At 39.4% G+C, this 121,896-nt stretch overlaps 7 protein-coding genes, 1 non-coding gene and 1 pseudogene across 8 annotated transcripts; 8 read left to right on the top strand and 1 right to left on the bottom strand.

Moving 5' to 3' along the window:
• Positions 1–2,871: 2,871 nt before the first annotated feature.
• On the bottom strand, positions 2,872–12,300 carry OR5A2 (olfactory receptor family 5 subfamily A member 2). The gene is made up of 2 exons (XM_054661742.2): positions 12,058–12,300; positions 2,872–8,935 (listed from the first exon to the last, which is right to left on the bottom strand). Exon 2 carries the CDS (start codon positions 8,854–8,856, stop codon positions 7,882–7,884), a length of 975 nt encoding a protein of 324 aa, XP_054517717.2. The 5' UTR covers positions 8,857–8,935; positions 12,058–12,300; the 3' UTR covers positions 2,872–7,881.
• Positions 12,301–22,365: 10,065 nt separating this feature from the next.
• Positions 22,366–37,251, top strand: OR5A1 (olfactory receptor family 5 subfamily A member 1). The gene is made up of 2 exons (XM_054661743.2): positions 22,366–22,721; positions 29,023–37,251. The coding sequence occupies exon 2, from the start codon at positions 29,056–29,058 to the stop codon at positions 30,001–30,003; it is 948 nt and encodes a 315-aa protein (XP_054517718.1). The 5' UTR covers positions 22,366–22,721; positions 29,023–29,055; the 3' UTR covers positions 30,004–37,251.
• Positions 37,252–42,837: 5,586 nt separating this feature from the next.
• OR4D6 (olfactory receptor family 4 subfamily D member 6) lies at positions 42,838–43,782 on the top strand. Its single transcript, XM_522012.7, has one exon. The coding sequence runs from the start codon at positions 42,838–42,840 to the stop codon at positions 43,780–43,782; it is 945 nt and encodes a 314-aa protein (XP_522012.5).
• A 21,554-nt stretch (positions 43,783–65,336) lies between these two features.
• Positions 65,337–66,272, top strand: OR4D10 (olfactory receptor family 4 subfamily D member 10). The gene has a single exon (XM_001135414.4). It carries the CDS (start codon positions 65,337–65,339, stop codon positions 66,270–66,272), a length of 936 nt encoding a protein of 311 aa, XP_001135414.2.
• A 13,314-nt stretch (positions 66,273–79,586) lies between these two features.
• LOC466614 (olfactory receptor 4D10-like) lies at positions 79,587–80,507 on the top strand. Its single transcript, XM_009460404.2, has one exon. The coding sequence runs from the start codon at positions 79,587–79,589 to the stop codon at positions 80,505–80,507; it is 921 nt and encodes a 306-aa protein (XP_009458679.2).
• Positions 80,508–86,884: 6,377 nt separating this feature from the next.
• Positions 86,885–86,995, top strand: LOC112204858 (U6 spliceosomal RNA). Its single transcript, XR_002938608.2, has one exon. It is a non-coding gene; the product is annotated as a U6 spliceosomal RNA (small nuclear RNA).
• A 4,527-nt stretch (positions 86,996–91,522) lies between these two features.
• OR4D11 (olfactory receptor family 4 subfamily D member 11) lies at positions 91,523–92,470 on the top strand. Its single transcript, XM_522014.2, has one exon. It carries the CDS (start codon positions 91,523–91,525, stop codon positions 92,468–92,470), a length of 948 nt encoding a protein of 315 aa, XP_522014.2.
• Positions 92,471–97,706: 5,236 nt separating this feature from the next.
• Positions 97,707–106,905, top strand: OR4D9 (olfactory receptor family 4 subfamily D member 9). The gene is made up of 3 exons (XM_054661744.2): positions 97,707–97,914; positions 100,873–100,966; positions 101,083–106,905. Exon 3 carries the CDS (start codon positions 101,113–101,115, stop codon positions 102,055–102,057), a length of 945 nt encoding a protein of 314 aa, XP_054517719.1. The 5' UTR covers positions 97,707–97,914; positions 100,873–100,966; positions 101,083–101,112; the 3' UTR covers positions 102,058–106,905.
• A 2,995-nt stretch (positions 106,906–109,900) lies between these two features.
• LOC100610638 (olfactory receptor 4D11-like) lies at positions 109,901–118,887 on the top strand (annotated as a pseudogene).
• Positions 118,888–121,896: the final 3,009 nt, after the last annotated feature.

The following is a 121,896-nucleotide window of genomic DNA, read 5'->3' on the forward strand; positions in this document are numbered from 1 at the left end:
ATTTTATATTTTTCCTAGAAATAAGTGACTATATACTATCACTCACTGTATTTTCCCCCATATTCAGATAATGCAATTTTTAAATTATTTTAATATTTGTTTGGGGCTGATATTTTATTGGGTAGAAGAATTACTTTAATTTTCCTTTGTTACCTTTGGAACAGAACTTTTTGTTCATATGTTTATATTTTTAAGCAGATTCATTTAATTCTAATTTCTATTGCCTCTGCTTATTAAAATGTAATTAGCTTACACTATTATTATACCAATTTCTGTAGCCTAATGATTGCTCATAAAAACATGTTTTAATATTCCTAAGGCCTTATTCCTGAGTAATAAACATATATACATATATGTGTGTAGATTAAAGATATGAGGAAAACACATTTTGCTTTCATTCTAAAAGTATAATTAAATCATAGTTTTAAAAATTAAATTGCGATCTGTCAAATTTGACTGAAAAACTGAGAAATTCTGTATCCTCAACATAGAATCCAAAATAAGTAACTTTATTAACATACATTAATTGATCTAAAAAACAAGGCCAATCAATACACAATTTTGATCTGCTCTATAAAAAGCTAATTCAAAAACAAAAAAGAATATATGTTGTTACAATATAATATAGCATAAAAATTAGATAGTCTTGATAACCATATTTCCCCCAGAAGAAGTCTACTGAGAACTTACCTGCCACATAAATTATTTGTTTTATTTTTTAATCAAGCACTTTTAGGAACTTTGCTGAATGTAAGTGATACGATAATTTTGACTCAGTAGGAGCCCAAATACTAAGATTTGCTCTAAAATACTAATGTTTATTCATTCATTCAACAAATCTTGATCAAATGCATACCTAATGTGCCAGGCACTGTTCAGATGCTGGGACCTCAACAGTCTTATTATCAATGACAGAAGCCAAGGTGACTGAGAGTGTACAGCGTATGGTACATCTTCCCTTCCTCTTTAGAACCCAGCAAAGACAGGTAGTTAATAATGTCAGAGAAAAATTTGCTGAAGTGAATGATATGGTTTGGCTGTGTACCCATCCAAATCTAATCTTAAATTGTAGCTCCCATAGTTATCTCATTCTGTGGCAGGGACCTGGTGGGAGATAATTGAATCATGGGAGCAGTTTCCCCCATACTGTTCTCATGGTAGTGAATAAGTGTCACAAGATCTGGTGGCTTTATAAGGGGTTTCCCCTTTTGCTTGGCTCTCATTCTTCTCTTGTCTGCTGCCATGTAAGACATGATTTTCACCTTCCACCAGGGTTGTGAGACTTCCCCCAGCCAAGAGGAACTGAGTGCATTAAACCTCTTTCTTCTGTAGATTGCCTAGTCTTGGGTATGTCTTTATCAGCAGCGTGAAAACAGACTAATACAGTGGGACTCCTCCCCATCCCACTCCCACTAAGAACTCCTACAAGACAAAAGCTACCTTTCGAGGATAGAGAAAAGGTACCATCAAACTCAGCTTTAGGGACGCATGCCAAATACAAAAAAGAAGGGGGAAAAAAGGATGAAAATGATTGTTTTAATTAGCTTGACTTTATCATTCCACATTGTAAATACATATCAAAACATCACATTGTATCCCATAAATACATATAATTATGATGTCAATTAAAATAATTTTTTAAGTGTAATGGTGAGTTACAGCTCATTGTAATTGTAAAATAAAAGTAAATCAACATCAGCCATAAAAAGGAACAAAATCATGTCTTTTGCAAGGACATGGATGGAGTTGGAAGCCATTATCCTCAGCAAACTAATGCAGGAACAGAAAACCAAATACTGCATGTTCTCACTTACAAATGGGAGCTGAATGATGAGAAGACATGAACACATGGAGGGAAACAACACACACTGGGGCCTGTTGGGGTGGGGAGGGAGAGCATCAGGAAGAATAACTAATGGCTGCTGGGCTTAATACCTAGGGGATGGGATGATCTGTGCAGCAAGCCACCATGGCACATGTTTACCTACATAACAAACCTGCACATGTATCCTGGAACTTAAAATAAAAACTGAAACAAAAAAGTGATGAGGAGGACTCTCCAAGTAGGTAACTAGTTTCAGGTAGGATTGAATGGGAGAGGGTTCTTGGGAGCCTTCAGGTTATTCCTGCTGCTTGGGGGCGGGAGGTGGAGGAGGAGCTGAAGGCGGAGGTATGAAATCAACCACAAAAATAAAATGTATGTAAAGTTTTAAAAAAGAAACGTAAAATCACATGATAAAGTTATTTGTTTTTGAAATGTTATTACAAATAGTTTGTAATGTTAAAACATAGGAGGAGGTTAAAAAAAGGTAAATCAAATGAATAAAGAAGACCAAAGTCCTAATAAAAAGATGCTTAAGTTGCTAAAGCAAGAAAATCTCATCTATCACCTTCTGTTGGAAAACTACCAGGGATGGCATGTATGATGAAAAATAATTCCAGAACCTTTCAAGATCTGAAAGCCACAGACATTGAAGGTGTTAAACAGGGAAGGAATACCTACTTTGCCTTCTGGTAAAAATGAGGGTCTGCAAGAAAAAAAAAAGTGGCATTTATACACGTAGTACAGACAATATAAGTAATTGTCAGTAGTATCTCTCACAGGGCACATGAAATGTGGAGAGGGAAGACTAGATTGGTGCAGGACTTCTGAGAACCCACATCTTGATGATTCTCCCAGGACACCTCCCGCTGCAGCTCAGCCCCAGATGGAGTCTCACTGCCAATCCTGCCAGGCTACATACATAGCTTTCAGTTGTTAGGAAATGAGCTATGAGTTTCAGTGTTGTGTCTGACTTACAGGCTTTTCTCCTTCTAAACCATGCGGAGCAATTTTCCTTCTTAAGAATTTCTTAAGATCAAAGCAACCCAGCCTCTTTTTGCATAAGAAAGATGTTTTATTAGAACAAACAAGAATATACCATACAATATCAAAGTGATACTTTATGCATGCCAATTTTTCTATGCATGCTGACATTTAAGTCTAGTTTGACATCATAGTTCTATCTCAGAAGAACGTGGCTTTGAACACAAGATGAATTCTCTGTTTTTCTATGAGGTCTCCCCGGGTCCCAGCTGCCGGTTTATTTATAGAATGTGGTCCCACCCAAAGTGTGCGGTTAGTCTCTTCAACTAGATACTGCCAGCCATTTGGTCTGGCAATTCTGAAGAGAGATGCTGCTATATCTAGTTTGTAAAAGTTCCAAGCCATGAATGCAAGAGACTGGTGTGGCTATTTATTTGCCTGTACAAAAGAGTGAACTCTTATCCCTGGCCAGGCCCACAAGCAGTATTGCATATAGGAGGTCTTAACCAGCATAAGGGGAGAGAGAAGCACAAGAAGAGAGAGGGTAAAATAAAGGCAGCAAAGGTCAATATAAACACCTGGCTTATCATCCCCAGGGGGTTTGAAAATGTTATAGACATGAGGACAAGTCACCAGGAAATCAGGGAGGTAGTCACGGATCAAGCTGATGGAAGAACGTGCTGGCCTACATGGCATATCACCTTACATGCAAGATAGTCAGGTTGCCCCTGCTTGCTTTTATGTCAGGGAGATCCAGATTCATTATCTAGACACAAGCAAGTGAAATACAAATGATTCCTCATTTCTGTGGATGATCACAGAGTAGGCAAGCTCTAGGTTTGTGAAGGTTTAAGACTAGAAACATAAGACTATTCATCTTTAGAAAAATGTTAAGCATCTCATCAGAGCTCCTTTAATGCATCACTCATTAATTCATGAGTGTGCATAATTATATGTACCTACAAAGAAAAAAAGTAAGTGAATGTTGATGGTGCATAGGACAACAACAAGGTGTCTACAAAACTCTAAAACTTAAACCATAAAATCAGCCCGTGGTTTCACTACACACTCTCTGTGTGTAAATTGTGTCACAGAAGCATTTTAGAGAAAAATATATATATTTCTTAGACCAAAAGTAGGAAAAGCTGTAAGTTCATCAATCTATAAATATTGATTAGAAGGGAGGACAGTCATCTTGGAAGAAAGGAAAAGGAATGCTTGGGGAGAAAAACTGGTAGTGCCCTTGCCCAGGGCCTCAGCCGATCTGGACCCTCTAGCTGGGTGTATCAGGAACTGATCCACTTTATCAGCTTTGCTGTGATCCCTTTCTCTCCAAATAGACTTTTCATTGTAATTTGTCTTTCTATATGGCTTCCTGACAGATGGATAATTGTGCCACTGGCGTAAGTTCAAGCTTGGCAGCTTTGTTCTTCACTGAAAATTAAATCTGTCATTCTGGCTTATGCAGCTAGCTATTCTGAGCTTGGTTAACTTCAGTCCATCTGGAAAAGATTTTTGGAAGTTGCAAACATGAGTGCCACACCCTAGATGATGGTAATTTTACTAAAGTGAATTCTATCTCCAGCTAGCTAGCCCTCCCAGGAAAGAGTTTCACCTCCTCCTCCTTCAAATGGCTATAAAATGCCTGATTCCTTAAGGGCCCAAAATATTCTGTTTAATGTGTGTCTGATTATATGCCCCATAATAAATACACTTGCTTAGGAAATATTTAACATGTGGCTTACTGTATACCCCCAAACGTTCAAGTCTTACAACCAATCTCCATCTTATGTATTACAATTAATGCATATTAATTCTATTAATAAGACTTACATTCTTCTTGGTAGTTGGGCAAACTGCAAAAATACCTTATATCTTCTCAGTGCAATGAGAAATTTACCATTACTCATAGATATATATGTGATTGAACAAGAAAAATTTTTATGAAGACTTTTTATTCAGAATCTCTGTTCATCAAAAAAGTTTAGAGATGGTAAAGATTGATAATAGCTCCATGTAAATCCAAAGCATGAGACATTTTCATTAGTTAATTGTGTCGCTTCAATGACTACCATTTTGAAAATTGATAAACTGAAGGATAGGAGCTTGGTGAGTTAGAGTACAGGTCAAGAATGGTGGAGGAAAAAAATAGCTATAAGGAAAAGGGAGAGAGGCATCCAGGTAGCTGATAGAGTTGGCAAAGTGGCCACAGCTGTGAACCTGAGCCCACTCTAGTTCCCTAAGAACTGCTTCTGATATGCAAGAGAAATCATAGAGATAGCAATATGGGTGCGCCGGTTGGCTGAGACTGATATGTCTCAATTGGAGTGGATACCCTAAACTTATTTCTTTGGTCTCTTTTTAACACATTACCCGGATTTTCCTTGATTTATATAAAACTGAGTAAAAATATTGACTAATAACATAAGCTAACCTGTACTAAGTATTACCATATGCCAGGCACCGGGCTAAGCCCTCTTTATGCATATTCTCACTTAATTGTTGTATCAATTTTATGGGGTATGTTGACAAAAAGAGTCAAACTCTGTAAAATATTTGAAGAGATTTATTCTGAGCCAAATATGAGTAACCATGGCCCGCAATGCAGCCGTCGGAAGGTCCTGAGAATATTCGCCCAAGGTGGTCAGGGTACAGCTTGGTTTTATATATTTTAGGGAAGCATGATACATCAATCAAATACATTTAAGAAATACATTGGTTTTGTTCAGAAAGGCGGGACAAGTCAAAGTGGAGAGTTCCAGGCTATGGGTAAATTTAAACATTTTCTGGCAGACAATTGGTTGAGTTCGTCTGAAGATCTGGGATTAATGGAAAGAAATGTTCAGGTTAAGGTAAAGGACTGTGGAGACCAAGTTTTATTGTGCAGAAGAAGCTCTCAGACAACAGACTTCAGAGAGAGCAGGTTGTAAATTGTTTCTTATCGGACTTAAAAGGGTGCCTGGCTCTTAGTTGATTATCTCCTAGATCAGGGAAGGAAGGAAGGACAACAAAGTGGAGAGGGGATTCTCTATAGAATGTGGATTTTTCCCACAAGAGACTTTGCAAGGCAATTTCAAGGTATGGCAAGGAAATATATTTTGGTGTAAAACATTTTGATTTTCTTCCTTGTTATGCTACAGTCAGATTGTAAAGTAAGTCACTGTATACGGGGTTAAATAAAACCCATCTAATGAGAATTTATGGTTTCCAAGGCATGACTCCCCAGACCCCTTGGAAAGGAATTTGGGCAAGATAAAAAAAATCAGAGCTTAGTCCTCAGGTAGCTACAGATGAGGAAAATAGAGTTTCTAAATAACTTGGATCAGGCTATGTACCTACAAAATGGCAGAGATGAAATTAATAATCTCAGGTCCAATGACTTAAAAGTGAATATTCTTAACTCTCTTTGCAAAAGTCCCTCCATATCCTCTTTCTAATGCAATAAAGCCATTGCAAAAATTACATTTCCTACCAAACTAAGGAAATCTCTTCTATTTCTTCTATTTGGATAATGATTAAGCATTATATAATAATAATAATAGTAATAGCACCTCTGGGACATTTTCTATTCACAATGCAGTATTCTAAGTATTTACATGTACTGACTCATTTAATTCTTCACAATAATCCTAGGATAAAATTACTATTGTAATTTCCATTTTATGGTTAGGATCTGAGGCACCTAGAGTCCAAGCAACTTGCCTAAAGACACACAGGCAGATATTATTTACTCACTTATTTATAGCCTACCCAAGAAAGGCCACAGCTGAATGAATTTATTCTAGTTCTTTACTGCCAGTTCAAGGATACATAACAAGTTCTGAGAAAATGTAGAGGAGAAAAATCATTTTCTTCAATTCTTTGGCTAAGTTCTCTTCTAGAATTAATCACAACCCTGATAAAAATAGAGAACTTTTCATCCCAAATGAGCGTATGCTTCTCTTTAGATTCCTAAGAAACTTTAATTGTCAGTTAGAAAGCTGTCACTTTGGGCTTAAGCAATAATTCCTTGGTTTTATTCAAATTGTTTTAGTGGCCTCTTTTTGTAGCTGATTGAATTGGCCGAGAGGTTTTTTGTTCAGTCATTAAGGCCTACTGTTCTTGCACTGCTATAAAAATATTCCTTAGGCTAGGTAATTCATAAAGAGATTTAATTGGCTCACAGTTCTTCAGGCTTTACAGGAAGCATGGTGCTGGCATCAGCTTAGCTTCTAGCGAGGCCTCAGGAAGCTTACAATCATGGCAGAAGGCAAAGGGGGAGCAGGTACATCACATGACAAAAGCAGGAGCAAGAGAGAGAGGCAGAGTGAGAGGAGAGAGAGAGTGGCAGGGGACTGGGGGGAGTGCTACACACTTTTAAATGACCAGATCTCACAAGAACTCACTATCGTGAATACAGCACCAACCCATGAGAGATCCACCCACATGGATTCAAACACCTCCCACCAGGCCCCACCTCCAGCACTGGAGATTGCAATTAAACATGAGATGTGAGTGGGGACAAATATCCAAATTATATCAAGGCCCAAATCAGAATTCTTGCCTTAATGCCTCTAAAGAGTATGAAAACTCTCCCATCAGTCACAGGGGCTCCTATGGCCATGTTTCTGAAACATGGGAAGGTATCTGCCCTGTGGTTTTCATGAGCTCTAAGGAAACCATGTGAGAATCTCAGAAGAGGGAAAGGCAACTGTGTTTAGAAAAAACATCATCCTCTTCAGGTCATTATACCATATTGTACCTTAAAGATCACCACACTAAATGCTGGACTAACATTTTTTCGATGACTTTCCTCCTCTACATACAAACTCTGTTTTAACATTCCAGGATGTTTTTTGTCATGGTGAAGTTTTCTGCTAAGCAGAGCATTTAAAATCTCAAACTATACAATGCTATTCATTTTACAAAGCAACAATGGCCAAAATGTTTTCTAATAGCCAACAGGCAAACTATTAGTGAAATCTTAAGCAGGAGGGAAAAAAGCCTGATTCCCACAATTCATTCTATAGATCAACTAGTTTAAAATTACATAAATGTCTGCACAATTGACCCAGCTCACAGCTTCATTGTAAACATTAGCCCAAGGTCATAAAAATGAATGGTCCACCGTGAGAAATCCCGGGGCCCCTTTCCATGGCTTTCCTCATGGCATTTTTAATCTCCTTATTCCTAAAACTGTAGATGATGGGATTCACCACGGGGATCACCAAGGCATAGAATATGGACACCACCTTGTCCCTGTTTAGGGAGTAGCTGGAACTGGGTCGCATGTACATGAAGAATCCAGAACCATAGAAGAGGGTCACAGCAGTCAGGTGAGAGGCACAAGTGCTGAAGGCCTTTGTCCTACCTGTAGCTGAGCTGATCTTCACAACAGCGGCAACAATGTAACCATAAGAGATGAAGACCACTAGCACAGACACTATTCCAATGACAACACTGACTATGAAGGTCACCACCTCGCTGGTGAAGGTATCAGAGCAGGACAGAGCCAGGACTGGAGGGAGATCACAGAAAAAGTGGTTGATTATATTGGGCCCACAGAAATCATGCTGATAGACAGAGTATGTTTCAATGAAAGAACTAAGGAATCCACCCACATAGGCGCCAACCACCATCTTTAAACAAAGTGTATGGGATATGAGGACTGTGTAAAGCAAGGGGTTGCAGATTGCAGCATACCGGTCATAGGCCATAGCTGCCAGGAGAAAGCATTCAGTCAGCCCCATCCCACAGAAGACAAAGTACTGAGTGGCACAGCCAACAAAGGAAATGGTTTTCTGCTCTGTGATGATGTCAGACAGCATCTTAGGGGCAGTGGAGGACACATAGCAGATGTCCAGGAAGGACAGGTTACTGAGGAAGAAGTACATGGGCGTGTGCAGGTGAGAGTCCATCTTAATGAGGGCAATGAGGCTTAAGTTCCAGGCCAACATCAGGAGGTAGAGCCCCAGAAATAACATGAAAAGGAAAATCTTCATTTGAGGATGGTCTGAAAGTCCCAGGAGAATGAATTTTGTCACAATTGTGTTGTTCCTTCCTACAGCCATAGGCCTGCTTCCTGCATAAAGTAAAGAAGAATCCTGTGGTCAGTTAGATTTTGTTTGTTATTGTAAGAGTGGGTATTTCCTAGAAGATCATACAAACAGTCAGCAACAAGTTAAACTACACCCAGTTAAAGCCCAGCCACCTGCTAGGCAAAGACTTTTCAGAGGAAGTCAGCCTAGGATAATCCATATGCTCTATGCTTGTTGACCAAAAGAGAATCCATCTAATAATAAAGTAGAAACTGATTGGGAGTCAGACGCCTGAGTTTTGTCTTCAGCTCCATTCATAACTTGCTGGGGACTTTGGAAAAGTCATTTCTCCAGATTCTCATTTTCCCAAATGGGAAAGGAGAGGGTTGAATCAGATGAGTTTGAAGTGTCCCTTTGGACTTGGGTTCCCTATGGCTTTTTTAGACTTTGTGACTTGAAAATAAAGTGTAAATAAATAAAGTATAATAAAGCTAGGCATTTTTATGCATTATAGATCTTTAGTATGAGAACTCAAAAGAAGGGAACTGAATTTAGTGGGCCACAATTTTTGACATATTCCATTTTGGTGGAGGAAATCCAGGCAACGGTCTAACAATCTATTCTTCTAGGTAGTAAAACTAAGTGGGAAAAAAATGTGTGTGTGTGTGTGTGTATACATATTTGTGTGTATATGTATATTTGTGTATATATATATGTTATATGTATGTGTGCAGGGATAATTGTATATATGTGTATGTTTGTGCATATATATGCACACACACACTTAGCATGCTTAAGACCAGAACATTTATTCTAATTATATAATGCTCTTAATAAAAGTCATTGCACAAAATTCATAGAATGACAAAAATTTGGACTAGCACAGTCAGCACAATTATAGGAAAGAAGGGATATGAACAGGTTTCGATAAAGGGGAAAGGGGAGCCGTACCTAAGCTGACTGAGATGGGCTGAGCCACTGTGGTCAAGAACAAACAGCAATCAATATTTCCTGGGCAAGAAAAGCAGCAGGGATAAGAGGGTTCATTCAATATTTAAAGACAGTGATAAGCAAGGGACAACTTTGATGTCATCAGGCCAGAACAGATGATGACTATGAAGACAAGAGGTAAGCCCATACATATCTGGCAGTTAAGAAAGACAGACTGGCACTGATGTAAGATCAAAATGAGGAAACAGGCCAGGAACGGTGGCTCACTCCCAGCACTTTGGGAGGTGGAGGCAGCCCAATTGCTTGAGCTCAAGAATTTGAGAACAGCCTGGAAAATATGGCAAAACCCTGTCTCTACTAAAAATACAAAAATTAGCTGGGCATGGTGGCATGTGCCTGTAGTTCCAGTTACTGGGGAGGCTGAGGCAGGAGAATCGCTTGAACCCACGAGGCGGAGGTTGCAGTGAGCTGAGATCGCATGCCACTGCACTCCAACCTGGTGACCGAGCGAGACTCCGTCTCAAAAAATAATAATAATAATAATACAAAACTTAGCAGGGTGTGGTGGCACACGCCTGTAGTTCCAGCTACTTGGAAGGCTGAGGTGAGGGGGATCACTTGAGCCCAGGAGGTCTAGGCTGCAGTGAGCCATGACCATGACTGTGCCACTGCACTCAAGCCTGGATGACAGAGTGAGACCCTGTCTCAAAAAAAAAGTAAATTTTTTTTAAAAATTAGGAAATACAAATGCGTATAAAGAGGCAGAAATGCCCTGAGAAAGACTCAGTGGTGAAATTAAGGTTGCTGTATTTTATTATTTGTATGGAATTTGTTTGCCCATGCATGTTTGCACCCAATGGTAACTGTGGTTCTGTGTCACTTATCATATTAAAAACTGCTCCTAGCTTTGTGTTTTTTACAAATTTCTAATCTCCCCTCAAATCACTGGTCAAGCAGTCAAAACCAAGACGAGCCTAGATTGATCTTCACTAAAACATCAATCTATTTAATCCTATCAAAAAGGAAGTAAGAGGAATTTGGTATCTCTTATCTTGGTGAAATCTTCCCTACCAGAATGTAAGTTACTCAAAGACAGGCAGGGAGTTTTGCCCATTCTGTTTCCTGATCTATCCTTGTAACCACCCAATGGGTTCACCTTGCCCACTGCCTAGACAGAGCTCATTTATCAAGACAGGGGAATTGCAATGGAGAAAGAGTAATTCAGGCAGAGCTGGTTGTGCAGGAGGACTGGAGTTTTATTATTACTCAAATTAGTCTCCCTGAGCATCAGGGATCAGAGTTTTTAAAGATAATTTGGCGAGTAGGGGCTTGGGAAGTGGGGAATGCTGATTGGTTAGGCTGGAGATGGAATCAAATGGGTCGAAGTGAGTTTTTCTTGCTGTCTTCTGTTCCTGGGTGGGATGGCAGAACTGGTTGAGCCAGTTAACGGGTCTGGGTGGTGTCAGCTGATCCATCTAGTGCAGGGTCTGCAAAATATCTCAAGCACTGATCTTAGGTTTTACAATAGTGATGTTATCCCCAGGACCAATTTGGGAAGGTTTATACTCTTGGAGTCGGAGGCTGCATGACCCCTAAACAGTAATTTCTAATCTTGCAGCTAATTTGTTAGTCCTGCAAAGACAGACTGGTCCCTAGGCAAAAGGGGGGTCTCTTCAGGAAAGAGCTGCTATTAATTTTGTTTCAGAGTCAAACCATGAACTGAATTCCTTCCCAAAGTTACTTCAGCTTATGCCCAAGAATGGACAAAGACAGCTTAAAGGTTAGAAGCAAGATGGAGTCAGGTAGATATGATTTCTTTGACTGTCATAATTTCCTCAGTTATAATTTTGCAAAGGCAGTTTTATCATAAGTACAAAGAACAGGGCCTGGGACATAGGTGCCCAGTAAATATTTTGCTGAATAAATAGATTTTTTTCCACCACTTATCTTCAGAGTTTACCAGAAGGGTTTGGCCTATGACTTACTATATTTGGTGTGTTATTATTATAATAACAAAACACATAATATATAATTAATCACAAACAATAATCATATAACGATCATAATATAATAATATAATCAAACAGTTATTTAGTACTTATTGTGTGCGAGGTACTGTTTGAAAGACTTGATTTTTATAAAACCATTTAATTCTCCTAATAGACTCAAGAAGTGGCAGCGTTTCTCGCCCCATTTTACAAATAAAAGGTAGAATAGGCTGTAAATGCATAGTTGTGATTTGCTGCTAAATGGATGAGGTAGGAGGGAATGAGCTGGACTTACTGGATTGCATTGGGCAGAAGGGTCCTGCAATCTTGTGCTACAAGAGAAGAAATATTGATTGCTTTGTTGCCATAACATCTTTTGCAAACCAGGTCATCTGCATTTCCCACTGCTCCATGGCTGGTTTCTCGTTCCATCAATTTCTTATGCTTTGGCCTCACGTAAATAGTAAACCATGCTTCTGGAATCTCCGCTCCTTTGTTAACAAGTCTTCCAAATAAATGGGCTGTGGGAGTTCATTATTTTAACGGGCAGAGGTAGCCACATTCTTTCCCCAAGAGGCTGCCCTCTGCCACTCACTCCAGGGTCCAACATAAAAAGCCCAGCAATCATTAGAGCTAAACATTTCTGAGCACTAATTGTTCCCTGGAGTGGTGGCGAAAAGAGCCAACCGCTCATCACGGGAGCCTCTTTCCATTCCCCTACCTATTCTTCTCTGAGCTTTCCCTGATTTGAGTCCAGGAAGACTCCCTGCTGGGTTAGTAGACGCCTTTTGCTTAAAAGAAATTTCATCAGAAGTAAACCACACATAAACACACCAAGCCTTGTGCTGAAATATACTGGTTAGAAACACATGTTTCCAACTCTGAGAATTGGGTTTAAATTCTGGCTCTGCCCTTTTATCAATATAAACATGTTCAATGTTGTTTAATGTCTTAAACTTATCAACTCCCTCATTTGTAAAACTGGTGTAACAAGAATACCTACCTCAACAGAGTTGTGATAATTAAATAAGCTGTGAATAAGAAAGGCTTAGCACAGTGCCTAACAAACAGAAATCACTCAATGAATGTAAACTAATGATGTCATTAACTCTGTTTCTTGGGTCATGGCCAAAAATGTGTCTTTCCTTTCTATCTTTTTCTTGTGACTTATTTGCATCACGATGAAAAGATTTCTTTTCTCTTTATTTTTTTTAATGAGGCTGGATGGGATGAAGGGCTTGATGGGGCTCTTCTTTTCTCTTTTTAATATTTTGGGTGCTACTACCAGCAATGCCACTACCTGGATGAGTCACTGTGGGCAAGTCAATTAACCCCTCCAGCCTGAGTGAATTGGGCTCACTCTCCAAGAATTCCTCCAGTCCTGAAAGTCTGATGTTTCAAAACATTGATTTCCTGTTTTTTTAAATGTTTTCTTCAGGAATAAAGTTTATAAAAAATGAATTCATCTATTTCATGGAGACTAAGTCAGCAATCCTCAGTCTCAAAAGAAAAAAAATTAAATGAGAGAAATGTCTTCTATATAAAGGCATATAATTACTGAGACTCTTGACTTACAAGGTAATAGGCTTAATTTAGGGAAGAAATTTAGCAACTAAGATTGTTGACAGAAAAGGAGGTAAATGGCTTCAAGAATCAACTGTGAACATGAAAAGGCAAGGAAGTCCATCGTCAAAAGAAACATTCTTATCTAAGTTTGAAGATAAACTGTCCTAGGAAATTCTGATGCTGAAAGAGTAAACCCCAACTAACTATGAAAGAGTTTGATACTGAGTTAAGATCTGGGAAATTTAAAAGGTAGATCTCACAGTTATGAAGGATACATTTTTCTAGGATTAGAAAAGGCTGATAAGGGCCGGGCGCGGTGGTTCATGCCTGTAATCCCAGCACTTTGGGAGGCCGAGGCGGGCGGATCACGAGGTCAGGAAATTGAGACTATCCTAGTTAACATGGTGAAACCCCGTCTCTACTAAAAATACAAACAAAAAAAAATTAGCCAGGCGTGGTGGCGGGCGCCTGTAGTCCCAGCTACTCAGGAGGCTGAGGCAGGAGAATGGCATGAACCCGGGAGGCAGAGCTTGCAGTGAGCCGAGATCGCGCCACTGCACTCCAGCCTGGACGACAGAGCGAGACTCCGTCTCAAAAAAAAAAAAAGAAAAAGAAAAGGCTGATAAGATAGGGTAGTGATAGATTTCATCTGTCATGGCAACTCTGATTATAGTGATAATGACTATCTACAAAGTAAGATTGAGAATCTTAAGAATAAAGAGCAATAATTTCTTTTGCACCAATTTGGATGGAGCTGGAGGCCATTATTCTACATGAAGTAACTCAGGAATGGAAAACCAAATACTGTATGTTCTCACTTATAAGTAGGAGCAAAGCTATGAGAACACAGAGACATACAGAGTGATATGGACTTTGGGGCCTCAGGGGGAAGGGTGGAAGTGGGATGAGGAATAAAAGACTACATATTGGGTATAGTGTGCACTGTTTGAGTGACAGGTACGCTAAAATCTCAGAATTCATCACTAATAGAATTCATCCATGTAATCAAAAACCACTTGTACCCCTAAAGCTATTGAAATAAAAAAAAGAACAAATTATAAATTAACAATGTCTGCATTGGACAGAAAAATGCAGAATGAGGACTCAGAATGTATTTATTAACCTAGTCTATAAGAAATCTGAGAATGAGGAAGAAAGTCATCCTATTAAATCCATCTGGATAAAACCATAAACTCTTCATGCCCTTACTTTAAAAAATCAAATTTGATCAAAATAGCAGAAGTTTCAGTGAACATCAGAAAGTAGCAAAGGAAATATGTTATGGGACAATATGAATATATTTAATATTACTCGTGTACACTTAAAAAATAATTAAGATGATGTGATGGTTAATTTTAGGTGTCAACCGGACTGGATTAAGAGATATCCAGATAGCTGGTAAAGCACTATTTCTGGGTACGTCTGTAAGACAGAGGATGTTTTGAACCAGTGGACTGAGTAAGGAAGATCCACCCTCACTCAATGTTGATGGGCACCCTCCAATCAGTTGAGGGCCTGGAAAGAACAAAAACGCAGTGGAAAAGTAAATTCCCCCTCTCTCCTCTGAAGTTGAGATATCTTTCTCTCGTCCTTTGACATCGTATCTCCAGGGTCTCCTTTGGAGTCTGGGATTTGCATTAGTAGCCCCTTAATTTCTCAGGTGCTTCGCCTCATGTTGAGAGTTACACCATTGGCTTTCTTGGTTTGGAGGCCTTTGGAGTTGGACTGAACCATGCTCAGGAAGTCAGGATTCTGTGATTGTTGAGCTCGCAGATGTCACATTATGGGACTTCTCAGCCTCCATAATCTCATGAGCCAGTTCTCCTGATAAACCCACTCTCACCTACCCATCTGTTAATATCTGTCCATCTATTCATCTATCTGTCTATCTATTCATACATCCTCCTGGTTCTGTCTCTCTAGAGAACCCCAACTAATAAAGATGGTAAATTTAATGTCATATGCTTTTTACCACAATAAAAAAGTATGAAAGCAAATAGCACATAAAGGCAAATAAACTCCATATCGAATTATAAATATTTAGAATTGGAAGTGCTTTGAGGTTCAACTCAAAATTTATCTCCCTAGGATTCTATGCATCTTAGAGTTTGTTCTCTGACAGCATCTCCTGAAATATGATTTACTTTCATTTTAGCTTAACATTTTAGCATAGCTATTTTAATGAGTTTACTTGAATCGTTTCAAAGAAAATCCAGAGAAAAATCCAAATATCCTTAGTAGTAAAACATCTTAACTCTCAAATTGGAATTTGAAAAGTTATCTCGGGGTGCATTTCTTCCACTAGCGACTAGGAAAAATTTCAACCTGATATGGATCCAAAGTGTTTTCACAAGACATCTCTAACAAACCCAAAGTGAAGGTATATTGAAAAGTTTTAGAGGTCTTTAACAATTTATACAAGAGGGAAAGCGCAAAGACATCATAGGACCTGAATTATAATTCCCATTCTACTATGGCAGATTGCGCTGTTGATCTCTCTTGACCCCTCTCTGGACCTCAACTTTTTTTATTCTGAAACCAAAGAGCTAGAATAGAAAACCTCTAAAAACTCAAACAGCATGATTACTGCTAAGATAACTTAATTACTAAACCATTGTCTGTCAAAACCAAGCACCTGTTGGTTTTTATCCGTATGGAATGTTGCTGCCACCTAGTGGAAATATGCCTAAATTGTAGGGTCAGTTGCAATAGTGATTGATCATCCTCAAACACATTACATCCTCACTGTGATCCAAGCACTGTACCATGTGCTTCTCAAGCACCTGAACTCAATATTATCATGAAGTTCAATTCTGAGAAATAAACTAGATCAGGGAGAGGGGCAACATACTAAGCATAATGTAAATGATAAATAACAATAATAAGCAAATATGTTTGGATAAGGGTGATGTAACTGAAAACAGGTATGTCATAAGTTTACATTCATGGTATAATTTTTTTAAAGCAGATTTTTAAATATTTAAAAAGAGATACAATGACATAACAAGAGAGCAAATGAGAAGAGTAGGCATCAGAAGTAAAAATAATTGGTAGTGGGGACTACACGTCATGGGCTGAAATCCATCCGATTGCCAGTGTGTGGTCTTGGATGCCTCAGTTGATCTTACATAAGCTTTTCCTTTATCTCTGAAAGTGCACCAAATATATCAACATTGTATGTTTGTGTGAAGAGCATATAATATACAATCTATATGAAAACCATTATATAATCTATTCAAACATGAGGGGTTATCATGTTGATTTTTAAATTGCCCATTTGTCTCAGAAGAAACATCTCCAGCTGTAATATTCTGATAATTAGTTTATTAGAAATAGCATGAGAATCTATATTATTGTTGTCCCTGGCTAACTATATGTTTTTATTAAATACCAGTTAGCTATATGTTTTCATTAAAATGTCATCTAATTTGGATATGGTTTTTAAAAACTTTCATTTTTAGTCAATCTTGGCACAGTATTTTTTAATAAACAATTACCTTAGGTTTCAGGGTCATTTTTATTATTTGTGTACTTAGTATTATCATAGCCCTAATTATTTGTAAATAATGTAAATTTTATGCTCCTGAAAAACACTTGAAAATATTAAACTCTCATTTAATTGCTAGGTAAAACTTAAACTAAAAAATGAATCATTAGGAAATTTTAAGTGTTAATTCCAAATCAAATGAAAATATGCTTAATCATTGATATAGTGAAAGTTGCAGTGAAGATTTTAAATAATGTTAATGCAAAAAATAAAGCACAATTTTCTCTACTTATCATGGTATTTGAGGACTCATATGAACTGACAACATCGTGAGTATAAATTTTCCAAGAAGGCTTTGAACATTGCTCTGACTAAACATCCATTGAAATGAATTTCCCTCAGGAACTCTTAAAGGGAGCATCTCAAAAGAAAAGAATCACAAGGTACTCATCCAGTTTCAGAACAATGACCTGAGCTCAGAAGAGAAAGGAGGTTCTGGAAAGAAACAGTTTTCTATCACTTAAATTATCCTTCAGCCCAGCCCAAAGACACATTCCTGAGTCCTGGCCCAAAGGGACTGGGAAAAGAATGCTGGAAAAAAGAAACTGAAAAGAGTATTGACGTGCAAGTAGTACTAATGCCAGCAGTTTGGGTAGCATCAGGGTATGATGCTCTCAATGCAGATACCTGTGTCTTCAATGCCAGCATCTTAGCCATGAGACACTGTTGTGCATCAGAGCTAGTGACATGGTGACTATCTGCAGGAAATACCATCCGGATCCATAACAGGAAAGAAGGAAAACAATAGATAACACAATAGTAGATTATTATACAAAGAGTATGTGAGCCACTCCCTGATGGCTTCCAGAACTAGGAGGAATTTTGAGGACTATGTGGGTATAGAAGGAATTCAAAGGAATCTGGGGTAGTAAGACACCCTGGAAACTTTGTCTGATAACTATTACTGTGATCATGTTTCAGTCTTCCAGCTGATGTGGGCAAGAACAGTGGTTATACATAGCATTATTAATTTAAACTCTGAGATAAGAGGAAATAGCCTAGGTAAAATGTGTAGAAGATGAAAAACAGACCACAGACAAGACTTTGAGGATTATTCCCACATGTAAGGGTATAGAGGGAGAGAGAATCTTTGACGATTACAATGAGCCTACCATCTCTCATGTCCATTCTGTTACCCCAACACACACACACACACACACACACACACACACACACACACATACATAACATATTTCACCTACAATTGTGAGGGCTGAAGGCAAGAAAACAATAAACAAATGCAGCTTGTGACTCCTCCTTGGTACCAGAGTAACTCCTGGCTATGCCTTTATTGAACTGCCTCCCATGGCTACCTTGGCTTTTAGAATTGAAAATTGCATCTGCTTCTGCTTTAGGATTCCACTCCTGAAGATCGACTGCATGGCTCTTGTTCTCTTCTCTCTCTTAGAATTAGGTTCTTTGGGAATTACCTTCTCTCAAATCCAACTACCTGGTTAGGGATATATATTATATACATATTTCCAAGTTGGATTTATCCTCAAAAATATGTAAGTCTGGTTCGACATTTTAAAATCAGTCAATGAATCTCTCATTATCAATAAAGTGAAAATCAAGGAGAAAATATATAAAATCAATCAATTCAGTATATGTCTTTTACAAAATCCAGCATCCATTTATGATAAAGACTCTTGGCAAACTAGGATTAGAAAGAACATCTGCAATCTGATATAGTTCGTAGGTTAATAACAAAAATACCCTACAGCTATTATGACAATTACTAGTAAAAAACTAAATGTTTTTCTCCTAAGATCAGGAAAAAGGCAATGATGTCTGCTCTCACCATTCATTTTATACATTGTACTGGAGTTCTTATCAATAAAGCAGGAAAAATAAGTAAAAGTTACATAGATTGCAAAGAAAAATATAAAACTTCCTTTATACAATGTATTAGTCTGTTTTCACATAGCTATAAAGGACTTCCCAAGACTGGGTAATATATAAAGGAAAAAGGTTAATTGACTCAGTTCTACATGGCTGGGGAGGCCTCAGGAAACTTACAGTCATGGTGGAAGGTGAAGGGGAAGCAAGGACCTCCTTCACATGGCAGCAGGAGAGAGAGAGTGAGACAGCGAAGCGGGAAGAGCCCCTTATAAAACCATCAGATCTCATGAGAGCTCACTCGCTATCATGAGAACAGAATGGGGGAAACTACCGCAATGATTCAGTTACCTACCATCAGGTCTTTCCCTCAACACTTGAGGATTACAATTCAAGATGAGATTTGGGTGGGGACACAAAGCCTAACCATATCATCCACAAATAATATGAGTGTAGAAAATCCCAAAGAATCTATAGCATAGGTTCAAGAACTAATAAGTAAGTTAAGCAGTGCCCCAATAAACAGTCAAATTATAAAAATTAACTGTAGTGAACAATTGGTAATTGAGCTAGTAATTAACAATTAGTAATTGAACACTATTAGTAAATAATTGGTAATTGAAATTTTCAAATGTATCATTTACAATACAATAGCATTTTTAAAAACATGAAATACTTAGGTATAAACCTAATGAAATAAGTACAAGATCTGTGTGCAGCAAACTATAAAACATTGATGAAAGAAACCAATTATCTAAATATGTGGAGATATATACCATGTGTATGGATTAGAAGACTCAATGTAGTGCCATAATAAATATCAATTCCCCCAAAATAGATCCTATATTCAATACATTTTAAATCAAATATCAACAGGATTTTCTGTAGATATTTTCAAATTGATTCTAAAAATTTTTATGTTGATGCTGATCATTTTGAAAAAATAAAAATAATAAAATAAAATATTTATGGAAAGATAAAGGAACTAAAAGAGCCAAAATAGTTTTGAAATAGAAGAACAAAGTTGAGGGACACACGTTACTTGCTTTAAAAAGATACGCATACAGCTACAATAATTAAGAAAGTATGATATTGGAGAAAGAAAAGAATACATAAATCAATGAAACAGAATAGACAGTTCTGTTCTGAAGAACAGAAATAGACCCACATACTTACATTCAAATGACTTTCATCAATATGCAAAAAACAGCTCCAATGAGAAAACATATACTTTTCCACGAATAGTGCTAGGACAATTGGATACCACTGCGCCAAAATATGAAACAGTTTTTACTTCACACCATACACAAGTAATTAAATCATACAACTAAATGTGAAATATAAATTATAAAATTTCTAGAGGAAAACATAGAAAAAAATCATTATGACTTTGCATTATGCAAAGATTTCCTAGGTGTTACACCAAACACACAATTAATAAAAGGAAAAATGATAAATCAGACATTGCAAAAATTGAGGATTCTGCTCTCAAAAAATATTAATGGAATGAAAAGACAAGTTACAGATTGGAAAAAATATTTTCAAATTATATATTTGATAAAGGAATTGTATGTAGCATATATAAAGAACTTTCAAAACTAAGTATTACATTTCAGAAATTTTTTAAATGGGCAAAATATATGTGAACATATAATTCAGCAAAATAGATACATGGATGGACATATGATACTCAACACCACTATTCATTAACAAAATAGAAATTAAAATCAAAACTAAACCCCACTTGTATCTATTAGAATGGCAAAAAATAAAAATAAAAAACAAGTAGCATATAGTAAGTGTAGCCATTCTGGAAAACAGTATAGATATGCCTCAAAAAACTAAACTTAGAACTGCTATATGACCCAGCAATCCCACTACTGGGTATATATCCAAAAATAATGAAATCAATATGTCAAAGAGATAACTGCACTCTCATGTTTATTGCAGCACTATTCACCATAGCCATAATATGAAATCAAGCTAAATGTCCATTAATGGATGAATGGCTAAAGAATATATAGTATATATACACTATTCTGCCTTCAAAGAAAAGAAAATCTTGTCATTTGCTACAACATGAATAAACCCGGAGGGCATTATGGCAAGTGAAATAAACCTGGCACAGAAAGACAAATACTGTATGCCCTCAATTATGTGAAATCTAAAAAAAACTGAACTCATAGAAGCAGAGAGTAGAATGGTGGCTCTCAGGGGCAGGGGAAGGGGGAGCAGGGAGATGTCACTTAAAAGGTACAAAGTTTCAGTTAGACAGGAGAAATAAATTTTGGAGCTTTGTTGTACAGCATGGTGACTATAATTAATGATAATGTGTGTAGTATACTTGAAAATCACCGAAAAAGTAGATTTTAAAATGTTCTCATCAGAAAAATCATAAGTAGGTGAGCTGATGGATATGTTAATTTGCTTGATTTAATAATTCTTCTATGTATACATATATCAAAACATTATGTTATATAACATAAATATATACAATTTGGCATTTGTCAATTTAAATAAATAAATAAACAAAGAGACCTAACTCTCAATAAATAAATACATACATACTTAAGGAATGCACGAACGAATAATTTCTCCCTTATCCATGTTTTTCCTTTGAATTCTACTCTCCAACCATTTTTTTCTCTGCCTGGTTGGATAGCTTTCTCTCCTTTAAGTAGCCGTGGAATTGAGATCAGTCATCCACTGTTTATTGTAGCTACTTTGAAAAGACCGAAGTTCCATGTTCTCAGCTTAAGAAACAAGAGAATCAAATATTTTACTTTTTCCCCTCCACCTGAAAGCACATGTACTAATGGCTTGATTTTGTTAAATGTGTGGCCCCATATTACTTTTTATTTGTATGTAGCTCTCCATAGAATAAAAGTTCTACATCTTTATATTACACCTTTATATTCCATAGCAGAATAAGTTTTTTAAAATGTTTTAAGAAAAAAATGCCCTATTTCTAATGTCTCTTTCCTGGAGGAAGATAGTAGGTTTCTGTGGAAAGAAAATGGATTTATGAATTGAGGGGTATGATTGACCATATCAACACATTTATGTGAGTTTCAAAATAAGTGCATGTGTCATATATTTATATGCAGTGTTTGGTATTACACAGAGTTCAAATACCAGATCAATCCCTTACTAGCATAAAATTTCGATCAATTTATTTAGCTTCTCTGAATTTCAGTTTCCTCCTCTGCACGGGGAATTTGGGAGAACTTAGTGAGTTAACACACATAAGGCACATAGTATAGTGCTTAGCACATAGTAGGAGCTCAGGAAGGTTAAGGTCCCATCCTTTTAACATACTTCTGGCCAAATAGGTTCTACTAAGTAATGGAATAGAGTCAATAAATATGTATTTATAGATAGGCAATTTTGCTTTATTTTGTGGAGTGGTGTTTAATCTATCCTTATGTTCCACTGCTATCCTGAGTTTTTTCGTCAGGTACTACCAGAAAATATCTTGATTGGCCTTGGGGGATTGGAGGCCCTAGCCACTGGGATGGAGTTTAATAAGCATCAGTTTTGGAGCTTTTAGAGTTTGCGTTCTAGACAACCCCAGAGAGCAATTAATCATAAAGCTGTGAAGTTCGGGTGATACATTCCTCCCTTTCAAAAAGACCCTCAGGAGCAAATATAATGAAACATCTCCAAGGACAGAAGAAAAAAAACTTCTCCCCAATTTACCCCCAACCCCAGCTTTGAACATTTTCTCAAAATGACCCTAAATGCAGATATTAGCTGATGCCAGAAGAGCTTCTTAAAGATTACAACCTCCATCCTTTCTTTATATTCTTTTTCTTCCTTTACTCTGCCCCAAAGCACACCTTCTATGCACCAAGAGGATATTTTGATCCTTGATGAAAAAACCAGCCTCAAGCTCTCTCCAAACTCATTAGCACTTTGGTAATTGGAAGCAGCCACTGAACTCCTTCCAAAGCAGAACAACTCAAAACAGGTATCAGCTAAAGGGCAGACAGAGCAGGAGCAACAGGGTAAGTGCAGTTTGCTCTTTGTCTTCATGCCCATATTAATCTCACATGATAGAATTCCCTATATCCACAAGCCCATATAGGTAACCAATAAGTTCTTTGACTTTTAGTTTTTCTCCCTGCACCTCTCAATGCTTTTTGTCTTTCCTCAAATTCAGCCAAATCTTTTTTTGTACTTTTTAAAAAATAGACCTTATATTTTAGAGCAATTGTAGAGTCACGGCAATATTGACCAGAGATTTCCTATTTATCCTTTTACTCCTACACATGCATAGCCTCCTCCATGATCAATCTCCCCCACCACGGTGGTACATTGTTACAATCAATGAACCTACATTGGCACATTATTATCACCCAAAATCCATAGTTAACATTTGGGTTCATTCTTGGTGTTGTGTATTCCGTGGGTTTGGACAAATGTATGATGACATGTATCCACTGTTATAGGATCATCCATAGTAGCTTCACTGTCCTAAAAACCCTCTGTGCTCTCCCTGTTCACCCTTCCCTCTCCCTGACCCCTAGCAACTACTGATCTTTTTACTGTCTCCATAGTTTTGCTTTTTCCAATATGTCTTATAGGTGGAATCATACCCTATGTAGCCTTTCAGGTTGATTTATTTCACTTAGTAATACGCACGTAAGTTTCCTCCATGTCTTTTCATGGCTTGATAGCTCATTTATTCTCGGTACTATACTTTTCAAGAAGTCTGCTGTATACTATTTTGTTTTGAAGCATTCTCTGCTGTCATTTAAGTACTTAAGTAGAATATGGAAACTTTGAATTTACAGATTTTTTTGCCAAAGTTTTTTAAATGTACATTATTCTTTTCATATTTGAGCTTTCTCCAATTCAAAATTGAAATTCCAGATAACATGCAGAAATTTAGGATTTACATACAAGTTTGTTGTCTGTCTCAGATAATTCTATGCTCTTGATTTATCAGTTGAATAATTTTCCCAGTGCAGTGTTTTATTAATTGTTGTATACGATAAGCTGGACCCTGTTTGATATAGTTTGAGTGTTTCTTCCCTCCAAATCTCATGTTGAAATGTAATCCCCATTGTTGGAGGCGGGGCCTGGTAGGAGGTGATTGGCCCATGGGGCGGATGCTTCATGAATGGGGTAGTGCTATCCCCTTGGTGATTAGTGAATTCAGGCAACAGCTGGTTGTTTAAAGAGCCTGGCCCCTTTCTGTTGCTCTCTCTCTCGCGTCTGCTCTCACCATATGAGATGTCTACTCCCCCTTCACCTTCCGCCATGATTATAAGCTTCCTGCAGCCCTCACCAGAAGCAGATGCCAGCGCCACACTTCTTGTACTGTCTGCCGAACGGTGAGCCAATTAAACCTCTTTTCTTTATAAATTATCCAGCCTCGGGTAGTCCTGAAAAACGGCCTAATACACTATTCTATATTGTCTTAAATGGGACATATTACTAAAAGAGAGCTAAAAGAGACACATGGTCTCTTCAACTGGTAATCAGTTGACTATTAAATGTTCAGTAGCATTTTTTTTAAGTCTTCAGAAAATCATGATGAATTATTAGCTTTATAAATGCATTAATTGTTCATTACAAATTTTGTGAACAGTAAACCCAGCATACTATTAGATGCTAAGGTAGAACAAATATGAAACCAATCTTTTCAAAAACCAAGGTTACTCTAAGGAGGGAAATTTGCTCACCGTGATAATCTGAGTGAGGCATTTAAGAGCCTGATTCTGAAATCACAGCCCAATATTGGTTCTTCTCTACTGCTCCCGTGATGAGCTTCCTGAAGTACATTTGAGCCCTTGCAACTACCAAGATGATTAAAAGGGAATGACATTTCTGAAGGAACTTCTATGCCCTTACACACAGCCTCAATTATTAGTAAGCAATCCAAAAAGTAATTTAGAAGGCCTGTAATCCAGACACACTTTACATAGCAGATTTTCCAAACACTGCAGAGGCCTCTAAACTCCAAAACTCTCCTTCTCTTTTCTCACTAATGCTATGAATGATACCATCTGAATCTTAATTCTTGAATTAAAGTCTTGACCCCTTTAGCATTGTCACCTTACATTGAGAGGAACTCCTCATTTCATCAATCATTTGTACATTCAGATAAAAGAAAGACCTGGAAGAGCAGTATCTTGAGGGCACCAGGCACTGGCAGGGATGAGAGGAAAATGGCATTATGAAGTGAAGGACACCAGATCAGGATTGGCGGGGAAATCACAGAACACCTCCAACTCCACAATTTGGCTGAGGTCCTTATCATTCCATGTTTTCCTCCATCACCAACTGTGTCTGTGAAGCTCAAATGAGGCAAATTTTGTTACAAAGTTTAACACTTCTTCCAGATATATTTGATGGAAAATGAACAGAATCATAAATCAACTCTACGAGTCCCCATCAATTATCCAGTATCTTCTATGTGCAAAGGTCTGTGCTAGGTGCTTGGTTTTACTGTATTATTATCTTCCCGTGTCAGTCAAGGATAGTGTAGTTCACAAAGATGCTGGAACTGCATCTATGAGTCTAATGAGGTCACTGAGCCTCTCAGACTCTTCCTCTTCAGCTCTGTAAAATAGACCTGGTGTTGATTATACCTGGTGTTGATTATATCATAGAATTGTAGGGAGTCCAGGCTCCCCAAGTTTGCTGCAAGAGTGAATAAAACTTCCTTTCCCTCTCAAGGGAAGAAGTACCTCTTCATGACAGAGTTCCATGCCATAAAGCACTCCATACAACCCTTAAGATACTTTCTCTCTAATGTTCTAAAATAAGCTGCAGGGCATCCATATGTGGGAATGAAACTCTACATATGCTTTTCCTTTTGTTTCAATTTGTCCAGCTCCACTTTCTGTTTCTGGGGCTGGGAAATCTCATCCTTAAATACAAAATTTCTCCCTCCTGATGACAATATTCAAAACAGACTCAATTAACCCATCAGACTCCAATCATTAAGTTCCTCAACCTCACTCGTAAACACTTCTTACAAATCTGCATGGTCCATTAGTGAACTTCTTATTTCTCTAACATAAGCATACTTCAACCTATTACATAAGGAGGAAGGGTTTCAAAATTAATGGTCGGTTCTATCAATAATATTTTAAGGAATAGTTGCTGCTGATAACAATCACATTCCCAGTTTATTAAGCAAACATTCTATCTCAAGACCCACCGTGATCCCTTTATACATTATCTTAAGCAATTTTCAAGCTCTGTTAAGTAGTTGCTGTTTGTTTTATTGTTGTTTTGAGACAAGGTCTCCCTTTGTCACCTAGGCTGGAGTGTAGTGGCATGATCACAACTAACTGCAGCCTCAACCTTGTGGGCTCAAGCAATCCTCCCACCTCAGCCTCCTGGTAGCTGGGACCACAGCTGTATGCCACCATACCCTACCAATTTTTTCATTTTTATTTTTATTTGTAGAGATGAGGTCTCACCATGTTTCTCAGGCTGGTCTCGAGCTCCTGGCCTCAAGCAATCCTCCAGCCTCTGCTTCCCAAAGTGCTAGGATTGTGGGCATAAACCACCACACCTGGCTAGTAGTCACTGTTATTCCCATTTTACAAATGAGGAAATTGAAATTCAGAAAGGCTAAATGAGTTGCCCAACATCCCACAGCTGGCAAGTGGCAGAGTCAGAATTAGAACCAGTCTTTTTCTAAAGCCTACCCAGGATCAAACCACTACCTTCTCCCACTCCCCTTTCTTCTAACCTGAATGGGTGCCCCCAGATGACCCTGAATCATAACACAGACCTCAGGTTTCTACCTTGCCAAATGGCTGTACCGCTACGGAATGTGTGAGGCCTCCCACAGAGCTCTTTTTGTTTTAGCTCCCAATTTCTCCATGTGACTCTACATCTGCTCTCGATTATGCCAAAGTTTGTTACACATTCCTCTTTTATTTCTTTGAAGGATAAAGAATCCTCTCTTGACTCTAGAAAGTTCACAAACCTTTCACAAACAGGAGCAAAACCTTAGAATATAGGATGAAGCTTAAAGTCATACCGACAATAGCGTGACTAATGTGATGAATATCTAAAACTCTGCACAAATGACAGCATGATGATAGCTAAAAGGAGCTTCACATTCTCCCATTATCCAAATGTGAGGGGTTTAGCACTGAAAAATAAGTAGAAGGAACTATTGAGAGGGGAGAAATGGGCCCCAATTTCAAGGGCATCTGTCTGTGCAAGTTCCAGGAAAAAAATATTAAGAATGTCAATGAGACCTTAACTGGCAATGAGTAGATGTGGATTGATTTGTGAAAATTGAGGATGTCGAAATAAAGTGGCTCTCCTAAATTGAGCAGAGAAATTTGGCACAAATAGAGTATTACTTCCCAAATTGTGAAGTTATTGACTTGCAATGAGTTCTATAATATATACAAGTTACAAAGGTTTGTGTACTATGATACAAACACCTATGCACATAAACATATACTTGTACATAAAAAGTATACACCAAAATATTAAGAGTTATTATTTCAGGAGATAGATAATAATGTTCAGTTTCCTTTTTTTATTAATCAGGAACATGATTTTTTGTTTCAATAGTTCACATTTGTATATTGATCATATTAATCAAAATATCTCACAGTTCTTTAATTTAAAAGCCAGTTAAAATAATTTCATTGATTTCCAAATTATTTGGGTTAAGAACTGAAGAAGGATCAAGATATATTCCAAACCTTTAAGGGTCATTCACCATAAGCCACATGGCCCTCTGACCACATTTTTCCTGGTACTTTCTGTAGGATTAGGGAAACCTACCAGTTTCAGAGACCTGATGACTACAGTTCTCTTCTGATTAATGTGCATTGAGACTCAGTGTGGATGTGTGAGGGGGCAATGGGAGTCCTTACTGGTGTGGATTTAATAAAATCAAGTCCCTGATCTTGAAAGATGCTTCATGCACTAAAAATTCAAATAATTTGATTGAGGATACTTTGTAACTTAGGTTTAAAATAACAACAGCAACAACAACAAATACTTATACAACAGTTACTATGGGCCAGGCATGTTCTAAGAAGATTAGATGATACATGATGATGATGATAGATGGTAGATAGATGATAGACAGACAGATAGATAAAGATGGATAGATAGATAGATAGATAGATGATAGATAGATAGATAGATAGATAGATAGATAGATGATAGATAGATAGATGATAGATGATAATTAGATCCTATAACAAAGTAAATACTATTATTATCTCTAATTTTACAGACAGAGAGAGTTCAAGTGACCTGGTCAACATCGCACATCTACTAAGTGAAGCTGAGAATTAAATCCAGGCAGTCTAGATCCAGAGCCCACACTCAACAACTAAACAACTCAGGCCAGGGGCAGTGGCTCACGCCTGTAATCCCAGCACTTTGGGAGGCTGAGGCGGGCGGATCGCCCGAGGTCGTTCGAGACCAGCCTGACCAACATGGAGAAACTCCGTCTCTACTTAAAATACAAAATTAGCCAGGCATGGTGGCGTATGCCTGTAATCCCAGCTACTCAGGAGGCTGAAGCGGGAGAATCACTTGAACCCAGGAGACGGAGGTTGCGGTGACCTGAGATACTGCCATTGCACTCTAGCCTGGGCAACAAGAGTGAAACTCCATCTCAAAAAAAAATAAAAAATAAGAAATAAATAAATAAAATAATAACTCAGAATGCTCAGACTAAGATAAATTTGAAATTCAACCTACATTAGTATATTTGGACCCAATATTTGACAATTAAGAGCATTTTTACATATATGTGGCCTAATCCTTTGCATTAAAAACATTCTATCTGATTAATCGTCTCACAACTACATAGCTGAACCTAGTTCCATTGATCTTTCCTTCCTAATATTGAAACTTAGGTAAAGTAGATGAATAGTTATTCCAAGGCATGACCTGACTTACCTGAGGCACACAGAACTGTCCTAATAATTACTCACTGGTCACTTGTTATGTGCCAGGCACTTAAAACAAATCTGTGAATTAATTGCTATCATCCAGTTTTAAGGATAAATAAACTGAAGCCAGAGATGTTAGCTATCTCACCCAAAATGGTGGAGGCAGGAGTTGATCCCAGGGATTTTGGGTTCAAAAGTTAGATTCATTATCAACTACACTATACTACCTAAATATTTAAGATGATGACTGCAACTCCCTTCTTTGAGAGAGAGAGACTGAGATTGAGACTGAGAAAGAGAAAGAGAGTCTTTGCATAAAGCTGTAACCTGTAATCCTCTGCCCTCCCTCAAGCATTTTGTAGTTATTTGCTAATACCACCTGTAATGTGGACTGTCATTACTATCCCAGGTCTGCATCTTGTCCTTGTGGTCCACGGGAAGCATGTCCATAACCAAAGCCTGGAACAGCTCATCAGTGACCATGTTCATCCTCCTGGGATTCACAGACCATCCAGAACTCCAGGCCCTCCTCTTTGTGACCTTCCTGGGCATCTATCTTACGACCCTGGCCTGGAACCTGGCCCTCATTTTTCTGATCAGAGGTGACACCCATCTGCACACACCCATGTACTTCTTCCTAAGCAACTTATCTTTCATTGACATCTGCTACTCTTCTGCTGTGGCTCCCAAGATGCTCACTGACTTCTTCTGGGAGCAGAAGACCATATCATTTGTGGGCTGTGCTGCTCAGTTTTTTTTCTTTGTCGGCATGGGTCTGTCCGAGTGCCTCCTCCTGACTGCTATGGCATACGACCGATATGCAGCCATCTCCAGCCCCCTTCTCTACCCCACTATCATGACCCAGGGCCTCTGTACACGCATGGTGGTTGGGGCATATGTTGGTGGCTTCCTGAGCTCCCTGATCCAGGCCAGCTCCATATTTAGGCTTCACTTTTGCGGACCCAACATCATCAACCACTTCTTCTGTGACCTCCCACCAGTCCTGGCTCTGTCTTGCTCTGACACCTTCCTCATTCAAGTGGTGAATTTCCTCGTGGTGGTCACTGTCGGAGGAACATCGTTCCTCCAACTCCTTATCTCCTGTGGTTACATAGTGTCTGCTGTCCTGAAGATCCCTTCAGCAGAGGGCCGATGGAAAGCCTGCAACACATGTGCCTCGCATCTGATGGTGGTGACTCTGCTGTTTGGGACAGCCCTTTTCGTATACTTGCGACCCAGCTCCAGCTACTTACTAGGCAGGAACAAGGTGGTGTCTGTTTTCTATTCATTGGTGATCCCCATGCTGAACCCTCTCATTTACAGTTTGAGGAACAAAGAGATCAAGGATGCCCTGTGGAAGGTGTTGGAAAGGAAGAAAGTGTTTTCTTAGGTCATGCGTAGAAACTTATTTATCCAAACTGCTGGAGAATTAAACGATCCAAGCCTTCACCTCCACCTCTGCCTCAGGCAAGGGAGATATTTGGTGCTCTCATTTGTGGAGACTCTTCCCTCCAGATTCCTCTCACCCTTCCTCATGGTCACTTGTCTACTGACTGTGCCATAGATAGCCAAAAAGGGAAGGAATTTCTTCAGAAAAAAAAAAAAAAAAGAACCTCCCCAGGATAACCTATTTTCACAATAATCACAATAACTAGCCTTTATTGGGCCCTTAGTATGTACCAGGCACAAAAGTTATTTAATTAAATACTCATTGCAGTACTAAAATACACAATGAACTATCTGTATGTTACAAAATAAGGAAACAGTGTGTCAGCAAGGAAAATTAACTTGCTCAGGGTCACCAAGGAAGAGGCAGAACTCTCATTCACACCAAGGTCTTCCTGACTCCAGAGCCCACGTTCTGCCCAAACGCTGCACTCCACATTCAACAAAAAAATAGCCCAAAAGTAGTACAAGTATATAACTCTTGTTACTGGCATATGGCAGAATCTGAAAAGATACACTATGTGTAGTTAAGGTAAATTAGAAAAACAAGATGCCTACCTCATCAAATGCCCTCTCTAGGATCTCCCTGTTGAATTCCAATTATGGCTACTGAGTAATTTGCTAAGCAAATGCTGAAGGACATTCCCCTTGGCTGCCATTTCTCTCTTTCTCAGCTATGTAAGGGCTGGGAAATTTGAGTCCAATGGTGTCATACCAATACTCTTCTTTTCTCAGTCTCAGTCCCCTAAACTGCCTATCAGTCAGTACCTCCTTGATTTTTCTTTAATATTTCACTAAATGTTGTATTTTTTTCTTTTAATTTTATTTTATTTCATTTTATTTTAAGTTCTGGGATACATATGCAGGATGTGCAGGTTTGTTACATAGGTAAACATATGTCACGGTGATTTGCTGCACCTATCCACCCATCACCTAGGTATTAAGCCCCACATCCGTTAGCTATTTATCCCGATGCTCTCCCTCCTCCCTGCCTCCTGACAGGCCCCAATGTGCATTGTTCCCCTCTCTGTGTCCATGTGTTCTCATTGTTTAACTCTTACTTACAAGTGAGAACACTGGATATTTGGTTATCTGTTCTTGGGTTAGTTTGCTGAGGATAATGGCTTCCAGCTCTATCCATGTCCCTGCAAAGAACACTAATTCCTTCCTTTTATGGCTGCATAGTATTCCATGGTATAGATGTACCATATTTTCTTTATCCAGTCTCTCATTGATGGGAATTTGGGTTGATTCCATGTCTTTGCTATTGTGAATAGTGCTGCAATGAACATATACATGCATGTATATTTATAATAGAATTATTTATATTCCTTTGGATATATACCCAGTAATAAGATTGCTGGGTCAAATGATATTTCCATTTCTAGGTCTTTGAGGACTCACTACACTGTCTTCCACAATGGTTGAACTAATTTACTTTCCCACCAACAGTATAAAAGCGTTCCTATTTCTCCACAGCCTCGCCAGCATCTGTTGTTTCTTGACTTTTTAATAATTGCCATTCTGACTAGCATAAGATGGTATCTCATTGTGATTTTTTATTTGCATTTCTCTAATAATTAGTGATGTTGAGCTTTTTTTCATATGTTTGTTGGCCATACAAATGTCTTCTTTTGAGAAGTGTCTGTTCATGTCATTTGCCCACTTTTAGATAGGGTTGTTTGTTTTTTTCTTGTAAATTTGTTTAAGTTACCTTTGTCAGATAGATAGATTGCAAAAATTTTCTCCCATTCTGTAGGTTGTCTGTTCATTCTAATGATAGCTTCTTTTGCAGAATCTCTTTAGTTTAATTAGATCCCATTTGCCAATGTTTGCTTTTGTTGCAATTGCTTTTGACGTTTTCATCATGAAATCTTTGCCGGTGCCTATGTCCTAAATGGCATTGCCTAGATTTTCTTCTAGGATTTTTATAGTTTGGGGCTTTACATTTAAATCTTTAATCCATCTTGAGTTAATTTTTGTATAAAGTTTAAGGAACTGGTCCATTTTCAATTTTCTGTATATGGCTAGCCAGTTTTCCCAGCACCATTTATTAAATAGGGAATCCTTTCCCCATTGCTTGTCTTTATCAGGTTTGTCAAAGATTCAATGGTTGTAGATGTGCAGTCTTATTTCTGAGATCTCTATTGTGTTCTATTGGTCTACGTGTCTGTTTTTGTACAAGTACCATGTTGTTTTGGTTACCATAGACTTGTAGTATAGTTTGAAGTCAGGGAGTGTAATGCCTCCGGCTTTGTTCTTTTTGCTTAGGATTGTCTTGACTATACTAGCTCCTTGATTTTAACCATGCCATTCCTTTACCAGTTCAGGACCTGCCTCCATTTCACAGTTTGGTGTCCTTTTTGATCACCACACCCTGAATTCCCCTTGCTATCTTCTATCTGAACCCATTGCTCCTATAAAATTCCCGTTTCTCCTCTTGAATAAATTAAACCTTGCAGCCCACATTGGGTGTAATTTATTTGCCATCATCTCAGGGAAGTATATCCCAGGTTCCCACCTCCAGATAATTACCCTTTCATTTCAGGCACTCACAGTGGAATTGTCCCACACAACTATTTCTGCTGGTAAATCTCTCTCTCTGGCTACTTGTAACGCATTCACTTTTCCATTGATGTAGGTCAATTGGATAAGTAGATATTTGATTTGATTGTTCATATAACAGAATTAATTATTTCCTCCATATCTGGAAGAACATAAACAATGCATAGGAAAGCAGAGATCCCTTCTCAGGTTTCCTGGGTTCTTCATCCTCTAAATTCATTCCCATCCACGGCCAATAAAACGTAGAATGACTCCTACAAATCATATATACAGGTACTCAGAGAGAGAGAGTTGAAATTTGCTGAGTGCTTACTAAATTTCAAGTTCTATTCTGAACATTTCATACATGTTAAGCCATTGAATCCCTATTGACACAGCCATTGAGTGGAAGCTGACTCAGCATGGCTCCTGAGACTAAACTCATAAACACTTTGTGACATTTCCCCCAAGTGGGCCCCTGATTCGGTTGAAGTGGGGAGGTTTTATAGTGGCAGCCAAATATACCACCCAGGGAAAATACTAGAGAAACTCAACATATGCCTCTCATTTCTGTCTACTGGAAGTATCCCATGCCTCCATTTTTCTATTGCACATCTTCCAAAATGTAGGCCCAGAAGCAGAGGCCACAGCTATGCCTAGAACTACAGAACAACTGCCACTGGGGTCAGGCTGGTGTATGAAACTGCAACAATTAGGCCAGTAAAATTTTAGGAATGAAAAGTTGACAGTATATCTGTATATTAAGGGATACTTGCTTTACAGAAATATCAGCAAATGAATCAAAAATTTACAGGCATTTTACCATTACAAGGGAAATTCAAGAAAGAATATGAGGAGAGATTGTCTGATCCTCACCCCTATTTGGTTGCAGTTACATCATTAGCTTCTTCAGGCATTATTGGGTAGTAGAGAACAGCAGGAGGCAGGGAGACAAAAATCAAAATATCAGTTTAATAATGTTAAATCGACAGATAATGTTCTGTTGGAGGACATGGCTTTGATCTGGTCCTATGGCTGCCCCACAGTGTACACCAGAATTAGACAGGCTAACCCAGGAGAAGCAGGCTTGCCCTGTTGCACTAATTGCGTAGATGAGAGAAAATCAGACTACATGCTCCCTGCAGGGAGACAGATCCCAAAGAAAGAGAAGGAAGATCAGAAGGCCAAGTTCTCCTGCCTAATTTTTTTCCCAGATTCACCACTCCTTTAAATCAGGGGTGTCCAATCTTTTGGCTTCCCTGGGCAACATTGGAAGAATTTGTCTTGGGCCACACAAAAAAACACACTAATGATAGCTGATGAGCTTTAAAAAAAATCACAAAAAAACTCTTAATGTTTTAAGGAAGTTTACAAATTTGTATTGGTCCACATTCAAAGCCGTCCTGGGCCGCATGAAGCCCACGGGCTGTGGGTTGTGCAAGCTTGCTTTACATCACTCCTACCTTCCTAGAAAGGACTGAGTGAAGGAGGAGGCACAAAACCTGCATGCCATTTCAGCGTAAGTCCCTCTCCAGGAAAACAGGAGGAAAAGGGAAGGAACTCCCCATACACATACTAAGATCTTTAAGGTTACTTCACCCTGATCCTCTAAGAAGTCCTAAACTGAAGTTCCATCCATGACTATGAGGGGCCACTAGACCAGGAGCCTCATCTAGTGGAATCCAATTTGTCAGTATCTCCAGGTCTCAGTCAAGGCCTCTTTATGATGACGTTGGTCTCATCCAATGCTTGGATCTTACAGGATTATTATGAGCCCAAAAAAAGAAAATTGATTTTTAGAAATCTCTTAGAAAAAATTTAAAACATTATATAAATACCAGGGATTCCTGTTATTATCAAATGCCACTTCCCCCAAGGAAGCATTCCCAGACTCCCTGGACCTCACTAAATCCCTGGGCCAATCTCGCCCCATTCTTGCCCTTTGGTGTGAATCATCACAGTTGTAAGTTCATGCTTGAGGGTGGGGTCACATCTGTCTCTTCACAAATATATTCTCAGCATCTAGAACTGCCTGATATACAAAACGCAATAAATATGCATTTTTGGTCAATTATTATAATCTGTTGGAAAAAAATCAATTATGTGACCCAAATTGTAACCATTGTCACATGAAATTGACTCTTGAACTATAATATTGTTGATGAAATTGCTGTAATCGTTATCATACAAGGACTTTGCATCAAATTTGATGTTGATATAATTTAGAGAAGGGGCCTTTGGAGATTCCTCAGACTTCCCTGTACACAGTTTCATCACCTCCTTATTAGATGTGCTATCATAATGGGTGTGTGTGTGTGTGTGAAAAGGAGAGAAAAAACATGCACACGTGTTGCTTAGTAACTTTTTAACAACTCCCATTGCATCTGCAACTGCCAACTTCTCCACTGAAAATATATTTCCTACAAATATCCAATATTACTCCCTATGCTAATCATAATAGTATACTTCTTATTCAGCATCAGTTAGGAACAGTGTAAACTGTTCATGTGTTTGGGTGAAGAAGGGCAGAGCAGTGATGATGGGGAAGTTGTCAGGCTCACTTTACCAATGCAAAGGTAGGTGAGGGCGTCCTGAAAATTTTGCACACCTACAAACTTATGATTTCAATAGTGTCTCTGAAAGGCAAAATGTCCATTTGCAATTCTGGAAGTATATGTCATCTTGAACTAAAAGCCTCAGGCTGATTAAGATCTCCTACCTCTAACCTAAAATACTGGGCTTCCTAAGACACATTCAAATAAGGTAATTTTTCAAAAATTAAAACTCATTCCATAAACATTACTAAGCCCCTACCATGTGTAAAAAAAAAAAAAACTAGCATGATCTCTTTCTTAAAAGGTGATTAAAAGTTAGATGGCAGCAAAAAGACAACTATATAATGATATTAGGATTATGATAATATTAATACCTTACATTTGTATAATGCTTTGAAGTTTACAGTATTCTCTCATATGCATTAAGCCATTTAATTGACTTATACAGCAACATAAGTGAATAGGGGATGTAAGATGAGGCTGAAAATGGCGTAAAGGAAAACAAATACTTGTTGGGGAACTACTGCACATCAGGAGTTGCAAATGGACACCCCTTTGTTCATTCATCTTCAAAAAGAATTATTGAATAACTGCTATGTTCCAGGTAGGAGCTGGGGATACAATAGTGACAAAAGAAATCCTTGCCTTCAGGGAGTTTACATTTGGAGGAAAAGGCAGACACACATAGACCCATAAAGGCAAGGAGTAAAAAGTGCTAGATTATCACAAGCAAACCTCACTATGCAAAGGTGTATGTTCCCCATTTCATGGAATAAGGTCCTGGGGTTCATAAAGGTTAACTTGCTCCAGGTCACAAGAGCCACAGTTTAAAATACTGGAACCTGACTTCGAAGGCTGTGCTCTTTTAAACAAGCTAATTCTATGTTCAATCATGCAACCCTGAGGTTACAAAATAGAAAGGCTATCGTTTGATCCTGACCTCACATTGAGCCTGATAGTCCAGAACCTTCTAAGGTGATTGACCAGAAGAGTAGGTGGAATAATGTTAATCTGAAAGAGAAGTCAACAGTAAGTAGATTTGACCTCAGATCCCAGAGACCTGAGTTGGCTGAATCCAGATTCTCCTCTGGGTGCCTCCAGCCAATGCCTCATGGAGCCATAACACACCAAAAGAAAAATTAGAGCTGTCTTTCCCACACACCCTTTTCCATAATAAGTCAGCTTCTTAGAACAATTTTAAAAACAAAAAAAAGAAAAATACAAGGTACATAATATCAGAGCTCAAATTAATGGAGAACTTTTTACTTCAAATTGTAAATAGGTATAATACTTTTTCTGATTTTCATAATCAGAAGCCATTTAAAATCATTTTTTTAACTAGACACAACAGAACGTCTTTTTAAAATAAAAATGCCAAAATCCAATTACCAACAGATAATGGCTACTACTGTTGTGATATATTAATACATCTTTTCAGACTTCTAGCCATGTAGATATTTTTCCCAAAAATAACATCACGTGACATATTCAGTGTTTTAATCTGTCACTAAAAAGAAATCTTTCCATGTTTAAAAGTACAATTCTACGTTATCACTTTGAATGTCTGCAAATACTTAATTGTACTATTGTGCCATATTTATTGAACAAATTTTCTATATCAGACGCTAACTTAAATTCTAATTTCTACTATTTGAAACAGCAATGTGATGAGCTTTGTTTATATTTAGGACATTAAACATTTGGTTTATTAACTCTTTAGCATAAATTCCTAAAGTAGAAATTTTGAGTCACGGGGTTTGTACATTTTACATTTTGACACATATTTCCAGAATGACCCCAGAAATGCTGCCCATGTGTGCACTCCTATTAATCATATGAAAGTGTCACTTTCCCCACATCTATGCCAACAGTGGACTTTTCAACATGGGTTAATCTTCTAGATGAGAAATGATACCTCATTGTAATTTAATTTGTATTTCCTTTTTTCTTTCTTTCTTTCCCTTTTTTAATAGAGACAGGATCTTCCTATGTTGCCCAGGCTGGTCTCAAACTCATGAGCTCAAGAGATCCTTCCGCCTTGGCCTCCTAATATATTTATCTGATCAATAGTTGATTGACTGTCTTTTCACATGTGTGCTAACCAACTGTATTTTTCTGTGAATCATGACTCATTTTTGTTTTAAAGTATCAAAATGTCTGTGTCTTACAGATTTATAAGAGTTCTTTATATATCAAAGATGTTAAGCTTGTTTTACATTTTTTTATATATTTTCCCAAGTTTTTTATTTATAGTTTTAGGCTTATTTATAATGCTTTTAAAATGTAAAAGTTTTATATTTTTACTTAGTCAAATATAATAATTATTGGTGTAATGTTCCTCTACTCCAAAAATTATGAAAACACTTATCTAAGTTTTATTCTAATATTTTAATTGTTTTATATTTTGGTATTTATATTATTAAGGTGATAAAATCTTCTTGTCTTCCATTTCTGTAAGAAGTTAAAGAGTGTTGCAATTTATTTCAACTCATGGTATCTATATATAAAAAGAAATTAAACATTCAAACACAATTAGAATTGGGCTGTGTCCTTTTTTTTTTTTTTTTGGAGACAGGTTCTTGCTCCATGACCCAGACTGGAGTACAGTGGTGCAATCACAGTTCACTGAAGAGTTTCGATGTCCCAGGCAGAATTGATCTGCCCAGTTCGGCCTCCTGCATATCTGAGACTACAGCATACACCACCACCAGGCCCAGCTAATATTTTTTGTAGAGACAGGGTTTCAGGCTGGTCTCAAACTCCTGGCCTCAAGTGATCTGCCCACCTCCATCTCCCAAATTGCTGGGATTAAAGGTGTGAGCCACCACACCCAGTCTGTTTCTTTTTTTGTTTTTTTTTTTTTTCACTTTTATTTTAAGTTCAGGGGTGTAAGTGCAGGTTTGTCACATAGGTAAACTTGTTGTACAGATTATTTCATCACCAAGGTATTAAGCCTAGTGTCCATTAATTATTTTTCCTGATCGTCTCTCTCCTCCCACCCTCCACTCTCCAAAAGGCCCCAGTATGTGTTGTTCCCCTCTGTGTGTTCCTGTGTTCTCATCATTTAGCTCCCACTCATAAGTGAAAACATGCAGTATTTGGTTCTTCTCTTCCTGTGTTAGTTTGCTAAGGATAATGGGCTCCAGTTCCACCCATGTCTCTGCAAAGGACATGATCTCATTCTTTTTTATAGCTGCATAGTAATCCATGGTGTATATGTACCACATTTTCTTAACTCAATCTATCATTGATGGGCATTTAGGTTGATTCCATGTCTTTGCTATTGTGAATAGTGTTGCAGTGAACATACACGTGCATGTGTTTACAATATGATGATTTATATTTCTTTGGGTGTATACCTAGTAATAGAATTGCTGGATGGAATGGTATTTCTGTCTTTAGATCTTTGAGAAATCGCCACGCTGTCTTCCACAATGGCTGAACTAATTTACATTCCCACCAACAGTTTATAAGCATGCTTTTTCTCCACAACCTTGCCAACATCTGTTATTTTTTGACGTTTTAATAGTAGCCATTCTGACTGGTATTAGGTAGTGTTTCATTGTGGTTTTGATTTGCATTTCTGTAATGATCAGTAATGTTTAGCTCTTTTTCACATGATTGTTGGCTGCATGTGCGTCCTCTTTTGAAAAGTGTCTGTTCACGTATTTGCCTGTTTTTTTATGGAGTTGTTTGGTTTTTTCTTGTAAATTTATTTAAGTTCCTTATAGAAGCTGGATATTAGACCTTTGTTGGATGCATAGTTTGCAAAAAATTTTCTTCCATTCTTCAGGTTGTCTGTTTACTCTGTTGGTCGTTTCTTTTGCTGTGCGGCAGCTATTTACAATACCTTTATCATCAGTTAAAATTAGAAAACTAACGTGCCATTTGAACTAGTAAGTTCATTTCTGGGAATGTATCTTAAAAAGAAATCATAGATGCACATGAAAATGCATTTACAAAATGTTAAGTGCAGGATTATTCAAAAATACTAATCAGGGACCGACTAGGCAACTGAAGAGATCAAGGTATGGCTTTTGTAGCCCCTCACTTCCTGTACATTCTACAAGCCTGACTCGAAGTGCCACCCACTCACCCTGGTTTCCATACTTTCTATCTTAAGTCCTGAATCCCAAACTGCTGTGCTCTCCTGGCTGGTGTCTCGTTCCATTTTAGCCATCATGACTGACGCTTATTCTTCACCTGCCTGATTCCCACATACCTATGAAAACCTGTCTCTACCTTAGTAACCAATGTATTTCCCATCACATTCCACAAGGGATCAGGGAGATCTTGCAGCAATAACAAAGAACTACATACAGTAAAACAATAGAATGTAAGTAAGGAACTGTTAAGAGGCTACATGTGAAAAATTATGGAGTAGAAAATTAAGTCACTCATATGTTTTTGAATGTATGAAAGCCAAAGCAAAGATACATAGTCAGGGCCTGGCGCGGTGGCTCACGCCTGTAATCCCAGCACTTTGGGAGGCTGAAGTGGGTAGATCCCCTGAGGTCAGGAATTCCAGACCAGCCTGGCCAACATTGCAAAACCCTGTCTCTATTAAAAACACAGAAATTAGCCGGGCATGGTGGCGCGTGCCTGCAATCCCAGCTACTCGGGAGGATGAAGCAGGAGAATTGCTTGAACTGGGAGGCGGAGGTTGCAGTCAGCCAAGATCGCACCACTGCACTCCAGCCTGGGCAACAGAGCAAGACTCTGTCTTAAAAACACACACACACACACACAAAGATATGCAGTCAGTTACACAATTCTTATTGCCTCAAAAAAGAACGCACATTGATGTCCCACGGGAGCTCTGCCTTGCACTTGGGTCTAGGATAAATGTCTTCTTTGGAGTCTCCTGGGAAGAACTAAATAGATCTTGGCCTGAGTACAATCCAAAGATGGATGCTCTTCCTTGTAGACACTCTAATAAAAGGCAATAACATAATTCCAAATACATTGTACCAGTTAGTGTGTTACTGGATGCTGGCATATTAAAGTAAGATTTCTTTTGGGCTGTATATCTTAAATATGCGCAATTTTTAAAAGACTGTAAAAAGTTTTTTAATTAAAAATAAATAAATAAAAATAAAAGAGGCAACTCACTTCCACAGGAATGAAATTATTCTAATGGTGGAAGCATCAGGGATCTAAGAAGATCACAAGATTTTTGTTTAAGAGGAATTCTGTATGTTCTAACCCCTCAAACTAAACTATAAAATACACTCAACTGTAAGAGAACTGAAATGAGAAAAATTAAGAACTATGTTTCTTATGGAATACTTTCTTTTGCTTTTATTTCAGGGAAAATGCTGTATCCTTTTTTCATCTGGTATACTGTCTTCTTTCTTTTCCTATCTTTTTCAGACATAACTACGTTTTTTTCCAATGCCAATTGCCTACTTTTTATTGTTGAATTAGATTTTGGTCATCTCAATTATTTAAATTTTTTTTCTTTTTTTTTTGAGGCAGAGTATCACTCCGTCGCCCAGGCTGGAGTGCAGTGGCGCAATCTTGGCTCACTGCACACTTTGCCTCCCAGGTTCACACCATTCTCCTGCCTCAGCCTCCCGAGTAGCTGGGACTACAGGCGCCCACCACCACACCTGGCTAATTTTTTGTATTTTTAGTAGAGACGGGGTTTCACCATGTTAGTCAGGATGGTCTCGATCTCCTGACCTCGTGATCCGCCTGCCTCGTCCTCCCAAAGTGCTGGGATTACAGGCGTGAGCCACCGCACCCGGCCCCTTAAATTTTTTAAAATCATCTAGAATATGAGTCCTTGGGACATACAGATATTCTTTTGTTTCACATGCCTGCTGTATCAAATGGTTTAGGGGCAGGGTTGTTGTTTTGTAGAGACAGGGACTTGCTCTGTCACCCAGGCTGCAGTACAATGGCACAATCATAGCTCACTGCAGCCTCGAATTCCTGGGCTCAAGCGATCCCCCCACTTCAGCCTCCTGAGTAGCTGGGACTGCAGGTGCACACCACCATGCCTGGCTAATTTTTTTTTAATTTGTTGTTGTTGTTAAGACAGGGTCTCACTATTGTCCTGGCTGGTCTCAAACTCCTGAACTCAAGCAATCTGCCTGCCTTGACCTCCCAAAGTGCTGGGATTACAGGCATTAGCCACTGCACCTGGTTCATACAGATATTCTTACTGAAAGAAGTTTGTCCTCACATGACTGAATTTCTGATTTGGGAAAAAGAAGTATTAATATAGTAAATTGCTATTATATAGCAATAGTAGAATATCCCTGGAATTTGAGTCAACAAACCTGTTTACAGTTCTCTATATTTCACCAATTCAAACTCTGATTCTGAAGAAAATAAATGTCCTTCTCTAGTCACTCCTAAAGTAAGAAACATTAGACTAATTTATCTCTGAAGTCCTGTGACGCTCTAATGATCAGTTTTTCTGTGATACTAAAACATGCCCTGAACAATGATTGTGGCTCTATACAAAGAGCCCTGTGTGTCAATAGCAAGGTCCAGGCTTCCCAGAGTGCCAAAGAGGAGTACTTATGAGGGCCTGACCCTTCTCTTTTTATAAGGGATGAGATGAGGATTAGGTAGTCAAACTACTTAATAAACTGTTTAAGCCTTATATACACACTAGAATTCTGGTAAGCCAAAGTAAGCCCCAGACTCTCTGATTTCTCAGAGTTGTACAGTGGAAAAACCTCTGGAGACTGTTATGTTAAAGAAAAATTATTCACCAGACAATTAATAAAGACAGGAAGATAGATTTCATTTAAAACTCTTGCAATAGAAGAAAAAGATTGAGCTCAACTCGAAATATAGCGAAAACAAGTGAAGATTTATAAGCAATGAGCAGAGTGAGGGAGGTCAGTGGATTGAAAATTACTAAGAAGTGATATCAAAGGTAGGGTGGTTCTTGCTAAACTGGCATAAAAGAATTCTTGCTAAAGACTGGCCAAGGACTTACATATTGAGGGTGAGGGATGAGGTTAAAAATAATAAATATATAAAAGGGTAAGGGGTGAGGAATTTGATTAGATTTCAAGGGTGTGGAATTCTCATTAAACTGACTTGGCAAGATTCCTGTTAAAATTGGGCTCAGCAAAGACAGACACAGAAGGTCAAGGTTGAGTCATAGTCAAGAAAAGGGCTCAGAGGAGCCTAACCAACATTTGGTCAAGGAGGGAATCTTTCTCAAGTCAGGAGATTGATTTGTATTTGAATCCTCAATTTACAATTCACTAATTTTGTGACTATGCAGATGTAAGTCATTAACTGCTGTAAAGCTTCAGTTTCCCCATATATAAAATGGAGATAACCATACTAAAGACTCTTTAGAAACTTCATGAGAATTGAAATCAGTATGAGCTATTGCAGGTGAAAGCCTTTGGTAAAGCATAGGCAAACGGCCACAGTCCATCCATCTCTCTCCGGTCAGAGTGAGGATACAGACATGTGATGGTTTTTTCCTGTTAACCCAAGGTATTTACAATAAGAAAGAAGAACCATATGAAAGAAGAATTTCCAGACCACAAAGGGAAGACTGGCCCAGTTTTTCTGTGTAGTCATGATGACCTGGATGCTTGAGAGCAGTATGTGATCAATGATTTTGCCACCTCATGTCGCCATAATCCAAGTTCTAACATATCTTCACCAAAGGTAGGACCTGGAAGAGAGTCATCCCCATCATGGACCAGATCAACCACACTAATGTGAAGGAGTTTTTCTTCCTGGAACTTACACGTTCCCGAGAGCTGGAGTTTTTCTTGTTTGTGGTCTTCTTTGCTGTGTATGTAGCAACAGTCCTGGGAAATGCACTCATTGTGGTCACTATTACCTGTGAGTCCTGCCTACACACTCCTATGTACCTTCTCCTGCGGAACAAATCAGTCCTGGACATCGTTTTTTCATCTATCACCGTCCCCAAGTTCCTGGTGGATCTTTTATCAGACAGGAAAACCATCTCCTACAATGGCTGCATGGCACAGATCTTTTTCTTCCACTTTGCTGGTGGGGCAGATATTTTTTTCCTCTCTGTGATGGCCTATGACAGATACCTTGCAATCGCCAAGCCCCTGCACTATGTGACCATGATGAGGAAAGAGGTGTGGGTGGCCTTGGTGGTGGCTTCTTGGGTGAGTGGTGGTTTGCATTCAATCGTCCAGGTAATTCTGATGCTTCCACTCCCCTTCTGTGGCCCCAACACACTGGATGCCTTCTACTGTGATGTGCTCCAGGTGGTAAAACTGGCCTGCAGTGACACCTTTGCTTTGGAGCTTTTCATGATCTCTAACAACGGACTGGTGACCCTGCTCTGGTTCCTCCTGCTCCTGGGCTCCTACACTGTCATTCTGGTGATGCTGAGATCCCACTCTGGGGAGGGGCGGAACAAGGCCCTCTCCACGTGCACGTCCCACATGCTGGTGGTGACTCTTCACTTCGTGCCATGTGTTTACATCTACTGCCGGCCCTTCATGACGCTGCCCATGGACACAATCATATCCATTAATAACACGGTCATTACCCCCATGCTGAACCCCATCATCTATTCCCTGAGAAATCAAGAGATGAAGTCAACCATGCAGAGGCTGCAGAGGAGACTTGGGCCTTCTGAGATCAGAAAATGGGGGTGAGCAGTCAGATGGAGAGTGGAAGTCTGTCTGACTTAGTTTTCTCAAAATGCTAGCCTAAGAGTAACAGGTAGCTAGCTCTTCTTCCACTACTTCATTGTATATCTTCATAGCCGCTCGATTCTATTAGCGGAAGTATACAAACAAAAAGAAGAAATGAGATTAAACAATGTGAGCTATCGAGCTTGTGGACTCAGGAGAAGAAGAGGGTATAAGGTTGAAATCAATACCCTAAATGCTTTTTGGTGTTATCTGTGACTCATACCAACACTTATCTCACTTTTAGCACCTGTAATATGGAAATATCATTACTTGCTCACAAGTTTGTCAAAAGAATGAAATGTGATCAATGCTGTGAGGATGATAGTTGTGAAGGTTAGTACTGCTCCTGGCATTAATCAGGTATTCAATCAACATTCCCTATTACCTACCCCTCTCTTCTTAAATGTGCATATACACAGAATATAGACACATTTATTTCATATATGCTTTCTCTGGTGACTCTGCTATATCCAGTCAATTATTGAAATCACTTGATTTTATTTTATTTTATTTTATTTTATTTTATTTTATTTTATTTTTTTGAGACGGAGTCTTGCTCTGTTGCCCAGGCTGGAGTGCAGTGGCGCGATCTTGGCTCACTGCAAACTCCGCCTCCTGGGTTCACGCCAATCTCCTGCCTCAGCCTCCTGAGTAGCTGGGACTACAGGCGCCCGCCATGACGCCCGGCTAATTTTTTGTATTTTTAGTAGGGATGGAGTTTCACCATTTTAGCCAGGATGGTCCCAATCTCCTGACCTCGTGATCCACCCGCCTCGGCCTCCCAAAGTGCTGGGATTACAGGCGTGAGCCACCACGCCTGGCCTTGATTTTATATTTTAAGTACAGAATCTTAAGTATATTTCACCAATTAGTGAAAATGGAAGGAATATTTTAAACTGTAAGTCAAATATGTACATGGACAAATTTATACATGGACCAAGTATTTCCTGTTCTCAGGTCTAGTCTACTGATTTACCAACTGAAATTAAAAAGATGCTTGTATAGTTTTGGTACATACATGCGCAGAGACAATTTTTTTTATGTTAACCTGAACTTCCTTTTCTTCTTTATACCCTCCTTACATTTCACCCTCAGGGCTTTTATGACTGGAATAAAACCGTAGTTTTTGTTTATGTATGGGTAGACAATTCAAGACAAATCATAGTGGTTCAAGAAAACAAAACCTGTCTAATAAATACACTTTATGCCTTCATGGCCCACTTTTTGTTCCAGGAGAGAAAAGAAACACATTGTATTCGGGGTCATTTGGGAATAGCCACTGGGTCTGTGTTAGAATCCACCTCTCTCTCAAGGGAAGGATTCCAAGAGAGTAGATATCTAAAGACAATGAATCCTCCTTCTTCCTCTATACTCACCTCTAATCCACCCTTCAGCCTTCAACAGTCATTCAAAAATTATCCAAGAGAAGTAAGGAAGCTCAAGAAATTGCAGCACATTGAAAAAAGTTTTGCAAGGTACCAAACTGTTATAACGCATTAATATTTGGCCAAGAAGATCCTAATAGTTGACATACATCCATGATCCTCCCTGAGTCCTACGAGACAGAGATATTGAGCCAAGACTCCGCATCAGCTCCCCCTGCAGCCCCAAGGGCCTAGAGTCACAGCTACTCATGGCAGGAGGATCATTTGAAGCCAGGAGTTGGAGAACAGCATGGACAATACTGCAAGACCTTGTTTCCACACACACACAAAAAAATTATTAGCCCCCTCAGGGAGCTTTATTTGCTATTTTTCCTAATTGCTCCCTTATGAGGAAATTCAATACCAAAAATATACTGTATATATTTATGTGTACTGAGGCCTTTTGAAGGGGCATACATCATTGTAATATATAAGTTTTGTTGCTCCCCTGAGAACTAATTGTCTCTTTGGGCATGTCAGGCTCTCATTGAGTATGAATGATTATATGACATTAGATGTTTCCAGAGACCAATATTTCCCCAAAACTCAGAGAACCACAGAATAGGTAGATTCATGTCCATGTGTTCTGGGGCCTTGCAAGAATTTGGAAAGCAGAGAAACGGCATCCTTGTGCGTGTCTGTGTGTATGTATGTGTGTGTGTGTGTGTGTGCATATGTGTGGACTTGCTTGCAGTAATAACTTGGAAACTGTTTAATAATTCCCTCTGGAACTCTGACACTACCAGAATAATGCCCACTCTATTTCCACACTCACATCCAATAAAATTTCCTTTGCTAATTCTCATATTAGGCCTGAGCCTGAGACATTAGTGCACGTAGCAAGGACATTTTGAGCCAAGGAGAAGAGCCAACAATGATGTAACTCTCTTAGTCAGCCCTTTCCAACATGAAGGCTGAAGAGAAGACATTGAAATCTGGTATAATTTATTTTCAGAAGGACTTTGCCTTCAAGCACCATATTTCCCCACCATTATATATACTGAGGCCCAGCTACCCAGTCTCAGATGGTGTAAATTCATGTTGGACACTGAAGGATTTAGGTAAGAATATTGAACTGTCAGAGTGTGAGATATTATGGATTATACATGAATATGATGAGCATGAAAAATGTGTCAAGTGTCTAAGATATGGCAAAAATAGTTGAAAACTTTAGCAACAGAAAACCAAAAAAAAATGGATGTTAAACACTGGGAAATAAGTAATATCTTCATGAAAAGGAACCACAGCAATGGGGTCAGCATAATAAAAGAGAAGGCAGTTTGTATTTGATAGAAAAAGAGACCAGGCAGTGGCTCACATCTGTGATCCTTTGAGAAGCTGAGATGAGCAGATTGCCTGAACTCAGTTGAGAGTTCAAGACCAGCCTGGCCAACACAGTGAAACCCCATATCTACTAAAAACACAAAAAATTAGCCAAGCATGGTGGCGCACCCCTGCAGTCCCAGCTACTCAGGAGGCTGAGGCAGGAGAATTGCTTGAACCCGGGAGGCAGAGGTTGCAATGAGCAAAGATCACGCCACTGCACCCCAGCCTGGGCAGCAGAATGAGACTCTGTCTCCAAAAAATAAATTAAAGTAAAATAAAATACAATAAGAAAAAGAAAGGAGCAGATTTTGTTTCAGTTTAGGGTTTGCCCATGAGGATCATGAAGCTCTTTCTACCAAATAGGTGCTTCCTTTAAAAAAACATGACTTTAACCTCAAATTCCCTTAACAACTGTGAAGGTTTCAAAGTCAGCTCCATATGCATACTTTGCCCATGGCTCACTGGGTGTCATTTCTCTTTGATTTGGTGACAGCCTTAGTCCCAAACCCATTCACCCAGTGCTGAAGCCTCGGTTCCACTCGGTCAATTCACACATGTTCACTGAAACAAAAATAAGCAAGCTGATTCAAAGAGAAGCTGTCCTTTCACAGAATAGCATTTTACATTTTGCAAATGTCTTCATAAATAACCTTTCATGATAGGCAGGAAAGATTTGGTTTTAGGAGAAACGGAAAGGAACCAAGTTAACTGGATGCCTACTACTGAATGACAGGTACTTTACAAATACTACCTCATCTACTCCTTATGCTACCTAACAAAGTGTTATGCTTCCCAGTTTCCAGAGGAGTAAACTAAAGAAAAATAAAAGACTTGCCGAGGTAACAAAGTAGGAAGAGACAGAATTCCAACCCCGGTGTGCCCTACTCCAAAGCTCTTAACATTATCCCACACTGCATTATCATAGACTGCCATGGCATTTCACCACTGAGGATCTGAGGCACAAAGAGGCAAAGTGGCTTTCTCAAAGTCACAGAACATTTTCATGGCCTGGATCAGAGCATGAATCTTTACCTAGCATCTGAAACCAAGTCAAAGATATGAGCAACATAGACTGGGCACGGTGGATCACGCCTGTAATCCCAGCACTTTGGGAGGCTGAGGTGGGAGGATCACCTGAAGTCAGGAGTTCAAGACCAGCCTGGCCAACATGGTGAAACCCCATCTCTACTAAAAATACAAAAATTATCTGGGTGTAGTGGTATGCACCTGTAACCTCAGGCACTCGGGAAGATGAGGCAGGAGAATTGCTTGAACCCAGGAGGCAGAGGTTGCAGTGAGCCGAGATCGCACCATTGCACTCCAGCCTGAGTGACAAGAGTGAAACTCCATCTCAAAAAAAAATATATAGAGAGAGAGAGAGAGTATATATACATATATGAGCAATATAGTTTCTTAGCCTGTGTTCGTCAAGATCCTTCTCACTCACTCAGACTCAAAGGCCAATACATATAAGTCACGATGTGCATTTATCAACTAGATTTATTCATTAATGTAAAAAACATTAATAAGCACCTAACATGTGCCCCAGACTAGGTGAGGCTTTAACAACATTAGGATGAATAAAACATTGAGCAGACAGGATGAACTTGAGGCTTAATAGGAAAATTATACCGAATTAAGGAGAGACAGACATATAAGAAATTAGATGCTATAAACCATGATAGATGTCAGGGCAGAGAATGGCAGAGACACAAAGGAGGGACCTAGGTGAGGGGTGTTAGGAACATGTGGTCAAAGGAGTATACCCTGAACCTGAGTGTTGAAAGCCCGGGATTTGTCAAGGCAGGTAGTTGGGATATTCTGAAAATGGGAAGGACATGGCAGGCAGAGGCAGCAACAGGAACATAGACCCAAAAGCATAGGCAAACAATAATTTGCATAATATTTGAGCCACTGAAACCAGAGTCAAAGGAAACAAGGCACCAGATAATATTCAAGATGAAGAAAAGTCTTGGATGAAAAAAAAAAAGGAGTTTGGGGGCTTTTTTGGTTGTTTTTTGAGACAGAGTCTCGCTCTGTCACCCAGGCTGGAGTGCAGTGGTGCGATCTCGGCTCACTGCAATATCCACCTCCCGGGTTCAAGCGATTCTCCTGCCTCAGCCTCCTGAGTAGCTGGGATTATAGGTGCACACCACCATGCCTAGCTAATTTTTGTATTTTTAGTAGAGACGTGGTTTCACCATGTTGGCCAGGCTGGTCTCGAACTCCTGACCTCAGGTGACCTGCCTGCCTAGGCCACTGCGCCTGACCCAAAAAAAAGGAGTTTAAACTTTATTTTTCAGGCAGTAGGCTACCATTAAAAAAAATAAACAAAGAAATAACATGGTCCCATTTAGAATATAAAGACATTTCTGGAAATAACAAAGAGAATGAGGTAAGAGGAATGCAGACCAAAGAAAAGGAGACCAGTTAAGGAATTCCTGCAATAATCTAAGAATAGATGACAGGCTTTAACTGAGGATGGAGAAGAGAGAACAAGAGAAGTAAAGAAAGTGGAATCTTGTGAGAGTTAATTTTGCACAATGTCCTGGTGCCTTGCCAAGCGGGTAGCTCAGTATATGTCATTGGGATAAAATGCTGCCCCCATCAGTACATGCTGTGGAGTTCACTGTGCCCATGTGGAATAAACAGACTCAGGAAACAAAGGGTCACATTCTCTGGAGCAGATGAGAGGCAACGTGTGTTTTGGGTGTGTTTATCCACATGATTTTTTAAGGTTATCACCCTTCCAAAGCTTGTTTTTCCGCAGCCCAAGCACGATGCCTCCCAGCTGTGCACTGAACTGGGGAACTTCTATCTGTAATATGGTGCCAGATGACTCAGGCAGATGCTTAGGCTGAGTATGACTATTTTCCTCTGAGTTAACTTTTGTCATGCTGCCACCATCATAAATTTTATCAGCTATTGAAATTATGGTGTCAGGCTCCAGAAAAAATATATATATATTGAAGTGTTGTGAATGGAAAATTTATTGGGCTGAAAGTCAAAAACTGACTTCACCACTACCTTGCTGTGTGGCCTCCTACATGTCACTTCAGCCTAACAGGAAATTTACTTTTCTTTAATTGATCCAAAAGCAACAAAAGGTTACTGGTTCTTTGAAAAGATAAATAAAATTGATAGACCATTAGCAAGATTAACCAAGAAAAGAAGAGAAAAAATCCAAATAACCTCACTAAGAAACGAAACAGGAGATATTACAACTGACACCACTGAAATACAAAAGATCATTCAAGGCTACTATGAACACCTTTACAAACATAAACTAGAAAACCTAGAATAGAAGGGTAAATTCCTGGAAAAATACAACCCCCTAGCTTAAATCAGGAAGAATTAGATACCCTGAACAGACCAATACCAATAACAAGCAACAAGATTGAAATGGTTATTAAAAAAATACCAACAAAAAAAGTCCAGGACCAGATGGATTCACAACTTAATTCTACCAGCCACTCAAAGAAGAATTGGTACCAATCCTTTTGACAGTATTCCACAAGATAGAGAAAGAAGGAACCCTCCCTAACTCAATCTATGAAGCCAGCATCACCCTAATACCAAAACCAGGAAAGGACACAACCAAAAAAGAAAACTACAGACTGATATCCTTGATGCATATAGATACTAAAATCCTTAACAAAATACTAGCTAACTAAATCCAACAACATATCAAAAAGATAATCCACCATATCAAGTGGATTTCATACCAGGGATGCAGGGATGGTTTAACATACACAGCTCAATAAATGTGATATAACACATAAACAGAATTAAAAACAAAAACCACATGATCATCTCAACAGATACAGAAAAAAAATTCTGCAAAATCCAGCATCCCTTTATGATTAAAACTCTGAGCAAAGTCAGCATATGAGGGACATGCCTTAATGTAATAATAGCCATCTATGACCAACCCACAGCCAACATAATACAGAATGGGGAAAAGTTGAAAGCATTCCCTCTGAAAACTGGAACAAAACAAGGATGCCCACTCTCACCACTCCTCTTCAACATAGTACTGGAAGTCCTAGCCAGAGCAATCAGGCAAGAGAAAGAAATAAAGGGCATCCACATCAGTAAAGAGGAAGTCAAACTTTCACTGTTTGCTGACAATATGATCTTTTACCTTGAAAACCCTAAAGACTCCTCCAGAAAGCTCCTAGAACTGATAAAAGAAATAGCAAACTTTACAGATACAAGATTAATGTACACAAATCAGTAGCTCTTCTATACAACAACAATGACCAAGCAGAGAATCAAATCGAGAACTCAACCCCTTTTACAATAGGTACAAAAAAAATAAAACACTCAGGAATATACCTAACCAAGGAGTTGAAAGTCCTCTACAGGGAAAACTACAAAACACTGCTGAAATAAATCACAGATGACACAAACAAATGGAAACACATCCCATGCTCATGGATGGATAGAATCAATATAGTGAAAATGACCATACTGCCCAAAGCAATCTACAAGTTGAATGCAATCCCCATCAAAATACCACCATCATTCTTCACAAAATTAGAAAAAAAAATTCTAAAATTCGTATGGAATCAAAAAAGAGCCCGCATACTCAAAGCAAGACTAAGCACAAAGAACAAAATCTGGAGGCATCACACTACCTGATTTCAAACTATACTATAAGGCCATAGTCACCAAAACAGCGTGGTACTGGTATAAAAATAAGCACATAGACCAGTGGAACAGAGTAGAGAACCCAGAAATAAACCCAAATACAGCCAACTGATCTTTGACAAAGCTAACAAAAACATAAAGTGGGGAAAGAACACCCTTTTAACCAAATGGTGCTGGGATAATTGGCTAGTCACATGTAGGAGGATGAAACTGGATCCTCATCTCTCACTTTATACAAAAGTCAACTCAAGATGGATTAAAGAGTTAAACCTAAGACCTGAAGCTATAAAAATTCTAGGAGATAACGTCAGAAAAACCCTTCTAGACATCGGCTTAGGCAACGATTTCATCACCAAGAACCAGAAAGCAAATGCAATAAAAACAAAGATAAATAACTGGGACCTAATTAAACTAAAGAGCTTTTGCACGGCAAAAGGAACAGCTGGCAGAGTAAACAGACAACCCACAGAATGGGAGAAAATCTTCACAATCTATACATCTGACAAAGGCCTAATATCCAGAATCTGTAACAAACTCAAACAAATCAGTAAGAAAAAAAAAAAAAAAAACACAATCCCATCAAAAAGTGGGCTAAGGACATTAATAGACAATTCTGAAAAGAAGATATACAAATGGCCAATAACCATATGAAAAAATGCTCAACATCACTAATGATCAGGGAAATGCAAATCAAAACCACAATTCGATACCACATTACTCCTGCAAGAATGGCCATATCAAAAAATCAAAAAACCGTAGTTGTTGGCATAGATGCGGTGAATAGGGAACACTTCTACACTGCTGGTGGGAATGTAAACTTTCACAGCCACTATGGAAAACAGTGTGGATATACCTTAAAGAACTAAAAGTAGAACTATCATTTGATCCAGCAATCCCACTACTGGATATCTACCGAGAGGAAAATAAGTCATTCTTCAAAAAAGACATGGGCACACGCATGTTTATAGCAGCTCAATTCACAATTGCAAAATCATGGAACCAACCCAAATGCCCATTAATCAACGAGTGAATAAAGAAACTGTGAGAGAGAGATATATATAATTACATAATAATATATAAAAATATTTTATATATGTATATATAATATACATAAATATTTTATATATGTAGATATACATATATTTAATATATGTATATATAATATATATTTTATATATGTATATATAATATATTTTTATATATGTATGTATAAGATATACTTTTAATATATGTATATATAATATATATAAATATTTTATATATGTATATATGTACATATGTATATATACACATGTGTATATGTATACATCTACACGCATGTGTGTATATGTATACATCTACACGCATGTGTGTATATGTATACATCTACACGCATGTGTGTATATGTACACATCTTCACGCATGTGTGTATATGTACACATCTACAGGCATGTGTGTATATGTACACATCTACACGCATGTGTGTATATGTACACATCTACACGTGTGTGTATATGTACACATCTACACGTGTCTGTATATACATCTACACATGTGTATATATACATATATAATATATACACATATTTTATATATGTAGATATATACATATTTTATACATGTAGATATAATATATACATATTTTATACATGTAGATATAATATATACATATTTTATATATGTAGATATAAAATATACATATTTTATATATGTAGATATGATATATACATATTTTATATATGCAGATATAATATATACATATTTTATATATGTAGATATAATATATATATTTTATATATGTAGGTATTATATATATATTTTATATATGTATATAATATATAAATATTTTATATATGTATATATAACATATATATCTTATATATGTATATATAAATATTTTATATATGTATGTATAATATAAATATTTTACGTATGTATGTATAATATATATAAATATTTATATATGTATATATAATATATAAATATTCATATATGTATATATTATATATAAATATTTTATAAATGTATATAATATATAAATATTTTAAATATGTATTTAATATATAAATATGTATTTAATATATATAATATAGATAAATATTGTATATATTTTATCTATATATAATGTGGATAAATATTGTATATATTTTATCTATATATAATGTAGATAAATATTGTATATATTTTATCTATATATAATGTAGATAAATATTGTATATATTTTATCTATATATAAATATGTTATATAATTTATATATGTATATATAAAGATTTTACATATTTATATATAATAGATATAAATATTTTATCTATTATATATAAATATATAAATATTTCATATATTTATATATAATATATAAATATATAAATATTTATATATTTATATATAATAGATAAAATATTTTATATATTTATATATAATAAATATAAATATTTAATATATTTATATATAATATGTATTATATATAGTATTTATATATAATATGTATTATATACAGTATTTATATATAATATGCAGTATATATAGTATTTATATATAATATGTAGTATATATAGTATTTATATATAATATGTAGTATATATAGTATTTATATATAATATGTAGTATATATAGTATTTATATATAATATGTAGTATATATAGTATTTATATATAATATGTAGTATATAGAGTATTTATATATAGTAAGTATTATATAGAGTATTTATACATAGTATGTATTATATATAGTATTTATATATAATATGTATTATATACAAATATATATATGAAATATTATACATAAATATTATATATAATATTTATGTAAAATATTTTATATATTACATTTAAATATATATATATTTGTGTGTGTGTGTATAGTCCACCATATATACAATGGAATACTATGCAGCCATAAAAAGGAATGAATTAACAGAATTTGCAGTGACCTGGATGAGATTGGGGAATATTGCTCAAAGTGAAGTAACTCAGGAATGAAAAACCAAACGTCGTATGTTCTCACTGATACATGAGAGCTAAGCTATGAGGACACACAGGCGTAAGAATGACACAGTGGACTTTGGGGGGAAGAGTTGGAGAGGGGAGGTATAAAAGACTACAAATATGGTGTAGTGTATACTGCTCGAGTGATGGGTGCACCAAAATCTCACAAATCACCACTAAAGAGCTTACTCATGTAACCAAATACCACCTGGACCCCAATAACTTATGGAAAAATAAAATAAAGAAAAATATAGATAAATTGGACAAATTCTTCATAAGGCACAAATTACCAAAACTGACATAAGAAGATTATTTTGTCTAAACAGCTCTATATCTGTTCAAAAATTGATTTTTATTTATCTTAATTTTTAATTTATATATAATATATGAACATAGTTTCAGGGTATATGTGATAATTTAATACATTCATATAATTTATAAAGATCAAATCAGTATACTTGGAATATCTATCATCTTAAATATTTGTCTTTTTGCTGGAACCATTTGCATTTTTCTCTTTCAGCTATTTTGAAATATACAATGGATTACTGTAAAGTATAGTCACTCTACTGATCTAATACTAGGTCTTATTTCTTCTGTCAAACTGCATATCTGTCCTCATTAATCAAACTTTCTTCCCCCATCCTTCCCTGCCTCTGATAACCATTAATCTACTCTCTATCTTCATGACATACACATTTCTAGCTTCCACATATGAGTGAGAATATGTGATATTTCTTTCTGTGCTTGTCTTATTTCATATAACATAATGATGTCCAGTTCTTTCTATGTTGCTGCAAATTACAGGATTTTATTCTTTCTACGACTAAATAATATTTCATTGTGTATATTTACCATATTTTCTTTATCCATTCATCCATTAATAGACAATTACGTTAATTCCATATTTTGACTATTATGAATAGTGCTGCAATAAACATGAGACTACAGTTATCTCTTCAATATATTGATTTCCTCTCTTTTGGTTATATACCCAATTGTGGAATTGCTGGGTCATAAGGTTGTTCTATTTTTAGTTTTTGGAAAACCTTCATACAGTTTTCTACAATGGCTCAACTAATTTACATTCCCACTAATAGTGCTGCCCTTTCTCCTCATTCTCTCCAGCATCCATTATTCCCTGTCTTTTTATTAAAACCATTCTAAATGGGATGAGATTATATCTCATTGTAGTCTTGATTTGAATTTCTCTGATGATTAATGATATTGAACATGCTTTCATATACCTGTTGGCCATTTGTATGTCTTCTTTTCAGAAATATTTATTCAGATGTTTTGTTCATTTTTTTAGTGGTATTATTTGATTTTTGGCTATTGAGGTGTTTGAACACCGTTTATATTCTGATTCTGAATCCCTTGTCAGTAGATAGTTTGCAAATATTTTCTCCCAACAAAGAATTGAATTTTGTTTGTTTGTTTGTTTTTGAGACGGAGTCTGGCTCTGTCGCCCAGGCTGGAGTGCAGTGGCGCAATCTCGGCTCACTGCAAGCTCCACCTCCCGGGTTCACGCCATTCTCCTGCCTCAGCCTCCCGAGTAGCTGGGACTACAGGCGCCCGCCACCAAGCCCGGCTAATTTTTTGTATTTTTAGTAGAGATGGGGTTTCACCGTGTTAGCCAGGATGGTATCGATCTCCTGACATCGTGATCCGCCCGCCTCGGCCTCCCAAAATGCTGGGATTACAGGCGTGAGCCACCGCGCCCGGCCTTGTTTGTTTGCTGAGACAAGGTCTGTTACTCTTCCCCAGGCTGGAGTGCAAAGGAACAATCTTGGCTCACTGCCTGCCACATTGATCTCCCAGGCTCAAGCCATAATCTCACCTCAGCTTCCCAAGTAGCTGGGACTGTAGGCACATGCCACTGTGCTGGAGATGATAGATAGATGATAGATAGATGATAGATAGATAGATAGATAGATAGATAGATAGATAGATAGATGATAGATAATAGATAGATAGATGATTGATAGATAGATAGATAGATAGATGATAGATATAGATAGATAGATAGATAGATAGATAGATAGATAGATAGATAGAGATTTTTTTAAGAGATAGAGTTTCCCTAAGTTGCCCAGACTGGTCTCAAACTCTGGGGCTGAAGCCATCCACCCTCCTTGGCCTCCCAAAATGCTGGGATTACAGGTGTGAGCCATTGTGCCTGGCCTAAGAATTGGATTTTAGTTAAAACCTTCACACAAGAAATCTCTAAGCCCAGATGGCTTCACAGGTGAATTCTAACAAACATTTAAGGAAGAAATAATACCAATATTACAAAGCTCTTTCAAAAAATAGAGAAGAGAACACTTCCCAATTTAGTATGGTTTTTGAGGATAGCATGGCAATAATACCAAAACCAGACAATGACATTATAAAAATATAAAAGTACTGACCAAAATTCCTCATGAATGTAGAGGTACTCTGAAATGTAACAACAACAAAAGACATTACTACAAAAAAATTAAAGAAGTCCTAAATAGAGAAAAATATCATATTCACAGATTGAAAGACTCAATATTTTTAAGATTTCAATTCTCTCCCAAATTAACCTATATATAAACACAATCCAAGTCAAAACTCCACCAAGACTTCTCGTTCATTACGCTGATTGTAAGTTTCTATGGACATGGGAAGGATTTTAAATACCCACAACAATTTTGTGAAAGAAAACAAAGTTGGAGGACATAAACTACCTGAACTCAAGACTTATTGGACACCTATTGGAAAACTACAATCATCAATAACATATAAATGAACTTGAATAAACCTAGGTCATTGGAAAGGAAGAGAGAGTCCAGAAACACACACGTACATATATGCTTAATTGAATTTAAGTACAGCTATCTAGGTAAATCAATGCGGAAGGGGAGGAATAATCATCTTTTCAACAAATTATGCGGAACAACTGATATCCATATGAGAAAAAATAAACCTTCACACTTACCTCTCACTGCAGAAAAAAAATTACCTTGAAATACATCAAAGAGTTAAATATAAAAGTTCAAACTATTAGACTTCTAAGAGGAAAAACAAAAAGTTTGCAATTTGGGGGTAGACAAAAATTTTTTAGAGAATATTTAAAAAATAGAAAATATTGAACTTCCAAATTTAAATTTCTGCTACTAAACCTTGAAGAGGCATGCAAAATTAAGAAAGGGATAAAGCAAGAAAATAAGAAAACAATCTAGACGCTTAATAAAAATTCATATCCTATGAATGAAATCAATAATTCCCAGAAACGCCTAACCTAAACATGGCAATGAGATAAAAGTTCTCCCTTAATAGGAAATGGTCAATGTAAAGTTGAATGAATTAATGCAAAAAAACAAAAATTCTAAGTTTCAGCAAGTTATAGAAGGCTACGAACTATATATGTCCACTTCCTGGAAAAAAAAAAAGAGGTATTTATTGACTCTTTATTGGTAGAGCCAGAGTCCAGCAGAGAGGGCAGCATAAAATGCACACATAAAAAGCACCCGATTAATGAAAAAACTGATGAATAAAGAAATGTGAGTTTTAGTTTTGTAATGGTTTCTTATTGCCTAAAAAATAAAGTTTAAACTCCTTTTTTGGGGGGCCAGGAGTGGTGGCCCAAGCCTGTAATCCCAGCACTTTAGGACACCGAGGCAGGTGGAACACCTGAGGTCAGGAGTTCGAGACCAGCCTGGCCAGCATAGTGAAACCCTGTCTCTACTACAAATACAAAAAAAAAAAAAAATTAGCCAGTCGTGGTGGCGTGTGCCTGTAATCCCTGCCACTTGGGAAGCTGAGGCAGGAGAGTCACTTGAATTCGGGAGGCGGAGGTTGCAGTGAGCCAAGATAGACCCACTGCACTCCAGCCTGGGTGACAAGAGTGAAACTCCGTCTCAAAAAAAAAAAAAAAAGAAAGAAAGAAATATGAGTTTTAATGACAGAAAAACAATAAGTAAAATTTGTGTACTTCAAAATATATCAAGAAAATTAAAACAAGCTGTAGACTAGGCAGATTTATTTGCAATACATATTTCTAATAAAGGACTTGTATCCAAAATATATCCTAAAACTCAAATTAAGAAAAATTAATATAGCAACAAATTTGAATAGACACAAAATCAAAATAAACCATATGATAAGTACATAAAAAATGTGCAACATCTCTGATGATCAGGAAAATAAAAATTAACACCATGGCCAGGTGCAGTGGTTCACACCTGTAATCCCAACACTTTGGGAGTTCTAGGCGGGCAGATCACTTGAGTCCAGGAGTTCGAGACCAGCCTAGGCAATATGGCAAAACCCTGTCCCTACAAAAAATAAAAAAATTAGCCGGGCATAGTGGCTTGTGTCTGTAGTCCCAGCTGCTTGGGAAGCTGTGTTGGGAGGATCACTTGAGACAGGAAGTTGGAGGTTGTTGTGAGCCAAGATCATGCCACTGCACTCCAGCCTGAGCGACAGAGTGAGACCCTGTCAGAGAAAAAGAAAAACACCATAATGAGATACTACCACATACCCATGAGAATAATGAAAATTCATGATGCTAACAATATCAAATGTTGGGAAAAACATGAAGCAACTGCAACACTGCTGGTAGATCTGTCAATTGCTGCAATCACTTTTTAAAACAGTTGGGCAGTTTCTTATAAAGTTAAACATGCATTACCATATAGTGCCCTAACACCTCCAGGTATTTACCCAAGAGAAATAAAAACCTATGTTCACAAGACTTGAACAAGTATGTTTAGAGTAGATTTATTCATAATAGCCAGAAACTAGAAACAACTCAAATGCCCATCAACAGTTAATTGGACAAACGAACTGTGATAAATCTATTCAATGGAATACCATTCACAATAATTAGGGGTAACTAATACACTGAAGAAAACAGATGAATCTCAAAAACATTTTTTTAAAAAGCCAAATACAAAAGAGTTCCTCTATAATTCTATAAAATTGATTTTTTAGAACAGAAATGAAATTTTCTTGAATATATATATTTTCTTGACTATTATACATGTAAAAAATTATTTCCGTTCTTATATATACTTGTTATATATTCTGTTCTCTCTCTCTATATATATATATATATATACACACATATATATATACACATATATATATCTTGGTGGGAGGTGTATATGTTTCCAACACTTCTCTTCAGTCTTTTTTTTTTTTTTTGAGATGGAATTTCACTCTTGTTGCCCAGACTGGAGTGCAATGGCGCGATCTCGGCTCACTGCAACCTCGACTTCCTGGGTTCAAGCGATTCTCCTGCCTCAGCCTCCCGAGTAGCGGGAATTACAGGCATACACCACCATGCCCAGCTAATTTGTATTTTTAGTAGAGACAAGGTTTCTCCATGTTAGGCAGGCTGGTCTTGAACTCCCAACTTCAGTCTTTTATACAGCTGCAAGAATGATCCTGTATGATTATGTCAGTGCTCTGTTTAAACCCTGCAATTTCACTCAGAATAAAAATAAAATTTTCATAATGGACTACTCATTCTATATAATCTTGACATCATCTGTTAAGCACTGGTCTTTTTGATGTTCCAAAAACATGCTGCCTCTCACCTTAATACCCTTGTGTAAAACGCAGTTCCTATCCATTGCCACCTATCTCACTGCCTACCTAGTGGTTTTTGTTCTGTTTACCACCAACATACTCTATACATTTTACTGATTGACTTTATTTATTACCTGGGCTATCCCACTAGAATAGCAGCTCCATGAGGACAGGATTTGGGTCTGTTTTATTCACTGCTGTACTTTCAGTTCCTTGGGTATAAAATAGACTCTCGAGAAGTAATTGTGGTGTAAACAGGTTTTTACACTTTTCTGTGTATTTGATATAAATCACAGATGCCAGAGAGCTTATATAATCACTAAGTCCCTGTGTCACATGAATGCCATTACTCCATCCTATTCACATATTAATTCTTGTTTCCAATTAAATTTAAAGCTCTATTCCCCAGTACTAAAATTCCAAAACAGATTCAGATTTGTCTGGATCCAATTCATCCTTATCACCTTCACTGAAAGACATCAACTCCCCTCAGACTCATTGCCTATTTAATACGTCTGAATCAGGAGTCTCCACACATGTAACACAATTCACCATAAAGCTTGTAGGTAAAGTACATTCTTGTTCTTTTTATTAATTGATTATCTTCCTTTCCTTGTATCTGCTGCTTCTCACTCAAGTCAGACGTTGATGACTGAGACAGAAGAGGATGGAGACAAAGGTCCATTCAGTCTGCTACTCCAGAACCAGGTTAGTGAGACCCAGAAAAAGGCAAAAAAAAAAAAAAAACCACCAAGCATTATCCATCTCAACATGCATGTTCAGTCTTATGCTGTTCTTTGTAGACTAGTTTAATGTAATAAAACACAAATAAGTTCAAACTCATTGTCATTCTGGAAAGAGTGGAGGTGGATTCTACAGAAAATCAAAGCTTTCAATAAATTGAGTTAGGCTAAAATAAGTATTGCATTTATGTGAACAGTTTTATTATCTTACACTGACCCATCTGTCTCCCAACTGAAGGAGTCCACATAAGTAGTGTTGGAAAGAGGAAAATATGTATTCCCCAAATATCACTTAAGTTGTTTCTGTTTATATGGACATTTATTAAAACATCATGGTCATACTCAAATGAGATGGACAGTAAGTAAGTGTGTGTGTGTGCGTGTGTGTGTGTGTGTGTAAAACAAAAAAATGCATCATGGGGCTATATTCACTCTGTGTTTAATTAGAAACTGGACTGGAAGCAAATTACTTTAGGTCCAGTTCTAGGTTTTTGGCAACCTAATTGGAACCTACAGGTAGATGATGTCCTCTGAGCCTTGCAAGCTGTGAAAATTGGACTCAAAGTCTCTCTGGCATAGCACTTGACATGTATTAACAAATTTCTTATTGAACTGTGGTTAAGGAGATAGGTTTCCTCTATTGCCACTAGAGAATTTGGCCACCAACCAAGATGTATCCATATGTGTCTGTGTATACATGGTATGCTTTGGTAACACTTTAATAACTCCCATTGAAACTCCCTTACCAACAGCAAAATCAGCCACTTGACTTCTCTGTTGTCCAATAACATTCTCTTTCCAATTCATAAATTAAGCATGAGCCTCAGAGGTTTGAACATAAGTCAAGGACACAATGGAAAAACTTTAAAAGATATGATTCTTTGAATCTGACTTTTCTCTCCAAAAGCAGAGCAAAGACACTGCAATATTTAGCATAGCAAAGGGCTTAACCTTTAGACAAGATTTTCAAGAATTAATGTCAGTAGTCTTCTGTTATGCACTATATCTAATAGCATCCAATTTGTAGTTGGAGTTTTGGGATCAAAGAACCAGGTAAAGACAAACTTCTAGCTAAGGTTAAGGTTATGCATAGTGAAACTGAGATGTTTTTATTGATTATGTATGACTAATTTTACTTTGAATATTTTTCAGGTATATCAAATGCTTCAGAGTTAAAATAATCATCTCAATGACAGAAACAACAAAGGTGGGTGTTAAATATTGGAAAAAATGATATTGTGTTAAGGGAGATGCTGGAAATGTGATCCATTTGGTGTGAGAGGAGGCATCATGCATTCACTGTGACCCTTTGAGTTGCTTATGTGTGAGGCCACCTCAGCCTAAGGTCAATGCAAAAGGGTTTCCAGAGCGGCTTTCTGCCAAATGCTTACCTTTGGAAAGACTTTTTCAAATGCTTTTCTGATACAAAGTTTCAACCTGTTGTGACTGAACTTGGGGAAAAAATGAAATATTGTGTCTTCCATACTGTTTCCATACCTTCCATTTCATACGTTCTTTCTTCACCCAACAAAGATTCATGCTATATTCCATATGAAAGACAAGATTTACACTAGTGCAGACTTACCTAATGGGTGGTGGTGACAATTAAATAAATCAAGTTTTTATACCACTTCATATATACAAAGGACTCAAATAATGGATTTTGTTACTGACAGAAATGATCATATCTCCTACCACAGGTGATGTGCCACCCAAATCTTCTCTTACAACAAGTCTCACTTTTTATCGTGTGTCATGTTCACTTATTTGCATAAATCTTCCATTTCTGTTGGTCTGTAAACACTTTAGAAATGTGGCCCAACTTATTTGTATACATTTGAAGATTGTGATATATATCCACCGGCTATGTATAAGGTGGCGTGAATAATAATAATTATAAAATTTATTCCAAATGACCAATGACAGCTTATAAACATAGGCATTATTCGAAAGATGACAATATCTCTCATTGCTGTGTGATCCCTCCACCCTCTAAGCTTTGATCCAAAGAGGGATAGGGCAGAAGAAAGTGTGATGATACAGTATCCGCTGCCTCCCAGAAAGGGGTCACTGTCTTTTTCTCACCCCAACACTCAAGCAACATCCATAACCTTTCATCACCACTTTCCAGAACACCCCACTCCATGTAGTACTAGAAGTTCATGGATCAGAGTTGAGAGTAAAGAAGTCCAAGGGACGGGGCGCAGAGGCTCAGGCCTGTAATCTCAGCACTTTGGGAGGCCGAGGCGGGCGGATCACGAGGTCAGGAGATCAAGACCATCCTGGCTAACACAGTGAAACCCCGTCTCTACTAAAAATACAAAAAAAAAATTAGCCGGGCGTGGTGGCATTCACCAGTAGTCCCAGCTACTAAGGAGGCTGAGGCAGGAGAATGGCGTGAACCCGGGAGGCGGAGCTTGCAGTGAGCTGAGATAGCGTCACTGCACTCCAGCCTGGGTGACAGAGTGAGACTCCGTCTCAAAAAAAAAAAAAAAAAAAAGGAAAAAGAAAAAAGAAATCAAAGGACATTGTCCCACCTACCATGGATGAACATTTCAGGCTTTCCTATCCTGAGTAGGAGAACAAGAAGCTCAGCAGGCTTAAACCATTCATTCACCAACCAAACGATACCTAGGCACCATTGAATGTAATAATAAATCTTTTATTAATGAGGTTTCTGTTACTAATAAAAATCTCCTTCCATTCCACACTTCCTCCCTCTGTACTAACCACGCTGCATTTTCCAATGTTCTCTGTATAAGCATGTCATCTTCACCACCGACTGACATTTTACAGGCTGTTTCCTTTGCATGATACATCCTGTTTCTGTTTCCTGGAAATTCATCTAAATTGAGGGAAAACTTCCCCTCCTCTAGGAAGGCTTCCCGCACTAGTCTCAGCTAGAGCGCTGCTGTGCTTCCACAACACTATATTGGTACCAGCATCATCTCCCATGTGTGATTATGCACTTACATGTTTATATTTTCCATCAGAGCGAAAATTGCTCCAGAGTAAGAACTTTGCTGTGGTCATGTGAATATTGCTATTACTAGCAGAATCCCAGCCACACTATAGGGATTACAAAATGTGTGCCGAAGGACTGAAGGATTCATTGGCTAAACAAAAGCCTTCTCACTGGCCTAATAAATGGAGGGTCAGGAATGTAATCAAATCCAACATTAAGGAGGCATGTTCCATTTTAATGGCATCAATTTCTGCAGCACAGTCTTATTGGAGGTGCTGCAGAGGTGTGGAATATTGGGCTGAACCTATGCTGATCCAAACTTACCTGAAAATTTTATAATTTTTTAAACCGTGCATCTGAGACTGTTTTTCTGCTGCCTTTACTCTAAAGTAAATGGGAAGAAACAGCTGATCAACTGAATGCTTAAACAATGATCATATGTTGTAACACATGTAATGTTGTAAGCTTTGGAGGTAAACAGAATCATATCCTAAGTTCAGTTCCAGCACTTACTACTGCTGTGAGTTTGAGAAAATGAGCCTACCTTTCTGAAGATCGTTTCTTTATCTGTGGGGAGAAATTTTTTTAAGAAATCTTCTTTATAGGAATACATAAGAGAATAATTCACAAGGCACGTTAACTCTTGGGGTATGGAGATTGCAGGGAGGTCAAGGCTCTCCAGCTGATTTTCTCCCAGCCACATGCAGTAGATGAAGACAGGATCTACTGTTGGTGAAGACAGGAAAGGGGAAGGAAAAACAGGACAGGAGGTTAGACCTTTCAACAAAGCCTGAAATTGGGCATCAACAGTCAGACCCCAGGACAGAGTGGGGTCCACTTTTCTCTTTTCTGAGACAGGGTCTCACTCTGCCACCCAGGCTGGAGTGCAGGGTGCACTCATGGCTCACTGCAGCCTGGACTTCTGGGGCTCAAGTGATCCTCCCACTTCAGCTTCCTAAGTAGCTGGGACCACAGGTGTATGCCACCACGCATGGCTAATTTTTTTATTTTTTGTAGTGATAGGGTCTCCCTGTGTTGCCTCACTCAATCTTGTATTCTCTCAGGTGAATCTTTCCCTTGACGCAGATTCCTACTCATCTCTGCTGACTCCAACTGATATTACCCACACAGAATCCATCTGACACAGGGCAGAGTGGAGGAGTCAGAGCCCCAGTCATTCAGCTAGTTGATGGCAGAATAAGGACCGATGGAACCAACGCGCCAAGCTCCCCAATCCAGAGCTCTCTTCACTACATCCCACTGCCTCTCTCAGCAGCGAAATTCTTCCTTTGCGGAAAAAAAAAATCACCTTTCAGATTTTCAAAACTTCTGTTGGTTCCTGTCAAAATGTTTTCCTGTACAGGGCAAAAAAATAACTGATAATAATAATAGTGACCATAAACCAGGAGCAGCCACAACATAAAAAAAAAAACCTGGTGCTTTCACGTCTGTCTTTTGAGAAAGCCAGAACTTTTGACCTCCAAAGCAGTATAAGTGACAAGAAAAGATGAAAAGATTTCCTTAAAGCAGAATAAAGAGAGGAAAGATTTATTACATTGGGAGTTTTGTACCAAAAACATCAAATTAAACATGGGTAATTGATTTTTTAAAATACACTATGTCACTACTTAACATATTTTCTTTCCCAAAATAGTTCTATAGGAGAAGAATTATTGAATGACTTTGCATATGATAATTTGATTTTATCACCAAACTAACTGAAATCTGAAAAACGTGAACAATGCAACAAATTGCAAAAACTACAACCACATGGGAAGTTTCTGCACTGCATTCTAGGTGTTTAGGAAGACAACAAAATAAATATCCCAGTGCTTTCACATGACATGGTTTAAAACAAAAGAGAATAAAGAGGATGATTGAATGGAGATGGAAAACTGCACCAGGGTAAAAGAATTTATTTTCCTTGGCCTGACCCAGAATCGGGAAGTGAGCTTAGTCTTATTTCTTTTCCTACTCTTGGTGTATGTGACAACTTTGCTGGGAAACCTCCTCATCATGGTCACTGTTACCTGTGAATCTCGCCTTCACACGCCCATGTATTTTTTGCTCCGTAATTTATCTATTGCCGATATCTGCTTCTCTTCCATCACAGTGCCCAAGGTTCTGGTGGACCTTCTGTCTGAAAGAAAGACCATCTCCTTCAATCATTGCTTCACTCAGATGTTTCTATTCCACCTTATTGGAGGGGTGGATGTATTTTCTCTTTCGGTGATGGCATTGGATCGATATGTGGCCATCTGCAAGCCCCTGCACTATGCGACTATCATGAGTAGAGACCATTGCATTGGGCTCACAGTGGCTGCCTGGTTGGGGGGCTTTGTCCACTCCATCGTGCAGATTTCCCTGTTGCTCCCACTCCCTTTCTGTGGACCCAATGTTCTTGACACTTTCTACTGTGATGTCCACCAGGTCCTCAAACTGGCCCATACAGACATTTTCATACTTGAACTACTAATGATTTCCAACAATGGACTGCTCACCACACTGTGGTTTTTCCTGCTCCTGGTGTCCTACATAGTCATATTATCATTACCCAAGTCTCAGGCAGGAGAGGGCAGGAGGAAAGCCATCTCCACCTGCACCTCCCACATCACTGTGGTGACCCTGCATTTCGTGCCCTGCATCTATGTCTATGCCCGGCCCTTCACTGCCCTCCCCATGGATAAGGCCATCTCTGTCACCTTCACTGTCATCTCCCCTCTGCTTAACCCCTTGATCTACACTCTGAGGAACCATGAGATGAAGTCAGCCGTGAGGAGACTGAAGAGAAGACTTGTGCCTTCTGATAGAAAATAGAAAAAAAAATCCTCAGCTCTTCATCACCAAAGATATCTTATATTTATTATTTTTCCCATGAAGTCATATTCATATATTCAAATATATTGTCAAACCAACTACACTTAGTAATAATTAATTTTTCTATTTATGTTAGTAAGTAACTGATAAGCTTCTGGTCAGGGAGAGATTCACACCTTCTAATTGAAAATAAACCAGAGCTCCCTCCTCTTTACCACCAAGATTTTGTTTCATGATTTTTCTTCCATGGACTCCAAGTTCTGAAAATGTTGCCTGCTGAATTGAATATATTTATTTAGTGATTGCTAAGTATTTGTTTTATTTTCATAAGTAATACATAAAATTATATATATACCTAGCAAATGCATATTATATATAGTAAATCTTCTTATCTGCATTTAGTTGACATAAATATTAATAATTTAAACAGAGCCTTTATGATTCAGAAAAGAGAGGGAAAATTGTTAGCAAATGTGTATATGATTTTGCAGTCCAATTTTAAAGAAAAATTAAGCCAAATGCACGCAGACATTATCATTACCTTTCTGCTCCTATTACAGTAAAGGAAGGTGTGGGGTGTATCTGAAACACAATGGAGTTTGGGGATTGACTTTCTGTATAATTTTCATAAGGTAAACGTATCCTATATGAACCTTATGATAGGCAAGGTCATTACCTTGCCCTTTCTTGAACCCCAAGCTCACTGGCCACCCTACCGCATTTCCTTGGCACTCTGTGCTTAGGGTTAGCATTGCACTCAGGACTCTATTTTGAAATTTCCTATTTTCTTGTCTCTTTCTCTTACTGGGCAGTGACTTCCCCAGGAGCAGGGATTATGTTTTATTTACTGTCACAGCAGCTAAAACATACTAAGACTTCAACAATATGTTGCTGAATAAATAGCTCAATGATTGAATGTTTTCACTTACTTGATATACTCTGTAGCCTGTGAGTTTCTACAAATGACAAAAACACGTTAAGCTACTTTAAGCTATGCATATACATATATAAAGCTTGGAAAAAGGTGAAAATGATTATTTTACACATCTCTGCAATTATGTTTTTAGCTGTTCACTTAATATTTGTTATAGGGATCTGGAGTTCTTCTTATTGAAACTGGAATTCTTTCTGTATCTGATACTAATCTTGTCCCACAACCTAGACATGCAAGAAATATAACGTTTTAAAATTTCATATAACTTGATTTCTATTTCAAGCTTCCATTCAGTTGTGGTGGCTGGCAATTTAATCTTTCATTACGAAGTTCTCTTAATGGTTTCTGAGTTCCAGGGAAAGACAGTGGGAACTAGGGATAAAAGGTGATACATCATTATATAAAGGTAAATTCTTTCCTGAACCAATAGTGGCAGTGTTCATGAACCAAGTACAATTGTCTCTGCCTTCCATGTTCACAAGCAAAAAGAATCTGCTAACATATTTCTTAGAGATTAAAGAAAAATGTGATTACCTCAGTAAATATAGAAAAGCACTTGATAATATTCAACACCAATTTATGGCCAAAACTCATAAATAAATAAAGAAAAGAAGCGTTCCTTCTTAACTTAATAAAAAGTCAATATAAATATTATAACACAAATTATATGTTATGGTAAAATGGAAGCAATCCATTTAAGTGCTACCTTATATTCCCACTCCAATCAACACTCTACTTTTCACAACAGAGGCACAGAAAACCTTTGAACTCAATTCCTGATGTAATTCAGGACATTGCACAATTAAATTATGTATCTGACTTCTATGAGGTCAGCCCTATGGCAATAAGAAATACATAAGTAGCTGAAGACTTGCATAAAAGCTCTCTGGGGCCAGGCATGGTGGCTCACACCTATAATCACAGCATTTTGGGAGGCCAAGGCAGGTGGATCATTTGAGGCCAAGAGTTTGAGACCAGCCTTGACAACATGGGGAAACCTTGTCTCTACTAAAATACAAAAATTTGCCAGGTCGTGGTGGCACATGCCTGTAATCCCAGCTACTCAGGAGGCTGAGGCACAAGAATCACTTCAGCCTGGGAAGCAGAAGCTGCAGTGAGCTGAGATCGTGCCACTAGACTCCAGCCTGGGTGACAAAGTGAGACTCTTAAAAAGAAAAAAAGAAAAAGCTCTCTGGTTCCCAGACTTCACCTTGAGCTGAGCATATAAACTGCTTGTCATTTCTTTAGTGTAATTTATTCAATGTAGTTAGGAGTAGCCACCCCTCCTCCACAGTCCCTGTAGTACTGACAAAGTCAATTACAGGAGTCACCTCATGATTCCAGCACTTGCTTCACTAAGAAAATTGTCACGGTCAATAACATGTGACAATTTGGTTAGTTATAATGCCTTTGTATGCCATGGATTGCCAGAATCTGATTTACCGTGGATAAGGAATTCAGCATGATGTTCATGACCAAGGACGTTTCAAGTAATCTCAGAATCTCACCTTTGAGAGTCTGCTTTTTGCTATCACTTCTGTTACCAAATACTTTACCAATCAGGGTCAAGTCAAGACAACAGAAACCACATCAGTTATTTATCCAAAGATTTTTTATCACAAAAAAAATTTAAATATAAAAGTAAAATGTATGGCAAAAAAAGAGTGGGAAAATAAATATACTGTTGTAAGGTTTATATTCATCATGAAGTGATATCATATGAAGGCCATCTGATGTGAGTTAAAGATGCATATTGTAAGCCCTAGAGTAATCACTATAGAATAAAACTGCAAGATACAGATAATAAGACAATAAATGAAATAAAATAAAAAACTAAAAATACTGAATTATCCCAAAGAAGGCAGAAAAATAATAAAAGGAAGCAAAAAATAAATGGGAAAAAAATTTTAAATAAAAGCAAAATGAGCCACGCACAGTGGCTCACTCCTGTAATCCCAACACTTTGAGAGGCTGAGGCGAGTGGATCACTGAAGCTCCGGAGTTTGAGACCACCCCTGGCCAACATAATAAAACCCAGTCTCTACTGAAAATACAAAATTTAGCTGGGCATGGTGGCGTGCACCTGTAATCCCAGCTACTTTGGAGGCTGAGGCAGGAGAATCGCTTGAACCTGGGAGGCAGAGGTAGCAGTGAGCTGAGATTGTACCACTGCACTCCAGCCTGAGTGAAAAAGTGAGACTCCATCTCAAAAAAAAAAAAGAAAAAAGAAAAAAAATCAAAATGGTAGCTGTAAGCACAACTGTATTCAAAACTACATTAAAGATTTCTCAATGTCGGAATAGGAGCTTACAAGCAACCAAGGTGGGAAGGTAAATATGAAGCATGTGATAATGGATTAGTGTTGGAGACATCAGTATGAAAGCATGTTTAGTGGCCAAGTGTGGTGGCTCACACCTGTAATCCCAGCACTTTGGGAAGCCAAGATAGAAAGACTGCTTGGGCCCACGAGTTCAAGACCAGCCTGGACAACATGTTACTGGGGAGGGTGGAAGAGGAGTGAGGAGTAAAAGGCTACACATTGGGTACAGTGTACACTGCTCAAGTGATGACTGCACCAAAGTCTCATGTGGCCCAGGCACTGTTGTTCACACTTGTAATCCCAGCACTTTGGGAGGCCGAGGCAGGTGGATCACCTGAGGTCAGGAGTTCCAGACTACCCTGGCCAACCTTGTGAAACCCCATCTCTACCAAAAATACAGAAATGAGCCGGGTGTGGTGGCACCCGCCTGTAATTCCAGCTACTGGGAGGCTGAAGCACGAGAATCACTTGAATCCAGGAGGAGGAGTTTGCAGTGAGCCAAGATTGTGCCACTGTACTACAGCCTGTGCGACAGAGGAAGACCCTGTCTCAAAAAAATTAAAAAAAAAAATTTATCCATGTAACCAAACGCCACCTGTTCCCCTCAAATCCTATTGAAAAACTTTTTTTAAAAAGTGCATTTTATGGAGGTAGAGAGTAGAATGGTGGTTACCAGAGTCTGGAAGGGGAATGGGGGTGAAAGAACTAACTTGGTGAAGCGGTGCAAAAACACCGTTCTGTAGAGGAAATAAGTTCTAGTATTCAATAGTAAAGTATATTTATAATATAAATATTATAGTTACAAATAATTTATTTTATATTTCACAATAGCTAGAAGAGAAGATGTGTAATATTCCCAGCACAAAGAAAAGACAAATGTTTGAAGAGAGGGATATCCCAATTACCCTAATTTTGATTATTACACATTGTATGCAGGTATCAAAATATCTCATGTACCCCCAAAATACATATAACAATTATATATCAATAAGATTTTCTTAATTTTTAAAAATTAATAAAATAGAAAATGTTGGGTAAAATTTACTGGGGAAGTCATCAGGTCCTGGACTCTTCCTTGCTGGAAGGTTTTTGATTACTGATTTAATATCCTTATGTGTTATTAGCCATTTCATATTTTCTATTTATTCATGATTCAGTCTTGACAGTTTGTGTGTTTCTAGGAATTTGTCCATTTCTTCTAGGTTATCCAAATTTTTAGCATATAAAAAGTTTATGGTATTCTCTTATAGTCCTTTGTATTTTTGTGGCATCAGTTATAATGTCTCCTCTTTGGTTTCTAATTTTATTTAATAAAGTATTCTATCTTTTTTTCTTAATCTAAAGTTTTGTCAATTTTATCTTTTTTAAAAAAACCAATTCTTAGTTGTTTTTCTTGATATTAAAAACTGGTTTCTTGACTGGGCACGGTGGCTCGTGCCTATAATCCCAGCAGTTTGGGAGGCCGAGGTGGGCGGATCTTCTGAGGTCAGGAGTTTGAGACCAGCCTTGTGCAGGCTGGTGAAGCCTGGACATGGTGAAACCCCATCTCTACTAAAAATACAAAAATTAGCTGGGCATCATGGTGGATACCTGTAATCTCAACTACTTGGGAGGCTGAGGCATGAGAATCTCTTGAACCCAGGAGGCAGAGGTTGCAGTGAGCTGAGACCATGCCAGCCTGGGCAACAGAGAGATTCTGTCACACAAAAAAAAAAGAAAAATGAAAGTACATATAGACCAAAATACCTCATGAACAGAGACAAATGCCAAAAAATAAAAACAAGAACAAAAAATTAACAGAAAATAAAGTCAGAAATACAGAAAATAAATGTCATAAATTAAGACATACATAGATTATATTCACGAATTGAAAGCCTCAGTATTGTTAAGATTTCAATTCTGCCCAAATTAATCTATACAATCAATGTAACCCAAATCCAAATTTTAGCAGGACTTCTTGTTTGTTAAACTGATTGTAATTTTTTTTTTCACAGGGTCTCTCTCTGTCACCCAGGCTGGAGTGCTGTGGTGCGATCTCAGCTCACTGAAGCCTCAACCTCCCAGGCTCAAGTGGTCCTCCAGCTTAGGCCTCCCAATTAGCTGGGACTATATACAGGAGCATGACATCATGCCCAGCCTATATATATATATATATATATATATATATATATATATATATATATATATATATATAGTAGAGACAGGGTTTCGCCATATTTGCCAAGCTGGTCTCAAACTCCTGGGCTCAAGTGATCCACCTGCCTTAGCCTCCCAAAGTGCTGGGATTGCAGGCATGAACCAGGACTCCATGCCTGATTGTAAATTTTCTATGGAAATGCAAAGAACCTAGAATACATAAAACAACTTTGTAAAAGAAAACAAAGTTGGAGAACTTATACTATCTGAATTCAAGATTTATTAGACAGCTACAATCATCAATACCACATAAAATGGGCATGAAGCTAGACATGGATCATTTGAAAAGAAGTGTGTAAATACAGGCATACGTATATGATCAATTAAATTTAAATAAATCTGCCAAAGTAAATCAAGAGAGGAGCAGAGAATACTCATCTTTTTAATATATTGAGCGAAAACAACTGGCTATCCATGTGGAAAACAAAAAACCTTCACCTGAAAGTCACATTATGCAAAAAATTAACTTGGAATACATCAAAGATATAAACATAAATGTTCAAACTACAAAACCTCTGAAGAAAATTGGACAAGATGTTTGCAATGTTGAGGTAAGTAAATATTTCTTAGACATGATTAAAAAAATAGAAAAACATAATAGAACTTCAAATTTTTAAATTTCTATTCTTCCAAAGCATTATTAAGAAAATTAAGAACAAGCTGTAGACTAGGTTAAACTCTTTGCAATACATATTTCTTATAATTAACTGGTATCCAAAATATATTTAAAATCCCTAAAACTCAAATTCAGAAAAAAAAATTTTAATAGTTACAAATTTGAATAAGCACACCACAAAATAAATTATATGATTAGTCAAGAAGTACTTGAAAAGATGATCAACATCACTGGTCATCAGGGAGATGCATATTAACACCATAATAAGATACCACTACATGCCCATGAGAATCATTAAAATCCATGCTGCTAACAATATCAAGAGTCAGGAAGAGTATGGGAGCCACTGGAACACTGCTGGTGGGGCTGTCAAATAGTGCAATTGCTTTATAAAATAGTCTAGCAATTACTTAAAAAGTTAAACATGACACAACTGATAACTTGCAACAAAATGGATAAATCTCAAAAGCATAAGAAAAAAGTCAAACACAAGAGAGTCCCTCCATATTATAACTCCAGAAAGTTAATTTTTTAATGAAACTGAAATTTGCTTGCCAAAATATTAACATATTTATATACTTGGCTGTGGATATACAGGTTTTCTTTTTTTTTTTTTTTTTTTTCTGAAGCAGGGTCTTCTCTGTCGCCCAGGCTGGAGTGCAGTGGCACAACCTTGGCTCACTGCAACCTTCAACTCCCGGGATCAAACAATCCTCCTGCCTCAGCCTCCCAAGTAGCTGGGAGTACAGGTATGCACCACCATACCTGGCTAATTTTTGTACCTTGGGGAAAGACAGGATTTTGCCATGTTACCCAGGCTGGTCTTGAATTCCAGGACTCAAGAAATCTGCCCACCTTGGCCTCCGAAAGTGCTGGGATTACAGGCGTGAGCCACCGCACCCAGCCTCCATTTCTGCTCTTAAGTATGAAAAATTACAGATGCAAGAGTTTTCCTCTTAAAACCTCCAACTTCACTCAGAATAGAAATCAAATTCTCACAATGGCCTAATAGTTCACCAAAACATTACCCACCCATTACCTTTTCACGTCATCTGTTAAACACCGGCCTTGTTGATGTTCCAAAAACATACCCCCTCACCTTAATACCCTTTTATAATTTGCAGTTTTATCCATTGCTGCCTATCTCACTGCCCTGCCTAACGGTTTTTGTTCTGTTTATCACCAACGTACTACATACATTTTATTTACGTTATTTATTATCTAGGTCATCCAACTAGAACACTCTATGAGGACAGGATTTGGGTCTGTTTTATTCACGGCTGTACTTTCAATGTCTTGGGTATAAAATAGACTCTTGAGTAATAACTGAACAGGTTTTTACACTTTTCTGTGTATTTGATATAAATCACAGATGCCAGACAACTTATATAATCACTAAGTCCCTGTCTCACATGAAAGTGCTTACTGCATCCTATTCACATATCAATTCTTGTTTCCAATTAAACTTAAAATTTGATGACTCAGACAGAAGAGGATGCAGGCAAAGTTCCATTCAGTGTGGTTCTCTGGGACCAAATTACTTGGCTCCTGAACATGAAACAACAAAAATTACCTGTTTTTTTTTTTTTTTTTTTCTTGAGACGAAGGCTTGCTGTGTCACCCAGACTGGAGTACAGTGGCACGATCTTGGCTCACTGCAACCTCTGCCTCCTGGGTTCAAACGATTCTCTTGTCTAAGCATCTGGGACCACAGGCACACGCCACCATGCATGGCTAATTTTTGTATTTTAGTAGAGACAGAGTTTCACGATGTTGCCCAGGCTGGTCTCGATCTCCTGGCCCCAAGTGATCCATCCACTTCGGTGTCACAAAGTAGGGGGATTACAGGCCTGAGCCACCACTCCTGGCCAAAAATTACCCATTTCAACATACATGACCTGTTTCATGTTCTTATCTTTGTAGATTTACTTGCTTTCAAAAAAAAAAAGTTGAAAAGCAGGAAAATCCAAACTCATCATCATTGTGGAAATAGTGAATGTGAGTTCTATATATCAAACCATTCAATAAACAAGTTATTCTAAATTAACACTGTTAATTGTGGGATAGTTTTACTAAGTTATACTGATCTAGCTATCTCCAAATTGAAACATCCCATATGAGAAAATATGCATCCACCAAACATTGTCTAAGTTGTGATTCTATTTATGTGGATCCTTATAGCAATGTCATGGAGCTACGATCATTCTGTGTATAATTAGAAACTGGACTGGTAGGAAATTATTTGAGGTCCAGTTCTCCTAGGTTTTTGGCAATCTAGTTGAAACCCAGGTAGATGATGTCCTCTGAGCATTGCAAGCTGTGAAAAGTGGACTCAAAGTCTTGCTGGCATAGCACTCGGCATGTTTTAACAAAGCTTTTAGTGAACAGTGGTCAAGGGAATAGATTTCTTCTATTGCCTCTAAAGAACTTGGACACCAACCAAAATGTGCCTGTATGTGTCTGTGTGTACATGTGCATGCTTTGGTAACATTTTAATAACTCCCATTGAAACTCCATTACCAACGGCAAAATCAGCCACTTAATTTCCACTCTCTTGTCCAATAACATTCTCTTTGCGATTCTTAAATTAAGCATGAGCCTCAGGGATTTGGGCATAAGACAGGGACACAATGGAAGAATTTTAAAGATGTGATACCTTGAGTCAGCCCTTTCTCTCCTGAAAGTGGAGCAGACACCAAGATATCTGGTATTCCAAAGGGCTCTACCTTTAGACAAAATCTTCAAGAATTAATGTCAACAATCTTCTGTCATGCACTGTATCTAATAGCATCCAATTTTTTTTTTTTTTTGGAGTTTCAGGATCAGAGGAAGAAACTAAAGCCATCAACCTGCTAGCTAAGGTTAAGGTTATGTATACTGAAATTGAAATGTTGTTACTAATTACATATAAATAATTTGACTTTTTTCAGGTATATTATCTTTTCAGGTATATTAAATGCTTCAGAGTCAAGGTGATCATCTCACTGACAGAAACAAGAAAGGTGAGTGTTAAATATTGGGGAGACTCATGTTAAGAGTGATACAGAGGCCAGGTGCGGTGGCTCACGCCTGTAATCCCAGCCCTTTGGGATGCTGAAGCAGGCAGATTACCTGAGGTCAGGAGTTCACTAGCCTGGCCAACGTGGTGAAACCCTGTCTCTACCAAAATACAGAAATTAGCTGGGCATGATGGCCGGTGCCTGTAATCCCAGCTACTCAGGAGGCTGAGGCAGGAGAATCACCTGAACCCTGGAAGTGGATGTTGCAGTGAGCTGAGATCGCACCACTGCACTCCAGCCTGGATGACAGAGCGAGACTCCGTCTCAAAAAAAAGAGAGAGATACAGAAATGTAGTTTATTCGGTGTGAGAGAAAGCATCATGCATTTGCTGTGACCCTTTGAGTTGCTTATTGGTAAGGTCTCTTTCTGTCAAATGTTTATCTTCACAACTTTTTTCAAAAAATCTTTCTAGAAAAATTTAGAGCCCATTTAGAATACTGGGGAAAAGGCACTATTTCTTTTATCCTATTTCCATCTTTTGTATTTTATACATCTGTTCCTTCAGCCAAACATAGATTCTGGAAATATTTCATATGAAGTACGGGAATAGCATCAATGCTTACCCAATAGATGGTGGTAAGAATTAAATTAACCAAATTTTATGCTGCTTCACACATAGGAATCACTCAGAAAAGTAAAAGCTTTTGTTTTTACTGGAAATCATCATATCTTCTATCATGCTTCCAATCTCACCCAAATCTATCTTGTTAAACACTGACAATGTGGTCCAATTTATCCATATGCATTTGAAGATTGCAATAAATATTCACTAGGTGGAGCAAGTAATAATAATTTAAAATGTTTCCTTCAAATGATCAATGACAGCTTATAAACATTGGCATTATTTTAAAGATGACAATGTCTCTCACTGCTGCGTGGTCCCAACACCCTCTTACTTTGATCCAAAAAGGGAAAGAGCAGAAGAAAGTCTAATGAGACAGTGTAGGCTACCTCTCAGAAGGGGTCACTGTCTTTTTCTCTCCTCCACACTGGAGCGAGAACCACAGCCTTCCATCACCACTTTCCAGAACACCCTCCTCCACATGATACTAGAAATTCATGGATCAAAGTTGAGAGTAAAGAAGTCGAAGGACATTGCCCCCACCCACCATGGAGGAACATTTTAGGCTTTACTATCCTGAATATGAGAACAAGGAGGTCAGTAGACAGTTCAATCATTCACTAACCAACCAGTACCTAACAAACACTGAATGTAATGATAAGCTGTTGGCGGGGCGCAGTGGCTCACGCCTATTACCCCAGCACTTTGGGAGGCTGCCACGGGTCATGAGGTCAGGAATTCGAGATCAGCCTGGCCAACATGGTGAAACCCCGTCACTACTAAAAATACAAAAATTAGCCAGGCGTGGTGGCACGCATCTGTAATCCCAGCTACTGGGGAGGCTGAAGCAGGAGAATAGCTTGAACCCAGGAGGCAGAGGTTGCAGTGAGCCAAGATCATGCCACTGCACTCCAGCCTGGGCAAGACAGCAAGACTCCATCTCAAATAATAATAATAATTATAAGCTCTTTATTAGTAGAGTAAGAAATTTTTGGTACTAATAAAAACCTCCTTTCATTCCACACTCTCCCACTCTGTGCCAACCACACTGCATTTTCCAATATTCTTCTGTATAAGTACGTCATCTTCACTACTGACTGACTTTTTACAGGCTGTTTCCTTTGCATGATGTATCCTGCTTCCATTTCTTGGAAATTGATCATGACTGAGGGGAAAACCTCACCTCCTCTAGAAAACCTTCCTGCGCTATTCCCAGCTAGAGCTCTGCTGTGCTCCCACAGCACTATATTGGTACCAGCATCATCTCTCATGTGTGATTATAAACTTATATTTTTGTATTTTCCATTAGAGTGAAAAATGCTCCTGAGTAAGAACCTTGCTGTGGTCATGTGTATATGCAGAATTCCAACCACCCCATGAAGATCACAAAATGTGTGTTGAAGGATTAAAGGGCTCATTGGCTAAATAAATGCCTTCTCACTTGCCCTGATAAATGCAGTCTCAGGAATGTAATCGAGTCCAACTTTAGAGAGTCAGGTTCCATTTTAATGGCATCAATTCTTGCTGCACAAACTTACTGAGATTGTTACAGAAGGGGTGGGAGATTGGTTGGGTTAAACTCATGCTAACCTCAAACTTATCTTGGAATTTTATTTTTTTTTATAAATATCTTATCTGGGACAGTTTTTCTGCCACCTTTACCCTAATGCAAAGACATAATTCTGGTCAACTGAATGCTTAAACAAAGATTGTATGTTGTAGCAGATGGAATGTTGGCTTTGGAGCTAAAAGAATCACATTGGAAGTTCAGTTCCATCACTTACCACTGTTGTGAGTTTGGGAAAATGAACTCACCTTTCTGAGCATCATTTCTTTAGTGTAGAGAAGAAATAAAAAACTCTTCTTCATAAGAATAAATAAGACAACCGTTCACAGGACATTTTAACTCTTGGGGTATGAAGACTAGAGGGGGATCATGACTCTCCAACTGGTTTTCTCCCAACCACCTACAAATGGACCTACTGATGGTGGAGACAGGAAAGGAGGAAGAACGGGACAGGAGAAAAAAGTAGATTACCAGTTGGTTCCCGCCTTTTGACAGAGCCTGAAATTGGGGATCAACAATAAGACCCCAGGGTCAGTCTTGTAACCTCTTAAATGAATCTCCTCCTTAGCTCAGATCCCTCCTCCTCCCTGCTGGTTCAAACTGATAATGTCCACACTGAATCCATTTGATACAGTCCAGAGATGAGGAGTCAGAGCCCCAGTCATTCAGCTAGTTCATGGCAGAATAAGAACTAGATGGAACCAATGCTCCAATCTCCCAAATCCAGAGCTCTCTTCACTACATCTCACTGCCTCTCTCAGCAGGAAAATTCTTCCTTTTGGGAAAAAACTAATCACCTTTCAGATTTCCAAAATCACTGAAGGTTCTTATCAAAATGTGTTCCTGCACAGGGTAGAAAACTAACTGATAATAATAACAGTATTAATAATACAGCAGCAGCTAAAACAAAAATAAGAACCGGCTGATGGTCCTTTCACTTCTTACATCTAGAAAAATCAGAACCTTTTGACCTCCACAGCAGCATTAAGTAACAAGATGAGATGAAAATATTTTCTTAAAATAAACAGAAAACAAAATTATTACAATAGCATATTTTAGTGCTATTCACTCTCAAAAGGACAAATACTGCACGATTCCACTTCTAAAATAGTCAAATTCATTGAAACTGAAAGTAGAATGGTAATTGCCAGGGGCTGATGGGAGAGGGAAGAGGGGAGTTGTTGGTCAATGCGCACAAATTTTCAGTTATACATATACAAGATGTGTAAGTCCTAGGGAATTGCTGTACAACATTGTACCTATAGTAAACAGTCCTCTACTGGTACACTTAAAAATTTGTTAAAAGAATAGATGTCGTGTTAACTGTTTTTACCACAATCAAAAACATTAATTATATTCTTTGAGTTTGTTTTTACATGTTGTTTCAAATCTGTTTCCTAATAGCAAATTTAACATGCTTTCAAATAAATATTAAGCAAAAAATCTGATTAGTGTAAAGTAGTGACAAGGACAGGTTGACTAAATGAAATCATAGGCTGCAATTTTAAGAAATCTGACAGAATACAACCAAGAGCTAGGAAATTGATCCGTGACACAGCAACATTGCAATAAGAAATAGAACAGCAAGATAAGACTCTCTTGAAGTCAACAGAATATTAGCTAACATGACTATTAAGTGTGTAGACTATAAGTTTCCTAATGGCTGGAACTACGTCTAACTTATCTTTGTATTTAACACTTCACAGTTCCTGGCAACCAATAAGTTTGCATGGATATAAAAATAAATAATAAATATAATAAAAATAATCAATTATATTAAATATAATATGTAAATGTCACTATTAAACATGATACGATTATTCTTTCCCAAAATAGTTTCATAGGAAAATAATTATTGAATGACTTTGCATGTGATAATTTGATCACCAAACTGATTGCTATCTTAAAAATGTGGACAATGCAGCAAATAGCGAACACTGCAATCACGAGGGAAGTTTCTGAATTGCATTCTAGTGTGCTTGGGAGGACAATAAAATAAACATCCCTGTGCTGTTGTATGACATAGCTTGAAACAAAAGAGAATAAAGAGGATGATTCAATGGAGATGAAAAACTGTACCAGGGTAAAAGAATTTATTTTCCTTGGCCTAACCCAGAATGGGGACAGAAGCTTGGTCCTATTTCTTTTCCTACTCTTGGTGTACATGACGACTCTGCTGGGAAACCTCCTCATCATGGTCACTGTCACCTGTGAATCTCGCCTTCACATGCCCATGTATTTTTTGCTCCATAATTTATCTATTGCCGATATCTGCTTCTACTCCATCACAGAGCCCAAAGTTCTGGTGGACCTTCTGTCTGAGAGAAAGACCATCTCCGTCAATGGTTGCTTCACTCAGATGTTTCTCTTCCACCTTATTGGAGGGGTGGATGCATTTTCTCTATCAGTGATGGCATTGGATCAATATGTGGCCATTTCCAAGTCCCTGCACTATGTGACCATCATGAGTAGAGACCGTTGCATTGGGCTCACAGTGGCTGCCTGGTTGGGGGGCTTTGTCCACTCCATCATGCAGATTACCCTGTTGCTCCCACTCCCTTTCTGTGGACCCAACGTTCTTGACATTTTCTACTGTGATGTTCCCCAGGTTCTCAAACTCGCCCATACAGACATTTTCATACTTGAGCTGTTGATGATTTCCAACAATGGACTGCTCACCACACTGTGGTTTTTCCTGCTCCTGGTGTCCTACATGGTCACATTATCATTACTCAAGTCTCAGGCAGGAGAGGGCAGGAGGAAAGTCATCTCCACCTGCACCTCCCACATCACTGTGGTGACCCTGCATTTTGTGCCCTGCATCTGTGTCTATGCCCAGCCTTTCACTGCCCTCCCCACGGATAAGGCCATCTCTGTCACCTTCACTGTCATCTCCCCTCTGCTCAACCCCTTGATCTACACTCTGAGAAACCATGAGATGAAGTCAGCCATGAAGAGACTGAAGACTCTGACCTTCTGATAGGAAATAGACCAGTGCTTCCCTCCTTCTCACCACTTTTGAAAATGCTTGCCCAGCAAATACTTTCTACTCACTAATTGATTTCTAATTATTTTTTAGTCTACTAATAAGAAGCACATGACTTTCAAACATTCTGATTAGCAGGTCATAATAATGTAAAAATGATGGGTTCTGTGTCACAGGAGAAAGTACAGAGATAAAATTGTTAGCAGGAGAGGTGTATATTGTTTTTGCAATACAGCCTTGGAAAAACTAAAAGAAATGAAATCAAAATACACTCAGACATTTCCACTACAACCCTTTACTGCTGCCAGGAAGGGAGCTGAGACACATATTAGAAATATGATGCAGCTTGGGCATTAGGATTCCATAAGACCTTTCACAGAGTCATCATATCCTAATTAAAGAAACCACATCCAAGTTAAGTTCCTCCTCCAATCCTATAATATGAACCAAATAAATATCACTGTTAGATTTTTTAATCTAAAGCCCACCTACCGATAGCTGAGAGCAGGTGCTTGGATCAGCATAGCTTGAGTTAGAACATGACCTCACCTATTGTGACCTCTATGACCTTGAACATAGTTCTAACCTGATCTTCCTCTGAACCCCAGGTCTGCTGGCCCCTCCTCCAGGACATTCCGTCAGTAGCCTGTGCTTGGCTGTAGCACAACCCTTGGGACCCTGTTTCAATTCCCTGTTCTCTTTGTCCCAATCTCCCCCAGTAGGATTATGCTTTATTTATTGTCATATCCCCAACACCTGGCACAAGTATAATATAATAAATGCTACTGAAAATTACTGAATTAAAACATTCAGTGAAAGACTACTGCCTCTCACTCATTTCTGCTACTCAAATCATTGGAAAGTATTGTTAAGAAAATAATTAAAAATGCTCACCATCACTGGCCATCAGAGAAATGCAAATCAAAACCACAATGAGATACCATCTCACACCAGTTAGAATGGTGATCATTAAAAAGTCAGGAAACAACAGGTGCTCGAGAGGATGTGGAGAAATAGGAACACTTTTACACTGTTGGTAGGACTGTAAACTAGTTCAACCATTGTGGAATTCCTCAAGGATCTAGAACTAGAAATACCATTTGACCCAGCCATCCCGTTACTGGGTATATACCCAAAGGACTATAAATCATGCTGCTGTAAAGACACATGCACACGTATGTTTATTGCAGCACTATTCACAATAGCAAAGACTTGGAACCAATCCAAATGTCCAACAATGATAGACTGGATTAAGAAAATGTGGCACATATACACCATGGAATACTATGCAGCCATAAAAAATGATGAGTTCATGTCCTTTGCAGGGACATGGATGAAATTGGAAATCATCATTCTCAGTAAACTATCGCAAGGACAAAAAACCAAACAGTGCATGTTCTCACTCATAGGTGGCAATTGAACAATGAGAACACATGGACACAGGAAGGGGAACATCACACTCTGGGGACTGTTGTGGGGTGGGGGAAGGGGGGACGGATGGCATTAGGAGATATACCTAATGCTAAATGACGAGTTGATGGGTGCAGCGCACCAGCATGGCCCATGTATACATATGTAACTAACCTGCACATTGTGCACATGTACCCTAAAACTTAAAATATAGTAATAAAAAAAAGCATTAAAAAAAGAAAATAATTCATTTTTTACTCTCTGAAGACATGACTTCCTAAAAATGACTGAAATCTTTGAAGCTGCTTTGGACTGTGCATACTTATTCAAAAAGCGGGAATAAAATGGAAAACATTATTCGATATATCAAGTTGGTTTTTATTTGTTTACTTAATGTGCTATTACAGCTGCTGGGAGTTATTCTTTTGTTTTTTGTTTTGCCCATTTCTGGAGGTAGATCCTAGATATCTTAAAATTGTTGAAACTAGCAAAATGTGTATGTCGGTATACAAATCTCAGTTCACAAATCAGATATGCAAAGGCCCTGAGATGGGGATGTGTCTGCAAGGTCAAAGAAACAGCAAGGAGGCCCTTGGGACTAAGTAAGAAGCAGCAAGTAAGAGAGAGGAAGTGCCTGTAGTTGAGTTCAGAGAGATGGTAGGGTCATGGGGCCAGGTCATCGCAACTTTGTGGACCACTGCAAAGCTTTTAGCTTTCACACTGAGTAAGATGTGGCACATTTGGAGGCCTTCAAGGAGCAGAAGAGGGGTAAGGACAAAAACCAGGCAGCAATTCAGAGCCTACTACAACAGCCCCATGAGAGAAAGAATGAAGACATGACTTAGAATGGTAATGGTGGTCATGGTGAGAAGTTTGAAAAACTTTGAAGGTCAAGTTGGCATGATTTGCAGATGAACCCAACATGGGTTTGCTGACTACTCTGCATCCCGTGAGAACTCCATCATCCAATTTGGTCATCAGGCCATTGAAAGTTCCTTCATTCTCACCTACATGATCCCTTCAGATCCAATATCTCCTTCCAGTACTTACATGTCACACTTCAGACTCATCTTGCATGCAGGGGACTGCAAGAATAGAAACTTATTTCCCAGCAGAAGCCAGAGGTTAACCGCTTCTAGTCATATTGTAGGAGTCAGTATAGCTGTGGAATCTTCTTCAGGACTCACGCTCCCCAGAAAGCATCCAGGTAATCCAAGCTAGGAAAATAAATAAATTAAAATAAAATTAACTTTTTATATTCATGAATAAATGCTGTACCTGGAAATAATAATATAAAAAGTCAGGTTTTTGTTTTGTTTTCTTTGGTTGGTACCATTTATTGTGTCATTTATTTATATTTTCAAATCACTTAATAATTTTTTTTTTTAACATAGGCACCAGTAATTCTTGGAGAAATGACTGATTTTAGGACTGGGGCAGGGAATATACAACATAAGCCTGGAGCATCTTTTAGCACCAAAAAACAAGGAAATGTTTAAAAAGCAAAACAGTGGAGGTAAGTCAAAGGGGCACAGGAGCCAACTGAAAGAGTTTCCCATGGCCAAAGTTGGAACGACAAAATACATAATGTAGTCATGGATTATAACCCAAAGTATAAAATAAATATCCATGAGCCTAATCATAAATAAATTATTAAATAAATCAATAAATGGAGGATAATAGACAAGTCTTGCATGCAGGAGAATTCCAAATAATGTATGTAGATTGTCCACCCTCAAGGACGTGGAGCATGACTCCCAATTTTTTTTTTAAATTGAGACATGGTCTCACTCTGTTGCCCAGGCTGGAGGGCTGTGGTGCATCTTGGCTTACTGCAGCCTCAACCTCCTAGGCTCAGGCGATCCTCCCACCTCAGCCCCACAAGTAGCTGGGACTATAGGCAGGTGCCACCATGCCTGGCTAATTGTTGTATTTTTAGTAGAGACAGGGTTTCACCCTGTTTCCCAGACTGGTTTCAAACTCCTGAGCTCAAGCAATACTCCTGCCTTGGCCTCCCAAATTGCTGGAATTGCAGGCACAGGCCACCACACCCAGCCCCAACTCTCTAAGTGTGAGTTATAAATAGTTACCTCCTCTCTCCAAAGAGTACAGTTTTTTTAAATCCTGGAGAAACCTGACAAAGACTACCTCAGCCGGGTGTTCAAAGTTAACATCATCAGTGATCAATCATGTTAGTGGCATGTACCCTAATATGGTTTGACTATGTCCTCACCCAAATCTCATCTTGAATTGTAGTTCCCATAATTCCCATGTGTTGTGGGAGGGATTTGGTGGGAGATAATTGAATCATGGGGGTGGTTTCCCCCATACTGTTCTCATGGTAGTGAATAAGTCTCACGAGATCTGATGGTTTTATAAGGGGTTTCTCCTTTTTCTTGGTTCTCATTCTCTCTTCCCTGCCACCATGTAAGACATGACTTGCTCCTCCTTGCCTTCCGCCATGACTGTGAGGTTTCCCCAGCCATGTGGAACTGTGAGTCAATTAAACCTCCTTCCTTTATAAGTACCCGGTCTCTGGTATGTCTTCATCAGCAGTGCAAAAACACACTAATACACACCATTTGATATGGTGTGATGAGAGTGGCATTTGGCCTCTGTGTTCTTTCTCCCAGACATCTGCAACCCCTGTCTAACCATGAGAAAATCATCAGGACCAGCCAAACTGAAGAACATCATATAACAGCTGTCCCCAACCTTTTTGGCATCATGGGCTGGTTTCACAGAGGATAATTTTTCCACAAATGAAGGTGGTGGGGATGGTTTTGGGATGATTCATGTGCGTTACATATATCCTGCACTTTATTATTATTACATGTAATATACGATGAAATGATTATACAACTTACCATAATGTAGAATCAGTGGTAGCCCAGGGCTTGTTTTCCTGCAACAAGATGGTCCCATCTGGGAATGATGGGAGACAGTGACAGATCATCAGGCATTAGAGTCTTATAAGGAGCAACCAACCTAGATCCCTTGCATGCAGAGTTCACAGTACTGTTCCCACTCCTATAAGAATCTAATGTCCCCACTGATCTGACAGGAGGTGGAGCTCAGGCAGTAATGCCAGCAGTGAGGAGCCGCTTTAAATACAGATGAAGCTTCTGTCACTTGCTCACCCCCCACTCACCTCCTGCTGTTTGGCCTGGTTTCTAACAGGCCAAGAGCTGGTAACAGTTCATGGCCTGGTGGTTAGGGACCCCTCTTCTATACAATACTTGACAATGACTCTTCAATACTGTCAAGGTCATCAAAAACAAGGGAAACAATGGAAGCAATTATGGCCAATATTCCATTTTTAGAAGCTTAAAGCTGTAGATCTTAAAGATGGTCAAACAATGAAGCTAGCTATTGAGTAGAATCACATTTCTCACGGTGTGGCCATCTTGGTGTCTCGTTTCATTTGACTTTATTTTTCTTAGTATAGACAGCCAACCACGCTACTCTGTCCTGTGCCTGCTTCAACCTCTTCCCAGACTGGGGATTCCGAGTCAGTAAAGTAAGTGTTGAGATCTGGAGAAGGGATGAGCCTTCCCCAAAGCTTGCATGCCCCTGTACTGTTTGTTACTAAAGGTTCCATTTCCGGTTCTCTTTGTGTAAGTTGTTAGACTTGGAAATAGAATAGGATGGAAGACCGGGCAGTGAATCCAGTGCCCTTGTCAGCTCCAAGTTTCTCTGCACCATGGGCACTCGTGGAAGGGTGCCCTCTGATCACCAAGAACAGCACTTTTTGGACTTTCTCAGGAATACAGCTTGACTTGTTTCCACACAACCTTTCTTCCTTTTGAAGCCAGAAGATAAGGGGATTCATTCTTTCAGTTGCCTCTGAAAAATTTTAGGCTCCAGACAAAATGTGTGTTCCTAAGCATATGTGTCTGAGTGACTTCTTAATTACTCCCACTGAAACAACCTCACCGTCAGCAGAATTTTTCCACAACTGCATCCAACTGTAATCCCTCTGATAATTCTCACACTAGTTCTGGGATTAAGGAACTGGTAAATATGATGGGACACTGTGAATCAGTGTGGAAGAGCCAAGAAAATATCATTCCCTAAGTCCTTTCCACATTAAGATAGAAGAGATGCCATTGAAATAACCGGCCTTCAGAGGGGTGTTGAGCAGAATTTTCTGAAGTTGGATGATTCCTGAGATTCATGTGAACATTATTTAAGATGTTGGAATTCTTGGAAGAAGATTGCAGATTTTAGGTAAAAAAATAAAAGTCTGCATGTGTGTGTGTGCCTGGGGTGTCTGGGTGTTTATGCATAGAGTGAGAAATAAGAAAAAGAAAAATTGAAATCTAGATGTAATCATTAAGATTCACAAATACACTATGACTACAGATAATGTAATATGTATACAAGATGCTGCATTCTGGGAGAACCTTCCTTTAATAACAGACAGCATAAGCTAGAAATAGTAACAAAGAGTACGTTGTGGAATGAGAGAAAGAGTTGAGGTCAATTTGGAATTGGGGAAAAGGCAGCTTTTGCTTTCTGCGACCTCTTGAATAGTACAGAGAAGAGAATTTTCTCAGTCTTCTTTTCTCTAGACGGATCTTCTCAGGCTGAAATCAACGGAGGTGATTCTTACCCTGAACTTAAACCTGCAGTAACAAACGCTCACAAAAGTTGAGAGACTCAGACAATAAACACCTGTCTACCCTTCTTTAGATCTAACACAAAAATAAGAAGTTTATAGTGTAGGGGACAGGGGAAAACTTCCCCTTCATCCTCTGAAAGTTCACTGAAAATCAGCTGACAAAAGGCAGACAATTAGGAGAAAAGGAATACAAATTTATTTGATCATAGTTTTACATGATATGGGAGCCCTCAGAATGAAGACCCAAAGATACAAGGAAAATGTTCATTTTTATGCTTAGGTTCAACAAGGTGTGGACAGCCATGTAGAAATAGGATTGGACAAAAAAGGTATGATAGCTTGCTTTGGCAGCACATACTAAAATTGGAACAATGCAACAATGTAGAGGAGATTAGCATGGCCCCTTTACCAGGATGGCATGCAATTTAGTGAAGCGCTCCATAAAAATAAAAATTTTAAATTTAAAAAAATAGTATCATCTAATGCTAATGGACAATAGTGAAACCTAGCAAGTCCTGTCTGTTTAGATCCTATTTGGCCTCTCTGTGCAGCAATTCCTTGCTCCTGGGTATGAGGCAGTGCTCGCTCTCTCTCTCTCTCTCTCTCTTTCTCTCTCTCTGTCTCTCTGGAATGGGGTTCTTATGACCTACAGTCAAACAAAGTAGACCTGAGAATTTATTTATGACCCACTCTTACACAGAAAGGTGGAGTCACAGGGAAGTTAGAAAAATATGTTTAGGTTTTATAGCTGGCTTTGGAGAAAAGGGGTTCTGGTTTCCATGACCCGCCTTAGGGAAGAGATATTGTAGTTTCTACAGCTAACCTTGGGGAAGAATGAAGGACCAGTCACCTGACACAGGAAAGCAGGAGGAGGTCAGAGAAAAACTTTTACTTCTGAGGCTACTTCTGAGGCCTTCATTATAGGGTATTGTTTTCTGAAACCTTATGATAGCAATGATTTTCTTTTCTCTGTCTTTCCATGCTGTCATGTTTGCACCCTTTCTTTCCAGTCAAACTTCCCACTCATTAGCAACTTTCATATATTTAAATAGTCCTGTAAGGCCAGAATGTACTTTCTCCCCGTTCCTATATGTCCCAAATGTAAACACCACTTCCTCCATACAGCTTCACTGAGCCTCTTATTTGGAAATCATCCTCTTTTCACACTCAGCTCTTCATCTGTCCTTAAATTGTCCCCATCACTCCCATGTAACTATTAGATTTCAATGCTTTTCCCACTGTATTTAGATTATATTCCTTTCTCTCAAATAACCTAGAACTCTTCCCATGGTCCATCAATATTTGCTAAATAATTGGATAGATTAAAACTAGCAGAAGGGTGGAGCAGAAGCTAGGGGATGTTGTCTTTAAATTACCAAAGGCAGTTTGTGAACATGAGACCTATTTCTTTCAGACCAATAGTCCTGGCCTGGGGTCTGGGATATGGTTTACCTTCCACCCATGTGTGTGTAAACAATGTGCTGTTTACATGGGGGTCCCTTTGAAGAGCTTAATAACTAAATTGGTTTTCTTCACATCTCTAGTAACCATACTGAGTTGGTGTTCCTAGTGACCATTTCCTCTCTCTTTAAGCTAATCAGGATTGATAGCTACCATTTAGTTCAATACACTCCATTTACTGATGAGGCTTCACTGTTAGGGTTACCCAGCATAGCACTAATCATGACAGATAACCAGCCCATATGCTGAGAAGAGTACACAAGTTAATTCTCCAACCCTCATAACTTCCCTGTGAGGTGAGTATTATTATTATCCCCATCCTACAGATGAAAAAATAGAGGCTCAATGAGGTTATGCACTTGCCCAAATCACACAGTGGCAAAGCCAGGACTTGAACCCAGATGAGTCTTGATCCCAGAGCCCTTGCACTGAACAATTTCTCTGGTCTGCTAATAAGATGTCAGAGAAGAAGCCAAACCAAGCAAGTGCTCTTTTTACTGTCATACACTGTCAAGACTCTCTGGGTCACTGGAAGGCAAATATCTCCTAATTCCTTCAAAACAGCAAATGTTATGATGAAGTGGTTGAGGACACACCTGTGGGAAACATGCAGCTCCTCTAAAAGAATGTCCATAAATATATTGGAAATATATTTATTGAAGAAGCTGTGTGTGGGAATTATTAACCTGGAGTTGTCTTTAAGGTAGCACACATATAATTACGCTTATTACAGATTAGGCAACGCTCTAAGTACTGATGCTCTACATAGATTAACTTATTTAACCCTCACAAAAGTCTTATGAAGGAGATGCTATTGTCTCCAAATTACTGATATAGAGAATGAGGTCAAGGGATGAAGCAATTTGCTCATGTTAGCACAACCAGTAAGTACTCAGCTGGGATCTGAACAGGCTGTGTGGTGCCAGAGTCTAGTAGGCATCTACCTCGAAGGTAGAATACTTCTTGGCAGCTTGTTTTCGGATTTACCCATTAAGTAGATTTTGGACAAAATTGCCTAGAGAGGAAAGAAAACTTGAAGACAAAGAGAGCTAAGTGAGAAGAAATATCTTCATTTAAATTGGAGAACACACCCAAAGAATGGGAAGAAAGGGACTTTTGCCCTTCATTTGTTTCTAATTATGGAAAGAAAAAGGAGATAAACTAGGAAGAAAGAAAATAAGGCCCATTTCAAAGATTTACCAAAAAAAAAAAAAAAAAAGAAAGAAAGAAAGGAATTCGAAAGCAACACAGTTATAAGGTAAGTGTATGTGTAACAGTTTTTTTAAAAATTGCCAGCCAGGCGTGGTGGCTCATGCCTGTAATCCCAGCGCTTTGGGAGGTCAAGGCGGATGGATTACCTGAGGTCAGGAGTTCAAGACCAGCCTGGCCAACATGGTGAAACCCTGCCTCTATTAAAAATACAAAAATTAGCTGGGCATGGTGGTGGGAACCTGTAATCCCAGCTACTCGGGAGGCTGAGGTGGGAGAATCGCTTGAACCTGGGAGGCAGAGGTTGCTGTGAGCCAAGATTGTGCCACTGCACTCCAGCCTGGGTGACAGAGCAAGACTTCATCTAAAAAAAAAAAAAAACTGCCAAAATATTTTCAAAAGTGATTGTACCATTTTACATTCCCACTGGAGTTCCATTGGTCTACATCTTTGTCCACTATTGATATATCAATCTTTTTCATTCTAGTGACTCTAATGTATACTATTTTTAAATTACACTGTGGTTTCAATTTATATTTTCTCAGTGATAAATGATGTTGAGCCTTTTCATGTGCTTATTTGCTCTCTCTGTGTCTTCTTGCTGAAGTGTCTGTTCAAATAATTTGTCCTTTTTTCTCTTCTTTTTTTTTAACTTCTTTTAGTGACTTCATTGTGTTAAAATAATTTGTCCTTGTTGCTTAATTGGTTGTTTGTTCTCATACTATTGAATGTTAAGAGTTACAGCCATTCCACTCTTAGCTACTTACCCAAGAGAACTGAAAACATATGTCCACACAAAGACCCAAATGTGAATGTTCATAGCAGCTTTATGAGTAATATTTAAAAGCCACAAATAACCCAAATGTTCACCTACAAGTGAGTGGATAAGCAAACTGTGGTATATTCATACAATAGAAAGGAACAAAATAGCAGTACACACAAAACAATGGATGAATTTCATGGTTGAAAGAAGGCAGACAAGAAGAAAATACAAATAGTAGAATTTCACTTATAGAATATTGTAGAAAATACAAACAAATGTATAATGACAGAAAGCAGATCAGTTGTTGCCTGAAGAAGGAAGGGTAAAGGGGACAGGCTACAAAGGGGCACAAGGACATTTTCTGGGTGATAGATATATTCACTCTCTTAACTATGGAGATGGTGTCACAGGTATATATGTCAAAACTTATCAGCCGGGAGCAGTGGCTCATGCCTGTAATCCCAGCACTTTGGGAGGCTGAGGTGGGTGGATCACAAGGTCAGGATTTCGAGACCAGCTGGGCCAATATGGTGAAACCCTGTCTTTACTGAAAATACAAAAATTAGCCAGGCGTGGTGGCACACGCCTTTAATCCCAGCCACTCAGGAGGCTGAGGTGGGAGAATCACTTGAACCTGGGAGGCAGAGGTTGCAGTGAGCCGAGATCACGCCACTGTACTCCAGCCTGGGTGACAGAGTAAGACTCTGTCTCAAAAAAAAAAAAAAAAATTATCAAAGTGTGAATTCAAATATGTGCAGTCTGTGGTATGTCAATGATAGCTCAACAAAAATTATTTTTTAAGAAAGAAATTGAAACAACAGAAGAGAAGCTCTGAGTAATATTTTTATTTCCATTGCTAAGGAGCTATTCACCACCCCGGGGTTTCAGTACCTAAAGTAGATTAAAGTAAAGAAAGAAACAAAGAAGTCCCCTTAAAGAAGAATAGAGCAATAGAAACGAATTTTATGGCTTAAACATTTTCTAATTTTTCATGGAAATAAGTTTGTGATTTAAGAAGAGAGGGGTGCTGCTTCCATACAATTCAATCCAGTGGGGGGCCTCTTTGCAGACAGGGGTTCTTAGAACCATTTAAATGGAGCATCCAGTCTGGGAAAAAACAACAAAATCCTCAGCCCTGTGAAACTCAAGGTGTTCTAGTCACACAAAGTAAGCACTGCCTTATTCTCACAACAAACTAATCCCATTTTTATATTTCCCATGCCACAATAGTCTCTTTCTAAATAGTTAATATCCCCCTCTGTTTATCTTGAATAATGTCCTAAGTATCTTGAATAACTGGAACATTATTTTTATGCATTTTTATACATTTTTTAAAATTGTAATTTATATAAGTGTATGCATGATTGTGTAATAAGATGTCATTTTACAAGCATTGGCAATAAACTTGAAATTGTAATTCACGTGGTGATAATATCTCACAAGTTTTCAGACCTAATACTTGAATCTATTAAGAGAGAGTAAACACTTTCTGAAATAACATTATTTTTTCCAAGATATTCAGGAAAGAGAAAACATGATTCAATGGAGTTGGGAAATGTCACCAGAGTAAAAGAATTTATATTTCTGGGACTTACTCAATCCCAAGACCAGAGTTTGGTCTTGTTTCTTTTTTTATGTCTTGTGTACATGACGACTCTGCTGGGAAACCTCCTCATCATGGTCACCGTGACCTGTGAGTCTCGCCTTCACACCCCCATGTACTTCCTGCTCCGCAATCTAGCCATCCTTGACATCTGCTTCTCCTCCACAACTGCTCCTAAAGTCTTGCTGGACCTTCTGTCAAAGAAAAAGACCATATCCTATACAAGCTGCATGACACAGATATTTCTCTTCCACCTCCTTGGTGGGGCAGACACTTTTTCTCTCTCTGTGATGGCGTTTGACCACTACATGGCCACCTCCAAGCCCCTGCACTATGTGACCATCATGAGTAGAGGGCACATCATGAGTAGATGCACTGCCCTCATCTCTGCCTCCTGGATGGGGGGCTTTGTCCACTCCATCGTGCAGATCTCCCTGTTGCTGCCTCTCCCTTTCTGTGGACCCAATGTTCTTGACACTTTCTACTGTGATGTCCCCCAGGTCCTCAAACTCGCTTGCACTGACGCTTTTGCTCTTGAGCTCTTGATGATTTCCAACAATGGCCTGGTCACTACCCTGTGGTTTATCTTCCTGCTCGTGTCCTACACAGTCATCCTAATGACGCTGAGGTCTCAGGCAGGAGGGGGCAGGAGGAAAGCCATCTCCACTTGCACCTCCCACATCACTGTGGTGACCCTGCATTTCGTGCCCTGCATCTATGTCTATGCCCGGCCCTTCACTGCCCTCCCCACAGATAAGGCCATCTCTGTCACCTTCACTGTCATCTCCCCTCTGCTGAACCCTTTGATCTACACTCTGAGGAACCAGGAAATGAAGTCAGCCATGAGAAGACTGAAGAGAAGCCTCGTGCCTTCTGAAAGGGAATAGAAAACAAATCCAGGCCAGGCGCGGTGGCTCACAGCTGTAACCCCAGCACTTTGGGAGGCCAAGGAAGGTGGATCATGAAGTCAAGAGATCGAGACCATCCTGGCCAACATGGTGAAACCCTGTCTCTACTAAAAATACAAAAATTAGCTGGGCATGATGGTGCGCACCTGTAGTCCCAGCTACTTAGGAGGCTGAGGCAGGAGAATTACTTGAACCCGGGAGGCAGAGGTTGCAGTGAGCCAAGATCGCGCCACTGCATTCCAGCCTGGCAACACAGCAAGACTCCGTCTCAAAAAAAAAAAAAAAAAAAGAGGCCGAGTGCGGTGGCTCACGCCTGTAATTTTTTTGGGAGGCCGAGGCGGGCAGATCACAAGGTCAGGAGATCGAGACCATCCTGGTTAACACGGTGAAACCCCGTCTCTACTAAAAATACAAAAAATTAGCCCGGTGTGGTGGTGGGCGCCTGTGGTCCCAGCTACTCGGGAGGCTGAGGCAGGAGAATTACTTGAACCCAAGAGGCAGAGGTTGCAGTGAGCCGAGATCATGCCACTGCATTCCAACCTGGTAACACAGTGAGACTCTGTCTCAAAAAAAAAAAAAGAAAACAGAACAAATTCAGCTCTTCATCACCAAGGACACCTTATATTATTTTTCCCATGAATTCACATTTACATACTCAGATACATTGTCAGTAAACCGACTATACTGACTACGAACAATTTGTCTTCCTATTTCAGTTAGTAGATAACTGATAACCTAAGCTTCTGTGCAGCATGAAGTAACTAGTGTTATAGGAGTGAACTGACTGTTACTTTTCCAAAGACCAAGTAACCTTATGTCAATCAAGACAGCTATATGGCAGGCAGATAAGATTATTAAGTCCAACATTTTTTTCAGAAGATAAGGAAATAAAAGCCCAGAGAGATAAAGTGATGTGTTCAAGGTCTTATATTAAGTTAATTACAGAGACATCTTCAGATGCCCAACCCATTGTTCTTCCACCACATGAATGTAATTTATTACATTGTTGGACCTGTCTATACCAAACTATAATCCTGTTCCGGAAGGATCTCATGATCAATGCCTCTGGAGTACATATATGTGGGTATGCATAGCCTATTGCAGATTGAGAAATTGGCCTCTGCTGAATTAAACTAAAGTGGGCTCATGAGCTACTGAGAACTTCATAGGAACATAATGGTTATCCTCCTGGATTCCTATGAAGATTGATGAGGCTTGGGAAGATTTCTCATCATGGCCTAAAGGTATGTATCTTAATGCAGAACTAGACATGCCACACATTCTCATGATGAGTTTGGATAAAGGCAAAACTTCAGAAACCACACACATGAAGCAATTTATCTCTACCATCAAAGGACCGATTTTCCAGTTGCAGCCTTACAAGGGTCAGTTTTGCCTTGGCCTCACTATTGAGAATTCACATTTCTTTTCACTGGAAAGAGAGAATGGGAGAGTTAAAGAAGAAAAAACTCTACCCAGTCTATTTTTTCAAACTTGTAGTGTTTGTGAAGAGGCAGTATAGGCTAGTGTTATTATCTGGGAGAGCAGTAAAACATGGTGGATGAAAGCTCTAATTTCAGAGTCATATAGACCCAGGTATGAACCCTATCTCTGCCATCCACCAGCTGTGCGATCTTGAGCAAGTTATTTCACCTCTCTCTCCAAAGGTCATAGTTCACCTACGCAAAGATTCTCGTTATAATATCCATCTCATGAGGTTGTTGTAAAGGACAAAATGAGATGGTATACATGAAATATATGATACCTGGCAGAGAATAAATGTGCAACCAAAGATAAATGTCATTATTAATATCACTTTTATTGCTTTGCCTAACACACCTTCTGTTTCCCATTGGCCTGTAACACCCTTTTCCTATATGACCCATACTCCTCATTTTTAGATAAAAACTGGTTGAGTAGAAAACATGAAAATGTATATTGAGTTCAAAACATCCATCATGTTAAAATGTCTAGCTTTCTATTATCAAAACGTGACAATAGGTTTGCTTGTTATTCATAAGGCTTAAAGAGTCGCCCTGGGCGGGCGCAGTGGCTCGTGCCAATAATCCCAGCACTTTGGGAGGCCGAGGAGGGCAGATCACCTGAGGTCAGGAGTTCAAGACCAGCCTGCCCAACATAGTGAAACCCCATCTCTACTAAAAACACAGACACAAAAAGTAGCCGGGCATGGTGGTGGGCACCTGTAATCCCAGCTACTCAGGAGGCTGAGGCAGGAGAATCATTTGAACCTGGGAGGCAGAGGTTGCAGTGAGGCAAGATTGTGCCACTGCACTCCAGCCTAAGCGACAGAACGAGACTCTGTCTCACGAAAAAAAAAAGTCACCCTGAGGCTGATGAGAGAAACAGCACCGGAGAATTTAATATCAAAAGAAGATAATGGGTCAAAAATAAACCCTGGCTTATAGAGCAGCCAAGAGGACAGGCCCCATGGGATGGAACAGAGAGCCCAAGGAGAGTAAATTAGCCAAAGGATAATGAATGTTGAAGGATAGTGAATGTTGAAGACAAACTTTACTTAAGTCCCTCATTGGATCTGGCCTGGCCCTATAAGTATTCATGAACTAACTGGCTCAAATGTTTGCCACTTCCTGTCACCTGATCAACAAAATCTAACTTCTTACAATATTAACTTATTTCTGCAAGCAAACAGATTCTAATAAAAAGTCACACTTGCCAGATCACTATTCATAGGGTCCTGCTACCTTTGCCCAAGTAGCTTTGGTCTCAAGAGTCCCTAGGCTTTTCTTTATGAAATTGCTTATGAAAAATACACACTACAAGCCACTTAATAGCCCATTTCACGCAAATCCGTCCTTTGCCCTTTTCTTTCCTTCCTAACTCTTGTGACTCACTCAGATCAAGTTTTTATCTCTATATCAGAATCAGATGACTCCACAGATCTATAGGGCCTGATTAAGAAACACAATCCCAAGAGATCAAGAACCCAGAACTCTTGGCATATCATTGTCCCTGTTGACTTCCTCATGACCCTGTCTAAACATGCAACATAACCTGATTCAATAACTCAGGACAGAAAAAGCAATTGCATCTGATCACACAAACACTTATCGGCAGTGACATAAAATCACAAGTTGAGCAGCATTTTTCCCACTTACATTAGTTTTGACTAGTTTTTGTTTGTTTTGTTTTGTTGTTTGTTTTTTGAGATGGAGTCTCGCTTTGTCACCTAGGCTGGAGTGCAGTGGCATGATCTCAGCTCACTGCAGGCTTCGCCTCCTGGTTTCCAACGATTCTCCTGTCTCAGCCTCCTAGGTAGCTGGGATTACAGGCACACACCACCATACCGGCTAATTTTTGTATTTTTAGTGTAGACGGGGTTTCACCATGTTGGCCAGGCTGGCCTCAAACTCCTGACCTCAGGTGATCTGCCCACCTCAGCCTCCCAAAGTGTTAGGATTACAGGCGTGAGCCACCGCGCCCAGCCTACTTTTTACTTTTTTTTTTTTTTTTGAGATGGAGTCTTGTTCTGTCACCCAGGCTGGAGTGCAGTGGCACGATCTTGGCTCACTGCAACCTCTGCCTCCCGGGTTTCAGCAATTCTCCTGCCTCAGCCTCCCAAGCAGCTGTCATCAATAAATAAAAATTGTATATATTTACAGCGCACAGTACAATGTGATGTTTTATTATACATATACATTGTGAAATGATTGTTGTATGCTTTCACTATTTTTTAAGCTCTGCTGCTAAGAACTGTAGAAAAGTCAACTGACTCTGGGCACACACGTGGCTTTCAAACTGCTCTTTTATATATGTGCTCCCCAAATCAAATGTTTTCATAGTGAATATCTCTGGGTATGCATGAAAAAATAACATAAAATAATTATGAAGTAACTGAGTCAATGAATATCAAGAGCTGTACCTAGACGTAAAGTGAGCTATACATTTCAGAGATGTAGGTTAAAATAACGGTGGGGGCTGATGGGACGCAGTGGCTCATGCCTGTAATCTCAGCACTTTGGCAAGCCGAAGCAGGCGGATCACTTGAGGCCAGGAGTTCAAGACCAGCCTGGCCAACATGGTGAAATCCCATCTCTACTAAAAATACAAAAATTAACCAGGCATAGTGGCTCGTGCCTGTAATCCCAGCTACTTGGGAGGGTGAGACAGGAGGATCACTTGAAGCCGGGAGGCAGAGGTTGCAGTGAGTTGGGATCATGCCACACTACCACTCCAGCCCGGACAACAGAGCAAGACACTGTTTAAAGAAAAAAAAATGTCCTGGGACAATGTACATGTTGCTTTAAACAGAAAATGTGGCCAGGCGCCGTGGCTCATGCTTGTAATCCCAGCACTTTGGGAGGCAAAGGCAGTTGCATCACCTGAGGTCAGGAGTTTGAGAACAGCCTGACCAACATAGTGAAGCCCCACTTCTATTAAAAATACAAAATTGGCCAGGCTTGGTGGCAGGCACCTGTAATCCCAGCCACTTGGGAGGCTGAGGCAGGAGAATGGCTTGAACCCGGGAGGCAGCGGTTGCAGTGAGCCAAGATCGCACCATTGAACTCCAGCCTGGGCAACAAGAGCAAAACTCCATCTCAAAAAATAAATAAATGAATAAAATAGAAAATGCACGTATAAATCCATACAGTCTCTGAGAGCTGCTCTGACAGTAGCCACAGAGCTTTGAATTTTTCACTGTTACTCTTTTATTTATTTAACTTTCATTTCCTAGCTGATTGCAGGCAACGTGACTTTGGTCAAGAGGAAGACTGCACAGTCATTGGTGTGGTTTAACAAAACACTCTCTTCCTGAGCCAGAGGAAAATGCACTGTCTCATGTGTTTCCTCTAGAGGAAAGGGTATGTCCTGAGTGCACGGGTGCCTCTGCATGTATGTATGAGAGAGAACAGAGAAAAAATGAGAAAGAGGGAGAGAGAACAAAAGAGAGAGTACAAGACAGAGAGCACTTGGTGACATTTTAATGACTCCCAAAGGAACTCCTGAGTTGTATTGTAGCATATTATATTGGCCACTCAGCTTCCACATTCATACCTAACAATATTCCCTTTGCTAATTCCTATATTGGGCTGTGGCTGGAGACTAATACAGGTGGCCAAAACGTAGTAAGGCAGAAAAGAGTCAGAATACTGTAATTACCTGAGGTTGCTTTTTCCCATCTGAGGAAAGAAGATAATAAAATCACTCACTTTGAGGTAGGCTTTACATTAAACAGAGAATTTCCCCAGTACCTACTTCTTCTAAAATGCAGCTGAGGCATCATAAGAGGATCAATTTCCCACTTAAAGATTAAACCAGCAGTTAGTATTAGTGCCTATGAACTTCTGAAACTGAAAAGCTGTTCGTGCTGAATTTTGAGAAATGCTGCAAATGTGTAGAATGTTCCTATAGAAGTCAAGACTCTTACGAAGCAAAGAAAAGAGGTAGTTTTTCACTATTAGAAAGATGGAAAGTGTGGCTTGCAAAATATAGGAAGATGGTGAGTTGGCTTGGGTGTGTTTTACTTGTTGGGATATTGAGGTTCAAAATTTATTAAAGGTAGTTGAGAAGGTGCTGACATCGCCAGCTCTCAGGAGGATGACTGCCTTGGAAAAACAGCTTTTAAAGGCAGTAATTCCTGAGTTTAGTAGATGCAGTTTTGCCTCTTGGCTGGGAATGAAATTTTGGAAGATTTGAGTAAGATGTTTTAATGACAAGATTATCTGTGCCTTCATGTACCACTGAATAAGAATAATGCTTCTAGTAAAAGTTTTAGGGATTCAATCAAGAATAAGGGATTTTCAAAATTGGAAAATAGAAAACCATGATATGTGTGGCATCCTAGAAAGTCAACTTAATGCAGAGAATAAGGAAGAATTTGCTCAATGGGATGCTGGGGTATGGGGGGAATCCTCAGTTTGCAGGCTCTGTCCAAGATACTTGATAAGCTTGTTTCCAAAGAAGGGTCTCCTTTGGGATGATTTTTTTTCTTTTTTTTTTTTTTTTTTTTTTTTTTTGAGACAGAGTCTCACTTTGTCACCCAGGCTGGAGCCTGTAGTCCCAGCTACTCGAGAGGCTGAGGCAGGAGAATGGCGTGAACTTGGGAGGCGGAGCTTGCAGTGAGCCGAGATTGCGCCACTGCACTCCAGCCTGGGCGACAGAGCGAGACTCCATCTCAAAAAAAAAAAAAAGAACACCTCAAATCCATACGTGAGTAAAAATTAAAACGGTAACTCTTGGGTTGGTCACAGTGGCCCATGCCTGTAATCTCAGCACTTTGGGAGGTCCAGGCAGGTGGTTCACTTGAGCCCAGGAGTTTGAGACCAGCCTGAGCAACATGGTGAAACTCGGTCTTTTTGTAAAAATACAAAAAAAAAAAAAAACAGCCAGGCATGGTGGTACAATCTGTAGTCCCAGCTACTGGGGAGGCTGAGGTGGGAGGATCAATTGAGCCCAGGAAGCGGAGGTTGCAGTGAGCCACGACTGCACCACTGCACTCCAACCTAGGCAATGGGAGTGAGATCCTGTCTCAAAAAAACAACAACACAACAAAATGTTTACTCTCAGATGATAGCTGGTGAAGACTATAACCACGTAACTATAAAAGTAACTTATAAAAGTGAGTGGTCCATTAAATTTTGCTTTAAATGTAATTCATTCTTTAAACATGAGATTAAAGTGTTATAAATGATAAATGTTATGTTTGTTAGTTAAACTTTATACTGAAGTATGATATGCTAACATACAGAAAAACGCACATACATGTACAGCTCAATGTATTTTTTTTTTTTTTTGAGACGGAGTCTCGCTCTGTCACCAGGCTGAAGTGCAGTGGCGTGATCTCAGCTCATGACAACCTCCGTCTCCTGTGTTCAAGTGATTCTCCTGCCTCAGCCTCCCAAGTAGCTGGGACTACAGGCGTGTGCCACCACGCCCAGCTAATTTTTGTATTTTTAGTAGAGACGGGGTTTTAACATGTTGGCCAGGCCTCCACTCACCTCAGCCTCCCAAAGTACTGGGATTACAGGCGGGAGTCACCATGCCCGGCCAACTCAATGAATGTCTTTACACCAGCAGAATATGCCTACTGGTGTAAACCAGCACCCAGATCAAGAAACGGAATATTACCAGCACCCAGAAGCCTCCCTTAGGCTCCCTTCAGTTTTGTACATATGAATAAAATGGAAGAGTGCGTACTCTTTGGTCCCTGGATTATTTAGCACCACATTATGTTTGTGGGATTCTCATATTATTACGTATAGTGTAAATCATTCTCATTGCTGTATAGTATTGTGTGAACGTAACACAGTTTATTTATCTTTTCTACTGTTGATGGATTTCTGAGTCATTTTCCAGTTTGAAGAAATTATAATCAGTGCTACTGGTCAGGTGTGGTGGCTCATGCTTGTAATCAAACTTAAGAGGCCAAAGTAGGAAGATCACCTGAGGCCAGGAGTTTGAGACCAGCCTGGGTAACATAGGGAGACCCCAACTCTATAAAAAAATTAAAAATTATTCCAGCATAAAAAAATAAATAAAAAGAAAAAAATTATTCAGGTGTGGTGACAGGCACCTGTAAGTCCCAACAACTAGGGAGGCTGAAGTGGGAGGATCGCTTGAGCTCAGGAGTTTGAGGCTACAGTGAGCTATAAGCTCACCACTGCACTCCAGCCTGGGTGACAGAGTGAGACCCTGTCTCAAAAAAAATAAAAAATAACAGTGCTGCTATGAATATTCTAGGACATGTCTTTTGATGAACATATGTACATATTTCCTAGAAGTAGAAATATGTCCTTAAGAGATATATAGGTAATGATATACAGATAGATCCTTTAAAAGAGATATATCATCATACATGTAGATATATACATATCTTCCTATGTATAAAACTATATTTATATAGAGTCTTAGCAGAGATAATCAAATAGCAAAGTGGTTATACCAATTTTACACACCCACTAGCAGTGTATTAGAGTTCCAACTGTTCCACATCTTCACCACCACTTTTTCATCTTTTCAGTATTTATCTTTTTCAATTTAGCCAATCTGGCATGTATATTGCGGCTTATTGCTATAACTAATGAAGTTGAATTGGCATTTGGATATCCCTTTTGTGAAGTATTGGTTTCAATCTTTTGCCATTTTGAGGTTGGGTCATCCAGCTTTTTTACTGATTTGTAGAGGCTCTTTATATATTCTGAACATGAGTCATTTCTCAGATAAATGTATTGTAAATATCTTGCTCCATTTGCAGGTTATCTTTGAATTCTCATAATGATGCTTTTATGAACAGAAATCCTTAATATATTCAGATTTCTTCTTATTATTTATTATTTTAAGTGTCAGATTTTATAGTGAAAGTACAATTGAATAGATTCACGGTCTTGCAACCTCTGTTTCAGCAGCAGCAGTGAGAGAACTTTGTCTCCTTGGATGACTGAATCAAAAACCTGGGTAATCTTTCATCCAGTGGTGGCATACTGACTTGCAGACACAGTGAGTGCATAGGGAAAAGAGCTTCCTCCTAATTCTGAGCCACAACTTAAGTGAAAAGACAACACTAGATTTTAGGACCTATCAATATTATTTAACTGCACTATTATTTCTTCCAGAGATGAAACTGATAAAGGATCTGTGATTCAATGGATCAGAGAAATTACACCAGAGTGAAAGGATTTATCTTTCTGGGAATTACTCAGTCCCGAGAACTGAGCCGGGTCTTATTTACCTTCCTGTTTTTGGTGTACATGACAACTCTAATGGGAAACCTCCTCATCATGGTTACAGTTACCTGTGAATCTCACCTTCATACGCCCATGTACTTCCTGCTCCGCAACCTGTCTATTCTTGACATCTGCTTTTCCTCCATCACAGCTCCTAAGGTCCTGATCGATCTTCTATCAGAGACAAAAACCATCTCCTTCAGTGGCTGTGTCACTCAGATGTTCTTCTTCCACCTTCTGGGGGGAGCAGACGTTTTTTCTCTCTCTGTGATGGCGTTTGACCGCTATATAGCCATCTCCAAGCCCCTGCACTATATGACCATCATGAGTAGGGGGCGATGCACAGGCCTCATCGTGGCTTCCTGGGTGGGGGGCTTTGTCCACTCCATAGCGCAGATTTCTCTATTGCTCCCACTCCCTTTCTGTGGACCCAATGTTCTTGACACTTTCTACTGCGATGTCCCCCAGGTCCTCAAACTTGCCTGCACTGACACCTTCACTCTGGAGCTCCTGATGATTTCAAATAATGGGTTAGTCAGTTGGTTTGTATTCTTCTTTCTCCTCATATCTTACACGGTCATCTTGATGATGCTGAGGTCTCACACTGGGGAAGGCAGGAGGAAAGCCATCTCCACCTGCACCTCCCACATCACCGTGGTGACCCTGCATTTCGTGCCCTGCATCTATGTCTATGCCCGGCCCTTCACTGCCCTCCCCACAGACACTGCCATCTCTGTCACCTTCACTGTCATCTCCCCTTTGCTCAATCCTATAATCTACACGCTGAGGAATCAGGAAATGAAGCTGGCCATGAGGAAACTGAAGAAACGGCTGGGACAATCAGAAAGGGTTTTAATTCAATAAGGGTAAGATAGTACCCATATTTAAAGATAGACATTAAATTTCACTTTCTCAAAATGGGAAAAGAGCTTGTTCATGCCCAAAACAAAGAGATACCTATGGCCACCATCGAGTCCTAAAAGAAGTTATTCCATCGTATATGCTGGGGACCACGTGGATGATACTGCTCTAAGACAAAATCCACTCAAGTCTTTCCCTACTCACTTTCAATTATTCATTCCACAAATTTTTATAGAGCATACACTATATGCCTGAAAGTACTGGGATTCAGATTGCTGCAAAAAGATTAAATGTAGTCACCTTCCTGGAGGCATAACCCAAAATACTTTTTAAAAAATATAAACAGGCCAGGCGTGGTGGCTCACACCTGTAATCCCAGCACTTTGGGAGGCCGAGGCAGGCAGATGACCTGAGGTCAGGAGTTCAAGACCAGCCTGACCAACATGGAGAAACTCAGTCTCTACTAAAAATACAAAAATAGGCCATGCATGGTGGCGCATGCCTGTAATCCCAGCTACTCGGAAGGCTGAGGCAGGAGAATCACTTGAACCCGGGAGGCAGAGGTTGCAGTAAACTGAGATCACGCCATCGCACTCCAGCCTGGGCAACAAGAGCGAAACTCCATCTCAAAAAAATAAAAAAAATAAAAAATAAATAAACAAAGTGCTAGGGGAATTGTAGCCACAATATTACTTGAGAGTTTCCAAAGACATTTAACAGCCAGTAGACATTTTCAAGGGGAAAAAGATTAGAAAAGAACAATCCAAGCAAAGAAAACAACATGTACATGTCCACATGAGGTGTCTTATGCCTGTAATCCTAGCACTCTGGGAGGCTGAGGTGGAGGGATCACTTAAGCCCAAGAATTCAAGACCAGCCTGGGCAACTTAGTGAAACCTCATCTCTACAAAAAAATCATGATAATAGGCTGGGCGCGGTGGCTCATGCCTGTAATCCCAGCACTTTGGGAGGCCAAGGCGGGTGGATCACAAGGTCAGGAGATCGAGACCATCCCGGCTAACATGGTGAAAGCCCAGCTCTACTAAAAATACAAAAACAAAATTAGCCAGGCTTGGTGGTGGGTGCCTGTAGTCCCAGCTACTGGGGAGGCTGAGGCGGGAGAATGGCATGAACCCGGGAAGCAGAGCTTGCAGTGAGCCGAGATCACACCACTGTACTCCAGCCTGGGCAACAGAGCAAGACTCTGTCCAAAAATAATAATAATAATTAATAAATAAAAATTAACCAGACATGATGATGCACGCCTGTAGTCCCAGCTACTCGAGAGACTGAGGCAGGAGAGGTTGAGGCTGCAGTGAGCCATGTTCACTTCACTGCACTCCAGCCTGAGTGACAGATCAAGACACTTGTCAAAAAAAAAACAAAAGAAAAGACAAAAAGAAACCAGAATGCGCAAAGAAAGAAAATGAGGTGAGATTGTGTCACATTTGTGTAACAGTGAACTCAGTGCAGCCATGGTGTAATACACTCTTGGGGTGAATACTGGTACTGGACCTTTAAAAGAAAAGTTGGGAAGAATAACTCCATTTATGACCACCTGAACAATGCAAGCCCATGATTTCTGTTGAGGAGAGGATCCCCAATTCACTTCAAGGACACAATTTCCTCCTAGGAGAAGGAAATAATGCTGTTAGTGAGAGTGTTCATAAAGAAGAATCACTGTTGCCGGGCACGGTGGCTCACGCCTGTAATCCCAGCACTTTGGGAGGCTGAGGCGGGTGGATCATGAGGTTAGGAGATCGAGGCCAGCTTGACCAACATGGTGAAACCCCATTTCTACTAAAAATACAAAAATTAGCCGGGTGTGGTGGTAAGCGCCTCTAATCCCAGCTACTCGGGAGGCTGAGGCAGGAGAATTGCTTGAACCTGGGAGGCGGAGGTTGCAGTGAGCCAAGATTGCGCCACTGCACTCCAGCCTGGGCGACAGAGCGAGACTCCAACTCAAAAAAAAAAAAAAAAAAAAAAAAAGGAGAAGAATCACTGTTGAGGCTGTGGACAGCTCCTTTGATTTTGAGAAAAAAATGAGCAAAGGCAGATGCCAAGCTCTCGAATGGGAAGCAACTGACTCCCCCTTATGTAGCAGGATTAGCCAGATCCAAATTTCCCATTGTTTCTATACACAGTGATCTCACCACTCCTTTACCTGTGCCACTCCATCTATTAGAAGCTAAAGAAAGGGTATAAAAAGCATGATAGTTTAATTAGTGAACCTGAGAATTTGCCAGTCTCTGTTGTGAAAGAGACAAGGATAGTGCTAGGAGAAGATTTATCTGACAATCCAGCTGATATTCTGCTAAGATCTATTGACTTCACCATACTGTGTTCCCCACTATCATAAAGCTCAAGCCATAGCAGCTGGCACATATTTATCAATCAGAGTAGGCCAACCATTGCAACAAAAATGTCCACGGTCTAAGTAGTTAGCCACCACAAAAGTTTACTTCTTGCTCATGTCACAGGCCAATGCTGGTCTGCAGAAAGAGGGCACAGTGCCACACTGTCATTCAGAAATGCAGGCTTCTTCTGTCTTGGGCTCCACATTCTCTAGATCCTCAGAATCCTGTCCATGATCCAGCAGATGGAGAAAGGGAGAGAGAATTAAGAATAAGTGATTCTCCTGCCTCAGCCTCTTGAGTAGCTGGGACTACAGACATGCACCACTATATCTGGCTAATTTTGTATATTTTTTTTTCATAGAGATGAGGTCTCACTAAGTTGCCCAGGCTGGTTCAAATTCTTGGACTCAAATGATCCCTCCACTTCAGCCTCCCAAAATGCTAGAATTACAGGCATGAGACACCTCACCTGAACATGCTCATGCTGTCTTATGCTCCACCGTCTCTAGCTCCTCATAATCCTGTTCATGCCTCCAGCAGATAGAGAAAGGGAGAGAAATTAAGAATTATGGGGAAGGGAGGGGTGTGTCTTTATGGGACAGTCCTGGAAGTGGTGTGAACTACTTATGACCACTTTCATTGGCCAGTCCTTGGTCACATAGCCTCACCTGACTGCAAGGGAGCCTGGAGAATGAAATCAAACTCTGCTCCCAGAAAGAAGAAAATATGAAGAACGAACTCTAGTGATCTCTTCCACATGTAAGATTCACTGCTAAGAAATCACAATTGGGTTACATTACAAAGATTAAGACTTTGTCTATGAAAGGATTCTCTTAATACATAAAAATGTTTGCTACAGGGCTGGCCGCGGTGGCTCATGCCTGTAATCTCAGCACCTTGGGAGGCCAGGGAGGGTGGATTGCTTGAGCTCAGGAGTTTCAGAACAGCCTGGGCAACATGGCAAAACCCCATCTCTACAAAACATATAAAAATTAGCAGAGCATGGTGGCACACGCCTGTAGTCCTAGCTACTCAGGAGACTGAGCTGGGAGGATCACTTGAGCCTGGGGAAGTCAAGGGTGCAGCGAACCATGAATGCCCCACCGCACTCCCACCTGGGCAAAAGAGTGAGACCCTGTCTCAAAAAAAAAAAAAAAGAAAAAGTTTGCTGGAACGGCAACTAGACCCTTAGAACACACAGAGAGCCAAACCGAAATGAAGGAGATGGGGGAAAATTTTTCTTAACTTAAAGGAAGAGGGAAATGATCAAGGTAAACCCTGGGATTAGGATGACAGTAGACTAGAAGGGCAGGGTTCCATGAGATAGAACATTAGGGTAGAGTGCCCCAAGAAGGTTGGCCAAGAAGACAATCCTCATAGAAAGCAACTCTCACTTATTCCCAAACTTTTCATGGGCTTGTTGTAAACAAGTTCGATTAATGCAGAAGCTCCTTTAGCAATGAATGTTCTCCAAAACTACCATTTGACGTAGCAATCCCATTGCTGGGTATATACCCAAAAGAAAATAAATTATTCTACCAAAAAGACACATGCACCTGTATGTTCACAGTAGCAAAGACGAGGAATCAGCCTAGGTGCCCATCAATGGTAGACTAGATGAAGAAAATGTGATACATTATACACCATGGGGTACTATGCAGACATTTTAAAAAATGAATTCATGTGCTTTACAGCAACATGGATGCAGCTGGAGGCCATGATCCTAAGCAAATTAATGCAGGAACAAAAAATCAAATACCACATGTTCTCACTTATAGGTGAGAGCTAACCATTGATTTACACATGGACACAAAGATGGGAACAATAGACACTGAGGCCTACTTGAGGGGAGGAGGGTGGGAAGAGTGTGAGGTCAAAAAACTACGTATTAGGTACTATGCTCACTACCACGATTGTCTTCTTGGCCAATCTTCTTTGGGCACTCTACCCTAATGTTCTGTCTCATGGAACCCTGCCCTTCTAGTCACTACCTGGGTGACAAAATCATTTGTACACCAAACCCCAGCAACACACAATTTACTCATGTAACAAGCCTACACATGCACCCGCTGAACCTAAAATAAAAGTTAAACAAAAATGAAATCAATGTTATCTTCTTTGCTGATTGACATTTCCTGTGTTCTATTTCTACCACTCAAAAATGTTCTGAATTTCTCACTCATAGATGGGAATTGAACAATGAGAACACATGGACACAGGAAGGGGAACATCACACTCTGGGGACTGTTGTGGGGTGGGGGGAGGGGGGAGGGATAGCATTAGGAGATATACCTAATGCTAAATGACGAGTTAATGGGTGCAGCACACCAGCATGGCACATGTATACATATGTAACTAACCTGCACATTGTGCACATGTACCCTAAAACTTAAAGTATAATAATAACAAAAAAAAGAAAAGATAAATGAAGTCAATTGAGGAGATAATAGGGTTTTATTTTTTCTTTTCCTTGCAATGATTGTTACAGTGTGCTTTGGACAAGGCAATTTTATATTGGAAAAATAGAGACCACATTGAAGTGGAGTTGTAATAGAATCTGGAAATTAAAAAAAAGTATGGTTAAAACTAAAAAAAAAAAGTTCTGAATTATTTTCCAATATTGGATATCTTTCCCCAAGTATGAAAATGCTAATATAGACACAAATTAGTTTTCAGCTGGATCCAGCTGCAGCTATCGAATCACCACTTCCTGCCTGGCTCCATCCTTGTTCCAGTATAATTGTTCCCCTCATCGTCTAGTACTTTTTGCAATGATACCTTTTTTCCTACTTTCCTGTTGGTTTTACCAAAAACAAGAACATTGTGACTGGGAAGAATTTTAAGTGACCAAAACTCCGCACAACCTTAGTTTATGTTCCTGAGTGTAGGATCCCACAAATGATAGCAACCCAGCAAAAGCTGCCCGTGCAGCTGCTTTGGACTAATTGGAGAAGTGGAGAGAGTATCAGAGTAATTCAGAGATACTGAATCCTTTGGACAAGGAGAGTGACAGAGCCAGCTACAGGAAAGGAAGGGTTCAGCTCTGGATAATAATGATCAGATCAGTTTTAGACATTTGAAATTAGAGGTGTGCAACATACGCAAGTGAAATAAATCTATGGTGAGAGACAAGGTATCAAAAATACATGCAAAACAATCTGATAGAGTGAAGAAAAGCAATTGGGCCAGGCGCAATGGCTCACGCCTATAATCCCAGCACTTTGAGAGGCCAAGGTGGATGGATCACATGAGGTCAGGAGTTCAAGACCAGCCTGGCCAACATGGTGAAACCCCGCCTCTACTAAAAATACAAAAATTAGCTCGGTGTTGTGACAGGTGCCTGTAGTCCCGGCTACCTGGGAGGCTGAGGCAGGATAATCACTTGAACCCAGGAGGTGGAGGTTGCAGTGAGCTGAGATCATGCCACTGCATTCCTGGGCCACAGAGTGAGACTCCAAAAAAAGGGAAAGGAAGAGAAAGGGAAAGGGAAGGGGAAGGGGAAGGAGAAGGGAAGGGAAGGGAAAGGAAAGGAAAGCAAAAGAACACCAAGTTATTCTGGTGATCTCAGCATCATCAAGATGCCTCTACCTGAAACAAAATACAGATTAATCCAAGTGGTTATTTGATGTTATATACTTCTGATAAATATACTTCTCTTTTAATATAACATCAAATAATTACTTGGATTAATCTATATTTTGCTTCAGATGAAGACTTGTCTTAGGAAACTATTAAATATTAAACTGATTCTAGCTTAACCTACATAGATCATGTAAACGGTCCTAGCATCTTTTGTTTTTTCTATACAAGGAAGCCTTCTTTTAAATTTCTGCAGTATTTTTTCATAAGCAAATAAATCCATCTATATATTCAAACTGACATAGGAGTTATCCTGGTTTAGGAATGATGCTGACATTTGGGTCTTCTTTAAGAAATTCAAAGAAGATTCAGATTGCTTTGGCTTAGTTTCTAAGATGCTAGTATAGTCAGAACCACAGAACCCACGTGTAAGCATCCACAAAATTCCATCACAAAGTGCTACTCTGGAGAAGTCTACACAGTTTTGTTGTTGTTGTTGCATTGCTTGTTTTTCAAGTCTGAAAGAAAATGTTTTCAACATGGTTCCTGCTCAATAAAACAGATTATTCATTCAGTGTTATATTAGGAATCTATGGCTGCATAACATATTACCCCAAAAGTTTGTGGTTTAAAACAAACCAAAAAACCAACATACTTTTTATGTCACAGTTTCTGTGGATCATGAATTTGACACAACTTAGCTAAGTTGTGGGCTTCAGGGTCTCTCACAGGCTACCATCAAGGTGTCAGCTGGGAGCCACAGTCTCATCTCAAGATTCAACTAGAGAAGGATCCATTTCCAAACTCACACATACAACTGTGGGGCAGAATTATGAGTTGTTGAACTGAGGGCTTCAGTTCCTTAGTGGCTGTTGCTGGAGGCTATTCTCAGTTTTCAGAGATGAGTTTTCAAAAATTACATTGGGGGTGAGCTGAGATCAAGAGTTTTTGAGGGGAAAAAATGAAATTATTTGCTTTTAGGACTTCGGAATCCTCAGGACTGGAAGATGATGGGTATTCAAAAAATAGATCACAATTAAATATCTGGTGAATGAGTGGTACCAACGCATCATATGTCTGTATATCTCCTCTCTTCACATGAGAAGTTTGGTGGAAAACAAGGAAGAAAATGTGTTTCCTAGACTTTATGATCCTCTGATTATCTACATTAAAAGGACAACACACAGGCCAGTGTGGTGGCTCACACTTGTAATCCCAGCACTTTGGGAGGCCAAGGTGGGCAGATCACCTGAGATCAGGAGTTCGAGACCAGCCTGAACAACATGATGAAACTCCATCTCTAGTAAAATACAAAAAGTAGCCCAGCATGGTGGCGCATGCCTGTAATCCCAGCTACTCAGGAGGCTGAGGCAGGAGAATTGCTTGAACCTGGGAGGCACAGGTTGCAGTGAGCCGAGTTCGTACCACTGCACTCTAGCCTGGGCGACAGAGTGAGACTCTATCTCCAAATTAAAAAAAAAAAAAAAAAAAAAGGACAACAAGAAAATCATCTGCCCAGAAAAAAAAGAGGATGGGATAAAACACACAATACTAGGAGTTCTATTCATTTTCCCTAAGTTCCTACCTCTTAAGAAGATAGACTCCAGTTTAGTCCCCTATGACCTCTTTAGGCAAAGCTTGGGGCTCTAAGCACAAAGTCTGTAAGGATTCATCTCATCCCCTACATTGGGAGAATTGCAAAAGCAAAATATGTGTGTTGCACACACCTACCAGTGATGTCTGACTTCTTACTAACTCCCAATGGAACTTCATCTCAATAGGAAATTCTGGCTGCTCAACTTCAAAAACTACATCCAAAAATATATTCCCTTTGGTGATCATTTCCTTGGCTCTGAGACAAATGGACTGGTATTCATGGCAGGCCCACTGTGGGGCAGTGTGTTGGAGCCATGCAGAAGCGATTCTTGGAGCCTGCAGGGGAGAAGACACTGAACCAACCAACCCTCAAATGCAGGTCTGCCTTAAAGGAGAATAGTCCTTGACAAGTAATGACTCCTAAGGTCAGAACAAATGGCCAGTTCTGCTTCTTGGGTAGGTATTAGAGGTGGGGACTTTAAATGAGAACATTGTGTTAAGTTAGAGCTTTGTGGTGTGTGCTTGTATGTCTAAATGTTTATCTATGCAGGTGCACCCATGCACAGACAATTTTGAAGTATTATTGTAGATTACTTAGAAATGTATTGAATGCTAATGATGCTTTTACTAGGTGTAGAATGACATACATTAAAGTTAAAAATTGTAGTGGTGCAGAGCAGAATAATTAGTTGTTCAATATTAGCAAGGTGACTTGAAGTGCATAGAAAGGTCAACTTGTTAAGAGAAAGAGAGCAATATATGCCTTGTGGACAATAGAGTCGAGGGGTTCTCCAGGTTGGAGATGCTGTAAAATTCAGCAAGCCTGTTTTAGTAGAATGGATTTACGTAGGCATATTTCTAAGAAACAAACTGGGGGGTCCTCAGTTTGTTCTTGCCAAAAACAAAAACAGGAGAAAACTCATAAACTATACTTCTCTGTTTTCTTCTTTCCTGTTGCAAACAGACACATGCATTCACAGGGCTTCCCACTGATCCTTCCACTCTCTATCTTTTATCTTTAGTTGTGCATAAATGTTATGCATGGAAGAGCACCATTTTGGCATTTTTCAGTTGAATTGGTGATTTGATCACTTTCACTTCTTTACAGAATCTCACATAATGAATGGACTCCATTCGTCCCATTTTTAAGACAGAAAGCAATGATAGAATATTTTTAGATCCGCCTCATATTTTTCTTTCACCTGAAGTTACTGAACCACACACATCCCACCATGCAAGTGTTTGTCGTTGTTGTTGTTGTTGTTTGGTTGGGTTTTGTTTTGTTTTGTTTTGTTTTTCGAGACAGAATCTCACCCTGTCGCCCATACAGGCATACAGTGCCATGATCTTGGCTCACTGCAACCTCCACCTTCCGGGCTCAAGAGATTCTCCTGCCTCCGCCTGCCAAGTAGCTGGGATTACAGGCGTGCGCCTCCACACGCGGCTAATTTTTGTGTTTCTAGTACAGACAAGGTTTCGCTATGTTGGCCAGGCTGGTCTTGAGCTCCTGACCTCCGGTGATCTGTCCACCTCGGTCCCCCAAAGTGCTGGGATTACAGGTGTGAGCCACTGCGCCCAGCCCCACCATGCAAGTTTTATCTGCTTCCCAATTTCTTAATTTTCCATGTGTGGAGCCCAGGGAACATCAAACACTTCTCATTTTCAATTTTTCCCGACCCAATTCAGTGCCCTTGGACTGTCCCAAGCACCTAACACAGGCAGAGGTTGCAGGAAATCTAGGAGCCTCTGTTCAACTCTTCTGCAGATCTCCAATCAAACCCACACGGAATTCTGAATCATCCCAATCCACATGGGTCCACCACTTACTAGCTGTATACCCTTGGCCAAATAACTTATCTATTCCTAGCCTCAGTTTTCTTATCTGTAAAACAAAGGATTTACCTCAAAGTATTGCTGTCAGAGCTAAATGAGCTGCAGCAAGCAAAGAACCCAGAAAAAATAGCTCAGTTCAGATTTTCTGTCTCCCCTTCCCCACCTGCATTTGGATGGCCCTAAGTATGATAACTCACACACCCCTTGGTTCTTAAATATGCTCTGGATCTGAGTTTAACCCTGATCCTTGAATTGTTTCTTTTTTTATCATGTGTATTGGTCTTTTCAATAACAGCTTATAAACCTGCCTATGTGAGGTATGAGAAACACAGTTGGAGTCGTGCAAATAATCTAGATTTTTGTATATATCTGTAGCAGTTTGGATACTGCAGAATGAATATATTCTAGAGTCAGATGTAGACTAGATAGCCCTTAACTGCCAACCCTCAGTTGAAGAGACAAAGAAAAAGAAATCCGTTTGTTAAGTATTTTCACTATTTTTTTCTGATTGCACACGGTTATTGATGTGATTGAATATATAGGTATATTAATATACCTATATACTCAAATAATACGGAATAATATAAAGATTGTTATATATTCAAACAATGGCATATATCACATATATGTGTATAAACAATATGGAAATCTCCAACATTAATTTATTTCTAAGAGATCTGTTAACACCTTTGATCACTTACTTTAAGGCTTTTTTTTTTCAGACAGTCTCACTCTGTTGCCCAAGCTGGAATGCAGTGACACCATCTCAGCTCACTGAAACCTCTGCCTCCCAGGTTCAAACAACTCTCCTGCCTCAGCCTCCTGAGTAGCTGGGATTACAGGCGTGTGCCACCACGCCTGGCTAATTTTTGTGCTTTTTTAGTAGAGAAAGGGTTTTGCCATGTTGGGCAGGCTAGTCTCGAACTCCTGGCCACAAGCAATCTGCCTGCTGTGGCCTCCCAAAGTGCTGGGATTACAGGCGTGAGCCACCGAGCCCAGCCAGAGCATTGAATAATCTTAAACACTCCATGAATTGATGATACTCATCAACCCCTTAATCATCAATATCTTTCTTGTTTTCAGTTTTATTTTACCTTCATTGATGCTGGTATTGCATTTTGTTGTTGTTTTGTTTGTTTGTTTGTTTTGAGATGGAGTCTCGCTCTGTTGCCCAGGATGGAGTGCAGTGGCATAATCTCAGCTCACTGCAACCTCCACCTCCCGGGTTCAAGCGATTCTCCTGCCTCAGCTGGGACTAAAGGCATGCGCCAGGATGCCCGGCTACTTTTTGTATTTTTTAGTAGAGACAGGGTTTCGCCGTGCTAGCCAGGGTGGTCTCGATCTCCTGACTTCGTGATCCACCCACCTCAGCCTCCCACAGTGCTAGGATTACAGGCATGAGCCACCGCGCCCGGCCTTGTTGTTGTTTTAAACAGAGTTTCGCTCTGTCACCCAAGCTGGAGTGCAGTGGCATGATCTCGGCTCTCTGTAACCTCCGCCTCCCGGGATCAAGCGATTCTCTTGCCTCAGGCTCCCGAGAAGCTGGGATTACAGGCACCTGCCACCATACCCGGCTAATTTTTGTATTTTTAGATTTTTAGTACAGACGAGGTTTCACCATGTTGGCCAGGCTGGTCTCAAACTCCTGACTCAAGTGATTCGTCCACCTCGGCCTCCCAAAGTGCTAGGGTTACAGGTCTGAGCCACTGCACCTGGCCTTTTGCTAGTATCTCAATTTAAAGTAATAAAAATGGAATAAGGACCAGCATAAATATAATTAGTTGAGGGCATTTGGGGCCGAGGAAGAGCATGAGCACAGACATGATCCAGCAAACTTCAATTTGGAGGAACAGCACTGTATGGGCAGGGCAGTAACCAAAAAAGAAGAAAGAAAAACCAAGAAAGGAAAGGAAAGTGTTGGAGCCAGGTAAGAAGGTAGGAACTGGGGTCAAATGCTAGAAGTTGACTCGGAAGACATTAGCATACCTTTAAGCAAAGGTACCCAAGGCTTACTGATTAATCATTAAGCATATGAATGTCAAGCTCAGTTTTAATCCTACTTCTACCATTTACTGACCCATGAAAATCTTGATGTTAATACACGGAAGTGACTGCAAATCACATAAATGCATGCTGCTAGATCCAAAATAAGTGTATCCTAACTCAACCTCACCTTAACTAGATCCCCAAAATGCCTGTGACCTCTCTAAAGCCACCAAAATAAGAATTGTGATGGAAGGGAGTTCAGAGAAGAAACAGGAGCCCCAGCTGATTGTGGTTATAATATTTTACTATTGCAAGCTCTACAAAAACATATGACCCTGTGAGCATATTGCTAGGGCGCTTCCCAGGGCCTTGGGCTCCTCAAATAAGGGGCTACAAGGCTTAAGCTCCATTAGCCTCATGAGAAATCCAATTTTAATCCTCTAGCCAGACCAAGGCCTCCTCAGAACTGGAACCCCTGGGCCTGAGTCAAATGTACTAATATAGGTCTGTCATAGATTTCATCTTTTTAGAATTTCATAATACAGGTACCGGTGAAGTGCTGCATAAACCACATTCAAAACTAAGGTTTTATTTCTAGACAAACCTGACCTGTGAATATATTGGTGCCAGGTAATCTCTTTAACAAACAAATCACATTTACATTCAAAATGGCATCTGCAGGGGTGAGATGCAGTTTTCCACTCGATCCTGGAATGGCAAGAAGAGGCCCTTGTGCCTCAGGGGCACTAACAGGTTGCTTCCTTCTAACAGAAGTCCCTGGGGATAGGAGCCCTCCGCTGTGATTTAAGGTGCAAAAAACTGACTGTTTCAATCTGCTTGCTCCTTCTTTACATTTGGGAATTTCTAGTTCTTTGAATGTTATAGCTAACTCCAGGCTAACAAAGACCTCCCTTCTTTCCACACTTTGTTAAAAATCTTTCTCAAGATTGGGCACAGTGGCTTATGCCTGTAATCCCACCGCTTTGGAAGGCTGAGGCAGGAGTTCGAAAAAATAAATATTCTACCATTGCTCTATGAAGATAGCAAGGTTGGCATCCAAATCTCATGACTTCCAAGATGGTGTCTTTTCTCTATACCCTATTACTTCTGATTATAGTTCAACACAAAAGCAAAAAAACAAAACAAAAAAAAAACTTGTATGCATTATCTTGTGTTCTGATTTTTCTTAATACTTTTAAATATTTACTCTGAAGAAAATACCTGGCCTTTTAAAAACGAAAAATGTTTGAAAATGATGACGTTCGCTGAGTTATTGATGGATTAATAATTAATTGGGAGTCAGCCTAGAAAATTGGCTTTGTGTTGCTTGAACTTCAAAGGGAAGATCATAGGAGGTAAATTAGCTGAGTAGAAGTTGTGCTCTGATGAAACAATGAGATGTAAAGTACTGTGAAATCCAGAGAGCTCAGTGGTTAGCAGCAGGACCAGACATTGGCCTCAGTATGGGCAGAACATGGAGGGAAAGTGTACAAAGGCACATCAAAGATACACACAGTGGGACATTAGTTAAAGCGGCAAAAACAGATTTTATTCAGTAACTACTGACAGTAGGGGAATGAGCTGGGCTCCATTGTGATTCGTGCAGAGGTGGTTCGAGCATTTTACAGGGAGAATGAATGAAGAATGGGCGAGTGTGAGGTCTCAATAGAGTCAGAGAAGTGAAAAATTGCAAACGGTTCGTCAGTGTCAATGCGATGAGGCCAGCTGTGTCTGCTAGCTGGCAATCATCAAAGGATTCCACCCTCCCACAGAGACTGGAAGACAGAGGCTTCATCCTTTTTGATAATTACATTTCAAAGGAATGGTTCCCAGGTCCTTAAGAAAGACATTTCTGAGTTCTAAGAGATACATGTTCACAATCATAAGCCCTTTTTTGTAAATGCTCTAAGTAAGGGAGGTCAGGGGCCTATCATCAGGGTTCGGGTAAAACAAACCGTAAATTCTCCTGGCAGTATTGAGCTTACTCAAGCAGGCATTTAATGGGGGGCTGGGGTCATTCTAAGGACACAGCCTTATGCTGCTAGAAGCCATGTGAGAGTTTGGTCTAGTTCAGGGGTTTCGACGGAGCTATATGCGGAGAGTTCTGCAGTTCTCAGGAGCATGAGGTTTGGGGGATAATGGAGATACTCATTATCCTAATTGTAGTGTCAGTTTCACAGGTGTGTGTGTGTAAGTGTGTGTGTGTGAAAACTCATCAAGTTGTACCCTTTAAATATGTGCAGCTTATAATATATAAGTTATACTTTAGCAAAGCAAGGGGCAATTTCATTTTAAGCAGTTTGCAAAACACAAAAGATATCCAGAAGCCTGTCAGCACCCAAACTGGTATTTATTTTAAATGTTCTTTTTAAAACAGTGGAAAGCGGGAGGAGTTAAATTAGGATTTACAAGAAGTGATGTTTGGCAATAAAAGTTAAAAAGAGTGTTTCTTTACTTTGTACTCTAATTGTTTTATCCTTTGACTTATCTACTTTTTAAAAGTTAACATCTTTTTTTTTTTTTTTTTTTTTTGAGACAATGGTCTCACTCTGTCGCCCAGGCTCGAGGGCAGCGGCAGAATCTCGGCTCAGTGCAACCTCCGCCTCCCGGATGCAAGCAATTCTTGTGCTTCAGCCTCCCAAGTAGCTGGAACTACAGGTGCGCACCACCACGCCCAGGTAATTTTTTGTATTTTAATAGAGACGAGTTTTCATCATGTTGCCCAGGCTGGTCTGGAACTCCTGAACTCAGAAAATCTACCCGCCTTGGCCTCCCAAAGTGCTGGGATTACAGGCAGGAGCCACCACGCACAGCTTTTATTTCTTTTTTTTTTTTTTTTTTTTTTTTTTTTTGAGACGGAGTCTCGCTCTGTTGCCCAGGCTAGAGTGCAGTGGGACAATCTCGGCTCACTGCAAGCTCTGCCTCCCGGGTTCACGCCATTCTCCTGCCTCAGCCTCCCGAGTAGCTGGGACTACAGGCGCCCGCCACCACGCCTGGCTAATTTTTTGTATTTTTAGTACAGACGGGGTTTCACCGTGTTAGCCAGAATGGTCTCGATCTCCTGACCTCGTGATCCGCCTGCCTCGGCCTCCCAAAGTGCTGCTGGGGCTACAAGCGTGAGCCACCATGCCCGGCTGGCTTTTATTTCTTAAAGCAGCTTTAGATTCACAGAAAAATTAAACTGAAATTATAGGGTTCTCATATACCTCCTCACCCCTCCAACACCACAGTTATCCCTCATTTGTTAACAGTTGAATCCATATTGATACTTTTTTCTTCTTCTTTTTTTTTTTTTTTTTTTTTTTTGAGATGGAGTCTCGCACTGTCGCCCAGGCTGGAATGCAGTGGTGCAATCTCGGCTCACTGCAAGCTCCACCTCCCGGGTTCACACCATTCTCCTGCCTCAGCCTACCGAGTAGCTGGGACTACAGGCGCCTGCCACCACATCTATTTTTTTTTTTCTTTCTTTTTTTTTTTTTTTTTTTGTATTTTTAGTAGAGGCAGGACTTCACCGTGTTAGCCAGGATAGTCTCGATTTCCTGACCTCGTGATCCGCCCACCTCGGCCTCCCAAAGTGCTGGGATAACAGGCGTGAGCCACCGCGCCAGGCGTTTTAGTTTGTTTTTTTGTTTGTTTTGTTTTGTTTTGTTTTTTGAGACAGGGTCTCTCTCTGTCACCCAGGGTGGAGTGCAGTGGTGCAATCTCAGCTAACTGCAACCTCAACCTCCAGGGGCTCACTTGGTCCTTCCCACGTAGCTGGGACTACAGACGCGCACCACTACACCCAGCTAATTTTTAGTAGAGTCAGGGTTTCACCATGTTGGTCAGGGTGGTCTCAAACTCCTGGCCTCAAGCGATCCACTTGCCTTGGCCTCCCAAAGTGCTGGGATTATAGGCGTCAGCCTCTGCACCAGCCAGAATTCAGTAAATTTTCAAGAGGAACAGAGAATATATAACATTTTGCAAAGTGAAAGTTTTAATAGAATTATATGAATACACTGATACATATATGCTTCAATTAATTATACTATGGGAAGCCCACTCTTCGATGTGCTCTGAGAAAACTCAAGAAACACCATCCACCAGAGACAGTGCCCTGAAGTGTAGGCATCTATGTTTAAAAGGGAAATAAACCCTTAAAATAACCCCAAAGTGGCGAGGCTTGGTGGCTCACGCCTGTAATCCCAGCACTTTGGGAGGCCGAGGCGGGCAGATCACGAGGTCAGGAGATCGAGACCATCCTGGCTAACACAGTGAAACCCCGTCTCTACTAAAAATACAAAAAATTAGCTGGGCGTGGTGGCAGGCACCTGTAGTCCCAGCTACTCGGGAGGCTGAGGCAGGAGAATGGCGTGAACCCGGGAGGCGGAGCTTCCAGTGAGCCGAGATCGCGCCACTGCACTCCAGCCTGGGCAACAGAGGAAGGCTCCGTCTCAAAAAAAAAAAAAAAAAAATACCCCAAAGCATACAACTCACATTTCTTTTGTTTTGAATGATAGGCCTTCTATAACAAAATCTCTCCCCAGGTGGTTGAAGAACAAGAAGAAACATGATCCCATTGAGCAGGGAAATTACACCAGGGTGAAGGAATCTCTTTTTTCAAGGACTGACCCAGTCCCAAGAGCTGAGCTTGGTCTTATTTCTTTTCTTATTTTTTGTGTACTCAGCAACTGTGCTGGGTAACCTCCTCATCATGGTCGTGGTGACCTGTGAGTCTCGCCTTCACACCCCCACGTACTTCCTGCTCTGCAATCTCACTGTGTTGGTTATCTGCTTCTCCTCCATCACTGCTCGGAAGGTGCTAATAGACCTTTCAAGCAGAAAGACCATCTCCTTCAATGGTTGCATGACACAGATGTTTTTCTTCCACCTCCTCGGTGGGACAGACGTTTTTTCTCTCTTTGTGATGGCGTTTGACCAATACATGGCCATCTTCAAGCCCCTGCACTGTGTGACCATCGTGAGTAGGGGGTGATGCACAGGCCTCATCATGGCTTCCTGGGTGGGGGGTTTGTCCACTCCATTGTGCAGGTATTTCTGTTGCTCCCACTCCCTTCTGTGGACATCATATGATTGATGGTTTCTACTGTGATGTCCCCCAGGTCCTCAAACTTGCCTGCACCCACACCTTTGCTCTTGAGGTCTTAATGATGTCCAATAATGGCTTGATCTCTATGCTGTGGTTCATCTTTCTCCTCATATCTTACACGGTCATCTTGATGATGCTGAGGTCTCACACTGAGGAAGGCAGGAGGAAAGCCATCGCCACCTGCACCTCCCACATCACTGTGGTGACCCTGCATTTCGTGCCCTGCATCTATGTGCATGCCCAGCCTTCACTGCCCTCCCCATGGACAGAGCTGTCTCCATCACCTTTACAGTCATTATCCCTGTCCTGAACCCCATGATCTACACCCTGAGGAACCAGGAGATGAAGTCAGCCTTGAGGAGGCGGAAGAAAAGACCTTCTGGAAAGGGATAGATGCCACGAAGTCCAGATTGGAAAATCAGAACTGAAAAGTATTTCTTCATAACACAATAGAAGGCTTCAATCAATAGGCCATCTAGAGGCCAAAGTTTTATCTTTGTCCTACAGCAGAGTCCTCTGATAAGGCTTTCCTGAGTCCATCATCACTTTAGGGTTTTCTCACAGTGAGGTTGTTGGCAGCTTAGAGTTTCAGATCTCTAAACTGTCAGCTCCTAAAGGAACTTTAAAGCTTCTATCACCCAAACACCTCATTTTACAGGTGAGGAAATGGAGCCTGAGAGGAAATTATCTCTCAATTCTTGAGCTATGGCTGTACCATGTGTTGCCCAGGCAATCATTAGTAAAATCACTTCCAGGGACCAGGAGTCAAGGCTATAAAATCCAGCAACCTCTCCCTATGAAAAATATTGGTTTTCCATTGCTAACCTTAGATGATTCAAGTTCTGTTTTTCTAAGGAAGCCTCTGAATTCCCGTTGCCAAAGTTAAGAAGTTTCATATTTTACCAAAGATCGCCCAGCACAGTGGTTCATGCCTATAATCCCAGCACTTTGGGAGGCCAAGGCAGGAGGATCACTTGAGTCCAGGAGTTTGAGACCTGCTTGGGCAACATAGTGAGAGGTCATCTCTACAAAAAAAAAAAAAGTGTCAAATGAGCCAGGCATGGTGGTTGTACCTGTAGTCCCAGCTACTTGAGAGGCTGAGGTGGGAGAATAGCTTGAGCCTGGGAGGTGAAGGCTGCAGTGAGCCAAGATCATGCCACTGCACCACTCTTGCCTGGGTGACAGAGCAAGACCCCATCTCAAAAAAAAAAAAAAAAAAAAAATTCTAGCTAATTAACGGCAGAGGCACAGCTAGATCTGTCATATCTGACCTTCATTTAAGTGCATGTTTAACTACTGCTGCTGCTTCATGCAGGGTTTGATGCAGTCTGAAACAAGCTCATTTATAAAAATGCCTCCTCTATTGTAGTGTCATGAAAGGCACTTGGTTGTCCTTTTCACCTGACCAAATAGTACATATTGCAGGGCTTCAGATCCCTCTAAGAATTTCAATGTCATTTTACGGCCATTCATTCCTGGCCAGCCCTCGAGGGAGGAAGAAACCCTATCCTGCCTGCATCTCTAGAACATGCCTAATTCAGCTGGGCACGGTGGCTCATGCCTGTAATCCCAGCACTTTGGGAGGCCGAGGCGGGCAGATCACCTGAGGTCAGGAGTTCGAGACCAACCTGGCCAACATGGTGAAACCCCATCTCTACTAATATATAAAAATTAGCCAGGCATGGTGGCAGGTGCCTGTAATCCCAGCTACTTGGGAGGCTGAGGCAGGAGAATTGCTTGAATCCAGGAGGTGGAGGTTGCAGTGAGCCGAGATCATGCCACTACACTCCAGCCTGGATGGCAGAGTGAGACTCCATCTCAAAAAAAATAAATATATATATATATATATATACATATATATATATGAGTAGATTTTAAGCGTTCTCACTACAAAGTAATTCATATGTTAATTAGCTTTTATCTGGATATTGCACAATAAATACATATGTCAAAGCATCGTGTTATATAACATACACCTATATGTATTAGTCTGTTCTCATATTGCTATAAAGAACTACCTGAGAGTGGGTAATTTATGAAGAAAAAAATTTAATTGATTCACAGGCTGTACAGGAAGCATAGCTGGGGAGGCCTCAGGAAACTTACAATCATGGCAGAAGGCGAAGGGAAAGCTGGCACATTTTATATGGCTGGAGCAGGAGGAAGAGAGAAGTGCTACACACTTTTAAACAACCAGATTGCATGAGAACTCACTATCAAGAGAACAGCAAGGGGGAAATCCGCTCCCATGAGCCAGTCACCTCCCACCAGGTCCCTCCTCCAACCCTGGGGATTACAATTCAACATGAGATTTGGGTGGGGACACAGAGCCAAACCAGGCAATATACAGCTTTTGACGATTAAGAATTAATTACTTTTCTAAAGAATCATTTCCTGAAACCTTTATTGCAGATATATATGTAAATATAATCACCTTAATGTGCATAAAATATATTTCTTTTTTGTTGCCCAGGCTGGAGTGCAGTGGCACGATCTCGGCTGACTGCAACCTCCTTCTCCTGGGTTCAAGCAATTCTCTTACCTTAACCTCTCAAGTAGCTAGGATTAGTCATGTGCCACCACGCCCAGCTAATTTTGTACTTTTAGTAGAGATGGGGTTTTACTGTGTTAGCCAGGCTGGTCTCAAACTCCTGACTTCACGTGATCCGCCCACCTCAGCCTCCCAAAATGCTGGGACTACAGGCATGAGCCACCGTGCCCAGTATAAAATATATTTCTTAGTATGTGTTTGATATGGTTTGGGTGTCCCCCACCCTAAATCTCATGTTGAAATGTAATCCCCAATGCTAGAGGTGGGGCCTGGAGGGAGGTGATTGGATCATTAGTTCTAATGGTTTAGCACCATCTCCCTAGTGTTGTTCTCATGATAGGGTTCTCCCAAGATCTGGTTGTTTAAAAGTGTATAGCATCAGGCCAGGCATGGTGGCTTTATGATGTGATTCCTCAGACCTGTGGGGTTGCTTCAACATAAGATGCTGATGACAGTGAATGCCTGAAACCACTTAGTCCTTGGGAGCTTCACCTTCTATATTCTTAGACTTGCATACTTGCTGGAATATCCTGGTTTATCCAGAGAGGCCCACTGATCTTCAGGATCCAGGATATGGCTGGATCATCACTACTGGTGGGCTCCTGTAGTCCCAGCTACTCGGGAGGCTGAGGCAGAAGAATTGCTTGAACGCTGCAGGCAGTTTTCTGTTTCTGTTTTTGTGTTTTAATTATTCTAACAAATGTGTAGTGGTATTTTATTATGATTTTCATGTGCATTTTCCTAATAACTAATAGTGCTAATTATCTTTTTATGTTCTTATTTCCCATCTGTATATTTTCTTTGGTGAAATGTCCATATTTATGCCCATTTTTTATTAGGTTGTTTTTCTT

Source organism: Pan troglodytes, chromosome 9 (genome assembly GCF_028858775.2).
Source record: "Pan troglodytes isolate AG18354 chromosome 9, NHGRI_mPanTro3-v2.0_pri, whole genome shotgun sequence".
In the NCBI taxonomy this organism is placed as follows: domain Eukaryota; kingdom Metazoa; phylum Chordata; class Mammalia; order Primates; family Hominidae; genus Pan; species Pan troglodytes.

Excerpts from the sequence above, each read along its gene's own strand:
- OR4D6 (XM_522012.7), top strand. The coding sequence starts at position 42,838 with ATGGACCAGATCAACCACACTAATGTGAAGGAGTTTTTCTTCCTGGAA.
- OR4D11 (XM_522014.2), top strand. The coding sequence starts at position 91,523 with ATGGAGTTGGGAAATGTCACCAGAGTAAAAGAATTTATATTTCTGGGA.
- LOC466614 (XM_009460404.2), top strand. The coding sequence starts at position 79,587 with ATGGAGATGAAAAACTGTACCAGGGTAAAAGAATTTATTTTCCTTGGC.
- OR4D9 (XM_054661744.2), top strand. The coding sequence starts at position 101,113 with ATGGATCAGAGAAATTACACCAGAGTGAAAGGATTTATCTTTCTGGGA.
- OR5A1 (XM_054661743.2), top strand. The coding sequence starts at position 29,056 with ATGTCCATAACCAAAGCCTGGAACAGCTCATCAGTGACCATGTTCATC.
- OR5A2 (XM_054661742.2), bottom strand. The coding sequence starts at position 8,856 with ATGGCTGTAGGAAGGAACAACACAATTGTGACAAAATTCATTCTCCTG.
- OR4D10 (XM_001135414.4), top strand. The coding sequence starts at position 65,337 with ATGGAGATGGAAAACTGCACCAGGGTAAAAGAATTTATTTTCCTTGGC.